Source organism: Danio rerio, chromosome 5 (genome assembly GCF_052040795.2).
Source record: "Danio rerio strain M-AB ecotype USA chromosome 5, GRCz13ab, whole genome shotgun sequence".
Taxonomy (NCBI): domain Eukaryota; kingdom Metazoa; phylum Chordata; class Actinopteri; order Cypriniformes; family Danionidae; genus Danio; species Danio rerio.
In genome coordinates, this window is record NC_141025.1 from 24625047 (window position 1) to 24769225 (window position 144179).

At 35.1% G+C, this 144179-nt stretch overlaps 9 protein-coding genes and 2 long non-coding RNA genes across 22 annotated transcripts in view; 4 read left to right on the plus strand and 7 right to left on the minus strand.

Annotated features, from left to right (window-relative positions):
• Window positions 1-922: 922 nt before the first annotated feature.
• On the minus strand, window positions 923-12095 carry fam76b (family with sequence similarity 76 member B). Of its 2 annotated transcripts, none has more exons than XM_087251365.1 (10): window positions 11660-12095; window positions 11253-11317; window positions 8108-8162; window positions 7878-8033; window positions 6072-6253; window positions 5888-5938; window positions 5736-5798; window positions 5505-5637; window positions 4917-5018; window positions 923-1723 (listed from the first exon to the last, which is right to left on the minus strand). In XM_087251365.1, the coding sequence occupies exons 1-10, from the start codon at window positions 11744-11746 to the stop codon at window positions 1634-1636; spliced, it is 984 nt and encodes a 327-aa protein (XP_087107491.1). In that variant the 5' UTR covers window positions 11747-12095; the 3' UTR covers window positions 923-1633.
• An 822-nt stretch (window positions 12096-12917) lies between these two features.
• kat5a (K(lysine) acetyltransferase 5a) lies at window positions 12918-21726 on the plus strand. Of its 4 annotated transcripts, NM_001002365.1 has the most exons (15): window positions 12936-12955; window positions 13067-13133; window positions 13318-13386; window positions 14216-14352; window positions 14498-14566; window positions 15061-15234; window positions 16384-16464; window positions 16742-16804; window positions 17400-17648; window positions 17851-17940; window positions 19393-19533; window positions 19636-19729; window positions 20827-20986; window positions 21058-21139; window positions 21429-21723. In NM_001002365.1, the coding sequence occupies exons 1-15, from the start codon at window positions 12941-12943 to the stop codon at window positions 21561-21563; spliced, it is 1626 nt and encodes a 541-aa protein (NP_001002365.1). In that variant the 5' UTR covers window positions 12936-12940; the 3' UTR covers window positions 21564-21723. The 4 variants fall into 4 exon arrangements, with proteins under 4 accessions (XP_087107773.1, XP_087107774.1, XP_087107775.1 ...); XM_087251647.1 differs by lacking the exon at window positions 16742-16804 and having other exon boundaries at window positions 12918-12955; window positions 21429-21726; XM_087251648.1 differs by lacking the exon at window positions 14498-14566 and having other exon boundaries at window positions 12918-12955; window positions 21429-21726.
• A 1675-nt stretch (window positions 21727-23401) lies between these two features.
• On the minus strand, window positions 23402-35694 carry mtmr2 (myotubularin related protein 2). Its single transcript, NM_131371.1, is given in 16 exon segments — window positions 23402-24113; window positions 27125-27301; window positions 28879-28992; window positions 29078-29170; window positions 29948-30154; window positions 31366-31551; window positions 31630-31818; window positions 31906-32055; window positions 33386-33469; window positions 33593-33697; window positions 34015-34119; window positions 34213-34307; window positions 34403-34466; window positions 34618-34641; window positions 34734-34794; window positions 35524-35694. Coding segments are annotated over 16 exon segments (1863 nt in total). The 5' UTR covers window positions 35568-35694; the 3' UTR covers window positions 23402-23948.
• A 402-nt stretch (window positions 35695-36096) lies between these two features.
• gjb1a (gap junction protein beta 1a) lies at window positions 36097-43851 on the plus strand. Of its 3 annotated transcripts, XM_087251149.1 has the most exons (3): window positions 36097-36245; window positions 37893-38128; window positions 42687-43851. In XM_087251149.1, the coding sequence occupies exons 2-3, from the start codon at window positions 37930-37932 to the stop codon at window positions 43421-43423; spliced, it is 936 nt and encodes a 311-aa protein (XP_087107275.1). In that variant the 5' UTR covers window positions 36097-36245; window positions 37893-37929; the 3' UTR covers window positions 43424-43851. The 3 variants fall into 3 exon arrangements, with proteins under 3 accessions (XP_087107275.1, NP_001349358.1, NP_571886.2); NM_001362429.1 differs by lacking the exon at window positions 36097-36245 and having other exon boundaries at window positions 37957-38128; NM_131811.3 differs by lacking the exons at window positions 36097-36245; window positions 37893-38128 and adding an exon at window positions 40415-40547.
• Window positions 43852-44237: 386 nt separating this feature from the next.
• Window positions 44238-55148, minus strand: LOC141385805 (uncharacterized). The gene is made up of 4 exons (XR_015491166.1): window positions 54861-55148; window positions 53741-53799; window positions 47738-47901; window positions 44238-47307 (listed from the first exon to the last, which is right to left on the minus strand). It is a non-coding gene; the product is annotated as an uncharacterized LOC141385805 (long non-coding RNA).
• On the plus strand, window positions 46162-53203 carry gja2 (gap junction protein, alpha 2). Of its 2 annotated transcripts, XM_087251602.1 has the most exons (2): window positions 46162-46323; window positions 50447-53203. In XM_087251602.1, the coding sequence occupies exon 2, from the start codon at window positions 50464-50466 to the stop codon at window positions 51523-51525; it is 1062 nt and encodes a 353-aa protein (XP_087107728.1). In that variant the 5' UTR covers window positions 46162-46323; window positions 50447-50463; the 3' UTR covers window positions 51526-53203.
• A 2464-nt stretch (window positions 55149-57612) lies between the features above and the next one.
• Window positions 57613-91128, minus strand: tbc1d8b (TBC1 domain family member 8B). 5 transcript variants are annotated; one of them, XM_087252543.1, is made up of 21 exons: window positions 90926-91128; window positions 85893-86003; window positions 85683-85801; window positions 83507-83729; window positions 81184-81424; window positions 80897-81104; window positions 77974-78141; window positions 77748-77849; window positions 76303-76453; window positions 75533-75747; window positions 75048-75165; window positions 72776-73061; window positions 70380-70506; window positions 69889-69987; window positions 68550-68618; window positions 67235-67475; window positions 67058-67123; window positions 65079-65159; window positions 64700-64741; window positions 64410-64507; window positions 57613-60040 (listed from the first exon to the last, which is right to left on the minus strand). In XM_087252543.1, exons 1-21 carry the CDS (start codon window positions 91050-91052, stop codon window positions 59474-59476), a joined length of 3459 nt encoding a protein of 1152 aa, XP_087108669.1. In that variant the 5' UTR covers window positions 91053-91128; the 3' UTR covers window positions 57613-59473.
• A 701-nt stretch (window positions 91129-91829) lies between these two features.
• LOC147843957 (uncharacterized) lies at window positions 91830-93984 on the plus strand. Its single transcript, XR_015491167.1, has 2 exons — window positions 91830-92756; window positions 92938-93984. It is a non-coding gene; the product is annotated as an uncharacterized LOC147843957 (long non-coding RNA).
• rnf128a (ring finger protein 128a) lies at window positions 93265-112893 on the minus strand. The gene is made up of 7 exons (NM_212615.1): window positions 112363-112893; window positions 110906-111150; window positions 105852-105923; window positions 104645-104727; window positions 104440-104536; window positions 98995-99166; window positions 93265-93983 (listed from the first exon to the last, which is right to left on the minus strand). Exons 1-7 carry the CDS (start codon window positions 112784-112786, stop codon window positions 93907-93909), a joined length of 1170 nt encoding a protein of 389 aa, NP_997780.1. The 5' UTR covers window positions 112787-112893; the 3' UTR covers window positions 93265-93906.
• A 5420-nt stretch (window positions 112894-118313) lies between these two features.
• On the minus strand, window positions 118314-131830 carry gbgt1l1 (globoside alpha-1,3-N-acetylgalactosaminyltransferase 1, like 1). Its single transcript, NM_200329.1, is given in 6 exon segments — window positions 118314-119624; window positions 121706-121840; window positions 123263-123286; window positions 128934-128969; window positions 130825-130939; window positions 131750-131830. Coding segments are annotated over 5 exon segments (951 nt in total). The 5' UTR covers window positions 130890-130939; window positions 131750-131830; the 3' UTR covers window positions 118314-118933.
• A 4735-nt stretch (window positions 131831-136565) lies between these two features.
• The window catches only part of gbgt1l9 (globoside alpha-1,3-N-acetylgalactosaminyltransferase 1, like 9), a 12061-nt gene continuing 4447 nt past the window's right edge, over window positions 136566-144179 (minus strand). Inside the window, exons 5-7 of the mRNA XM_087253467.1 lie at window positions 143484-143516; window positions 141365-141499; window positions 136566-138224 (exon numbers count right to left, since the gene is read on the minus strand). Of these exons, the coding sequence (XP_087109593.1) occupies window positions 137534-138224; window positions 141365-141499; window positions 143484-143516 (859 nt within the window). The 3' untranslated portion in view covers window positions 136566-137533. The remainder of the gene's footprint in view (window positions 138225-141364; window positions 141500-143483; window positions 143517-144179) is intronic.

A 144179-nucleotide genomic window follows, 5' to 3' on the forward strand; every position in this document is an offset into this window, starting at 1 on the left:
ACACACACACACACTCATTTTCTTGTCGGCTTAGTCCCTTTATTAATCCGGGGTCGCCACAGCAGAATGATCCGCCATCTTAACCAGCAAGTTTTTTTTACGCAGCGGATGCCCTTCCGGCCACAACCCATCTATGGGAAACATCCACACACACATTTATACACAATTTAGCGTACCCAATTCACCTGTACCACGTCTTTAGACTGTGGGGGAAACAGGAGAACATGCAAACTCCACACAGAAACGCCAACTGAGCCAAGCTTCGAACCACCTTCTTGCTGTGAGGTGACAGAACTACCTACTACGCCACTGCCTCGCCTATATATATATATATATATATATATATATATATATATATATATATATATATATATATATATATATATATATATATATATATATATATATATACGAACCCTATTCAAGTATACTCAAAAAAAAAAAATTATATATATATATATATATATATATATATATATATATATATATATATATATATATATATATATATATATATATATATATATATATATATTTGCTTGTTCGAAGTACTTGTTTAAAATAAGCTGAAACAACACAATTCTTCAGATTTCATTGAGGCAACCTAATTTTTTTATATTCAATCCACATAAATTAGTTAAGTGTTAACTTAATCAATTTAGGTATGGACAACATGAATGGTGTGTATCCCTGCATTTTTACAGTGTATGCTATAAACAAGTAAGATAAAATCTAACCTGAAAGTATTCCAAGTCAGAATACATGAATTAAAAATGAGTACTTTTATGAGTTACTTACATTACATACTTTATAATAACAATAAATATAATAATTCATAATTATAAATAATTCATAATGAAGTTAGAAAAATACAAAATGATAAGAGCAATGCACCTTCTGAAAGCATCCATAACGAAGATAGTTTTTAAAGGTTTTTACAAGCTTTAATATTCCTGAAACGTCTGTGTTGCAGAAGAAAAAAAAAGTACAAAAGTGTCCGACAGTAAAAAGATGAGAATGCATGGGGGACATAAAAGAGCCTCACTCACTAAAACAGCAGTGTCTCATACAGGCCTGCAGAATTCATCTCTGAAATATCACTAATACAAAGCCAAACAAAACAGAGCAATCAGTTAATATACAAAACCACATGGTTGACCAGGCAGTAAGACATGCAGTAATACAGTCTTTCCATGATTCAGATTGAGAGAAAGAGAGAGAGAGAAATAGAGTTAAGACATAGAAAGAGAGATGAACTGAGCATATATAAAACTGTTCAGCATATCCAACACGTTCAATTCATAATATTTCCATACATTTGTTGACAGCACCTCTGCTTCTTTTTGTCAGTTTTCAGAAACTCTAAAACATTTTGCATATGAGATCTGAGGCTGGAATCAGCCAGGGCTCCTGAAATGGCTCTATACAGTCATGTCTGTTCTGTAAATATGAAAGGTTACTAAAACAGCCAAAGGAAAAAAAAAACAATAATAACTTGAGAGATTTGCATATGTGACATCATCGGAATAATAAAACACAACACACAGATTATGTGTGAGCGAGGGAGGGTGAAGCTTCCTCACAGTAATGACACATTAGGGTAAGGGGCCATTGCTATGGCGTGAGGTCATTGCTATGGTAACAGCAGAGAGCTGCCGCTGCGGTCAAACTTCTTGCCTTTTGAGAGAGCAGCAACCTGTTTCAACAGTTCTCGGTTCTTTGCCTGAGAAACGAACAAACACACAGTTAGTGAATAATATATACACCACCGAGGAAATGCATAGGCTCAATTTTAAATGCAAATGTGTACTTTGGTTCAGCATGATGCATCCAATTGGTGAAAATTATAGAGGCACCAATTGACTGGCCAGAAAAACAGAGTCATTAATCTATATTTAAGCAGTACTTGCTAAAGCAAATATATGCAGTCTCTTTTGGCAGATTGTGTTTACAGTGGAGTAGATGTCTATCATTTTAAAAACTCTGCAGATATTCCAATTAAAATCAAGATCAGTGCCTTGCTAATTACAAATAAATTGACCTATACATTGATAATTGATTCTTTTTAAGAGTTGTATTGGTGTATTTTAGCTATTTTTATGACTGCACAGTATGGTTGTATGGTTCATCATGTCTCAACCAAGAGGCAACCTCCCGCTCTCCCTCGGGAAGCCAATACAGAAGTAGCTGAAACTGCAATTCATCGAAATTCAGCTAGTCCTGGCTCCATATGAAGCAAATTTTAATTGAGCCCACTTTTAGAATGGTCAACTTTACAGCAGAAAAAAGGTGTTTACAGCCTGCTACAAAGAACGATTTTGGTTCATATAGCTAATATTACCCTTCATGACAACTGTGTAATTTTTTTATAAATCATTTGTTTCCTTTATATTAGGTTATATTAAGTTTGCATAATTAAGGACGTGGCCACTTGAGTGACAGCTAGGTCTCGCTGGTCACTTCACCACAGCTGACTTCGGCAGATTAGCCACTGAACTTGGTATATTCGTCATATTTTTGTGTTGTTTTATGTGGCTTTACACAGTCAGACGCCTTTTAGCCTTATTTCTTACAATTATCAGATGACATCGGATGCTGTGTGCACTTAATTGTGCTCACAAACCATTCACGTGGCCTCCATTGCCCATGTGAGTAAAGTTATACACTTATAAACCATCTCTACAAATGTTTTTGTTTCATTTAAGACTATTTATAATTTATAATGTTCTTTAGAGCTGTAAAGCACTCCAGAATCTGAAAGATTGATTAGCTGTAGGCTATAGAAGAGTCATCTGAAGCGTTGTCATACAGTTTTTATGCCTGGATTTCCTCAATAGCCTTGCATTTACTAACACAGACTAAATTTAAAGTGTTTGGAAGTAATTCGCTCTTTCCTCCCGTAGAAAAACGTCATAAGAACAATGCTTAGTGGCTCAATGTGTAACAACAGTGTTTTTAGAAGTCTAAACACTTCATTGATATTGTATACAACCAAGCACATGTGATCAGAACACAAACGAGTTGCAGGTAATAAAGTGTTAAGCGTTCTCCCGAAGTAATGACTGTCTAAGCCAGGTCCAAGCAAAATGCCAGCAGGTGTCTAGCTCCACTCACTCCCCGCCTCCTTTGTGTGGTATCCCACCGTGGGTATGATGACGCGCGAATAAAATGGCGACGGTTGGCCAGGCCTACTTGTAGCTTGTTTTGCAGTGTTCAGAAACCTATGGGTGACGTCACGGATACTACGTCCATATATTTTACAGTCTATGGTCTCAACGCTTCAGTTTTGCTCGGCTCACTATGCATTTCCATTGCAGTTTAGTACCACTTAATATGGCTATAGTTGTAATTGCTGTTCTTAAGCAGCGTCTGCTGCTGCAGACCATTTCAATATAGAGGGTTTGATGCCTCGCGTCACAAATCCAATAGACTTTGGTAGTGACAATTCACTCCGACCAATTGGTGATTAACACAGAACCCCTAGGTTTTTCGCGATTTTCTGCAAAAAATTATTAATATTGTGGTGGTAATTCCCAAAAATTTGCGGTCAATTTTGCGATTTAAAAAATGTGTGTGTGTATGTATATATATATATATATATATATATATATATATATATATATATATATATATATATATATATATATATATATATATATATATAATAAAAAGGTAAGATGTGCATGCGATTTCTTATTTACCGTTTTAGGTAGCCTACTATGTTAGGCATGCAATCTGACATACATCATAAAAATAAAGCTTCTTTATTTTGGTCTTTTGTCAACACAAGATCTAATAGGGTACGATTTTACTTTCTCTTTCTCAGATTTCATTCCCTGGAGCATTTGACATAATGTACCTCACACAGTACACGCGTAAGGACTTCCCTTACTGTAATACACCTAAAACACGGATTGTCGTAAAACATGTCAAGAAGCGTTTTCTCTCGTCAGAGGCAGGGCAAGAGTTAAGCGAAATTATTTATTGATTTGGCACATAATAGCCTCTTAGTCATACAGGTAAAGCACAAATAATGTCCTTTAATTCAGTCATGTCCAGCAGCAGTCATCCTTGAACCAACATCCAACATTTTAAGCTGCTTGCTATTCTGTCTGTTCCATTGTTCTTTGTTAGATGTTTGCTCACACTTTCTTTTGCAGTCTGAAGCGCATCAAACATAAAACGCTGTATTACTCACTCGATTTGCACCACAGGATGTCTAATTGCATCCTTAAATTGACTACACATATAAACGACTCACTATTCATCCGCATCTGCCTACTGCACAGGCTGCAAAACAATTTACCCACTTTCATGTAATGATTCTGAAAAATGAAAGTGAAAACTAAATGAAAGACGTTTTTTCTCATTTTTCACAAGACATTAAAATAAATCATGTGCGCTGCATAGGCAAAACGTGCGTATGTAAAACAAATAATTGCAAACTGAAATAAATCTAATTTGATTATATATGGTTTGGAATTGCATGTTTTATGAGAATTTACATTTTTTGTGATTATTTAAATTAAAAATTTAGCAGGATCGCAAAACACTTGCAACTTTTGTGTCGTTGTAGCGTTGGATTCAGCGATCGCTAAAAACTAGGGGATTTGTTAACAGTGTGAATACAGTAGTCAGCATTTGAAGTGGATCATCCCTTTTCCTCAAAGTTGTCCTAAAACTATTGAACAACACGCATTCTTGTCCTAGGACAATTCTAAAAAAACATTTTTGATTTACTTTGAATGTTGACTACTGTACGTCACGTTTTGGTAATGGCACAGCTCGCTTGGTACCTCACTTGAGGTAGAACTAAAAAAAATACCAAGCATCAGGTATGGAAGACAATAGCAAGCATCTAAAACCTAAAAACCTAAAAGCAAGCATGTGTTGGATAGATTATAGTGTAAAGTGACCTGTTGCTGCTCCATGGCCTCTTTGTGCGCTTTCTCCATGTTGTTCATCTTCACCCGCATGTTTGACTCCTGATACTGAAAGTCTGCCTTCAGCTCCGTCAGCTGAAACCGTAAACACAATTATGAAATGTTCTCTGCAAAACTACTTAAGGACAGAAGTCATTTATTTATCTGCTGCTTTAGTGTGGTGCTGATATCATTTATGTCAACACCCCTTATTACCAAACATACCCTCATAGAACATTTCAAAGCAACTCAAGTCCCTACAAACTAAAGCCTCTGAAGAATCTTCAATGTGTTAAATTACTTTAAGCTTTAATGCAGCAAGCTCCTTCAAAGAAAGTCACAACAATCACTACAACAACAATTATGGACTTCTAGTAACGGCTCAAGTGTGATTATCTTCTCAGGCAGCAAATGGACTGTGAAGTGGGCAGCAGATCACAAACAGCAGGAAAAGCTTAAAGAAATAATTCTAACAATGTGCAAATTCACGTTTCTAAACCCATCCATTTCTGTGTACTATTTCGGAGAAAGTGAGTCATCCTGGACTAGCTTGCAGTGTCAGGAGATGACATCACAAATTACCTTCCTGTCTTTCTCAAGGATGGTCTGGTCTCTCTGCTGGAGCATGCGCTTCAGTGACATCACTTCCTCTTTCAGCTGGCTAATCAAGATGAAGTTATCCGTGCCTCCAGAATCCATCGATTGAGTGATTGAACTACTGGAGGGAAAGAAAGAGAAATGGCTTTAATATTAAAAGTAATGTGTCAACAGATGCTCCCTGAGAGACTGACAAATACAATGAACAGTAATTACCTGTCTCCATTGGATGGCTTTGTTTCTAGTTTGGGTTTTTTCTTTGGCGTTTCCTTTTGAATGCTATATAAGAGAACCCAATTACAGTCAATTGATCCACAAAACACACAAACACAGAACAAAGTAAAAAAAGTAAAAGATATGAATTCCACCTCTGTTTCCACAATCCCTGATCCTGCTCTGGACTTAAGTTTCCACTTATTCTGTAAAACACACATACAGAATAGCAACATTTTTATTAAGATTTCCAACAAAAAAGTGAGTAATTGTGTAAGAGACCATGCATTTAAAATGTCATTAACTTATGTTCTGTGGTATTTTATTATCTGTACTCACTTGTGGTGTGAACTTCCGTGTCTGTGGTGCTGATGATGGTGATGGTGTCTCTGATGCTCCTTCTCGCTGAGGGAAGAAGAGTTGGAGTGGGAAGAGCCGAGGCCTTTCCGTTGCTCTTTCGTTTTTTGGAGAACGCGACGATACGACAACGTGCATAGCCAACACAAGAGTTTCCCATCCACCTGCAGGACGAGAAAACAGACATCTATAGCTAGAGTGTGTAAAATTATTTTCATGTTCTTTAAATTCTACGGGGGCTGTTGAAGGCGCACTTCTGATTATCCGAGGAACAATATTGAGGGGAAAGCACAACACTGGTCTTGAGTGCAGTTACATATCACTACGCTGAATGAACAGTCAAAATTTGAATATAAACTGAACAAATGGCTGTGGATGAGATGATTAAGGGAAATAGTCACACAAATATAGGTTATTCGGTCAGAAAAACAGTATACTGCTGTTCCACTAGGGGTGGGAGAAAAAAAATTGATGGTTCGTGATTCTCTCTCAAAGGATTCTGAATCAGTTCTCAAAAGTTCTCAAATTAGTTTGATGATATGGGACTGCGCAGGCATGAGCTAGAAACAGCCGTCAGGCACATGTGTACACTGCCGAATTCGGTTCACTTGGAATAAAGAAGGGCCAACTTAAAACGCATCGCATCATATTCCTGCCAGATCAAATTGGATTGTGATTACCAGAATCAGAATGGACCTTTTCCACAAGATGGTCACCATAATCTTAAATCCTTGGAGAAAAAAAAAAAAAAAAGCCTGTATATTTGTGTATTTACATATGTATTATGTAATCTTTGCATCAAAGTACGCAAAACAAATGACCACGTGTGGGAGGCGTTTCTATTGGAGCATCTATGGACAGGAGAGTAAATTTGATGTTGCATTATAAGTTGCGCACAGTTCTTTTCCTTCTACTCAAAGTCTTAATAACACTATCATTGAGTTTTTCTTTTATTATTTGAGCAAAAAATGTAAAAAAATAAAAATAAATAAATAATAATAAAAAAATGTGTGTGTATATATATATATATATATATATATATATATATATATATATATATATATATATATATATATATATATATATATATATATATATATATCACTTCTTGTCCCAATTATTGTGCTATAAGTTTACCCAACTATGAGGACTTCTGCTACTGAGAAACCTGGAAATGTGAGAACGATTCTGTATTGCTCACACTTAATTCACCTCTAAATGAAAAAAAATAAAATGTTGAGAACATTTCAAAGATTTTAAAATGGCAAAAACAAAATAGTGATAAGTTATAAAGTTAGTCTAAATGCAGTTGTAGGTTTCAATTCAAGGTTAATGGGCAGAATAATGATAACATGGTTGGAATATTTTCAAGGTGAAGTGAATTTCTGTACCACCACCACCAGCTACATCAAATAGATTTGTAAAAATAATATTTTCAAACAGGTCAACCTTCAAAAAAGAAAGACAAAAATCCTTAAAAGACATAACACCAAATGTTTCCGTATCACGAAGGAAGCAATAATGGCTGAAAAAGCTGTTAACATTGGTGGGAGCAGTGGGCTTTAATGATTCATCTGTTTTTGTGCATAAACAACAGCATTTGTCTAGTATTTAATGACAGCTCTAATAAACTCCTGCTTTCAGTTGTGCTGAAATCTGGAGACAGTGACTCTTCAATCTGTCAGAGAGTGGTGAATCACATCACACACATACAGAGTGAGAGAACACAGCCAGAGAGTGTGGAGGAGTGATACGACTGAATAAGAATGTGCATGCGTGATTGGTCACCTTTCTCCTTCCCTCGTCCTTCCTGTCGAAGGCACACTGCTGCTTGCACTGCTCGCAGGTTTGTGGAGGGCCGTACTTCTTCTCAGAGTTGGTGCAGCGCTGACATTTGGTCCCAATGAACGCAGCAATGATGTTACAGTACTGACATGGCTTCGGCTGGTAAAAGAGAAGACGATGTTAGCACACAGATCTGTGGGGTTTACAATTTTTTAAACATGATGTCAACTTACTGTTCCAAACTGTTTGACATTCTGTGCGCATTTCTTACAGATAGTGTTGGTTTTGCTGAACGAAAGGAAAGATTTTGCATTAGTGCAGGCAACATTACAAAGAATAAATTAGCAACAATTTAAAATTAAATCAGACATAATAAACTTTGATTAGAATATAAAACTCTCAAACTTTAAACAAACAAAAAAAAAAAACTTATGAATTACTTTTTATCAGGGGCGAATATGCAGGTGTGACTTTAAGACACCTCCAACTCTTTTCTTTTTTTTTTTTAATGTGAATCACAATTGCAAAGTCTGCTTATAACATGCCAATTTGGACTTTTGTTGTTGTTAATTTGCAATTTTTTTCAAATGCATGGATGCTTGATTAGAAGATATGACAAGCAACTTTGTTTGACAAGCATGTGTAGTTTCCTTCAATGCACTGATTGACAATGTCTGCTCATAGCTAATAGACAATTAGTGTAATAATGACATTATTATTAGATAATGTGCATTTGTATTCATCACCATAGTGAAGTATTAAAGATTACATGCTTTACTTTTTTTTTATAAATATCTATGTAAATGACAGCTCCTACTCAGTGGTTAACTTTTTCTACTTTACAAACTCTCCACTCTTCAGTCCTATTCTACTCTAAGGCAATACAGAAATGGAAAGTGTGAGCTTGATGTTTTCTTTTTGCAAGTAAAAATGTCTTTTTCTAAACTAAAATATTTTCAATTTAATACGTTAGAGGTTTATTTACAATACAATTTATTCATTACAATTTATAATACACAAATGCTCACCGATAATACTGAGGTTAATAATGTAATGATACTAGGCATGGGACGATAATCGGTTTCAAGTTTTACCGCGGTTTTGAAAAGTCAAGGTTTTAATACCACTAAAATGTTCTGTTATACCGTTCCTAAGATATATGTAATTTTTATTATGTTTTTTATCTGTTGTAAAGAAACCCGTGTTTTTGAAAATAATGAAGAGCAGAAGTAAATGCTTTATTTAACCTGACATGTTTAATGTTCCAAAATATTATTAATGCTTCTTAAAATAACTTTTGTTTTGTCTTACCCAGACATTTAAAAAGAAGGTATTTTAGAGCATTAATCACAACCCTGTGATACTGTAAATCCTGGGTATTTTATCCAAGGTTATTATACAATCAGCAACTTATACTGGCCCATTTCTAAATGATACTGAGCTTGTTTTGAAGCGCATTTGTTTTCTAAGAGTTAACAACAAATTTTCAATTCATCAAGATCAGATGTCAAAGTGTAAACATGAAGTGCTCTGTAAAAGAATCTGACGTGCAATTCTAATCAAAAACAGCATTTGTTAGTCGGGTGACATTTATGCCTACTGTATAAAACAATTTATTATTAAAATTGTGACATTAGATCGTTTATTAAACTTACATTAAGCATTTAGCACACGCTTTTATCCAAAGCAACTCACAGTGGTCAGCATACACTTGGACCCGTGGGCTGCCAGGGAGCAGTTGGTGGTTCGGTGTCTAGCTCAATTTAATCAAGTCAGCCTTTTGAGGATGGTGAGCGTTGGCTATTCACTCCCAACACTCAATTCAATTGAAGTTTATTTGTAGGGCACTTTTCACAATAATTATTGTTTCAAAGTAACCTTACAAAAGGTGCACATTATTGCACTACAATCAAACTTGGAAAAGTTAAGGTTATTAGTTATCACAACTTTATTAGTTACTAATAACTTTAAATAGTATCTAATAGATTTTAAAAGTTATTGTATATAAACAGCATGCCTGCAGTTATATAGTATATAGGTGATGTCTAGTTGTTCAATAAAGTGTATTAGGTCTATGCGCTAAAACACCAACAATTCCTGCCAGTGTTGAGACTCAAACCTGAGATCTTTGGATTAAAAGTCCAACTCCCTAACCATTAGGCCAGAATCATCAACCTTCATTTTAGCTATGCATTAAAAAAGTAAACAGCTCAAATAAACAATCTAAATACTGCTCTTAGACATGTGGCTAGTGCATGGATGTATTAGAGGTCTTCTCAGCTCCTAAAATTCAACCCCAACCCAAATCACTTCTTACCTGAACCCTAAATGATATACTATATTTTTAAAAGAAAAACTCAACCAGTGACAGACCAGATTTTGTCAATGTCATTGATGTATGCTCAATGTCTGCAATACCGATATCAGTCAAGGAAAGTGCTGTTGATTAATTTGCCCACATGTCCATTTTTTGATTATTTGATTTTTGTATTACTTTATAATACTGACAGCCTGATGGATACAAGTTATCTCTATGTTTTAAATTTTGACAATAATATTAAACAAATAAATGTTATAGTTTAACAAAAAATAAGCAATATCTTCAATGATAGATTTTCTAACGTTTTCTAATGTCTTCAGTGCTGTTTAGCTCATCTTCAATGAAGAGATTGCAAACGCAGTAAAGACATTTCCTACATGAATACAAACTGCAGTGAAGAACACTGAAAAATGCTGGGTCCTTCATGTTGTCCCAACACAAATCGATTAAGTAAACAAAATCGTTATAACAACTTTAGGTGGATTGAAAATGAAACAATTAAGTTGTCCCCAAAAAACTTAAAATGAGTTAAATCAATTAAATCAGTAGTATGAACAAGCAGCAACAGTAACTTTTTTGAGTGAGTGGATTTCCAGATGAATATGTTGAACTTCTGTGTATAATTTCAATTGTATTTTTCAACTCTACATGCATTTCTCAGAATCCTTTAAAGACCAAAGCTCAAGTAGATGCTGAATTTCGTAAATGAACTCCTCACTCAAAGCGCAATGCATTCTCTGCCAACAAGGTGGATATTTATTGCAAAGAGACACTCAAGTAATAGGATGAAATGTTTATTTTAAATCACTCGAGACCCGAACCTGCTAGGGTCTCAGGTAAGAGCTTGGGTTTTCAAATCCAAGTTGACCCGTGAGAAACTCTAATCACTGCACCTATACTAAGGTACTTTAAATTCTTCAAATACTTTTCTAAGGTGTTTCAGACTGTGTAGGTCTGAATGAAGATCTTTGCAGCGTGTACATTGATTGGGGCGTTTACCAGTCACTTCGGTTAACGTACAAGGAAAAATTATTTATTCATTTGTTTATGTTTCTTACCTTTCCTGCTGAAACTCTGACCTGCAGTAGGTACATTTTACTATGGGATGCGCAATCCGACATTCCTGAGGGGGAAATAAATCAAGTAAAGATATGCTATAAACTTAAAATGTGCTTTAAGATGTCTCAAGATAAGCATTCAGACCTGTGTCCTGTTTTAAAATGTGTATACAAAGCAGTGCAGCTTAACTTAGTCCAGAAATCATGTTACACGTATGACTAGTGGAGTGTATCTCGGTGGCTTTATGACAGCAGTGGTGTTTAACTTAAGCTCTAAATGCTTCTGCCGTTCACCGTGAACGCTTAGATAACTCGCTGAGCTGAAACAGGACACTGTCTTCCAGTAGAGACTGTTTAAGCTGATGTAAACAACAGTATGTGTGTGCATGTGCGCGCTCTCCGCTCACCTTGCAAAGCTGCTGGCCCTGCGACAGCTCCTCGAACGGGAACCGCTGGTTACACTTGGTGCAGGCGTACAGGGCCGATGTGGCCATCGCCAACCCCGCAAACACACAAACACGACTACTGCTAAAATATAACGACACTCAATGCGCGGACGACCTTTAACACATGCGACGAATATAGACCTGAGCTGATTCAATCCCAATTAAAACTGCACTTAATCCCGATAACTAGAACGAGTCCAACCATCTAAAACTGCTCTACCGATACTGTTATAAAAACATTAGAGACTACAACACATGACTAATACTACATATATGGTTATACGTAAAAAGAATAACTAAAACCCTGACTTCATATCTCGGTATTTCGGCTCCTGATGAGATTTTTTGCTTTCTCCTTTTTGTATCTCAGTCGACGCACGAACCGGATGCGACCTGTGACTACAAAGGAAAGACGTAACTACCTATCAGGAGCCAGCGCCGGTGGGCGGGAAGAAAGGTTTTGAAATATCAAGACCAATCAAAGAGTTCGTCCTTCCCTTTTTAAAACTACGTACGGCTTTTTCGTGACGCATTAAGTGATGTAAGGAGCTCACCCTTTCTTATAATTTCGAGTTGAAACTGTAGAGTCCGACTGTAAGAGGCTCCATTATGGCTCAGACAGGAAATCAGAAATTTCTCTCCATGGAAAAAGATAAACCCTAAAAAAAAGCGCTGTAAAGAAAAACTGTAGGTCGGTCGAAGTTTAGATAGAAGCGAGTTGAATGTATTAAAAACATTTTTGTTATTTGTGGTTTTTATTTAAATTACAAAGGTGATATTTAACATAAAAAATTAATTCACTGAAGAATATTTATTTCAGAGATGACGAAAGCCACAGAGTAGATGACAAACAACAGAAAAATATAGGAATCATTGCGCGCACACATTTTCCTTACTCAAAAATAAGCATATATCACTTTTAAGCAACTAAACGTTCACGATGAGCGAAAATGAAAATGAAGTTTTTTATTGTATATTTTTGGATGGTAAAATATAACTTCATAAAGCGAACTGTTTTTAAAAAAATGATAATTCATCAAATCAGTTTTTTAGTTAGTGTCCGTCCAAAAACAAAGACAATACTTTGACTCAAATTACAATTTATTTTTTCCCCTCAAACGTTTCTGCATGTTTTTCTACACTCTTCTACTAAAGTGAAAACCAATAAAACTTTTATTGAGGAACAAACGAGCTTTATCCAGTGCGTCACTCACTGCACACTTCTCTGCGTCACATAAAAAGATGGCGGACCACTCTGTGAGTAATAGACAAACAGTTGGGTTTAATGTCGTTTTAGCAGCGATTTAAATGTAATTTCTTCTGCATTTGTTGGTCGATTCCATTTAAAATTGTGTTATGTTCCCATAGGTTGAAATAACTGAGGGCTGTCGACTTCCAGTATTGCGGAGAAATCAAGAAAACGAAGACGAATGGCGTAAGTATATCAGCCTGTCAGCAGCAGCCCATACTGTAGATGTAAACAAAACACTGCAGCTTATCTGTTTCATCTATTGACCCTCACGTTATAACACAAGAGTAGTTACACGCTAATAACAGTTGAATACAACACACGTAGATATATTAATGTTTGGTTAATTTGTGGTTTCTTTTTTCCATAGCTTTGGCTGAAATCTTAAGTGTCAAAGACATCTCTGGGAGGAAGCTCTACTATGTCCACTATGTTGACTGTGAGTATTAATTGACAGCCTGACTCAATTCTTTTGTCTTTTTTTTAATATCTTGCTTCCAGAGTTTTATTAACCCTTGTGCACCTATTAAATAAGGTTAGATACAAGTTTATAGAGGGCAAACATGTCATAAACAAGCTAAAATGCTGAAGCCTTGCCAACTGATTAGAAGTTTGTAAACAAAGAATCCATGACTTTGTGTAAAATTAGCATCCGGATGTAATTTTCAATTTTGTACCGGTAGATTTTTGTAAAATAGATTGATGAAAGGAATTGAAAGTAAAGTGTAAAAAAAATTTTTTTTGTCATATTATATGCATTAACAGCCAAATTGGTTATTCATTCATTTTCTTTTCGGCTTAGTCCCTTTATTAATCAGGGGCCACTACAGCCGAATGAACCACCAACATATCCAGCTTATGTTTCACGCAGCGGATGCCCTTCCAGCTACATCCCAGCACTGGGAAACACCCATACACTCTTGCATTCACACCCACACATACACTACGGGCAATTTAGCTAATTCAATTCACTTATAGCGCATTTCTTTGGACTTTGGGGGACACCGGAGCACCCGGAGGAAACCCAAGCCAACACGGAGAGAACAGGCAAACGCCACACAGAAATGCCAACTGATCCAGCTGGGGCTCAAACCAGAGACTTTCTTGCTGTGAGGTGACTGCGCCGCCGTGTCACCCTCTAAAATGATCACCAAAAGTAAAGTGAAAAGACAAAAATGCTCATAAAGATGCACAAGGGTTAAATAACTCATCTGTTAAGGCTTTAAGTGTAAAGAAAAAGGTCAGCATAATTTGTTGTTTGTTGGAAGTCAATAAGCGGCTGGACGAATGGGTCACTCCAGACCGGCTGGACATTAAGAAGCTCCAATTTCCCAAAAAGGAGGCAAAGACCCCCATGAAGAATGGCCTGTCTGGGTCTCGTCCGAGCTCACCAGAAAGAGACGTGGTAAGTCAATGTAATCTATACCTCTGTGTAGAAACGCAATTCCCCCACTTCAGTGGCAGAGAAATACAGTATATCACAGTTGTTTTCAAACTTGCATGCTATGTAGTCTGTTTACCATCTTCTCTCACTTTCTGTTCAAATTTAGAAGAAGAGTCTAGATCTTCATGTTCAGTCTGCTTCGGCTCCTTCAAGAGGCAAAACCGTCCCCACACCGGTACAGACGAACCCTGTCCATACTGACCAATCTGTCCACTGAAATTTTATGACCAATGGGCTGAATTAAAGACCAATTTAAATTGGCCCGACTGTTCGAAAAAGTGTGAGGGATGCAGTCTTTGCCTCGACACAATTTAACCTGGCTAAACTTTTTCAGATAAATGTACAGTAAATAAAAGATATAAAACACACAGCAATCGAAGAGATTACAAACGATTGAAGCACTGGAGTGCACATCTCAAATACTAGACACAATCTTTGCATCTGTTACACATAGAATTAAAAAATGTAGCAAATCTGTTAATTCTCAACACAGTCAGGACATTTTCATTATTACTCATTGCTCTTTATTTATTTTCACGTGGTAAGTGTCTGAAGTTCACTCATAGTTATGCTTGTTGATGGATTTTAGTACTTTTAAAGAATTATTGCACTCGTTATTCATGCAGAGGGGAAAAAAAGTAGCTGTCTTATTTCTGTTTGATCTTGCAGAAAAGGAAAGCGGAGTCAGTCTCTTTAGCCACACAGGTGACTGCAGCGACTCCAGTGCCTTCACTTCCAGCTTCTACAGAGGCCAGTCAGGCGGCACTCTATACAGCAATCAGAGATGCATCCTTCAACATTAAATCCAGAGAAGAACATGAACCGCTCACCTCTCTAACAACAGTAAGCAAAGTCTGTATTTAGCCGTTTACTCAGGGATGATGCTAAATAGAGATCCTAAATTAAATACAATTTTTAGAGTCTGTCCATTTTTAAACCGCATCCGGGTTTTTTTTTTTTCGACATGATCTGAAGATGAGGATCTTGGTGAATTTGGTAAAAATCAGACCAACGGTCTACGAGGAGTTTAAAAAAGTAGCTTTTTAAATTTAAGCTAAAATGGTGGACAGGAAGTTTAGCAAATTTTGGAAAATTTAGTAACAATGTGTGCAGGACTATCCAAGGAATCTATCATGACCAGTTACATGACAATGAGGTTAATATAGCAAAACTTATTAGCATTTTCCAAACTATCTTTATAAAAACACAATTTAATTCAGTTGCTTTCATAATGTAAATTCTCATGTGACCAAAAAAAATAAAGGGTTAGTTCACTCAAATATTGTAAATGATGTTATTAATTTCACTTTCCTGTCATTCCGATCCTCTGAGACCTTTGTTCATTTTCAGAGCACATATAGAGATATTTTAGATGAAATCAGAGATCTCTCTCCCGTCCTCCAACAGACCCAAGGTGTTTAAAATCAAGAAAATGAACCACACACTGTCAAAATATTTCAGGTCCTACTTTATTTTAAGTGACCCTAATTACTGTATACTTGCATTTAAATGAATCATTTGGTACAATGTACTTATTTTGTACATGCATGTTTTTACATTGTATTTATATATATTTAAAATGATCTGCATATAATTGTCTCTGTAATTAATTACAATTACTCTGTTAACCCATTCCTTAAACCTTAACTCACCCTTAAACCTACCAGTCTACATGTATCCCACTTCAAGAGCATCATCAGTGCAATACAATATGAACACAGTAAGAACATTGTGCTTATGTTATGGTGTAAGTACTTAGTTGTTGAGGCCATTTAATATAAAGTGGGACCAAATTCCATGTGACTTCAGTGATTCTGTAATCATATAAAGCTCCAAAAACACTTTTGTGTGCCAAAAACGATGTAAAAAAGGATGCCTGTTGTGCTGCTGAATATTGGGAAAGAATGACTGTATTAAACACGCACCCTGACCTGACATAGAAGAGAAGGTCCTCATGACATATTTTCTCTGCTTGTTTTTTTTTTCTTTAAGAATGGCACAACATCCATCCAGCGCCATCTTATTCCTCCTCAACCTGGGAGAAAAAGAAAGAATTGTGGAGGCACAGATGAGGTCAGTCATGCAAACATACTCGATATATTTTTAAAAGATAGAATGTAATATTTTAGGGCAATTAGTTCCTTTAAATCTCATTTAAGTGCTTTGTGAGATATCATGTTATACAAATTCTGTTATTTGAAGCATTTTAGAAACCGTCACTGACAACGAGTGCACCAGAGTTCAGATCAAAACCAAATCCTTGAACTGTTTTCCAATATTTTTTTTTCTTTTACTGCTGTCACCAATCTTAAAGTGTCCCAAAGCTTTGCAACCCCTTGTGTTTTTATAGATGGTAAAGGTGTTCCAGAATAACAGTCCCCGCTGCTCCACCGTCTATTTGCTGCCAGGAGAGGTCCGGCTCATTTACTTACCATTGCTATTGTGTCTTGTCATAATGGAGGCTTATGGCTGTTGTACAGTCAGATTGTAGATATGATGGATTCCGGAAATGCAACGATGAGTCCATTGCACTATATACATAAATGTATAATATATTGCAATTTAAAGAAGTTTAGCGTACAATAGACAAATTGGCACTGATGATCTTTGTTCACACACATCTGTGGAAATGACTCAAAACGTATTATCTATGCCAGGCCAGTAGATGGCAACTTCCCCTTAAAACATTCTTCACATCTGCACACATACAGTCCACCATGCCTATAGACTGACCATGTAATATGGAAACTCACAGTTTTGTATCGAAAACATGCACCACTTTGTAAAACATGACAGCTGTTTTCAAAAATCTGCATTATCAAGCTCTCAAAACACTTTTGCCATTTACCAAATGGCCAAAAGACATCAAAGATTTCTGTTTGTGGTTTTAAACAGCGTGGAGTAAATGCCGCCTGATATTAAAAACAGTTGATATCAAACCCTCAAACATTTTGTTTCATGTTTTAATGCTTCATACCATTCTCCCTAACGCTACCCTCTCATCTCAGGACTCGCAGGACAGTTCAGATGGAATCCCTTCTGCCCCACGCATGACTGGGAGCTTGGTGTCCGACCGCAGCCATGATGACATCGTGACTCGGATGAAGAACATAGGCTGTATAGAGCTGGGCCGACACAGACTGAAGCCTTGGTACTTCTCTCCATACCCACAGGAGCTCACCTCTCTGCCCATTATCTACCTTTGTGAATTCTGTCTCAAATACCTCAAGAGCCTCAAATGTCTTCAGAGGCACCTGGTAAGAGTAAAGGCCTCATCTGTGGTCACATTTTACTTCTGTTGTCTAGGTGGTATTCTAACACATGACTTTCAAATCAAGCAGCTGAACACAAGTAAAATCATGCAAAACTCTTTAATACACATTTTTATTGAAATGACTCGATTGTATTATATTTATTTCGTAGTAAATGCTGTATTTAGTTCTGCTGTAACCTTTACAGACAAAATGCAACCTTCGGCATCCTCCAGGAAATGAGATCTACCGCAAAGGAACCATCTCCTTTTTCGAAATAGATGGCAGAAAAAACAAGGTGTGAAATCAGATTACAAAGTAGATTTGGTTTAAGGATTTTACACACAGTCGAGGATTAAATTATTAGCCCATTAATAAAAAAAATTTAATGGAGAGATTTTAAACATGGTAGTTTTAATTACTAATCTCTAATAACTAATTTATTTTGTCTTTGCCATGATGACAATACACTACCTGACAAAAGCCTTGTCGTTGATCCCAGTTGTAAGAGCAACAAATAAAAACTTGACCTCTAGTTGATCATTTGAAAAAGTGGCAGAAGGTACATTTTTCTGATGAATCATCTGTTGAACTGCATCATAATTACTGCAGAAGACCTATTCAAACCTGCATGGACCCAAGATTCTCATAGAAATCCGTCAAGTTTGCTGAAGGAAAAATCATGGTTTGGGGTTACATTCAGTATGGGGGCGTGTGAGAGATCTGCAGAGTGGATGGCAACATCAACAGCCTGAGGTATCAAGACATTTGTGCTGCTCATTACATTATAAACCACAAGAGAGGGCAAATTCTTCAGCAGGATAGTGCTTCTTCTTATACTTCAGCCTCCACATCAAAGCTTCTGAAAGCGAAGAAGGTCAAGGTGCTCCAGGATATGAACATTATTGAGCATGTCTGGGGTAAGATGGAGGAGGAGGCATTGAAGATGAATCCAAAGAGTCTTTATAAACTCTGGGAGTCCTGAAGGAACGCTTTCTTTGCCATTCCAGATGACTTTATTAATAAGTTATTATTGTCATTGCAGAGATGTATGGATGCAGTCCTCCAAGCTAATTAGTAATACACAATATCAATTCTTTTTCCACTGCACCATGATTTTCTATTCTATACTGTACATTATTTCTGTTAAGTGACTTTTGTCTGAGCAAATTCAGACCTTACTGTCCTAATTAAATAATTAAATATCAAGGCATGATCATATTTTATTTTGGTCAAATAAGCGTAATCTAGAGGCCTTTGCCTTCCATATAAGCCCCTTCTGATACCAAATGATCAACTAGAGTTCAAGTTATTGTTGTCCCTAAAACTTGGTTAGGAGAAAAGACCTTTGTCAGGTATTGTAAGTAATATTTTACTCGATATATTTTGATACTTCATTTTGTATTTGAAGGAGACAATAATATCGACCTAGCAGTTACAAAATCTATTCCAGCCAAACTAAAAGAAGACTTTCTCCAGTAGAAAGATATAATAGGAAATACTTTTAAAAATTCCTTTCTTTGTTTAAGATCACTTGGGAAATTTTTTAAAAGGAATTGAAATTTCACAAGAGGGCTAATAATTTTGTCTTTGACTGTAAATATCCCTGAATGAACAAGAGTGATGTTGTTTAAGTGGCTAAATGAAACTAAATGTTGGTCTTTCCTTAAAATAATATAATACTTATTGTAGCATGTACAGTACATCTTTGTAGTATCTTGATGGTCTGATATTTGTTGCTCTTTCCCAGGCATATTCCCAAAATTTGTGTTTACTGGCTAAATGCTTCCTGGACCACAAGACCCTGTACTACGACACAGACCCTTTCCTCTTCTATGTTATGACAGAGTACGACCCAAAGGGTTTCCATATTGTTGGCTACTTCTCAAAGGTGATCTATTGTTGTATCATTTAGAATTCATCAAACATTTGTGTGTAATTTGAATAGCCTTTAATCCTCTTAAACATGTTTTTTTCCCCTCATCTAATAAAGGAGAAAGAATCAACAGAGGACTATAATGTGGCCTGTATCCTGACGTTACCACCTTACCAGAGAAGAGGCTATGGCAAACTGCTCATTGAGTTCAGTGAGTAATTTTAAAGTTCTTCAGGACTACTCAAATTTAGTTACTGTATGTTAATTTATAGAATGAAATTATTGTTATTTTGCAAACTTGTATCATGCAGTTACATTTAAAAGGAGAGTTCAGTCAAAAAAAATAATAATCTGTCATAATTTACTTTCCCTTTTATTTGTTTCAAACCTTTATAAGTTTCTTCTGTTGAACACAAAATAAGATATTCTGAAGTCAAAAGCTTAAAACCTGTAACCATTGACTTCTAAAATATTTGTTTTTCCTACTTTGAAAGTAAATAAATGGATACAGGTTTTCATCTTTCTTCAAAATATCTTAGTGTTCAACAAAATAAAGAAGCTCATTACGGGTTGGAACTACTTAGGGTGCGTAAACAGTATTTTGGTCTCATCTAAATGATCCTGTAAGCAGGAAAAGCATATTTTTTTTATATTAAAAAAACATATATTACTATTATGGTTAAATACACATCTCCAAGTAGTAATACACTTTTTGATTAAACTTTAGAAAAAGTACATTCTTAATAAATTTGTTAAGAAGTTTCATTATTTCAATTAAATAGACATAAATATAAGATTAGAAAAAAAAATTACCAATGCAATTTTGACCAAGTGCGACTAATGTTCAGTAAAATACCAAAGATTTTTTAGGCAAAATTTTTGCTTATAATTTTCAGTCAAGTGATTCAGTTAGTGATTTCAAATCCTGGCTTGCAAACTTTTTCTGATCGTGTCCCCTCCACCTTCACTATACTATCACAATAAAGGAAAAAAAATAAACAATTCATGCCTTAGTTTGAGAAAAGTGTATAGACCATTTAAATTTGGTCATTTCATTGGCTCGTGAACATTTCCTGCTTGTTATCAAACTATTTTATAACTAACGAGAGACAATTAAATCAGAACTTCATGTTAAAGCAGCCATCATAACATTATTTATCAATATGTGGTTATTTTTGGATTCTCTGAAGCTATAGAAATTAAAAATGTAAAACAGAAAATATGTTGGGACCATTGTATTTGTTTACTTGACGCAAAATGGTCTATAGTAATGCCTAATGTTGCCCGTTTCACATCTTTGTCTTAAAGGTTATGAGCTCTCAAAGGTGGAAGGAAAGACGGGCACCCCAGAGAAACCCTTGTCTGATTTGGGACTGCTCTCCTACCGCTCGTACTGGTCCCAGACCATTCTGGAGATACTCATGGACCTCAAATCAGAGAATGGAGAACGACCACAGATCACCATCAAGTATGTGCCCACTGTTTGATCTCTAAAACTTAAAAGACACACATATCTAATGGTGTTCTTCTTATTTTCAGTGAAATCAGTGAGATTACAAGCATCAAGAAAGAAGATGTGATATCCACCCTTCAGTACCTCAACCTCATCAATTATTATAAGGCAAGACATTACTTTAAAGGGACAGTTCACCCAAAAATTGTGAAGTGGTTCCAAACCTTTATGAGCTGTTTTATTCTGTTGAACACTAAAGTAGATGCTTTAAAGAAAGCTTAAAACCTGTAACCATTTACTTCTGTTGTAGAAAAAACAAATACTATGGAATGCAGTGGTTACAGCATTTTTTAAAGTATCTTCTTTTGTGTTGAACAGAGGAAAGAAAGTCATGAAAGTGACATAATGTGACTCTTGCAGATACTGAATTGTGTGTTTTACCTCTCTTCCATTGAAGGGTCAATACATCCTCACCTTGTCCGAGGACATAGTGGAAGGTCACGAGTGTGCAATGCAGAAACGCCATCTCCGCATTGATCCCAAATGCTTGCATTTCACTCCTAAAGACTGGAGCAAGAGGGGCAAGTGGTGAAGTCCAGAGGAGGGCCACTGCTTCACAGATACAAAAACAATTTCAAACCAACGTAAACACTGTAAATATTCCTGTATTTATATACCTTTTTTATTAAAATCACTTCAAATCATTTCTAAATTCAGTTCGCTGTGATGCATCAATAAACAGTCTGTTCTAACTACTGTGGAGCTGATGTTTTTAAAATGCAAGCTTGGAGCCAGAACACTAATTTATGACAGGATGTTAGAGCGATTCAAAACTCATTGGTCTTCTTGCTTCAGATTAAAAGCATATGCTACATTCATTCATTCATTTTCTTTTCGGCTTAGTCCCTTTATTAATTAGCGGAATGAATCACCAACTTATCCAGCATATGCCCTTATAGCTGTATATGCTACATGATAAACGTTATTGCAGTTTACAACTGGAATAAACATTTGGAAGAGACTCAGCAGATCGTTTATAGCAAAGTTGTCATCTAGGCGCACCATATTCAGGGTGTTATTCACTTAAATTCAACAAAATAGTGTGTTGTGTGTCTTAAATCATTTTAAACAGGTCTTAATTTTCCTATCCAAGTAAAGCTATCCAATCAGGCCAACATCCATATAATCACCAACCATCCATCTTGATAAAATCAGGGAAAGAAAACAATTACACAGTTCCTCATGATAATAACAGAGCAATACATCCCATTACATTATCTTTCATTCAAATAAGGGGGAGTAGACATAAGTTTCACACCTATTTATAAATATTAAGGCTTTACAACAGAAACGCATTAGATTGAATAAAAGTTATGCTCAATCAATTTGGAGCAAAAGCCAACAAATATATATGTTTGATTATTTATGTAATTAACTCCATAATAAATATACTTTTAACAATGTTAAACTTTAAAATAAAATTTAAAATAAATATTATGGTGAAAAAAAAGTGTGTACAACTACAGTTTTCTCATTTTGACACATTAAAGTAGGTCACTAACAAATAATAACATTTAATCTTTTTTTGTGGCAAAGTATTGAGCCCCGTATAAGTTTAAATTCCATTCATAATGGTCTTAAAAGGGTCTCATAAAGTCTAAAATTTGACTTGATGAAACCTGCAGAAACCCTGATATTTGTGTTATGAAACATCTAATTATTTGCAAAGTGTGTTGTTAGCCCAATGCTCAAACCCCAACCTGGAGGATCAGGATCACATATACACTGCAAACAATTTACCTTACCCAACTCACCAACAGTGCATGTCTTTGGACTGTGGGGAAAAACCAGAGCACCCGGAAAAACCCATGCAAACACGGACAGAACATATTCCTCATTCATCTGTGTTATTCTAGTTGTATCTATATAATGATGCATTTAAGAATAATACATTTAAATAATATAGCATTTTTTTATTTATAAATATTTTTATTTATTTTAATTTCTAGTTTTAGTAATTAGTGTATTTTAGGTAGTTACGAAAACAAAATTTCTAATAAATTATATTGTAATGTTTGTTTTGATGGAATATTTTTATGATATTTTAATATTAAGCATTTTTAATTAATAATAGCAACACTGACTCGTTCATATTCACAAGTACTGTTTTTCAAAAAGTTATTCTGACTGAAACTGTATTACAACTAGTTCAGCATGTATACTTGACTCAAATTACGCCTTACTTTGGTGTTTTATATGAGGCACACAGATGCTATTCAATTCCACACTATGAAATATACTAGGACAGAATGCAGAATAACTACACAAAGATTTATAAAAACTATACAAAAGCATATCTTTGCTCACTAATAACTGCATGTAAATATAGTAATTATGCATCTTTACATGAACAAAACACACCAAGCATTATTTAGACCCACATTCTGCAAGTGTTTTATTGCTGTGGATTAGCACTGCCATTAAATTAGTGTCAAAACACTTTGTTAATGTCTAAGCAAAAGTTAGATTATAGAGCATATTCTATAACATGATTAGATAGTGTCCTTTTAAACAAGCCCTAGAAAGTTTGCAATTTCAAGTAGACACGTAAAACCCTGAAGAAGGAAAGACTCACCTCCACTTCCCTCCGCACCGCGATGACGCAGGCAGAATCTCAGTGACATCACAATACTTTGGTCATGTGATGCTCAGTCGCAGAGTTCAACTACATACAGCTTATAGAGTAATGTTTCTAACATGTATTAATGCTTCCCTAGTCTCAATAAATGTATTAATATAATACCAGTATCAAACAGTTTTAGTGATTAAAAGCATCATCCATCCAGCCAGCTGGTAGCAGCGAGGTGAATGTTAGTGTGTGGATGTACATCAGTTGCGCATCACTGCATGTAACAGGAGAACCGCGTGTAGCTCACGTGGTGTGTGAAGGATCTACATTCATCAGTCTGTGGAGTGCTTAAACGAAGGTTTGCACCGGGGTGATGGAGCGTGTAGGAGAGCCTGCCCTCTCGGAGGATGAGGAGGCCGTTCGGCTGGACACCTCACGCTGCAGCTCCTCAACTCTCTTCTGAAGCTCTGCACGCTTCGCTAGCAGCTCTTTGTAGCGCTGATGGACAGGCTCCTAAAACGCAGTTGTAAATCACACTTTCAATACCAGGGACAGACAACACAAGCCATTTACAACTAATTATTAAAGTTCATGAAGGCATAGTTCCAACAGTTCATCAAAGATGTAGGACAGGGGTGCCCAAACTCGGTCCTGGAGGGCAGGAGTCCAGCTAAGTTTAGTTCCAACCCCAATCAGACACACCTGGGCTAGCTAATCAAGCTCTTACTAGGCTTTCTAGAAACATCCTTGCAGGTGTGTTGAGGCAAGTTGGAGCTAAAATCTGCAGGACACCAGACCTCCAGCACCGAGTTTGGACACCTCTAATGTAGGTGAATCTTTAGCAGAAACTGGTGCTTAGTGATTCATATATCATTGTGAATTAATGGTTAAAACAACATATGCAGGCAACAGAAAAATAATGGAACACTCTACTTTAGTTTTGGAAATAGCCTCATTTTACAACTTTTTTAATAACCTTAGAGTAAAAAAGTTGAGTTTGACCAGTTTTTATTCCATTCAGCCTGTGTCTGACAGGAGGACTTTTAGCTTAGCATAAATCATTAAATTGGATTGGAACAAAAATACTAGTGAACATCTCACAAAAAATAATAATTAAGTTTTGATCATAATCCTATTAAAATCTAGACTCTTCTGCAGTTACAAAGACAGGTGGAAAGCGAAAAGTCGCTATTTTCTAGTTTAATATGTCCTGAAACTATTGACCTTATTCTAAAATGCGGAAGTGCGCCTGTTTTCGCGATTGTCTTAGAACTTCCGATTCAGTCGCCTATGGGAGAAACGACTAGGAATAATAAACAGCAGAAAACGGTCAAACTACTTGCTCTACAAACAAATGTTTGCATGACTATACAGACCAAGTAGAATAATATAATATGAAAATATCAAACTGCAACATCAAGCAGCGTAACGAGCAGTTTTTAACGTCAAAAAATAAATGGAAGTGAATGAGACCGGTAGTCTCAAGCCAAAAAGATTCAATTGGCAGTGCCCGCTCGTTGGCGGAAAATAAGGTGAATACTCTCATTCTGGCGTAATAATCAAGAAACTTTACTGCTGTACCATGGCTGTAGCAGGCGGAATGATATTAGGCCAGAATGAGAGATCTGTTATCTTTTTTTTAACACTTATGCCGAGTTCAGACTGAGTCATTTTAGCCCCGATTTTGACTCGCCGACAGTTTTTGAGAAATCGCCGACAAATGCCTGTAATCACATGCAAATCAGTGCTCGTTCACGCAAGTAACAATCACACAGTGAACTATCAAAGTCAATAAGACTGAGTTGAACTATCAACTATCAAAATGAGAGAATCGCTGATGAGTTGCCGTTGCCTGTGAGATATTTGACATGCTAAATATCTGAAGCTGTCAGCGATTCAAGTCATGCCGTGTGAAATGAGTTTTGACTGAAAGAAACACCGGCGATCACCTACAGCCAATGAGAGAGAGCAGCATTCACTAGTGTGTGTACCTGCAGGCCAGTGGGAGGTTGTTAATTAATTTTAAAATCATCTCATTTTAAAATTATTTGGACCCAAAAAATGGAGGAAAAACTAGTGGGAATTTGGCAGGAGCACCCATACAAATCAAAACAAGCAATATCAAAACCAAGCAATAAAACGCTAGCCCAAATAATCATGCTATCACGAGACACGATTACGTTAAAAAATCATGCAGTCTGAACTCGGCATTAGACTGTGTTCCAAATGCCACACTATGCACTTATGCACTATGTACTTTTGCACTTACACTCTCAACAGCATAGTATATTCCCATATAAAGTTTTTTACTAAGCGGAAATCAAACCGTTTCCCTAATGACGTTTGACAAATTAGCTAAATAAACGAACAAATAATACCTGCCATGAGTATAACCGCATTCACCTTTGGGAGGCGGTAAAATCACTCTCGAAAGACAACTCTGCTTTCACAATCCTAAATAAATTATCCAACATCAGAGCCCGAAAGCTGCAACCGTTGAGTATGTGAAGTGTCCAGTTCAACTCAATTTTTCCTTTTTTTTTTTTGCTTTAATTATTTTTTCCCATTTTTTAAATTTGTATTTAATATTTTTCTCTAACATATACATTCGGCTGTACTAGTTTCTGGACAGTTATTGTCAGATATTTTGTTAGATAAGCTCCAGATTTGGCTTTAGTACTGACTAACTCAATCTACATGCACAAATATAATATTGTATAGCTTCCTATTAAAAATATGAATTTTAAAAAGTGGTCTGTGAGGGGTGTACTCATATGCCGAGCACTGTATAAGAACTACCAGACTTTTAATGTCTGTAATAGACCTTTTAATATTCCAGAAATTTCATGACCCATGGAAAACCTGACATTTTTACCATTAAACCACAACTTCTGCATACTACCTGCATCCTTGTAATGTAATAATAATAATAATAATAATAAAATAGTGCTGCCAAAAGATTAATTTTGGTTAATCACATCCAATATAAAAGTTATGTGCTATACACACAGTATGTGTGTGTGCTGTCCATATTTACTATGTATATAGATAAATTCACACATGCATGTCTATGAGTATATATCTAAAATATTTGATCTAATACAAGTATAAAATGTAAATATTTCTGTTTTGTATATATATATACATATGTATATACAGTATATATATATATACAGTAAGTATGTATGTATATATATATATATATATATATATATATATATATATATATATATATATATATATATATATATATATATACACACACACACAGTATTATATTTGTATTATGTAGTTTCAGCGCATTTACATACACACACACATATGCACATATACATACCTATACACACACACATAAATAAATATACATTACATACACTAAAATATAATTTTATTGTGAATGCAATTTATTAAAATTACTCATTTAAAAGCCCTAAAAGTGTATGCTACTATTTATGGACACAAGCTAAAGAAATGCTGGGTTTAATGATCTGTTCCTGTTAAAACATCTGTTCACATGTGTGTACCTGTGGCCGCATACGAGGATTCCAGCGTATGTAGTAGGAGACCCATAGCTGCAGGTGTCGAATACCCACAGTGGGGAACAGCACATGAGAAGAGTAGTGCACGTACAGCGGATTCACAAACTCCTCCAACTGACTGTTCACAAATGACCAGAGAGAGACAGTGCGCTTCGGGATTTCCTAAAGACAAAGACAGACATTCCCTTAGACCAATACACATTCATTTCCTGCTTTTACATTTAGCGTTTAGTACACTTTGTTAAATATCTTAATTCAGTGACCATGCTTAAATATGACAGACATTTTAATAGAAATATATTTAAAATTTAAATATATTAACCAAAAAATGCTCAAAACACAATTAAAAAGATTAAGAAAAATAAGGTTAAGTTTATAAAGCATTTACCAAATGATCAGTCAGATAAACATATAATCTATAAATAAACAACAAATAATAAAAAATAAACATTAACTGAAATAAAAAATAATGTTAAACACACACACATATACATATATATTAGTGATGTAACGCATCACAAATCTCATGGTTCGGATCACATAAGAATTTTAGTCATGGATCGAACCATTTTTCGGATCAGCCAAAAAGGGGAGAAGACAAATGTCATTTGCTTTCCATTTATTACAAAAACAGTATTGCAAGATACTTTTAGTTTTAACAAACAGAACTAAGAACTGTAATTTTATTAAAAATTAAACAAAGAAATAATCAGCAGAATAAAAATAAATAGTAGCAGAGAATTTTTCACACTACTGAATATTTCACTACTACTGTTGATGATAACGCTAAATGTAGAAATCTAACAATATAATTTGTACAACAATTTTTATTGTTAGTCTAATTTTCAATAAATGATTCAGTTATTCACTCACAAACTTCATGTTTCATTGCTAGATGTGTCATTTTTTTAGGAATTATTTAATGGCATATTTTGGATGGCCAGTACTTCTGTATTATTTGACTTTGTAACTTCATAACTGACTCATAAGACTAAAGATGGAATTTGTTAGGATTAATAAACATGTGCAAATCACCATCATTTATAATTGCGTGGGTGTTGAGATCCCAAACTTTTAATGGGTAATAGTGCAGCTTACACTGAATGCATTAATGCAGGCTAAACAAGTAGAAACACTTTAATAAAACCCACCACATCCAGAATAACCCACCACAACTTTTTCCATCATCATTATATTTTACAGGAAAGCCTAAATGCATGTGACTTGAATGACGCAAGAGGCAATCTTTTTGTAATCGTTACAAATTTACAATTAATCTACTAGTAAAGAATCTGCGGGTTCTGAACCATGGGTTGAGATCTGTACGAAGCACGGATCAACCGTGATCCATTACATCTGAAATGTGTGTGTGTGTGTGTATATATATATATATATATATATAGACACACACACACACACACACACACACACATATATACATACATACATACATACATACATACATACATACATACATACATACATACATACATACATACATACATACATACATACATACATACATACGCACGCACGCACGCACGCACGCACATTCATGTACACATTAAAATTACCAAAGCAATTGTCAAAACACAAAATACTAAAATGCTAACATTATAAGAGTAAAACGGGGAACTATTAACTATTAAATAATCTAGAATATTACATCAATGCTAGATACTAAAATAATGCTTTGATGTTCCTATTGCAGATATGTCCAATAGTACGTTTGCACTTACTTCTTTGAGTCTTTGCTGTTCACTGTTACACAGAAACGTGCCAAATAGGCAGCTGTAGAGGTGATCCAGTATTGTAATGAGGAAATACTCATTGAACTCAAAAGCTGCTGGAAACTAAACACAGAGATAAACACTTGTTACTTTTGCAGATCAGACCATATCAATACATTGAAAAGAGGTGTTGCTCTGTTAAACTCACCTGTCTTGTCATCTGCCACACACAGTCAATGAACTGCAGGAAGATTGGAGAGCGATCTACATCTGTGTGATTTTTATCACCGTGACCCACTCGCTATACACACAAATGAGGCCAAACAAGCAATAAAACAATTATTGACAATGAACAAACAGAGGGGTCATGAACTACTGTTCATGTACTGTTCTCTGAGATTTACTAAAAGGGTAAAATTATCAAGAATGTTGCATCTAAATGTAAAAGTAATTTGACTATTTTGTTGTGCTGGTTTTAACCCTAATCAGAATCTTCAGTTTGAATGGCTATGGCAGACTGTAGACTCAGAAGCAAACTCCCACGGTCCTAAACGGTTGACAGTTTTGCCTATTAACATGGCTGTACATGGGTGAACTAATGGCCCGTTTCCACTGAGTGGAACACAGTGAATATATATCATGTCAAATATCAGACTTGGTCTTTTTCGCTTAGTTTTTACTAAACAATTTGTATTTATTGTATATTAACATGCCTCTTGTTGTGTTTTTATAATTCATATGCACTCAGGGTCTGAGAGTGATGTCATTTTAATTATCTGTAGGTCTACATGTGTCAGAATTGGCAATAAAGCTGACTTTGACTGTGAAATAATAATAATGCAAAATATAGTTACAGTTTACTTTAACTGTTCTGAATTTAAATATTCCCTCTATTTCTCAAGACTTAAAACAGCTGTAAAGTTAAATAGTGGGCAACAAATGTATAAAAATGAAACCTTCTTTCACAATTTGAGCTTGATAAAGCGTTGCATATTCTTTTAATATAAACATACAATCATAGACTTTTAGGGATTTGCATAATTAGATCCATGTCATCTAAGCTAGTCAGTTGACTAACCTGTTGGAAGCGATGTCCGAAACTGAGCCACTCTTTCTCCACCAGTATCTGAAAGCCTCGAATGGTTCTGTAGTGCGAGTCCAGCATGATGAGGGCCAGTGAGGTGAGCTGAGCGGTTCTGTCCCAGCCATCACTGCAATGAACCACCACTGACGTCTTCCCAGACTCCACTTTGTCAGCTATTCTTAAAGCGCCTGCTAGAATCAACTATCGCACACACAAACAAACAAACAAACAAACAAACAAACACAATCAGTTCATCAGTTCACCAAAAAATTCTGCTATCGATTATGCCAAGTTCACACTACATGATTTTCAAATTTGTCAGATAGGAGGTTAAACACAGCATAAAATGACTATAGGAAGAAACACTGACAGCTCTGCCTGGGTCGCACATGATTGCTTTATCCATTAGTCCACTTGAAAGAGTCAATGAAATGAGTGAGTGAGTTAGAGCACTCGAATTGATAAATCCCTCAGAAGAATTTGATTTTCAACTTCCTGTTCAGACCCTGTTATAGATTTTTTTTAGAGAGTTGTCTAATAGGAATGAAACAAAGACTTTGATTTGTGTTATATATACATATACAGTATAAATACAATGTTGCATTAATAAAATAATACTTTAATTTAAAACTTACACCAATAAGATTTTGCTTTTGATACCATCCTGTGGTCATATATGTAATTTCCTTTGGCGCGAGAACCTTCACTGTGCATTGTTTTTTTTTTTCTTGATGTTTCATGTACATGGGTAGTAGACTCACTTTTGCTGTGCATTGTGGGATTGATTCAATGCAATTTAAAATGTCTGCTATGATTTCATACACCACAAGAAATGCCTGCTCCCTCAAAAATATTTGAGGGTATAGGGGTGATTTCAGATAGAGCCCTTGTTTTAAAGCCAAACACGCATGAGGACACAAGATCAGACATGAAATCAGAGTTCTTGAGAGGGATGGAAACTGTACCTCACTTTGGTAGACTACAGCTTATAAGAAACATTAAAAAGACAAGAGTACTCCTGCCAAAGTTTTTCCAAACTTTCCCCCATTTTTAGATCCAAATGGACTGAGAAAAAGGCTTTCTCTGAACCAAATCCATGTTTCAAATTTGGGCTAAAATTGTGCATTGCAAAGGAGTTACTCATCCTACACTTGGTCTAAAGCTGTATACGTTTCTCTTTTCTGCATGACACAAAAGAAAATGTTACTGTATGAATAATGTTCTAATCCCTTGTTAGTCTCCATTGACTTCCATACTATTTTTTATTTTTATTTTATGGAAGTCAATGGGAGCCATCAACTTTGTGTTTCCCAACATTCTTCAAAATAACTTATTTTGTGTTTATTTGGAATGGTGAGTAAGTTTTCCTTTAGTATAAGAGAAACGTAATGAAGAGATCCCTTTAGTCACACCTTTATATGCTCCAGCCAGTGTGTGGACTCGAGGTTGGACAGCCAATGGGATTCCTCGATGTTTGGATAGACGACCTCCTTAAGTTTTCGCAGTGACTCGCGCATAACATGAATGTTATGGATATCCAGAAACACCAGCTCAGCATTCTGATAAGCATCTTCACTCTCAAACCCACCTCCTTTCATCTGAAACACATGCAGAAGCTGTCACTCAAAGTTTCACTTTCATCCAAAACACATTTTGGAAAGAAACTGACTGTTTACCTTGTTTGCTGCAGCATTCACACTGGGCCTGGCGTCGAATATGAACAGTTTGTGCGACTGCGCGTTTGCATCCATGATGGCCTGAAGGAGCTTCTCATCCTCTTTGCAGCGTCGTCCGTTCTGGCCCACCATTGGCTGACTGGAGCGAACCACCGCAGCCTGACTCTCAGGATGGATCCATGAAAGCACCTAGAGTATAATGAGCCAGCAGTGAGGATGAAGAATATCATACACAGACTGAAACGAGAACAATCAGAAATGCTTAATGACACTGACTGGAATGCGTCCTTTGGCCCTGAAGCTGGAGACACGGCGCAGTTCATCGTCAGTGATGGTTACTGGCACAACTAGAGTCGCTGGGTACGAATCACACAGCTCATAGTGATCATTTAATTTGGAGATCCTCCAGCTCTCATTCGGGAGACCCTACACACACACAGTTGTATTTAAGACAGATGAATAATTTTTTTGTAAAGTGATGCTGATGATTTAGCTGTGTTGGATGTATATAACACCATCTTCTTATTTTACAAATATTGAATGAGCTAAAGATAAGCATTAATAATCTTATTATTTAATGTTGTTGATATTTTTATTATTTAATATTGGTACAGTGAGGTGCTTTAAAAAATATTTGATTCCAATTTTGACGTAAACTCAATTGAAACATGAAGAGAAGGCAGGATGTAAAGTAGCCCCTCCCCCTTTTCAAAAACAGCCAATAGCATTCTGTTTTCTCACAGCCAGAGAGAGTGGTTGAGCTCAAGCACATCATTCATTAATTATTAAATTATTATTTAAAATCCTTTTATTAATCAGGGGTTGCCAGCATAAGTTTATGACCTCACAGCTGCAACCCAGCACTGGGAAACACCCATACACTCTTACATTCACACACATACACGAGGACCAATTTAGCTTATTCAATTCATCTATAGCGCTGCGCATGTCATTGGACTGTAGTGGAAACCGGGGCACCCGGAGAAAACCGACGCGGAAACATGCATACTCCACACAGAAATGCCAACTGACCCAGCCGGGGCAGAAACAAGTGACCTTCTTGCTGTGAGGCGACAGTGCTAACCACTGAACCACTGTGTTGCCTCAAGCACATCAAATGAAAGCCATTTGATTGGTCAAAATTTGATGAGAAACTGAAGTAAGATCATTGATGCAGTTGACAAACTGTTAGCTTTGGATGTAAACATCAGGTTTATATCTTCTAAATGTGAATTGTGTCATTGTTTTTGGGCACACTAGCTTATAAATACCCTTAAAACTAACCTACTGATACTAACATCTAAAAAACTTAATTTTAATTTTACTGAACCTTTTAAAGAAATATATCATTTATATTAGTGATATTAGTGGTAGCATTTAAATAGTCAAAAAACTTTTTTGTAAAATTAATAAATTAAATGGTATGTTAAAAATACATTTATATTGTTTTAATTCCATTTTGATGATCTACCCATCCATCCATCCAAAAAGTATCTATGCACACTCAGCCATCATAAGTAGAAATATTTAAATTAGCATTTATGCAATATTCATAATCAACAGTGCCACATTCGTTGGACAGATTAAAAGCAATTCGATAATAAGAATAACCTAGAGAAAAAAGCAGAGATATTAAATTTACATTACAGCGCTGATCACTTTAAAAGGGTTTATTTTGCAATAAAGACTGGATAACTGTACATCATCACATTCCATACAACCCCAAAACCATGAAAGAAATAAAAACACACTGTACCTGTCTCTTGCATTCAGCCAGAGGATCATACACCTTCCATCCGTTCTCAGGAAACACCTGCTTATACTCGAATGCAAAAAGAGACTAGAGAAAAAAAAAAGAGAAAGGAAAGAGACGGCCAGTGAAATAATGAATTCTAATGCTGAATCAGCAGGGTTTATTGTTTATATAGTGTAGTAACTTATATAATTTGTCTATTTTTCTCACCATGTTGTTTGACACTGGAAAAGCAAACTTCATCAGGACCTCAAACACTGATTTCTTTAGCGAGTCGTCAGGCTCTTTGTGTACAAAACGCAGGTTTCTCATATCCTACAAGACACATATATATACACACTTAGCTATCATGCAATGATGTATCAGGCCACAACAGTTTATTTGCTCACTTTTATTTATTTTTTTATTATTATTACACATTAATAAAGTCATAAATCATATTATACATTTATTTTATACTTTCAGGTGTCCGTTTAACTGTAGTTTTTTAAAATTGAGTTCATTTTTTATAGATTTTTTTATTTAGTTTTAATAAATAAATACATTTTATTTCAGTTAGGAGCAATTTTTACACTTGTTTTGATAAAAAAAAATACATTTTAACACATATTACATGTGAAAATCACAAAGACCTTGCATGCCAAGCCATACGAGACGTCTCCTCTGCCTGTTGCTGCTCCGATCTTCTCTACTCGGCTCAATACTCCCAGGGGAAGATCTAACCCAAACACTGGCTCCTATACACATATATAGAGATTAAAAATTAAGCCAATTTAAAAAAAATACTCTTCAGATGTCATAAATAAACAGCATGCGTGCTTGTCTCTTACCCTGTCAGTGCATCTGAAGAACAGTCTGTAGTTAGTGACGGTCAGACTCCCTCTAATAGGCCCAATGAATGGACAAATGTATGTCACGTCTTTAGCTGTAAACACACACACACACACAATTTAAACACACACAGCACTCAAATCATCAGAACTGCTGATAAAAAGTAGTCAGTATAATGTAGCAAAATACCGGACTCCTGAACCAGTTCCACAGGCAGAAGAGGAAGTTCGCCTTTACTTGGGTCTTTGTACATCTGCGCGCGCACACACACACACACACACACACACACACACACACACACACACACACACACACACACACACACACACACACAAACACAAACAAATCAGCGCACAGAAATTAAAATGTTATTAAACAGTCTGGCTCACATTTCTATTTAATACCTTTTCAATTGGCCTTCCTTTACTCTATAAGCAAGAAAAATAAGAGATGAGTGTTAGTATCAGTAATGATTCAGCACATATATCAGTCTAAAAGGACAGAATAAGAAGAGACTGACCCGCAGCTCTGTGTCTGAAACTTTGGGGCCACTTGAGCGATCAGAGCGGGTCGTAGTGGAGCTGAAGGTACATGAAGATGAAGATTAAAGCACACAATTTTGATTTATTTCTAGCATAAAACAAATAATGTTTGAGGTAAAGTTGGTTTTTATATTCACACATTGAGACTTTCTCATTAAAAATATCATTTCAGAAAAGTTTTCATTGCAAATTCTAAATAGTGAAATCATATTAGCAGCCAATGAATATTAAAGTACAACACTGTCCACAGTCAGTTGAATAGTGCTAATGTTGTTTTAAAGTCATATTTACATGTAGTTTTAGTCAACTATCCAAAAAACCAAGGTAAACAATATAGGGAGCAAGTCACAAGGTGTCAATGAACTAATGTGCGAAAATTAAACCAACTTGACCTCAATCAAATGCTAAATGATAAAGACTGACAGCTTCAGTCTTCACCACCGTTACCATTACATCCTTAATTCTATACAAAAAAAATGAGTTTTGTCATTCTGCTACCATCTGTTTTCTGTACAACAGAATAAAGAAATTCATACATGTTTAATAAATATAGGAGTGAGCAAATAATGACAGAGTTCAATGTGTAAATGAGCAAACCTATCTGACAGATGAATGATCAAAGTTAGATTCTGTGCTTGTCAAGAACCTTCAAGACTTTAATAAGGATTTCCGGGAAGCGTTTTCATCAGAAATGTTAGTGAAATTAACATTTAAACCAGTCAAACCGTTTTGTGTATATTTTAAAGAGTATTTGAATGTTTTAGGTACCTGCACAGCGACTCCACACTGTCCACACTTGCGCTCTCCTCCATTCCGAAATAACCCTAACCGCGGCGCTGATAAACTTATTAAGCTAACTTTACTTCAGCAATTTAGTGACTGATTAGTGCGGAAACTCAGTGAACACAAACAGCGGAAGCTGCCATGTCTTCCCACAATTCCTCTAGGTGGGGCTGGGCGTGCGCGTTCTCGCGTTTTTGCCCGTCTGCATGTGCGCGTGACTGTGGATCACCTTGTGGGGACCTTTGGGAAGTGAATAAATGCACGTAAAAACAGCCCAATTTACTTTCTTTTCCAATGAAAAACTGAAAACTAAAGAAAGGAAACTAAGGAATGCCATTTCTATTAGTTAAAGATAATGCTTAATCTACAGTCATTGTATATATTAATTTATTGTCTAAAACGAATTCACATCAAAAACAAGCTTACCACAAACTGAAATACTTTCTTTTAAATTGAAGGTGCCCTGATTCAAACATTAAAAAACAACAACACAAATCATCACAGTTAAACAAAACACTCATTATCACAGGAATGTCATTATGCACTGCAAGACCCAACGGTCAACTTTATTAAATGAAATGAGTGCAGTTAACTCAAAATTGACTAAAAGTTAATTCTACTCATTTGAAAAGAGTTTTGAACTTAGTTTTGAAGGTAATGAGTTAATTAAATACCTCATTACTTCAACTTAAATGGAGTTAAATGGAGTAAGTTCACAGTAGTCGTATAGATTAGTTTTTTTAAATGTTTTGTCTAGCAATCGAGTTTCTCAAATGGTTTGAGTTGTCTTAACTTATTGGTTTTGCAGTACTCAGTTGGTTTAAGTTCTCTTCATTCATTGGGTTTTACTGTGCTCAAGTTGCTTATTTTACTCAAATAGATTAAGTTCACAGTACTCATTAGGATTAGTTTTTAAACTTAAATGGTTTTTTGCAATCGGTTTTCTCAAATAGTTTGAGTTACCTTCACTTTTTGGGTTTTACAGTGTGCTAAATTATAGACCATTTTTGTGAAACAATTTTCCATAGACCATTTTTTCCATAGACCATTTTTCGTGAACATTTCATGCTTGTTATCAAACTATTTCATAACTGTAACAAGAGGCAATTCAATCATAAACTATTGTTAAAACAGCTATCTTAACATCATTTATCAATATGTGGCTCTTTTTGGATTCTCAGAAGCTAACTAAAATGTAAAAAAGGAAAAATAAAAGATTTTTTTCTGAACATTTCCAGTTATTTAAGGTTTTCCCTTTACTCATTGAATAAAAGTGTCATTAAGCAATTAATAAACTTTTTTTTAAATATCTAAATTTTATTAACTAAATAACTTTTTAAATTTAAACTACTATACTATTTTAGAGTTTTTGCTTTAATGCATAATTCTATGCTCCTACTGTGCAGTTAAAGTCAGAATTATTAGCCCCCCTTTGAATTATTAAACATATTTCCTAAATGATGTTTAACAGAGCAAAGAAATTTTTACAGTATGTATAACAATATTTTTTCTTCTAGAGAAAGTCTTGTTTGTTTTATTTCGGCAAGAATACAAGCAGTAATTAATTTCTTAAAAAAAAAATTTTAAGGTCAAAATGATTAGACCCTTTAAGCTATTTTTTTCGATAGACTACAGAACAAACCATCATTATACAATAACTTGCCCAATTCTAACCTGCCTAGTTAACCTAATTACCCTAAATTTATTAAATTTAGCTTTAAATGTCACTTTTTATTTGTTTATTTATTTATTTTTTTACTTGTATGGAAGTGTCTTGAAAAATATCTAGTAAAATATTAGTTACTGTCATCATGGCAACGATAAAAATAAAACAGGTATTAGAGATAAGTTATTCAAACTGTTATGTTTAAAAATGTGTTGAAAAAAATCTGTTTACCGTTAAACAGAAATTGAGGAAAAAATAAACAGCGGGCTAATAATTCATGGGGGCTACTAACTCTGACTTCAACTGTAGCTAAACATTAGCTGTAAATTTGGTTACAAAAATAAAGAATAGCAAAGCTCAATGTCAGCAAATCTCAGATAAAGGTAGATAGACTGGTAAGCCTACTTTCTGGCAAGTATTCAGAATTAAGCTCAATTCAAGTTTGTTATAAATCCAGATAATTCTATAAACATCAATCATAAAAACAGAAACTAATGCTTAATGTTTGTGTGCTGTTAATTGTCTAGTTTTGTTGAACAAGTATACTTTTTTGTATGCAAACTATCCCACATGTCCAAACTGACATGTTTGCAGCAATGATTGTGTTGAAAGAGAAGCTATGAAGAAACTTGTGTGTGAGTTGGTGTATGTTCATGTGTGCATTATTTGTACATAATTTGCGTCACAGTGTCTGCTGGTGGGTGTGCGCCTTGGATCTGATCTGAATGGTTAAGGACCGCCAGCACAAGCATCTTTTGTGTGGAGATGTTTGTAGTGGGGTGAGTAACAGCGTGACACGGGTGATTAGCAATGCAAAGCTCCGGTGCTGCGCCATAATCTGCACTGGGGAAACATCAACCCTTTCCTGTGCGACTTCTCTTTCGCCACATCTTCTCTTCTCCTCAGGGACCTCACCAACCGCAGGTAAACATCAGCAAAAATACCCACCCTATCAAATACAGTACTAAACCTACCAATTAAACCCTGTCATAATCAACTACCAACCATGTTCAAACCAGCAACCCAATAATCAACCATCTACCGAACCAGTGAAGCCAGCAATCAAACACCTATCTAATTCCTCATTTAGAAAGTTTACAAACCACTCACTGTTAATGAAATGTTCTGATAGATCAAATATATTATTTCATAACACCACTCATGGAAAAGTAAAAGTGTGTATTTAAAGAGATGATGTTGTACAGTATTTCAGTACTTTTATTAATCTCTGTAATGACAGTCATTATTGTATTTCACTAAAACAATAAAACACAAGCATCACCTTACTAACAGATGTAAAACAAATCTATATTATAAAGAAACATGCTTTGAAAGATATATATTGAAGACATCTCATATTTACAGTTACTGAAGACTTTTTAAAATATATATGTATTGTTTTTAGGACAACACTTTTTATTAATCTATTTGCATAATAAGAACTAATGAATATGAATAAATATTGCTGGCCTAAATATTTAAGTTCTTAAATTAACTTCAAAATAAGTCATTTCATCTTACATAAAATGAAACTGACTTAAATCTAACACTGTAAAAAACTCTGCTTTAATATTTCAGTCAAATGAACTTTTCTAGTCATCTCAACCTGCATCAATCAAACAAACTAAAAATATTAAGCTAACCTTTGTAAAATTAAAATAAAAAACAATAGTTGAAGCCTGATTTTTTTTTTAATAAGTTGAAGCAACATACATATATTTGTTCTCTTGACAGTTTGTCATTAAGCATTTTACTGCGCACACTGTAAAAAAAAATCCTGGTTGCCTTAAATTTTTAAGCTGAATCAAATTAACCTTATGAGTCAATTGAACTTGTATTATGTTAAACTGACTTAAAATTAGCTTGTGCAACTTATAAATAATATATATAAATATATATGTTCTAACATGTAAAATATAAGTTAGAACATGATTAACTTCATTTAATAAGTTATAATGACCTAAAAACACTGTAAAAAACAAAAAACTTAACTTAAAATTTGAAGACACAATCTTCAGGACATTTTTGAGTTGACTCAACTTTCAACCCAATTAATGCACTTGACTTGATTCAATTTGAGTAAATTCAAAAATGTCCTGAGGTTGCATTAAAAGTTTAAATTGTGTCAACTTTTTTTTACAGTGCATATGCATATTTTTTACAGGGCTAATTGATTATATAATATTTTACAATGTATGAATGGTATTAAAAATGGTTAACTTAAATCAATTTTTTTTTTTTTTACAATTTATGAGTATGTAATGTTAAACATTAATATAATATCATATATTAAACTACATTAATGAACAAAGTAAACATAAAATGCATTTTAAGCATCATCACTTTGATGTACAGTTGAAGTCAGAATTATTATCCCCCTGAATTATTAGTCCCCTGTTTATTTTCCCCCAATTTCTGTTTAAGGAAGAGAAGATTTTTACAACACATTTCTAAACATAATACATTTAATAACTCATCTCTAATAACTGATTTTTTTATCTTTGCCATGATGACATTAAATTATATTTGACTAGATATTTTTCAAGACACTTCTATAAAGCTTAAAGTGACATTTAAAGGTTTAACTAGGTTAATTAGGTTAACTAGGCAGGTTAGGGTAATTAGGCAAGTTGTTGTATAATGATGGTTTGTTCTATAGACTATCGACAAAAAAAATAGCTTAAAAGGGGCTAATAGTTTTGACCTTAAAATGGGTTTTAAAAAATTTAAAACTGCTTTTATTCTAGCCGAAATAAAACAAATAAGACTTACTCCAGAGGTCAAACTATTATCAGACATACTGTGAAAATGTCCTTGCTCTGGTAATATCACTTGGGAAATATTTAAAAAAGGAAAAAAAAATGTAAAGGCGGTTTAATAATACGAAATTCAACTCTATTTCATATGGCTGTGTATTATTGTAAGTCATTGTCAGCATATTTCTTACCGTTGCCCTTCTAAACTCACTAAAACTCGAGTATTAAAATAATGGACTGTTTGTTAGGTCAATGTCAAATCTGAGTCAAAAGTGAAAGATGGAAGGTACTTGGTGACCTATATCACACAAACACACTCATCCAAGCACACACACACTTGTTCTGTGACTGAACCTACGCTTTCATTGTGCGATGGGAGGAATGGCATTGGCTGCGAGTTCACCGGTCACATGGGTGGCTCTGCCTTCATAAATGGTCACTGAAAGCTGGAGACACTCCATCTGACAGAAGTACACACACACACACACACAAACACACACACACTGGCACACACCGGAGACACGGCGGGTCTCAGAACCCCTCAACACGGGCTCTGCCCATGCCACTAACACCACCTGCGGAGCCTGGTAATGCTTTCTGCTGCTCTGATGCGGTTTTCTGCTGTAGATGTAGCTGCTTTTTATATGTGTGCTTGCTTTTCTTGTGGAATCTAAATGGTTTTGAGTGCTGTTAGGGAGTAATTAGAGTTTTGAAACATTTGTGCAGGACTTTAAAGGACATCTAAGTTATAGCTTGAATGATATATTTTCTTGTGTTGTGCATTGTTTGTGAAGACCTGAATTTGTAGTTGAATTAGACATGGTTATGATGGTGACTTGATGTGATGATGCACAGTAGTTATGCAATTGCTTCGATGCATGCTATTTAGATATCTTTACATGTTTGCATAGGCCATTTTTCAAATGCTTTTGTTTCGTAAAATGTTTCAATGCTTTTGAAAGAAACATGCTCATGTAGACTGCATTTTGTAAAATAAAAAATAAATACAGTAATATTGTAAAATAGTATCTCATTTTAAAATTATTTAATAATCATTAAAATGTTTAAAGGCTTTGTTTATTATTTTAAGCTCAATTTAAAATGTATTCCCGTGATGATGAATTTTCAGCAGCCATTTATTTCATTCTTCATCAGCCCATGATTGTTCAAAAATAATTTTAGTATTATGCATTAGTCATGAAGGGTCTTATAATTATAAATGTAGAAAACAGATGTGTTGCCTGTTTTTGGTACAAGGATTGATGCATTTTTTAAATATATGTAATACTTTATAATATAGTTTTTCAATAATATATAATAAACATTTGTTTACATTAATGTAACGTGTTAATATTAGCATGCAATGCATTATTACAAATCCATTGGTGATGCAGTGTAAATTTGTATTAATATGAAAAGTAGCCAACATTAACAGAGGACATGCTGGTAAAATATAAGCCAATTGTTCACTAGTAGTTCACATTGACTAATGTTACACCTATAAAGTCTTAAAGGTCTAGGCATGGGCCAGTGTAAGATTCTGATGATATGAAAAACTTGGATACAATTTTCAGGATTTGACGGTATTGTAAATGTCTGGCTAAAAAACTAAAACTTTTTTCCCTTTTGGACACAATATTTTTAATTTTGAGAAACATTTATAGTATTCTGGAACAGTAAAAATATCAGGCTGAATAATAAAAATGAATCATTGACTTCTGCTGTCTTCATTTGTTTTAAAAACACAGATTGCTTTAAAATTAAAAATGGCATCTTTGGATATCTTTTCTGCTGGAGATACTGTTGTCCTAAAAAACTTTATGTTACCATACTTTACATATACCATAGGAACGGTATAGCAGACTATTTTGTTGGTTGTAAAACCTTGACTTTTTCCATCCGTGTTATACCTTCAAAACTATTATCATCCCATGCCAAGATAGTTCACCCCAAAATTAACATTTTACTCATGCTCAAGTGGTTGCAAACCTGAATACGGGTTTCTTTAATAGGTTGAACACAAACAAAGATGTTTTAAAGTAAGTTGGAAACTGTTGACCTCCATAATAAGCAAAAACATATACAATGGAAGTCAATGGTTACTGGTTTCCAGCTTTCATCAAATTTCTTCCCAGCAAACAATTTTGTGTTTAATAGACATCTAGTAGACATCTAAACATAGCCGTCCTGGCTAAAACAAGGCTAAACTTGGGCTTTCAGTGAAAATCTAATAGGCGTTGAACAGCCCTAAACTGGACTAGTGGTCAAATAGACAGATTCGACAGACTTTATATGTATAGTTATTCATTTTTGTTTATTTGATGACTAGTCTAGTGTTGGCCTATTCCTAGTTGTCTATTAGATTTTCACTGACAGGCCAAATTTAGCTTTGTCTTAGCCAAGACGACTATGTTTAGACCTCTATTAGAAACAAAAAATGCTAGCTGGGTCCTTTTGTGTGAAGAGTGAGTAAATGACGACAGAATGTGGAGTTTTGAGTGAACTTAGTAACAGTTCAAAAGTTCACCATTGTTTGAAACACAAATCTTTTATAACGTCGTATCCACACTGTCACTTGTGATCAATGTAACGTGTTCTAGCCCAATAAAACAAAGTATTTCTTGAAAAGAGTTCTGAATGAATAATGGCCACTGTTTTGACCGTGCCTGTGAGTGAGTGTATGTGTGTGTGTTTGACTAACAGTGGACTTTTTCTCTGTCTCTCAGATCTGGAACCAAAAATGAACTGGGCGTCATTTTATGCCGTGATCAGCGGCGTGAACCGACATTCCACCGGCATTGGGCGGATTTGGCTGTCTGTCCTCTTCATTTTCCGGATCCTGGTTCTGGTGGTGGCGGCGGAGAGCGTGTGGGGCGACGAGAAAGCGCATTTCATCTGCAACACCCAACAGCCGGGATGCAACAGCGTGTGCTACGACCACTTCTTCCCGATCTCCCACATCCGACTGTGGGCCCTGCAGCTCATCATGGTCTCCACCCCCGCCCTGCTGGTCGCCATGCACATTGCACACCGTCGGCACATCGACAAAAAGTTGTATCGCCAGGCTGGCCGCACCAGCCCGAAAGACTTGGAGGCGATAAAGAACCAGAAGATGAAGATTACCGGCGCCCTCTGGTGGACATATATGATCAGCCTGCTGTTCCGTGTGTTGTTCGAGTCCGCCTTTATGTATCTGTTTTACATGATTTACCCGGGCTATAAGATGTTCCGGCTGGTGAAGTGTGACTCGTATCCGTGCCCAAACATTGTCGACTGTTTCGTGTCCAGGCCGACAGAGAAAACAGTCTTCACTATATTTATGCTGGCGGTGTCCGGCGTCTGTATCCTGCTCAACATCGCCGAAATCGTCTTTCTTGTGGCGAGAGCAACCAGTCGACATCTCAATAACTCCAAAGATTCCGCTGTGGGAGCCTGGATCTCCCAAAAACTCTGCTCCTTCTAGAAGTGCTCGGCCTCAAGCCTTAAATATGTCACTTAAACGCTTATATTTAACGAGGGTTAACAATGATCCGTGTTGGGTAAAGTTCCTAATATATTACAATCTTAAACGCTGTGTTAATTTTAAAAATAAAAATCAACAACCCACACACATAGAGCGCTTAGGCTGCTTTCATATTGCATACGTCCTTTAAAAAGTAGCTAACAACGTAACACTGTTACTTTTTAAGGTGACTTAAGACTGTAATACTTTTAAAAGTAACTTTACCCAACACTGAATATGTCAGTGATGATGTTTTTATGTGTAACTCAGAATACTTTTTAAATTATGTACATAAGCATTACTTATGACATGTATTTACTGCTGCATGAATATACTTATTTGGTAGCTTAAAAAATTCTACAATGAAATAAAATTGAAACATTAATTTATCTGTGCTCACACATTGAGTTGTATTGCAAATGACTAAGAAAAAACAAATTGTATTGCATTTCTTAACTTCTAATGTTACCAGTTGACACACGCAATGCATTTTTTTCAACACATCTCATAATTTCTAAAATATCAAGCTCTACCAAATGGTTGATATGTCGGTTTATGATAAAAGTACTGGAATTAATACATATATGAAAAATCAGAAAATCTGAAGTGCAAGAGCAATTTATTTATTTAAAAAAATTATAATTATCAAAATGAAAATTTTCTGATATTTTCAGATTTTTATTTCTGAAAATCATCTTTATTTTTTAAGGATGCCATAAAATATTTCAGATTCTCATTTAACATGTGTTATTGATTTTTTTTTATTTTTTTTTTACAATAAAACCAAAATCAAGTGTAGTAGTGCAACAGGAATATGTTTGTTTGATTTCTTTGTAAACCAACAATGCTGTGTGTGTAAACAACTATTTAAAACAGTCATTCTTTAAAACAGTCAAAATATGCAACCTTTTGGTAGAGCAGGCAAGTAAAGGGTTAAGAGAAAAAGCTCATATTGTCCTTATACATTTAGATAATCAGTTCTTGACTTCATTTTTTTAGATCAGGTTTTCAGCCGGCTATATAGGTTAAATATGTATTATGTTCAGCAATTTAGGGTCCACCTACATTTATGTCTACTAATATAAGTTGTACCAATATAATCTTATATAACTAATGCAATGTAATGTTATTTGGGATGGGACGATAACCGTTTTCAAGGTAGGCCTATACCACGGTTTAGAAAAGTCAAGGTTTTAAAATTTCCAAAATTTTCTGCTACCATTCCTAAGGTATGTGTAAGATTTATTTATTTGTTTTTGTTTTTTAGAACAACAGTACCTTCACCAGAAAACATATCCAAGATGCCGTTTTAAATAGTAATAAATCTGTGTTTTTAAAACTGATGAAGACAGCAGAAGTCAATGAATTGTTTACTACTCCAAAATATTGAAAATGTTTCTCAAATGTAATATATTGTGTTTAAAGGGGAAACAAGTTTTTGTTTTTTACCCAGACATTTAAAAATAATATATTTAGAGCAGTAATATCAATACCATCAAACAGTGATAATGTTACGCAAGGATATCATTGCATCAGAATCACACTGGCCCATGCCTAAAAGTTGTTTAAAAAACATTTCAGCCAATATTAAATGCTTTTAATCTATTTTGAAACACTTTTTATAATACAAAATCTATTTATGCACATTAATAGGCTATATTTTTGCAAAAGTATTTTAATTAGTCTATATTAAGTAAAACTAAGGATAGACAATTGGCTACATTCAAATAATAATAGAAATACCAGTTTATGATAAAGCACTGATGTTTTTTAGGCTAAAATGAACTTAAGTAAATAAAGTCGAAAGTCTTGACACTCGCCCACTATAACAGGAATAAGGGTGTTATTGGACTGTTAATTTCATTTGTGTGTCTGTACAGTGCATCGCCTCTAGGCGACGCTACATATCCAAAAAGAGCAGCTCTCCATTCAAATCACAGTGACTTAAGTTTTAAGCAAATTTGCAAGGTCAGTCTCTCTGAGATGGCATTTTGTCTTTTTTATCTGTTCATCAACAAAATAATGACAAAATATATATATATAAGTTTTTGATTATTTTTAGTAGGTAATCTGTTATTACAAGCTATTATTTATTAGTAGAATTTGGACTGACACTGACCTATGTACAAAGGTCACCAGGTTCAGTGTCATAATTGCTTAAAGTGTCTTAAAACAAAAAAACAAAGACGGATCTAAATAGATCCCATGTAAATCCGAATGTGTTAATTCATTTAGCATGATTTGAGTATACATTTTAATCAAATCAGAAAAATAATACAATAAATAAAGTAAAATAAAATGATATGCGTTTTAAACTCTGGTTCTTCAATTACCATCCAGTCCACATTTTACCTGCATGTCTTTAGAGAATGTGAAGCATTTTTTGTCTTTTGAAAGCCATTACAGCCTAGTCAATACAAGCACATCCACACATCCCAGTTCTCCTGTCTACCTTGAGCTCTTCAACTCCCATTTGGTCTCTATTAGCTGTTAAACACACTTAAGCGAAAATAAAAAAAGACAAAATGTGTTTCGGCACTGATTTCTTTCAAAGGCCTGTGAGCTCCGCTATTGGTCCTGACAGCTGTCACTCACCGGAGAGACTCTGAGAAACACGGCAGGTGGTACACTCTTCAAAATTCTCCCTATAGGGATTGTGTTCCCTGCCAAAATTAACCCCAACACAGACACACACACACACACACAGATACAGTGTATTTGTATGGGTCGGTTCTCTTTCTGTCTGAGTCGGTGCTGGAGTACAGAAGAAAGTGTGTGTGAGACAGAAGATGTTTGTTTAGATTTGTAGACGTTTGTCTATTTGTGTCTGTGGAATCTTTCTAATTCTGGACCCTAGCAAGGTGAGTTTCATGCTATAGAATTAAATGACACACACACACACACACACACTCACACAGAGACTGAATGAAGCATCTGCCGGAATGAAAAACTCATTTAACACTCTTTCAGATTTATCTAGGTCTTGTTTTCACTTTTAAAAGTTTTGGTTCCTTTCATTTATTAGCATGAATTGCTCTTTGCCTCATTAACGGTTTAAATAACAGTAAAAGAGGTAAGTTTTACACCCATCACATGTTTTTTTTAAAGTAAAAGGAATCCTATATTTAGTATTATGACTAATGTGATTACTTCATGTATGAGTGTGTGTTTATTTATCTGTGAGTGACTAATCACAGTATGTCCCATAAAGGATGTAAACTGGTTTTGAGACACTTTAGTTTTGATCTTTGGTTTTATGTTTCACAGAATGTGTGTGTATTTCTGTGAAAGCACCAAGCTAAAAAAAGAAAACATTAGCTTTCCATTAACTCACACAAAAATCGGAAAATACTTTAGAATATTTATGATTTACTATACTTTTACTTCTTTTATTTCAGCTCTCTAAAGACAGCTCACAAAATCATGAGAATGAGCACTAATTATTTTATATATTAACTTGTATTAGCATAATTTAAGACACAAATTATTTTAGATATTAGATCTCCATTCAATATTTCTGATACATTATTGTAATATCTTTCTTTTTTTTGTATGCATGGAAAATAAAGCTAACATTTTTTCATATTTGGGTCCTTAGTAAGGCTGTTTTGAGTCCATAGCATTTAAAAGCCCACAATTAAGACACTTTAAAATGAAATTGAAAGAAATCTGTAAACATATAATACAGGAGGGATGGTGTGTTTTAGGGTATCTGTACATAAGTGTGTGTAGGGTCAAGTATGTCCACCTGTTTCAGGTCATGCTCAGGCATGAAGGCATGTCAGTCAAACCTCCGGCCCCACGTGACCAAATATAACAATCCATCCCTCAAACATGACAAAGAACTTTCAACACATACATGCATATATACAGTATGAGTAACTGTAATTCTTTTAAACTTAAAACTTTTACTTTTTTAGGACAAATTCATATAAAATCTTACCCAAAACCACCTTTGGGGATGACCTTGTGTAAAAAATGGCATAAAAATAAGACACAAATTAGTTTACTGGAAACATTAAGCAAGTTTTCTTTCTTTTACAATGGATTGTCTGATTTTAGAGGCTATCTAATTTATTTATACACTGGTGTGTTAGTATTACAATTATTTACAACACCTTATCCATACTGTAATGCTTATTTAAATCTTAAATGACACATTTTTATGGGGGATGGGGGGAGGGGGGGCATTGCATAATCAGATATTAAATGATAATTAGCTTGAACTGATTATGCAATTATATAAGCAGAACTAGTGAAGGTACACAGAAATACAACCTTTCAGGGTTATAGGGCAGGAGTCTATCCCAGATTCCTTAGACAGAGGGAGGCGGGGGAAACACTCTGGAGAGATGACAAGTCCATCACAGAGCTTTCACACATCTATAGACAATTCTGAGACTCCAAATTATTTCAACTGTAAGGGGAATCCAGACGACCTGCACTGACACAAGGGAAAACATGCAATCTGGCCTTGGTTTAGGGCTTGACCTTACTACCTTCTTAGCGTGAGGTAACTAATCACTGGCCCACTATAGAAGCTTTTGTACCATGTAGTTCTACAAATTTAGTTATAGGATCTAATCAGTAGACTGGTCCTCCTTTATGTTTTGCAACAACTAGAATGTTGCGGTGGTGTTTTAATTGGTTTATGCCAATATTCTATAGTTCATGATAATGAACCTTCATATTGAATTTTGATATCATGAGCACTCCATAATATAGTGAATATTTATTTATTCTTTAGACTTTCAGAGTGCTTGTTAGGAATATTGACATTGCATTTGCTGGTGTCTATAATAGTGCCAAATTCTTGAAGATAAAATTGGTTAGTTTAAAAGTTTAAAACATGAACGTTTTTACAGAGCTACGTCATGCTAAAATATTGACTGAATGGTCTGAGCAAAAAAGCTTCAATAATTTAACTAAATTCATGATATAAACTATAAAGGCTTTTATTAATCTTAGGTGATGTTCATACCTAATTACGTGTTAAAATCCTATTTGTGACAGCGCCAACAGAATAGTGGTTAAGTGCCTTGACATTTAGCACTAAAGTTCTCACGGTGACCGGAGTTCGATTTGCCAATCTTTCTTCTCTGTGTGCGCTGCATGATTTCCTCTCAGTACTATCCAACATTCTAGACCAGAGGTCACCAACCTTTTTGAAACTGAGAGCTACTTCTTGGGTACTGATTAATGTGAAGGGCTACCGGTTTGATAAACACTTCTTTAATTACAAATGTTCTCAATTCACTTTTAATGATATGTTATTATTAATAATTTATGGCATCAATCTATGTGAAGACACCGATCATGTTAATGATTTCTCACAAAAGTTCTCAGCTATGATTTAACAAGGTAGGAAAATATCAATATGCAACACTTCATTTGTCTGAAATAAGTTTTAAAGTTTTTTTTATATATAACTTAATGTCATTTTCAATTTTTCACCAATGCAAGTGTGAATTAAAAAGAATAGCTCAAAAACTGGTCCGAGGTGCTATGGTGAGCTATTTTTAGAACAGGCCCACGGGTAACTCGTGATCCTTGTGGGCTACTTGGTGCCACGGGCATCATGTTGGTGACCCTTGTTCTAAACATTAACGGTTAAAAACCCCTAAAAAATAAATCTTACAAAATCCTAGATGTAGTCTAATCACAAGTTGTAATTGTTTTGTTAAATAGAGTTAATAACTAATAAAATTCCGTTGTATTTTAACTAAAATTAAAAAAAGTAACTGCAACAAATATGACTTTTCTTACAGTTGATTTTAAAGGATTAACTAATGTTTACCAACAAGATTTTGTTGTAAAGTGTTACCTTTTGTACTTAAAAACCTGTTGAAATTAAATTTGATTGAAACCTTAACTTATGTACAGTTGAAGACAGAATTATTAGCCCCCTTTGATTTTTTTTTTCTTTTTAAAATATTTCCCAAATGATGTTTAACAGAGCAAGGGCATTTTCACAGTATGTCTGACAATATGTTTTCTTCTGGAGAAAGTCTTATTTGTTTTATTTTATTAGCTGTAAAGTAGTGTCTTGAAAAATATCTAGTCAAATATTATTTACTGTCATCATGGCAAAGATGAAATAAATCCACTGTTAGAGACGAGTTTTGAAAACTATTATGTTTAAAAATCTGTTGAAAAAAATCTTCTCTTTGTTAAACAGAAATTGGGGAAAAAATAAACAAGCAGCCTAATAAATCAGGGGGGCTAATAATTCTGACTTTAACTGTATATACAATAAAGTGATACACTATCTATTGCACGGGTGCCTGAACTTTTTCATATGAAGGGCCAAAAACCAAATATCATTGATAGCCATGGGCCGAAGATAAATATACCTATTTTACCTACCTAACTATTTCAAATTGAAGTTGTTATTCATATTGTTTTTTCATCATTTTAAAAAATAAATAGAAAACATTAATTTGAATTGCATTGACTAAAGCAGTTTATCTTTTTAAATTATAGCTTATTCCAATAAAAACATGAACAATCACATCTATAACACAGTGGAGTTCAATGCTGAATACACTAGTCAAGCAGAATCTGCCTGCCTAATTTACACCATTTAAATAGAAATTTCAGATTGGGCATCTTTGGTCTATGGTAATAGTCGCAGCAAGAAAATTTGATAGTCATAAGCCCAATTTTATGTATGGACGTATATCACTGGTAGTTCCTATTGTGCTGGGTTTAAGCTTGATCCGAAGTAGGTACTATTTCTGTTTCTGCAAAATATGTACTTGTGAACATGCCAAAATGCATACCCTTCAACCAATAGTTCTATGAATACATTGGTGTGAAAGGCACTTATATCACGTTTCAATTAACTTGCGCAGCTTCCTCTGCCTTTTCCCCTTCTTTATAGTTCTCTAGAAATTGTAACTGAAAGCAGATGATTCATTAAAAATGCTTAAATTCAGTTGAGCCAGAAATGTACGCAATACTGATTTCTGCATGTATCTGCAGGTGGATGCACTGCAGCGATGGGAGACTTTAGCTCTCTTGGGAAGCTTTTAGAAAGCGCCCAGGAACATTCTACAGTGGTGGGCAAAGTCTGGCTCACCGTCCTATTCATCTTCCGTATCTTGGTGCTCAGTGCTGCCGCAGAGAAGGTTTGGGGTGACGAGCAGTCTGGCTTCACCTGTGACACCAAACAACCTGGTTGTCAGAATGTGTGTTACGATGTAACCTTCCCCATCTCTCACATCCGATTCTGGGTGCTCCAGATCATCTTCGTCTCAACCCCAACACTGATCTATCTGGGCCATATCCTCCACCTGGTGCGCATGGAGCAAAAACTAAAAAGCAATGAAACAAGCGGAGCAGACAAACAAGCACTTCTGGGCCACAAACCAAAAGGTCCCATACGTGATGAACAGGGGAAGATCTGTCTGAAGGGAGTCTTGCTGCGCACGTATGTCTTCAACATCATCTTCAAAACACTGTTTGAGGTGGGCTTCATTGTGGCACAGTATTTCCTCTATGGATTTGAGCTCAAGCCTCTGTACACCTGCAGCAGGTGGCCTTGCCCAAACACTGTCAACTGCTACATCTCGAGACCGACAGAAAAAACCATCTTCATTATTTTCATGCTGGCCGTAGCCTGTGTCTCTCTGCTGCTCAACCTGGTGGAGATGTATCACCTGGGCTTTACCAAGTGCAGACAGGGTCTCCGTTACCGGCGTGCTCACTCAGTCTGCGACACTGAGTCTAAAGTGCCTAGTGAGGACGTTGTTGTTCCTTTTGTGCAAAATTACCCTTATTTTCCTGCTCACGCACCTCCTCCGGCTTCCTTTCCCACAGAGCCGCACTTCAACCTCTCAGAACCTGATGGGACCTTTCCGGTTCATAACAGCCGCTCTGTTTACAAGCAAAACCGAGAGAACATGGCTGTAGAGCGCAACGGCAAACCTGACACTGCTGATGTTAAGATCAGCAAAACAGTGAGCTCTGTACCCGGATCACCATCAAGCCAGCAGCGCAGGCCCAGCCATTCGAGTCGCTATAGCAGCAACAAGACCAGGATGGATGACCTCAAAATCTGAGCAGAAGGAAACGAGAGAGTCTTGACTCCATTACTGAATGTGGGATCTCCCGTTCTGAACAACTAAAGAGAGTCCCTCTCCCGCTCACAGGCAACATGCGAACGATGAGGTTCATTTATCGAGGTGTCATTTAGAGTGACATCAGAATCAGGGAGTTTGAATGTGAACTGATGTGAAGCTTTACTTGAATTCATTTTGTGGGAATATTGCAATCACATGATCAAGTATTGAACAGATCGATGACTGAGTCATAGACTGAATCATGTGGGAGCCCTTTTTCTCCAAATTACATATTGGAAATATATTTATGGTATTGAGTTATCATATACTAGGCCATAATTAAGACATAAAGAGTAAAATTCTGATAACGGCCATCCAAGACAAAGAAAGAAAGTCAAAATCTTGTAAATAAATAAATTAAGAAGTATATCCTGTGCTCAGCATAATTGAGTACACCCCATTTTGAAAATGAATATTTGTATCCATTTTTCAGTGAAAATAGGCAATGTATTGTGGTGCATTTAAACAAAACAAATTTATTAAACAGATATATTTATTCAAATAATATTTTAGTCAAAACATATTTACAAATTGAAAGATAATACAATTAAATTTAAGCAAAATATTGCAAAAATAAATTACAACCTACAAAATATTTTTGCTTCTCTTGATTTTTCCCGTTTTTTTTTATTTGTATTTAATATTTTTTTATAACATATATTTGGGTGTACTAGTTTTTGGACTATTACCATAAGTTATTTTGTAAGATAAGCTCCAGATTTAGCTTCAGTACTGACAAATCTAATGTATATGCACAAATATAATTGTATAGCTTCCTATTAAAAATATGAATAAAAAAAAGAGATTAATGAGGGGTGTACTTATTTATGCTGAGCATTGTAAGAATTTATACAAGTTTTTTTTAAATTAGATTTTTCACTTACAATTTTGACTTTTCCATCGTAAATTGCACTTTTTGAGTCATAACTTAAAATTCATGACATAATTATAAATGTATTTAATAGTTTAATAGAATAAGTATGCAATAGCAAATACGAAGAAACAGAAAGGTGGAGGAAATAAAAATTCTGTATGTCTTATCTATGCTTAATATGTCGAAAACGACAGTTCTTGCCTTGTCACTTTTATGTTAGGAACTGCATAATTAAATGAAACCATATTTTCAGTTCAAAAGTAGCTTGCAGTGGTGGATAAAGAAAAACTGAAGAATTTTTAACATTTAGAGGGATAATTCTTATTCTGATTATTCTGGAGGACTTGCTTTTCAATTACCAACAATAAAACACTTAAGAGATTTACGGGTATAATGTTTAAATTTAGTATTTTTTTGTTTGTATTGCGTTTTTGAAAGAGGGGGCTGACTGTAGAGGAAAACTGATGTATTTATATTCTATCAGTGGCAAAGCTGATCATATTTTACAAGTCAACAACATACAACCATTACATCATCTTGTCTACAGTCCTGATGACCTCTGCCAGGTGTTCACAGTGTGTGTGTCTATAACCTGCAGAAATCTTTTCAGCCAGAGAACCAGCACTGTATGAATGTAACGTCCACACATTCTCAGCATGTAAACATGATTGATATCAAGCAAAGTTGCTATGTGTGTGTTCACGTCTTAAATAAACACTGAAGACTATTCTTAGAGAGATGAAATGAGTGCCCAGAGACACCCTGTATGTGTGTGTGTGTCCGGTTTGAAACCTGACACAGGTCTGGCAGACAGACGGGAAGGAGCTCTGATTGGCTAAATATGCTCTATTAGGCAAGAGTACAGCCTGGCTTAAGAAGTTGCCAAGAGCATCTCAGCAGATCCAAAAATTTACAGTGACACTAAACAGTTAGGGATTGTAAACATCCGTATAGCTGTGCTTCTTTTGAACAGCCTTCCTGTCTACAGTCCATCAAGCACAGCATCAGCCTGACCAAAACGAGCCCCAGAAGTTACTAATAGGCGGAAAATGCAACACTCATGCATGCACTGCATAGTTATGTTAGCATTTTGCTAGGCTGAGAACTGGATACACACAGTAAGGACAATATATATATGCACATATTCACACATGATGTTAGGTAAAATTAAATTAATGTTTTTTTTTTAAATAAATGGAATATATATCAAGGATAAGACAATTTTAGTACAAAACATTGTAGTTAACTAAAAGAGAACCTACTTTTAGCTGGGAAGCTTACCTTGTGTTGGAAAATCTGTCATTTTGGTAAGCTCCATCTCCATGACCGGAGACCTTCCTCTAGAGAGAGACATAACATCTGCGTCAAGTCCACATGAATGAAAGTTCAGCCAATTTATGTTTTCTAAATCAAGTTCTCTTTTCGCTGTCAGCGCATATATAATTTCTTTGTTAATTGTAGCAATATTATATAAACGTGGTCACAGAAATAACCTGGAATCCTAATAGAAACGTATACAGTGGACTGTGTAATGTGGACTTAAATCCACCCACTACTTAGCGTACACTAACTTTGGGAGCTACTAATCAACAGTACTCTGAAATATTTACTGGAGCAGTGCAATTAATGTAAACCTACAATTCGTCATTAATATTTTAACCCTTTATTTTTCGTTTCTAAAAGAAGTCAATATATAATCAACAGTTTATATGAGCAATATTGCACTGCTACGAGTGTGATATTGCATTTATACAAAAGTGTATAAAAAAGAAAATCAAACACAAAGAGTTTAAAAAACCTTTTGTTTGAGGAACTACTTTCTTCCACCACTCATTCACATCTGTAGCTGACGGCAGAACAGCAGAAACCGTTGCCAGTTTACACACATCACTTTAAGCTATCATTTAAATGATTCTCTAGCGTAATGACTAAAGTGATGACAAAACAGGTGATTTTGCTGACATTTTAAAATTGTAAGGCTGAACGGCATAAAATGCCATCAGTCTACAGAGATTTCCCAGTATTCCTACTGTTGCAATCGGGATTTCACAATAATTAACCCAGAAAAAGTCAGAGCAAAGCAAACACTTCCAGTTATAGCCTACATGCAAAGTCATGATAATTATTTACCCAAATATGAATAAAAGAGACGATTATTGATTATCATTTGAATTAATTCACACGAAATAAAGTGAAACAAGATTATAAAACTCCAGCGCATTAAACACACGCGTCTTTAATTTACCGCGAAACACCGAGTAGACGCGCACCTCAATTTAAAGCACAGATAGCGTGACCGTCTCTTTCTGAACCGCAGATGGCGTGACCGCAGTCAGTTTCTGTGGTGTAAATACAGCACTACACAATACAAAAAGTGAGCTCGACTCAGAATGTCACTTACCTGATTTATAATGAATTGTTCAGCTGTAGTTACTCAGAGAAATTGCTGTTTTTCTTCCATAAGGACTTATTATGCGGTCTCTCGCCATCTTGTGGCGGAACGTCGACTGTCACTTTCTTTGGTCTGCTCAAACAGATGCACTGAAAAAATAGGCACTATTCTTACAAACAAACTGCATAGTTGCAACCTAAACAACTTTATTCTCGAATAAAAAGCCTCAAAATTACATTATGTTGTACAACAGAACTGTGTCCTCTGCTTTTGCTTGTCTCTGCATGTGGGCAGAGTAATGCACAAGGGTAAAGAGGCAGTACGACTGTTATTTGCAAAATATCGCACGACTATTCGCCAATCAGATTCATGAGCCAGACAGAACTGTTGTATAAATTTTTATATAAATTGTATAAATATTGTATTGTATAAATGTTTATAGTTTGCTTTACATGTGCAATTCCTTTTTAATGGGCTTTTTTTTGGTATACATGATAGGCTACCATTGTTAGTAAGTTTTAAATAGATTAAGTTGTAGCTTGCATAAAGTGTTTAGAAATAAAACAAAGATAATAAAAAAATTATCATTATTGATATATTCAGCAATCTTCAATAAGTTATTAATAAAGCTGGAACACTTTAACAAAACATGAATATTTTCATATATTGCAAGCTTATAGAATAAAAAACCAAATGCTATACTGTGATTAAACGTGGACAAATATGTTTAAAAACTATACGTTTCATATATTTCACTTGTGATTTTAACATTTTTGCCAGTTTTCTTTCGTGGTCTCTTAATTTTCAAGAACAGATACTGTCAATCCTTTACCTGAACAAGCTAATTAAAAAGCTTGACACTTCACAACACAAGATCCAAATTGCATAGGTGTCAAAGTCAACTCATAGAGGGCCGCAGCTCTGCACAGTTTTGCTCCAACCCTAATCAAACACAGCTGATCCAACTAATCAAGGTGTTCAGACTATTTTGAACTCTTTAATTATATGAATCAGCTGTTTGTTTAGGATTGGAGTAAAGCAGTGCAGAGCTGCGGCCCTCCAGGAGTTGACTTTGAAAATCCGTACCCTCATAAAACAATAAACAGTCAGAAGACTCCCTTTTTTTTTAAAAAAAAATCTGCATGTCTCATAAAAGGTACTGCTGCAGTGGCAAGGGCCAGAGGACATAAATGACAAGCTGTGCCACAACATGACCTTCATGAAGCATGTAACCTTCTAATGTCTTTCATAAAACGCAGACAAGCAGATCTCAGCAGGGACCCGTCTGTACTCCTGCATACTTATAGAAGAGCGTCTGCACCTGCAGCTCAGATCAATCCCTCTATCGACAGCACAGAGGATATCCCGTGTCTCACTCCACCTGTTCTAAAGGATCAACTTTCTCTACCAACACTGATGTTTCTCCTAGAACAGGATGAGACATTACAGAGAATGATTCTTTGTATTTTGTAGTACATTTTATTTTATCATTAAACTTCCATAAATATGACAATTTATGAAGCACAAACAGATTATAAAACAGATATCTCTTTTAGACAAAAACAGAAATAAAAAATTAAGTAATTTTTTTTTAAATGAGATTTTCACTCACAATTTTGACTTTTCCATCGTAATTTGCACTTTTTATGTCATAACTTAAACTTCATGACATAACTGTAAATGTATTTAACATTTTATGTAATAAGTATGCCATAACAAGGCCATAACCACTGCTTGGCGTGAACAATTAGTTTTTAAGGTATGAAGAAATAGAAAGGTGGAGGAAATGTTAATTCTGTATGTCTTATCTAAACTTAATATGTCGAAAACGTCAGTTCTTGCCTTTTTTGTTAGGAATTGCATAATTAATGCAACCATATTTTCATTTCAAAAGTAGTTTGCAGTGGTGGATAAAAAAAATTGAGGAATTTTATAATATTTACAGGGACAATTCTGGCATTTCTGATTATTCTGAAGGACTTGCTTTTCAATTACCAACATTAAAACACAGACAGTCCCGTGTCTCACTCAACCTGTCCTGGAGGATCAACTTTCTCTACCAACACTGATGTTTCTCCTAGAACAAGATATAAGAGACATTACAGAGAACGAGTATTTGTATCTTACAGAACATTTTATTTTATCATTAAACTTCTATAATGGGACAATTTATGAAGCACAAACAGATTATAACAAAGATAAATCTTTTAGACAAAAACAAAAATAAGCCAAAAGTTTTTTTTAAATGAGATTTTTCACTCACAATTTTGACTTTTCCATCGTAATTTGCACTTTTTATATCATAACTTAAACTTCATGACATAACTGTGAATTTATTTAACATTTTATGTAATAATTATGCCATAGCTAGACCACAGCCACTATTTCGGGCGAACAATTAGGTTTTTTTAAGGCATAAAGAAACAGAAAGGTGGAGGAAATGATAATTATGCATGTCTTATATGTCAAAAACGACAATTCTTGCCTTGTCACTTTTTTTGTTGGGGATTGCATAATTAATGCAACCATATTTTCATTTCAAATGTAGTTTGCAGTGGTGGATGCAGAAAAATTGAGGAATTTCTAACATTTAGAGGGACAATTCTGGCATTTCTGATTATTCTGAAGGACTTGCTTTTCAATTACCAACAATAAAACACAGACAGACCCGTGTCTCACTCAACCTGTCCTGGAGGATCAACTTTCTCTACCCATACTGATGTTTCTCCTAGAACAAGATAAGAAACATTACAGAGAATGATTGTTTGTATCTTTCCGTATACATTTTATTTTATCATTAAACTTCCATAAATGTGACAATTTATGAGGCACAAACAGATTATAACAAAGATAAATCCTTTAGACAAAAACAGAAATAAAAAAATTAAGTAAAAAAATGACCACATTATTACCCTCCAGCACATGTAATACAACAAATACAGCAAGAGAGCGACTCCGAGAAGATGGAACACATAATAATAATAATAATAATTAAATTTTCAATGCAATTCCTTCAGCAAAGTGTTTTTGTTTTCTCTCCCCCTCTCTCTATTTCTTGTGCAAGAATGCAAAACCATAACAGAATCTTTCTGCTCAGTCAAATTAACGGAAAAATACTCACTACTCTGAGGTGCCTTTAGCTTTAAAGGAACACAATTACTGCATTACGCAAATAACAAAAACAGTTTCGCTGGTGTAGAGCTGACGCAGCGGCACACAGAATAACCACAAAACAAAAACATACATTCCTGCATTCATCGAGCTCTCAACACTTAACAAGAGTCAAACAGAAGAACGATTCTGCATATTCATTGGTCTGTTTAAAGCATAGGTCTTGATTCCTGGAGGGCCGCAGCTCTGCACAGTTTTGCTCCAACCCTAATCAAACACAGCTGATTTAACTAATCAAGGTGTTCAAGACTAATAGAGACTATTAAGCAGGTGTGAGTTGGAGGTGATGGGAGCTAATATATGCAGAGCTGCGGCCCTCGAGGAATTGAGTTTGAGACCATCGGTTTAAAACATTATACAATGTCTCTTACGATTGGTGATTCGTCACTTAATGTTTCCTACTGATTACATGAACTGACTTTGCATATAATTTACAGCACAATAGTTAACATTATTTTCTTGCTAAAGCATTTCAGCATGTTCCGTATGATATTTCTTTGTAAAATTATGCCAGAAAACATCTTGTTCTGCGACAAAACTCAAACAAATTGATAAACTCATTTCCAAAGTAACTGAAATAAATGCTTAGTGTTATCAATAAGAGGAAAAATGTTAAATGGAAGCACTTGTGATATTCGTACTGAAGACCTGAATCAAAAACTAATAAGGCATAAAGCACAGATTCCGGTTTGTAGACACAAACACATTCAGTAAATCAGAATTGAACAGATATCATCTGGAATCCTAACACAGACCTTCAATACGGTGGAATGTGAAATGATTTGGACTAAACTCCGCCTCCTGATTAGCATAATGCCAGTCTGGGCGTTTCTAATCAAGCTTCTACAGAAACGACAGCAAGTTTCATTTCCAAGATCACTGGAGCAGCATAAATAATGTAAGGCGACGGATGTGTAATTAGTCGTGATGAATTCTAAAACGCTAGAGTTTTTAGCAGATCAACAGCATAGCTTTTTGATTTCCCTTGGATTCATCCTTTCTTTTGTGGTCCTACATGTGCTTGTGTGTATTAGGGCAGGCGGGGAATGAGCGATTACTGAATAGCTAAAGTAGGCCTTCCTCCCAAATCACACGTGTTAGCATTCATAATAATACACTATGTTCAGTGTGTGTGTGTGTGTGTGTGTGTGTGTGTGTGTGTGTGTGTGTGTAATTCCCTCATAACAATAGAAGCACAATATCTCACACCAATCATCTATATTACACAAATAACATCTAACACGAATCATTTATGTTACATAAAAATACTCTCGCTCATTTTTGACCTCACTTCTTACCTTTTCAGTGCCAGCGTCTGTAAAGAAATAGAATGATTGGTAGCGACACAAGTGTTTCACACACACTGACCTTTAGTAGTTGCACAAACAAAGAAAGAGAGTGTTTATGGCTTTTAGGGCAGTGTTTTGCTGTGATTGCTCTGAAAGTGTGCATTAGTGTGCGTCTTTGAGCTGGTTTTTGCGTGCGCGAGTGATCAAAGTGTCCGTGTTAACGACCCGTTCAAAGAAGCGAACGACAGATGGTTCATTCAGGAGAGAAGCCAAAATCTGCTCGAAGGAGAAACTCCAGTCTCCGTCTCTGACCGTGCAGGGCGAGCTGGGGGTGTCTGTTGGCGTGTCCAGCACTGGGCTGCTGGTTTCAGTGGGACTGCTGGTGGGTGTGGAAGGGTGCGAGGTTGAGTTCGGGGTGATGTCAGAGTGAGATGGAGCAGTTTCGTGTTGACTGACAGGAGACTCGGGTTGGTCGTGGGTGCTTCGACTCTCAGCGGGGGTCTCGGATTCAGGGCTGGTGGGTTTTGTTGGGGAGGATTCTGGCTGAGATGTGCTGGTGGGTGTAGTTTGGGGTGTTTTCTGCGGGCTGCTGTCTTGTAGTTTCCGTCCCACTTCCTCCATGCGCAACAGAAGACTGGTCACTCGTGCCACAGCGCGGTACAGGCTCTCCTCCTCCTCATCGCCGTGGAAAACGCTGTACAGAGTCTTGGTCAAACTAATGAACTGCACCTGCAACACACAGTCCATTTCAGTCATCTGATCTGGCTGACTGATAACTATGACAAATCAGTGCAGATATGACCATAATGAAGTGTTTTAGGGTGCTTTCACACCTGTAGATTTATTGTTTGTTTCGAAACTGGGATTCTAATTGTTATAATGTTTATTTTAGTTCATGGTTTAATTTATGACGATAAGCAATAAGACATTATAAATGAAAAGATGATCTTTAACTTTGACACTTACAGACATTGGCACACAATATAAATCAGAGAGGTCACAACTTTCTCATACTTTCATCAGACTTTCTTCCGACTTTTAGTTGTCAAGCTTTGTAAAAATCTATTGAATCAATCAATCTATTAAAAAAAAAAACATTTGCTAGAATCAATGTTGATCTTTCTTTCAAGGTGTCAGTGTAGAAATGAACAAAACAATAGGCCTATTACAAAATATTATAAGACTAAAATATGGATTATAAGATGGTAATTTTGGTGAATTTTTTTAATGAATAAATAAACAGCACTCACTTTCACTTTCGCACATTTACCGCTAGGAATGACATCTTGCCCTTCTCATAATTCTCTCTTCACATAGCCATGTATTTGGCTATTATATAACCATGATACAGTGTGATATAGCCTGGTCCATTAGTTCATTGGATCGTATTGCTGTCTCACTACAATCTATCCACTCCAGAGTTCACTTCCATCAAGTCGATTGAATTGATCATTCAGCCGATCTTGGACCGATTGATTTGGTGCAGATCCGAGCACGATTGCTGGATTCACATCTGCTAAATGAAACGCGCTAACTAGGCAAACGAGACCGGTTCCGAAACAGATGTCTAGGTGTGAAAGCACTCTTAAGGTGCATTCACACGTGAAATCCATGCGTTTTGGTATAATGTAACAAAGTATAAATATATTTGGTTCACTTTATCATAACACACATTCTTGACTAAATCTGAAATTGGTTCCAGTTCGATTGTTCCTTTTTGAAGTTACTTTTATAGTTATGGATTTACTCGTTTTCCTACCTGATTTTTCAGTGGGTTGCCATCGCAAAATGAACCTGGTATATGCCGAATGGCATATGCCGTTTAACATATACCATTTTTCCTAGCACTGGGATATTTATTTTATCATATTATTAAATGTTTTTATTTATTTTATTTTAATTATTATTTTTTAGGGTTTTTTCACCTTTATTTGGAAATGACAGTAGAGGTTGCAGCCAGGAAAGTATTGGGAGCAGAGAGAAGAGAAGGGTCATCAAAGGACCTCAAGCCAGGAATCGAACTCGGGTCGTCGTGAGCACCATGGTGCTATATGTCGACGCACTTAACCACTAGGCTACTGGTGCTGACGGGATATTTATTTTATGAACTATATTATTTAAATAGAGTATTGTCCTGTGTGTATAAACAAATCATTAAGAGGAAGCCCCCAGTCTATGTACAGACACATAAACAATAGTTCTAAAGAAAAACTTTGGAAAAACCTGGCAAAACTTTGGATTTTTTTTGAAGTAGAGTCGGCTAACCTCTGGTGACATAACAAAACATAATAATAAATTAGATGTAAATGTTTTGCAACATGTCACAATTTGCTATTTATTTGCAGAATCTGTTTTTACAAATGTTGTTAGACAAATGACAGCATTTTCTATTCCAGTTGTTTTAGTACAGAGACCTGGAAGGGATGTGATGGTGAGTAAAAAAATGAGTGGAAGAAAAAAAACGGAGTGATAGGAAAATATATATTTTTGGAAGTTTTTAAGTTTCCTCACGAAGATATTTTGCCTTCCCTAGCAAAACTGTTGCTCAAAAACACTTCCTGTTCACTTAATACACGTCAACCCTCCCGTTTTTGCTGGGATTCTCCCGTATTTTATCATTCTATCCTTCTGTCATCATATCATTAAGTATTTTCCCATATTTTTAATCTTGAAAGCACATTAAAATAATAGAAAAATGTCTGCATTCAAATCAGCTTCTGTACAGATTCAGCTTCCGTACATGCCATTTGAAGTAACACCTCGGTTCCCAAACAAGTGAAGAGCAGCAAATAAATCTCTCGTTTTGTTTTGGTTGAAAACAGTGGTGTCACTGTAAGAATGCACAGATCTATAATGAAAGCATTTGATTACTTCAGTAACTCATTCATTCATTCATTTTCTTGTCGGCTTAGTCCCTTTATTAATCCGGGGTCGCCACAGCGGAATGAACCGCTAACTTTTCCAGCCAGTTTTTACGCAGCGGATGCCCTTCCAGCCGCAACCCATCTCTGGGAAACACACACACACACACATTCACACACACACACACATACACTATGGACCATTTAGCCTACTCAATTCACCTAAATCACATGTCTTTGGACTGTGGGGGAAACCGGAGCACCTGGAGGCAGGGAGAACATGCAAACTCCACACAGAAACGCCAACTGAGCCAAGGTTTGAACCAACGACCTTCTTGCTGTGAGGCGACAGCACTACCTACTGCGCCACTGCCTCGCCTCTACTTCAGTAACTGTTTGTGCTAATTTAAAAGAAATTAGTTGTGTTTACAATCAAGCAGGAAGGACAGACATGTTTACATATTATTAAGTGCATTTGTCTTTTTAAACACAACCCCGAAACCCAAAGTTTTCTGCACTTTCGCTCCTTTTTAAATGTCATGTACATAAGCTGATCTTGAATCAGTTTATCAGAGAGAGTGCGTCCGTCAGTCAGCACTTTAACATGCATTTGCTGATTTAGATGTTACATACGAAGGGCACTGATTGACGCACAGCCTTAATGGAAATGGAGTGAATGCAGACATTTTTATAGTATTTTAATGTGCTTTCAAGATTGAAAAAATGGGAGAAATACGGAACCAAAAACTTAATGATAGGATGACAGCGAGAAAGCATGGTAAAATACGGGAGAATCCCGACAAAAACAGCAGGGTTGACATGCATGAAGTGAACAGGAAATGTTTGTCAAACAACAGATTTGCGGTTTTGCAGTTTTTCTTCCACCGATTTATTTCCCCACCATCACGCACCTTTCGGTTCTCTATAGTTTTAGCCATATTTGTCACAATAACATGAAATTTTATGAAATATTCAAACCTGACGTGGTGAAAATGTGACCGCGATCCACGATTGACCGTGACACATTGAGGTCGGGAGTGGGACATTTCATTGGTGAATTTCCCACCTCCGACTGTGTCTGGAATGCTGCTCATGCAGAGGAATTAATAACGCAACACGCAGAGCTCAGAACTTTTTACAAGAAAAAAGCACCTGTTACTTGTTTTTGTCAAACGAAAATTGTCATGCCATATTTACTACTGTAAACAGAAGCTCTTCTGATTGGCCCACTGCTTTACTGACATTGATGTTAAAAGTTGCAAGCAAAACGGTCATTCACATCAGTCAAGTGCATTTACATGAAAAAAAGTAGTGCAGTGGAATGAGAAAATGCATTCTGTTTAAATGGTAATGTGTGTGAATTGTCAAAGGCTTCCATGTTGTTCATGTCAAAAATCACAGGATCACTTAGATACTGTTCAGGTTTTCATTTTTCAATAGCTGAGCACTGCTGTTCAATAAACCCTTTTCACATTTCCGGGTTTCTCAGCAGTGATGATGGTGTTATCAAGACTTTTAGTGTGGTGCAGTAGGTAGTGCTGTTGCCTCACAGCAAGAAGGTCGCTGGGTCGAACCTCGGCACAGTTGGCGTTTCTGTGTGGAGTTTGCATGTTCTCCCTGCCTTCGCGTGGGTTTCCTCCGGTTGCTCCGGTTTCCCCCACAGTCCAAAGACATGCGGTACAAGTGAATTGTCCGTGGTGTATAAGTGTATGAGTGTGTGTGTGTGTGTGTGTGTGTGTGTGTGTGTGTGTGTGTGTGTGTGTGTGTGTGTGTGTGTGTGTGTGAATGTGTAAGTGTATGTTTCCCAGAGATGGGCATCCTCTGGGTAAAAACTTGTTGGATAAGTTGGCGATAGATAGTTGGCCCCAGATTAATAAAGGGACTAAGCCGACAAGAAAATCAATGAATGAATCATGACGGCAGCCAGAGGAGAGAATAACATCAAATTACCGTCCTGCTCCATAGACACTCTATTAGAAACATCTCACATAAGCAGTGATCAGTTTTTTGCAATTTGACTCAAAGATGATATTAAACTATATAAATGCAAATAAATGTTCATAAGTTTTTTTTTTATCAAAATATTAAAAACTTTTACTTTTTTGATGACTGGTAAACGCGTCATAACAGTCTTGTGAAAAGAGTCAATACCATTAAACACCAGCTTATTTGAGCAACTGCACAAACGCATTTCAGATTGATGAAAGTGTAATTTCCACCACATCTTTAGTGAGTACCTGATTAATTCTGGGCAGATCTTTAATATTCTCCTCTCTCCGCTGTAAGTCCTCCTGCCACTGTTTCAGATACTCCTGCAGATCTACTTTGGCACGGCCTAAGGGGAAAGACACAATACTTGATTCTGATTGGTGAAGCACGCCAAATAATCAAGTACTGCAATCGATTTCTTCCATCTCATAATTTCACATCAGATCAATGTGTTTAACCAATAATAAAACAAATCATGATCGTTTGTGCTTGATATGATGTAGATAACACGATTAGAGCACACAGATGAATACTTCACCTCTCTCTGGACATTTTCTGATCACTCCGTCCTCTGCAGAGTCTACATTAAAAAAAAGGAGAAAATGTACAGCCACAAACACAGACACTCATGCATGAACAGAGATACATGCACATATGGTAGTATAGGGTTTGAGCATCTGCTTTTTGTTAAAACACCAAAATGTGGTATGCGTCTATTCCCTAAAGTTATGACTTTAAATGTCAGGTGACACAAAGTCTCTCTAAAGTGCAGATAAATAAATGTTGTGCACAACACAAAAGCAAATAACCACACATACAGTACGAGCACACAAAATTGATCACTGATGTTATAACACACCCAGAAGAAAAAGAGAAAGAGTGAAAGGAAAAGAGCAATGAAAGTAGTGAAAGCTGACCAGAAAGACGAGTGGAGAAAGAGTGATCTTCACCCGGAGGAAAAAATCTAGACGACGGTAAAATCTTACACTCCTGGTTCCCTGAAGAAACACATAAAATATGCATATATACAGTTGAAGTCAAAATTATTAGCCCCCCTTTGAATTTTACTGTTATTATTTTTTATATTTCCCAAATGATGTTTAACTGAGCAAGGAAATTTCCACAGTATGTCTGATAATATTTTTTCTTCTGGAGAAAGTTTTATTTGTTATATTTCAGCTAGAACAAAAGCAGTTAAAAAAAAAAAAACTTTTAAGGTCAAAATTATTAGCCTCTTTAAGCAATATTTTTTGTAATAGTCTACAGAACAAATCATCATTATACAATAACTTGCCTAATTACCCTAACCTGCCTAGTTAACCTAATTAACCTAGTTAAGGCTAATAATTCTGACTTCAACTGTATATGCAAAAACATACATTTGTCTACTTTCATTCATTTTTATGATATGTCATAGGTTAGGGACAAATCAGCACTTAAAAATGCCAATCGTTTTGGAAGGCAAGCTGCTACATGTCCCATGAACGTTTCACCATGAAAGGGATTTAAATATAGCGCTTGTATCTTAGTAGTAACAGAGCCTGTAGAGTTATCCAAAAGATACTGGCCCATATTATGCTATCCCATTGCTAACATGACAGCCAAACGTTAAATCCCACAGTTACTGTAACTGTACTAAATCTACTTTAAGTTCTCCTGAAAATACTCATTCAAGCTAAATATGCAACATAAGGTTAAAAAGAAAATGATTAGCCCTCCTGTGAAATTTTTATTATTTTTCAAAAATTTCTTTGACTTTTTTTTTTTTTTTTTTTACAGTTATTTTTTTATAATATTCTTCTTCTGGAGAAATACTTATTTCTTTAGTTTGGCTGGAATAAAAAAAGCAAATGCTGCTAAGTTCAATATTATTAGCCCCCCTTATGAAATTTTCAATTTGCTACAGAACAAACCACTTTTGTCCGATGATTTGGCTAATTTACAAATCTTGCCTAGTTAACCTAATTAAGCCTTTAAATCACACTTTAAGCTGAATACTAGTATCTTATTTAAAATACCTAGTAAAATAGGGCTGTTATCACTGCAAAAACAAAATAATTTAGATATTAAAACTCTCATACTCAAAATGTGTTGAAAAAAATCGTATCTCCATTAACAGTGCTAATAATTCTAATTGCAATAATAATTAGTCATTTTTTATGTAAATTAAGTTGCACCAGGTCAAAGATGATGTATTAGTAATAATAAATCACATTATTAATCACATTACAATATAATTATGAAATAAAAGAAGCAAAGCTAGCTCTAAACAAATCAAAATGTAAAAAAAAAACCTCCTTTCACTAAGGTCTCAATGTAAGGCCTAGGTTTTGTTTTATTTTATTCAAGTTACTAAATGATTACAAATAAAGACTGGATGTAGAATTTATGTATGCAGATTTGACAAGGTTACAGAGAGGTTAGTAAGGTTTAGATTATACCTTGTATTGATTATCTATTCCTGTTAAGGGATTAAATGTAATAATAATAATAATAGTAAACATTACTTAATAAAGCAGCTTTTCAAAGAATTCAACATTATGCAAACATAACAATAAAATAATATATAATCATTAAAAGATAAAGTGTTAGATAGAGAGAATAAAGGGTTACACATTGGTCATATACATTGATAATTCAGGGTCACTGAGACATAAGATACATAAGGTAGTCCATAAATTTGCAAAGAAGACAGATATGCAGAAATGAATAAAGTTATGCATCTACATGCATAAACATAACCTAGGGCCAAAGATGAACCCTTTATAGGGCCCTCATTAAAATACTAATTGGTCATTTGAAAATTAGGTTCTATTGTAAAGCTTTTAAAACTTTGCCTGCTAAAGAGTTAAACGTCCATTACAGAACAGAGACAGATACCAGAAAACTTATTTACCTGGTTGAAGGTGCAGTTTGAAGAGAAGTTTCAGTTTTTCTGTGAATGATCTGTTGTATAATATGTCTGCAATAAACACACATACATTTTCTCTTGAAGGAATCTGTCAGGTTGCAAAGGAAGCTGTACAAAGGTGAAAAGTCAAAGGTTGTTCAGAGTTAGTTAGGCTCCTCTTACCCAGGCCGCAAATGAATTCCTTAAAGTTCACAAGTCCATCTCCATTCTCATCCAGAAGATGGAAGGCTGACCGTGCCAGAGAGCGCGAGTGTGTGTGTGTGGTCCACGGCTGCAAGAGGTTAAACAGGCTGCTAAACTGGGACTGGTCCAGCTGATACTGGTCCAGATATGGCAGGCTGGGGTCATGGTTCTGCAGGGCAGGACTACACACTGACCAGTAACAGCACACAAAATGCTGCCTCTGTAACACACAAGCACACAAACTGTAATTAAGGAACAAAAAACCTCAAAACATCACAAATGCACAGTTACAACCCTGAAAGAATGACATAGCGGTATATCGGTGTAAAAAAATAACTAAAATATCTGCCAATTTGAACTTGGTGGCACGATGGCACAGTGGGAAGCACAATCGCATCACAGAAAGAAGGTCGCTGGTTCGAGCCCCAGTTGGGTCAGTTGGCATTTCTGTGAGGAGTTTGTATTTTCTCCCCGTGTTGGAGTGGATTTTCTCCGGGTGCTCCAAGTTTCCCTCACAGTCCAATGACATGCGCTACAGGTAAATTGAATAAACTAAAATGGCCGTAGTGTATGTGTGTGAATATGAAAGTGTATGGGTGTTTTCAGTGTATGATGTCTTGGGTTGTGGCTGGAAGGGCATCCGCTGTGTAAAACATATGATGAATAAGTAGGCGGTTCATTTCACTGTGGCGACCCCTGATGAATAAAGGGACTAATGAATGAATTAAAACAACCAGTGAAACTAACAAAACTAACATAGTTTGTTGTGATTACAAAATGAGTGGGTGTGGCTTTGTGGCTCCGCCTTCTTTGATTGGAAACCTTTTCCAGGTACTTTCTTTTGTTGAGTCCATCAAGGTCAGATATCCATGAGGAAAATAAAAACTGAAAACCTAGTGGAAAGTGAAGTGTATGTCATATTGCAAGCAAAACTGACACTGTTTTTCATGCTCAATACTGTTAGGCTAAAAATAAACCATGTTATGCATGTATAAAGTTCTTTAACAGTTTAGTGTTCCCGGATTCCTGTAACTAGTGGCTCAGCGTATCATGGCCGGAATGTTGGAACGCTAAGGGGTTAAAAATAAATATGATGTGAATTTTATTTGATACCATACTCAGCAGTATGGGCAGTAGTGGGATGTTTAAAAATGGTAAAACACTGCTCAGGTATTTCAAACCTTTTTACACCTGAATGAAGAGCATTTTGTTGTGAGTATATCAAGGCCTTTAAAAGTGTTTAGTGTTTTGAGGCCTTTAGGTACTAAAAAGCATAAATGTGTACACAACTCACCTTAAAAAGCAAGTAAAGCTCGTCCAGCTGAGAAGCACTGAACTTTACATCCTGAGCAACCACACGCAACTGCAGCAAAAATGACACACAATTACAACAAGCATAACTGCAACTCTGTGCCAAAAATGTGCAAAGGATGATTTTTGCATATCATACTATGACATATGAGGCTTAATGAGATTACTTTGATAAAATTTGAATATTTAGCAGTAATTACTCCAGTCTTTAATGCCACATGACCCTTCTGAAACTATAAAGACAACAGAACAGCATTGAATGTAAAATACAAAGTTGAACTTGAAATAGAAAAAACCTTTTGTAACATTATAAATGTCTTTACTGTTACAAAAATCTATTGCATTCCTGGTTACAAATCTAGTGATGGACAAAGATTAATCGCATTCAAAATAAAAGTTTGTTTAGTTTTTTGTTTGTTTGACATAATATTTGTGGACGTATTATATATACTTATTATGTATATGTGATATAAACAAAATTATTAAAAATTATAAAAATTATACAATTTAGTAACATTGATAAAATGTTTCAATTTATAAATTATTTGTATCATATGCACATATACTTTATATCTGAATATTAATAAACATTTTCTCAAATATATGCATATGTGTGTTTATATATAATAATAATAATAGTAATAATAATAATAAGAAAATAATAATACTTTTGTTAATTGGTGAGGTTTGTTCCTTGCCACTGTCGCCACTGGCTTGCTTGATTTGAAACTTGTGAAGCATCAATGAATTGGATCTTCAGTGGATCTTCAGATCTTCAAATCATGGATTTGATCTTCAGTGTTTGGACTTGCAGCAGCGAAAATTATACACACTGAACTAAACTGAACTTCAATTCTAAAAACTGGACTGACACAGTTTCAATTTACTAGAACTTTTATGTTCAGCTGCTTTGACGCAATCTACTTTGTAAAAGCGCCATAGAAATAATGATGAATTGAATTGAATTAATAAATATACTCAGTACACACACATATATAATGTCAAAACTAACTTCTATTTAGGATGTGATTCATCAAGCTTCATTCTTGCCCAGTACTAATAATAACCAAATCTTAAAAATAAAGTGAATGATGACATTGTAATGGTTTATACATAGCACAAAATTACATTTGAGAACACTTCACTCTATCACTTTGATTTTAAATCATATGCATTTTAAATGCTGCTCTTTTTTCCTCATTGCAAACGTCTCAGAGTGTATTTTTCTAATAAAACATTTGAGTTGACTTGAATTCTTCAAAATTATAAAGCAATTATATAAGTTACTATGTAGGAATGGAATAATGCCTCACTGTACTCACTACATTTTGTTTTGTTGTATCTTCAAGTGTTTGAATGACATAAAGCTTGTTCCTCTTTCGCATGTTTTCCACTTCCTCTGTTCGAATGTCTCCATATTTCTGAAACAAAGATGCTTCATTAGTCTGAGCAACTGTTGGGCTTTAGGTTGCCTGATCTCTGACCTCCTGTGGGGTTTCCATCATTACATGTAACGGACCAGTCTGAAAGTGTGAAATTCTCAGGCGCTCATAAAACTGACACCTTTTTTTTTATTGCACAACACCTAGCTTTAAAATCTGTCACCAACAGCATAATTGACTAAGCATTAGCAAAGTCATTCTAACATCAAACAGAAAGATAAACGCTTCAAAAATAAAACTCTATGCCTTAATAATCATAAAAATGTGGCTCTTGATGGCATGTTCTTGAACAAAAGCAAACAAGGCTAATGACTTCCATCTGATCTGAGATTTGAATGTTCACTGTCGTGTATTGAAGTGTGCAGCTTTACCTCATATGCTTCTTTGATGAGGTCGCTGATGTCAACCTTTTGTATTGATTTGTCATTGGCTGTTGCAGATGCCTGCTGAACAGTTGCTGGCAAGGGACTGTCTTTATTTGTGACACTGTCAAAAAACCTGAAGGACAAAATCAAATATAAACAAACGTCATGTTGATAAATAAAAAAAAAATCCACTTTACAATAAAACAACAGCATGTATTTCAAAGACACTGCAAGTTTGGTCATCTCAATCTTTTCCGAATTAATAAATTAAAGAGCATGGACAAAAGATCCACATATTAATAACAGCAAACATATAGGTGACTTTTTAAAATATATCATTTTAAAAGACTTCTTACACTGAACAAAACTCACTAGCTTGACTTGAACACTTGGCCTTTTTAACTCTTGCCTGCCAGTTAAAAATATATAGGTCTCTACAGGACCAAAACAATAATGATTAAAGTATAATATTTTAATGGGGTGGTCCACTACAATATCATATATGAAACTTTAGTTGATGTGTAATGTAGCTGTGTGAACATAAATCACCATCTCTGAATGTAATGCGCTCAGAGTTCAATTCAAAGGAAGATATTGGCTTTCACAGAGTTAACTTAGCAAAGCCTACAGCAAACGAAGTTTGTGGACTACAAAAAAAATACATCCAGGCTAGTGAGATCACAAAAGCTTCAGGTTACTTGCATTTATCACGCGCACACAACCCGCGCAGCGAAGGGCCATGGATTTATGGAATAAAATCACTGTCATCCATATTTTGTGCGTAAATAAAATTCATGTATCTGTAATTATAAAAACATAAAAAGGAAAATGGAACGTACTCATAATTTTATCTTCAATAATACCAGTTGTAATTTTGACAGTGGAGTGTCACTTTTTGATACGTACCCATAATCAGGTCTTCGTGTCCGTGGTAAAACTCTATTTCGTGTTTGTAAAGCACACCCACCATAAATTTATAAGTCGTATACAAACAGACAAAGAGGATACCTTTTCAATGTCCATATCAATGTCGTATCTGTGTCTGTTCTAATTGCAGATTTTGGAATTGTACCCTCGTAAAATTATGAGTACGTTCAGCTTTCCTTTACGGTTTTATAATTACAGATGAGTGAATTTTATTTACGCACAAAATATTTATAACAGTGATTTTATTCCATATGAATTCAGCAAAAAACTCTTTAAAGGAGGAGCAGCTCCAACCATAATAGACGAAGCTGTGGATTGTGAGCCACAACCTGTAAGTATGTTTATTTGTTAAAATGTATCTATTATATGCACAGTTTCTAGCATTACTGGTATGTTATAGCGAGGATGTAAACAACGATGTAAACAACGGGAAATGCTGTTTGGCATAGTTAACAGTTTAGCTACAGCTTTATATTTATCCATCAAACAGCTGTAAACACCCACAATCTTCAGCAGAGCTGCAGTGTCTCTGTATGCATTCGCTTTCCCTGCGTTCTACATCTTGAACAATAAACTCGCACAACATATGTGAACGTTATAACCTTAATATATGTGACAGACACTTGTCAGATTTTATTTTAGAGAGCAGGCGTGAGGTTCAGCTGTGTCCTTTTCATTTTCTGACTGAATCAGGCTCAAACTGAAAAAAACATTATGTTAGCTGACCAATCAGGGCCTTTCCGAAAAAACTAGGAAATATTACAGTTGTTTTCCTGTTAGCTGAGTAGCTGAATGTAATCAAAGTACAATTTTCTACAAATGAAGCATGAGCACACATTGCGTCTTATAAACACAACCAAGGTTTAAAAATACACTCTGGACCACCCATGTAACATTTTATACTCTCACTTACATATTTGTTCCCAGCTACCATCCTGATGATAACTACCAAATATGTAATCATTTTAAGTATTTAATTTACATGCAACTGCTTTTAAAACCAATAAAACATTTATCAAAGTCTATTTAAAATTTTATTTGAATTATTTTTATGAATTTAAAGCTTTAGCACAATATTAAGGCTATTAGCAGGACCACAACAATACACTAATAACAATTATACAGTAGTAACTTAATTTTAATCAATTTGGCCTGCAGTGCTCCATGCAGAAAACAGGACCAAAGTGATTATCTGCACCACAGGTCAGGCAAATTGGCAAAATGCTTAAGCCTGTTAACAAAGAATGTCTTTTTACTTACAAATGGGTTTTTGCTGAACTTGTGCCGCTTTAACGGGTTTCAGTGTAGATATTTTTGTCCTGAAGATCTTGAGAGTAACTATTTTGTGCATATAATTTAACACTGACATATTGAAATTTCAATAAAAATACAACTGTCAGAAAGTTATGCCGATACAGATACAGATATTGATGTCCATAAGGATGCACACGTTTTAAAATTACACTATTCTTTACCTGTTAAGGACAGTGACGGCTTCTGCGTCATCATTGCAGCAGAGCAGATTGTCCATGTTGTAGTCGAGGACAGCGAGGCCCAGCTGCAGGATGGCTTTGATTCCATCGTAGAAGAAACAGTCGACCACGTTCACAGCGCTCTCTATTGGCAGTACACTGATGAAGAGCGTCAGAAACCACGATAAAGACACTGACGAGAAGAAGGACAGGTCTGTCATGTGTTCAGTCAGCTGGGTGAGATGTTCACGGATCAGCTCCTCGAACACAGCCTGGTCCACCAGAGCACCTGCAAAACATACACCGAGATTTGACTGAAGCTGACAGATTCTGCAAACTGCCCCAGCAAAAATCAGATCATGCAAGAGATGGTCAGATCATAAGAGATTGTACTCCTGCATTTCTGCACGTTTTTAATTACATTTATGAACTAAAAAATAAAACTTAGTACTGTATGCTACTAGAAAAAATTATTCTCTAAATATTCTGGGACTTTACTGAAAATAATTAGCCTATGTTCTTCTGTGTTTTTATTATCATTGCATCTACTGTTGCATGAAAAAGATATGTAGTCATTAAAAATACATATATAATAATAAGCCATGACAAAATTATTCATACCTCAGAGGGTAATTTCAGGCTTGACATATATATTATTTGTTCACTACTTCTAATTTAAGGTTTTGCAAAAAGATATTTCCAATATCTCATCCAATAGGAAACAATATTCAATTATATTCAATCTATATGCAATAAATACCTTGTTCTTTCTTTCAATTTTCAGTCATTGTGAGGCTGTTGTGTTGCAAAACAATAACCACATACAGGAAATGTGTTTTTTATTGTTTTATCATAAAAAAGAAATAAAAAAGGGACAAATTTTTTTTTTTTTTGCAAGAATCCATGCAATTTTGCCCATTAACCACAAGAGTAACAATCTGTGGATTTAAATATGAAGCTTCCTCCAAGAACAATAATGATATCCAAGTATAACAGCAGCTATATTTGTGTTCATAGCAGCTCATAACAGTCTGTTTATTCTAAACCAGGAAAGTCCAAACTAGGGCACAGGGGCCAAAGTTGGCCCATAATAACCTTTGATTTGGCCCACCATCCCATTTGAGGGAGAGTGAAAGGGATGGTTAGCTGATTGTAAATTCAAATTTAATGTAACACTATGTTTGTTGTTTCCCAACTGAAATTAAATTGTGTAAATTAATCAGATATTGTTTAATTGTACATAATGCCACCCAACAATGCAGAGATTTTGGTGAGTAATCAAGTAAAAGGCAGATTCCGCCTCTGACCCGTGCATTTAGCATTGAACTCCAATGAGTTATAAATGCGATCGTCTGTTTTTATTGCAATAAGTAATGACTTAAAAAGTTATACTGAATTAGTTAATAAAATTTAAAGCAACATTTTTTTACTTATTTTGAAATATTATTAAATAAATTAGGAAAATAAATTTGCCTATTAACTTTAATGTAACATAATTTGATATAAACACCTTCAGCCCATGGCTCTAAATGAAATTTGGTTTTCAGCCCTTCATACAAAAAAGTTTGGGCACCCCTGTTCTAAACCGACATCACTGTCTATTTATTTTTAGTTCTTGTTGCATTTACAGTACATGGCTGTAACCAGCAGATGTCCTCAGCATGCTGTGCTTCTAGCACATCTAATCAGTGAATCTGTAATCCATCTGATATTACAGTGAATTTAACGACGTTTAGAAGTTTAGTGGAATAAAAACATATTTTTTATCTGCCATTTTAAATGTACAAGTACTTCAAATTTAAATGGACTATTGGTTAACAGCTATAACCAAAAATATTTTACTTGACAAGGTTAAAAATACCGAATTATATAACCTAATAAACCCTAAAAAAAACACACACATAATATAACATAACATATTAAATATATCATGCTTGCACACAGCTAAATAAGTAATCTTGGACAATGCAAATAACAAAGCCAAACACAAACAACAAGCTCACAATCTCAGTATACATTTTTAAAAATAACCTTAATGTTGAATAGTCAGAATTGAATGCCCCATATTAACCCTAAAAGAGTGTTTAACATGAAAATATTTTGATAATTACAGTGTGTGGCTTAACAGAGCTCCCTGATTATTATCCACTTCAGTTGTAAGGGCGTCTAATTACACCACTGTTGGAAGTGTGTTATAATGACAGGTTGCGAGATTATTAGGATGATTTATTTTCCTCTCCCAGGTAGGAGCAATGCATAGGCAGCCGTCACATACCGATAATTCTGCGATTGAAGTAATCCGGAAGCATCCTTTCACACACGGCCACCAGCAGCCAGAAGGCTTCCTCTTCTTTAGCATACAGCAGCAACACTGACGTCAGTATATTCATCGCCTGCACACATACACATACAGAGAAACAGTGACATATTATATATCATATAAACCCATACAATATCTGTTATACGCAAAATCTGAAATCTGAGATTATAAGAATGAAGCAGGACAATCAGTGAAAAGCCGTGTCAGAAATTAATATTAAGTGAATGCATCTTAAGTATGATAAGTGAAATACTGGAAATACTTGAGCAATCATAGGTTTTAAATGTCGATTTTGATTACTTTACAATAATTGCCCAGCCCTAAGAGAATATTCTGAAATGTTATTCCATAAACACTAGATCAACCCAAACATGAATCTCTGATCATGATATCATATTTGAAAGTATCAGAAAGAGTTAATTGTGTGTGTGTGTTTGTACCTGGCAGTAGCCGATTTTGGGGTTGCGGTGAGCATAGGCAGTGAGGACCCGGCGCAGAGCTGATATTCCCGTGTCGCTCTGGAATGCTGGGTGTTCTGGGAGAGAGCGATGCAGATCTCTCTCAATCTCATCACATGCGAGTGAGCTGCTGCCCATACAATCTTCCAGCAGCCGCCCGTAATACCCAGGGTGAGAGATCATGTCATGTACTGCACCTATAACACAAGCCAACAGACATCTGTGAACCGAGGCTCACACCTACAGTTGAAGACTAAATAATCAGCACTTCTGTGAAAGCTGAATTCAAATATTTACCAAAGATTGCTAAACAGAGCAAGCATCTCACAGTATTTTCTTTTTTCCTGGAGAAATTACTCTCTTTTAGTTTAGCTCATATTTAGAAATAATTTTAAAGAATATAAAAACTGCTAAAATTTATATTTTGTTGCCCCTATAAATAGTTTTTAGTGGCTTGTTTGCCTAATTAACCTAACTTGCCTAGTTAAACTAACCTAGTTAAGCCTTTAAAACGCACTTTAAGCTGAATACTAGAGTCTTGGAAAATAACTAGAAAAATCTTATGTACTGTCATCATGACAAAGACAAAAGAAATTAGCTATCAAGAATTATTTATTTAAACTATTCTGTATAAAAAACAGAACTTGGGAAATATTTAAATAATTAGAATTTCAAATGAAAGCTATTAATTTTGTCCAACTGTACATATCACACACACACACACGTACACAACCAGAGCAATAAACACACACCTGAGAAGAGCATCCACAGTTCTCCTCTGAGAGTCTCTGGAACTCCTCGCACAATGAGGTCACGTGTTTTTTTGGTGCAAAACATTCCAGTTCCACGCCCATATTCAGCAAAGTGGATCTGCCACGACTGCTCCTTCATCCGCTCTTTCAGCTGCCAATCACAATGATACAATATCAGCAATGGCAAGATGCATTTCTTAATAAAAGTCGTTGATGAAACGTTCATGAATGGGTTCAAAAGAAGCATTTATAGACAATAGCAATGATTTGTAACATTCTAAATGTATTAACTGTAACTTCTAGTCATTTTAATGTGTCCTTGCTCAATTCAAGTAATATTTTCTTGTTTACACTTTATCTTATAACCAGTGGGTTATAACCTGCCTGTTAATAAGATATTGGCTGTTTGTTAGTAGTTAAAAAAACCTAATCACAGCTAATAAAAAAAACATCATAGTTGAAATATATATATATTTGTGTGTGTGTGTTTGTGTGTGTGTGTGTGTGTGTGTGTGTGTGTGTGTGTATACATACAGCTGAAGTCAGAATTATTAGCCCCACCAAATAATTAGACCACTTGTTTTTTTTCCCCTAATTTCTGTTTAACGGAGAGCAGATTTTTCTCAACAAATTTCTAAACATATTAGTTTTAATCACACATTTCTAATAACTGATTTATTTTATCTTTGCCATGATGACAGTAAATAATATTGTGTCTAGATATGTTTCAAGAAACTTCTATACAGCTTAAAGTGACATTTAAAGGCTTAACTAGGGTAATTGGGTTAACTAGGCAGGTTAGGGTAATTAGGCCAGTTATTGTATAAACATGCTTTGTTCTGTAGACAAGAAGAAACATAGCTTAAAGGGGCTAATAATTTTGTCCCTAAAATGGTGTTTAAAACATTAAAAACTGCTTTTATTCTAGCAGAAATAAAACAAATAAGACTTACTCCAGAAGAAAAAATATTATCATACATACTGTGAAAATTTCCTTGCTTTGTTAAACATCATTTGTAAAATATTTAAAAAAGAAGAAATAAATTGAAAGAGGGAAGAGGGCTAATATTTCTGACTATATATATATATATATATATATATATATATATATATATATATATATATATATATATATATATATATATATATATATATATATATATATATTAATATATATATATATATATAATTAATATATATATATAATTATTTTGTCATTATTTTTATATTTTTATTCACTTTACAAATGTAAACAGGTTGTCTTATCCGTTTGACAATGTTTTTGACAATTTAATAAAAATTTGCGCTATAAAAATAAAGAATTGTAACAATTTTTTTAAACCAATCATGTTGATCCTAATTCTTTCAGTAGTAGTGTACATTGCTTTAGTTACTTCAACATTTTTTTTATTATTATACCAATATCAAATTCAGGTTAATGGTACCATTTTGGGGTCAAGGTTTTCTGCATCATGTGGATGAAAGACGTTCATTAGAGCTTCAGTGCTGACAGCTTGACTTTGTCCCACCATCACACCTTCCTCATCCTCAGAGAGAAAGAAAAAAAGCCAATTATTACAAAATAATATTATTTACTAAATAATAATATAAAATTTTTATATTAAAACACATAGTGTTTTTTTTTTTAAAGCTGGGGTTTAAATGAATTACCGGATTAGTGATGCAGTGCTGAGGGCTCCCCAATGTCCCACACTTTCTGCGGATGGTGGCAGCAAGTCGCTCAAAATCCCGAACCTCAGAGAAACGCAAAGCTCTCTTGCCTCGAAGGCACACAGTCAGAGCTCGACTGCTGCGGTCTGGCAGCTCCACACTGAACACCTGCAGGTAAACAGTAATCCCATACATTAAACAAATAAACATTTTTGACCCTCTAGTCGGTCAATAAACAATTTTGTTTGTAATTGTATAATCACATTTAATTGTCATTGAAGTACAGTTGAAGTGTATAGTGTATAGTATGTATGTACTTGACAAGCTATTACAGTAGGGCTACACGATATTGGAAAACTCTGACATTGTGATGTTTTTTTTCTGTGATATATGTTGTGATATGAATAGAATGACTCAAATAGATCTGTTTGTTAACAATGTAGGAAGTTTAAAAATCAAAAGTAAAATACCACTGCATAGTCTTTATTGTATAAATAATTAAATAAAATGTTTTTAATTGAATTTTAAATTCCTTGTACCTGAATGCTTTAAACTGTCTTGATATGATCATACAGTCACAGGCATTAAAATCATATGCAAAAGATAAACCTTTGCTCCATTATGATAAAAATCTCCAATGACTCCATGTTCTGAACTGCAGTCCCTGGTCAAAAATATGCCAATTCAACATTGGAGATCATGTGATGTGACTATTGCGGTTGCACATTGCGGTATCGATGATAAAACGATATGCTGTGCAGCCCTAATTTACAGTAAACTACAATATACTTTTTTGTCTTACTTTATCTATTACAGGTTATAAGTCATGCATTGAAGTATATTTCTAATTATACATATCAAATAACACACTACAGTAAAAAAATAATAATAAAAATAATAATACCAATAATAATATTTTAGTATATTAGTCAATACATCACAAACTTTTGCAACACTTTATTTTAAGCTGTCCTTGTTACACATATTCTGTGTAATTACTATAGTTGTTACAATTACTTATGAATGATTACATGCAACTAACCCTACAGCTAACCCATAAACAACCCTAACTGTATATTAAGTACATGTACTTACTTATTATTATGTAGTAGTTAAATGAACAGTTACACTGTAACAAGGACACCTTAAAACAAGATGTAACCAAAACTTCTTGAAAACACACACACACACACACACACACACACACACACACACACACACACACACACACACAAAAAACTAAACAAATTAGAATTAGAAATGCACTTTAAGTAAAACTTGATTTGACATCATTACAAAGTGTACTTAAAGGGACAGTTCACACATTTTCTAACACACTATTGTTCCAAAACTTTAAAAAATGTCTTTCTTTTGATGAACTAAATAAAATTGATGAACGAAGCTAAATAATGTTAGAAAAAAGCAGCCACTGACATCCAGTAAGAAAACAATACTATACAAGTCAAGGACTGACAGTTTTACAACATTCTTCAAAATATCTTCTTTTGTGTCCGACATAGGACAGACACAAACACAGTGGAGTGGTAAGAATGGCCTATACGCATGCACAGCTAGTGTTTTTTCAGCCAATGATAAACACTTCCTGTGTGAGGTTTATGTGATTGTTTCCATTTTCATAAGGTTTCTTTTACAGCATCGATGTTAATGTCATTGTAATGTAATTCAAGTATAATCCGTTAAATAGACACAAGCATTGTTATGTTTGATGCGAGTTTTCTTTCTTTGTGTATTTTTTTTCACCCTCTTCTGCCCTTACTCAATCCTTAGGTCTCTTATTGGTTTACCATCTGTCCATCATCATTATGACAGTGCCAGTTTCACCAATCCCTGGACGAGCCACAAGGATTTAAAGCCCCGACAGACCAGTGTGTGTGCTCTGCCTCGGCGTACCATTTGTGCTCCTCGCAATTTGTTTGTGCTATGCTTCGGCTGTTTAGTGATTTATCTCAGTTTACTGTGGTAATTCGAGTTTGCTTGTTGAACTTAGTTGGCTTAAAGTAACATAATGTGATGGTTGTTGTGCGATTCTAAACCTTTGACCGTCTTATCCGGTTTGTTTTAGTTTAGATGGATGTTTTGTTAGATTAGTTTGAGTGTTTTGCCATCTGTGTATTTTTGGGTTTTGTAGTTAGTTTAGTTAGGGTGTCGTGTACACTGAAGTCCTTGGTTTTTATTGTATTATTTCTTTTTGTTGCCTAGTTCAAACTTTAGGTTTAAGGACTGTTTCGTTTTGATAATTTCTTTGATTTGGCTTCACTCATTGTTTTGGTTTAAAGATAATAACTGTAAATGATTTATTTCCTCTTTTCCATTTATTACTGTTAAGTATGGTTCAAACCATTGTTTATTGCCTCAACCTTGATCTGTCGCACACATTACACCTGTCTCACCTAAATGTTACAGCATCCCACTTGAATCCCTTAAACTCTTAACAGCATTCATTTGGTTGTTAAAGTGTAAAAAGAGATGAAAGACTGTTTAAACACAGGCACCGTCATTAGCAAAAGGCTTGTGCAGAAACCATTGAAAATACTGAGGTAAAAATAATTTCTGTATTTTAAAGGCATGGGGAGGAGAAATATAATTTAATGCAGTGCTTCTTGTTTGCTCTGATACCTGCCAGGCAGTAAAATGGCTGTTTTTTAAAGAAATCAGATGTTAAATGTGGCAATTTTGTATAGGATGACAATTCACCGGAAGCCCTGGGGCTGGCTGATTAAATTTGAAAGTCTGTGCATATACCCCATTGTCATTTTTGAGTAATCAATGAGTGTTTGAGTATCCTTTAAGTGTGTTAAAAAAAATTTAAACATAAAAAAACAGTGTATTTGAAGTATGTACATTAACCACATTTTCCTTAAGAGAAGTTTTCATCAAGACAGTTTAAAAGCAGAATACGCACCTCCCATAGAGGTATTATGAGATGGCACTGAGACCCATCTTGGCTTGCAAAGCACAGATAGTTTTCCGAGACACAGATTTTTCCAAGAGTGTTGACGTGACTAAACGGCACCCAGAGGAAACTCTCATACACTTCACAAAGGTTCTCCTCCTGCGGCAACCGGAAAAACGATCGGAAAGACTGATTCCGTGCATGTATTTCCAAAGCCCTGCAAAGATTACAGCAGAGTCAGACGTTGTTCAGCATAGAAGACAATGCTAACATTTTGTGGAAAAAAAGTAAAGCACCTCTGCGTGATGTGAAGGGGGTTGGCTAGTGGATGTTCAGCATGAAATGTTTCTTTATCGAAGAAGCGCACAATGGCGTAGTCGGCCAGCTGCTGCATGATCAGGTATGTCTGCTGAAGCCTCAGAAGCATCGAGAAGAAATGATCCTCTCCACGCACTCGCACACGGATACTCTCTGCCAATAAAACACTCGACGTGCGTTCCAGACGGCTCACTTCATCCCACGGATACACCAGTTTCACTAAGCAAAAACATATAATAAAGAGAAGTCAAAGTCTGGGTGATGGCAACTGTAACATGAAAAAGAGCAACTGTAGCACACAAGGAGAAATTGGTAACAATTAATTCTATCTGAATATGTTTGAATATGTTTGCAAGCAACTTTGCATTTAGTTATGTTAGGAAAAAAAACTAATTATATTCATTATATTTGGAAATTCAATCAATAAATGTATGTTTTTGAGTTATTTGATAGATCACTGTATAAACACAAGTCAAATAGCATCAGAGGGTGGGTGAACATGATTATCTCTGCATCTTTACTATTTTTCCAGTACCAAATAATTATAAATGAGTCGACCATCTCATGTTTCATGTAATTAATCAGTGTTTCAGCCACAAAAAACAAAAAACATTTAAAGAACAAAATAAATGTAGAAGGGTTGCTTAGTTCCCACAGCGTGTAAGAAGGCTTTTCTCTAAATATCTAAATATTCTTAATTATTTTATGTCTGTTTAAATAAATCTGACATGAAAACAAGTAACAAAAGCCACTGTGTACTTTATTTTATTTACTGTAAAATCAGGAGTAGATGTAGATGCTAATAAAAAACCTTTAGTACAATTTATATATTTGCATACCATTTTCTTTAGTTTAGTGTTATTAATGATTATATTTGAAAAGAAACTGGAATTGAATAGATTGGGTTCTGGTGTTAATTGAAAGATGTGGCAGCTTTTAAAAGCAATATAGTTTTAAAGTTTATCTGAGATTCTCAAAAAAACTGTAATTATTATTTATTTCATTTAAAAACACAGCCACAATTTGTTCAGTAAATCTGTGCTTAATAAAGAAAAAGATGAGAATCCATTGGAATTACGGTATGTACTAAACCATAACTTTTGTGTATTGCTACACCCATAATAGCTACTTGGTAAAAGCATTATAATCAGGGGCTTGACATTAACACCCGCCAACCCGCCAAATGCGGGTAGATTTCACCTGTGGCTGGTTAAATAGACACCCCCACTAGCTACTTTGGCTGATTGAAAATTATTTTTAAATTGCCAGAGCTGTCTTGTCAGATAAATATTTTTTACAGGCAATCCTCGCTGATGTGATGCACGCCAGTGCTTAAAAGCTCCCGTTTCTTGTGCAAAACCACCATAGTGCAATCGTTTCCCTATGAAATAGACTGTGAATAAAGCGTTGCTCTTGCACCCACAGTCATGCTGCTTTCAAAAGATCTTCAGAGTTTTTGTAAGCAGCAGATGTTGTTGCTTTCGCTTTTACCATTCTTTGAGCAGATAATTACTAGGTCTAACGTTAACCCTGTGCACGTGATCATCCTTTCACTTTCTCACACAGAATGTTTTTCATCTGCTTTCTTTTGTTTGCAGTTATTTTTGTAAATGTGTTTTGTTCATTTGTTTGTTTGTAAATTATCATCCTTTACATTAACATTGCTTTAATAGGAGATTAACTCTCCATTAATGTATAGTTAACTGGTGATCTGGGACCTTTAGCCTGGATAAATTACTGTGTAGTTTTAGATAAATAAGAATATATATCTTTTTAAATGTCAATTGTTTTTTAAGAACATTTTTGTTGAATAAAAAATTTATGTACAGTATATACAGGTATATTTAGCTAGTTTTGACGCATTATTTAAAATTTGTGGCAGGAAAAAAAATTTGTTTGGTGTGGCCAGAAAAAAAATAGGTAAAATCATAGTGAGCCCTAAAAAGTCACGTGAAAAAAAAAAGTTAAATTAGCGAGGAGGCATGTGGACATAACACAAAATGTAAAAAATTGTAATTTTTAGCACGCCAAAGTCAAAGTTATGCATATAAAATATATTTTTCCAACAACAAAATTGTGAAAATGGCGAGTGGCTAGTTACATTGGAAAGCTACTCGATACAATGGCTGATGATCAAAAAAGTTAATGTCAAGCCCTGATTATAATATATGTGAGCACAATATAATTCTATTTTTTGATACCAACAATGATTTTATTAACTGTTACTGTCATCCCAACCAGCTAAAAATCGCATTATTTAATTTGCAGCAACACATGTTAAAATGCAAGTACGTTTCCTACCTTCATTTCCAAGCATATAGGAGTAGAAACACAGGAAGTTGGTGCTGAGGTAGATCCAGCCCTGGTTCGGCACCCGTCCTCTCCAGTAGCTGCATGAGAAATATGTCACAAGCTTTTCTCTCTGCGGCAAACCAAACAGGCGTTCAAAGCGAAGCACTGCCTCCCGGAAGCGCTCAGGATCCTCCTCATCACCTGCAGATGTGCCTTCCTCTGCTATCAGACCCTACACAAAAAACAGAACATACCAACAAAACATAAAGTAAAACATGTTTAAAGGTGCCCTAAAATGGGCAGCTTTGCTCAGTGGTTTCACAAAATTTAAACTGAAACATGAATGCAGGGCGGGACATAGAACAGACCCTCCCCCTTTTTAAAAAACAGCCAACAGCATATTTATTTATTTCACAATGAAGCAATCAGAGTGAACAAACTAAAGCCATGACTGCCAAAGTCTATAAAAGCAATATTGAAAACATTTAAACGTTTCTCTACTTTAAAACACAGCATAGAATCTAAATGGATCTGAAACATTTTGTAATCTGCAATGACTCACACATATGATATACTATGAATAAAGACGACTTATTTCAGCAGCAGCTTGTAGAGGGCTGGATGCTTCAGATATTGGAGAGCATTTGATTGGTTAAAAGATCTGATGAGAAGCTGAAGTGCATGGTGATGTCATTAAAAAAAATTGGTTCCAATGATAATAATAGCGTAATAATATAAGATGTCGGTGCGGTCACAGTGGCTACTCCGGGTCCTAAAGACAGTGCTTGTATGTCATTTATTGTCATCTGTTTGTCCTTAAAGAGTGTCAATTATGTTAAATTACTTGTATCATCTGTCTTATGTTATGTGCATTGACCTTATTCTTCACATACAAGCCGGTGCAGAACATTTTTGTCTTGAGACTTCCAGCCTCATTAATTTCATTGATATTTAGACGTTAAAATCGCTTTGTTATGCTGAATGATGCTGTAAACTGTGAAATGAGAACACTTGATTGTTGAGCAAGTTCTTTGATCATTTCTGCTGTTTATATTATTCCTAGTTATTTCTCCCATAGGAAACTGAATCGGAAGTTTTAAAATATTGGCAAAAAAAACAGAATAAATTGCAGAATAAGGTCAACAGTACTTATAGTATATGTACATGTATAGTTAGTAGTTAGATTACTATTTTCATTTCACTGTATGCCCACACATGTAGTGGAACGACAGTAAAGCTCAACTTGACTTGATTTTTAATGAGCAGCTATCATAGATATATACACAAGATATCGCATACGGACCCTGAGCATGCGTAAGTAGCGCCATCACATTTGTACAGTGCTCCAAAGACAAATGCTATTCAAACGCACTAGTCAAGACCAAAGCCAATGTGAAGATGCTGGACTTTTGTGCAGTGTACGGGGGTAGTTATGAACAAAGAAAGAAAACAAATCATAAAGGCAGAACATTTCGTAGGAAATATTTAGTTTTTAATGTTTTTTTATGAACTTTTGTGCAAGTACAAGTATTGATGATAATACAGTCACTTAGTGCACTCATCATAAGGCAAAGTAGTACCAACTTGCACTAAATATAAGGCTTATGCTAGTTTTGTTGAATAAAATAAGCAAACAATGTACATGAAAAATGACAAAAAGATGCTGCGGTGCTAGAAACTTGTATTATTGTCAGCTAGGTGAACGAGTCGTTCATAACGGGAGATTCATTCACAAACGAATTGCTCCTTCCGTTAGAATTTTCGTAATTTAAAGAAATATTTGCATACTGACCACTGGGAAAACTCCAAATCATAGATATGTGTGTGTTTGTGTGTGTGTATATACATATACATTATGTACCTCTGGCTCTGAATGGCCAGTCCTCAACTACACCTTGGTCCCGCATTCATTTCAAAGGAGCGCTATGCCATACTAAAAATGCGGCTCTATTGACGCATTCCTTCCAAAAGACAATCACAGGGTAGGCGACATCTAATGTAAATTTCTATGAGCAGCTATAAGCTTTGAATGCTTCCATCTTCTAAACATGAATTTAGAAGTTATTGTTTTAAAGCACGCTCGATTAAGAAGATGACCATAAGATAAATGTATAAAAATACATAAAAATGTATTTTGATTTCAGGAGGACTTTAAAAGTATTTGGGAGCAAAATAACCATCTCACCCTTATCTTTCCCTGAACAAAACTGGTGATGTCTTCGCCAGAGTCGAACACAGAGAGAGTTCTGACAATGTTCTGCTGCAGCCAGTCCCAGTGCTGCGAGATCTCCTCTAAAGATGCTCCTACACAAACACACACATACAGTACATTATATCATGATGTGAAGTCTGAGCCCTCACATACACATGATCAGATGTGAAGCGGCTCTCTCACCACAGGCGATAGTCCAGTACACTTGAGAGTCGGGTGTCTGGTGTAAAATGCGAAACGGGGCCACTTTGGCTGTGGAGTCAAGAACTGTGTCCAAGGTTCCGACCAGCAAGCCTAAAAAAACATGGAAAACAACAAACATAACATTTTTAAAACATCTCGATGAGATTAACATTTTATGACACAGGTGCCAAACTCAGTTCCTGGAGGGCCGCAGCTCTGCACAGTTTAGTTCCAACCCTAATCAAACACACCTGATCAAACTTATTGAGTCCTTCAGGCTTGTTTGTAACCTACAGGTAAGTGTGTTAGAGCAGGGTTGGAACTAAACTGTGCAGGGCTTTGGCCCTCCAGGAATTGAGTTTGACACCCCTGCTTTATGACAATTCTTTAAAATTTTATAGTGTTCATTTTACAAGAAAAATTACTTTATCTTTCATTTATTCATTTTCTTTTTGGCTTAGTCCCTTTATTAATCTGTGGTTGCCACAGTGGAATGAACCACCAACTTATCCAGTATATGTTCTACGCAGCGGATGCCCTTCTAGCTCCAACCCATCACTGGAAAACAACCATACACACTCATTCACACCCATACACTATGGTCAATTTAGCTTAATCAATTCACCTATAGCGCATGTCTTTGGACTTGTGGGGGAAACCGGAACCCCCAGAGGAAACCTACGCCAACACGGGGAGAACATGCAAACTTCACACAGAAATGTCAACTCACCCAGCTGGGGCTCGAACCAGTGTCCTTCTAGCAAAGAGGCAATCATACTACTCACTGCGCCACCGTGGTGCCAGAAAATATACTTTTTTGACAGAAAAATAACTATTATTAAATTAATAATTGCAACAACATATTTAATTTTTAATTTTAATGGGATAACACAGTGAAGAGTAATGGGTACTCGGTTTACTGAGAGCACTGTAGTGATTTGTCTTGACCCACTAACCACATGGCTATTGTTGCTAATATAGTATAAAATCATTTTACATTTAATTTAGTATGGACAACTTAAATTGATCAAAAGTGGCAGATTGTTGCATGCAGCCCTGGACAAAATTAAGAGTCTTGTAATTATTAGTTCTCCGGATTTGCCATTAGTATGTAGATGTTTCGAGTCAAACATATTTCCTACAAAATGATGTACAAAAGGGCGACATGGTGGGTAGCGCTGTCGTCTCACAGCAAGAAGGTCACCGGTTCAAGCCCCGGCAGAGTCAGTTGGCATTTCTTTGTGGAGTTTGCATGTTCTCCCCATGTTCGTGTGACTTTCTTCCAGGTGCTCCGGTTTCCCCAAAGTCCAAAAACATGCAGTACATGTGAACTGGGTAAGCTAAATTGGTTGTAGTGTATGTGTGGGTGTGAATGCAAGAGTGTATAGGAGTTTCCCAGTGATGGATTGCAGTTGGTAGGGCGTCCGCTGCTTAAAACATATGCGGAATAAGTTGTGGAGACCCCTGATTCATAAAGGGACTAAGCTGAAAAGAAAATGAATAAATGAATTGCAATAATATATTTGTGCTTATACTTTACATTAGTCACTAGATCTAATATAACAATAAAATTAAGATTTATGTCTAAAAATTAGTACACTCAAATTAATATGTTGAGGGAAAATATTTAATAAAATCTTAATACATGGGAAAAATCATGAGAAATATAAAAAATACATTGAGTTGAAATTTTGTAGGCTGTAATTAAGTTTTAGCAATAACTTGTCTTAATTTAAATGTATTTTCTTTAAAGAATATAAATATATTAGGTAAATATTTTAATGAATAATAACATTATTTATATAATAAAACAGTTTTGCTTAAATTCACCAAAATATATTGGCTATATTCACTGAGAAATGGATACAAATATTTTCAAAAAAGGGGTGCACTCATTTATGCTGAGCACTGAGCATATGATTCCGTTTTATTTATTTTTTTTAATAACTACTCTTTTCATCCTTTTATAGAACTAAGTTCTTTAAATTAAAATAAACATGGTTCATTTAAACTATTGAACAAACATGGCACAAAAATAGCAGCTGTTAACAACATTGCTAACATAAAAATGACTTGCAGAAATATTTCTTAAAGCTCCTAATGAGAAAATATCAATGATTTCTAAAGAGATCATGTTACACACACACACACACACACACACACACACACACACACACACACACACACACACACACACACACACACACACACACACACACACACACACACACACACACACACACACACACACACACACACACACACACACACACACACACACACACGTGAATGACTTCTTTCAGGGTCTCTAAGGTATCGGCATGGAAAAATATTTCAGTGTTAGTCACTGAAATCTGTCCCTTTGCACTGCCTGCACAAACTGCTTCTGAAAGACGCTGGTGTGTTACGGCCCTCAGCCATGAAGCAAAGGTTGCCATGGTGATGAACTCCAAAGGAGGAAAATAGTCACTAATTAAAGTAAAACCCATAATCAGCTCAACAATAACTCTGGCCATACACTCCTCTGTGCTGCGACATCATGACATTACAACATGTATTACTAACGATCCATTTAATATTACAGAGTTAATTTTATTTAATAAGACAAGTCAAATCCCATCTGGATACACAGTGATTCATACAATACAATTTCCAGCACATTTTATGTTAAAGCAATTGAATTCAGTTTTAACTATATGCCTGTGACTGTGGGCAATTCCCACTGGGCCAGTATCAATAATTCTAATGCATTAAATTAGAGATGCCCAAACTAGGGCCCGCAGGCCAAAGTTGGCCCATGCTTACCTTTGGCCCATCCTCCCATCTGAGAAGAGAGGGGGAATGACGGGGGTGGTTTAGAGACTCATTTCTAATTTAATGTAACCTTTTGTTTGTTTGTTTTATTGCTAAACTAGAAAAATCTAATGCTAATTAAATGAATCTGATTTTTTTAACGTACATTCAGTCACCTGACAGATAGAGGACAATCCAGAGATATCAAAAAGCAAATCAAGGCAGATTCAGCATGACTAATGTATTCAACATTAAACTCCACTGTGCTATAATTGTGATTGTTTATGCTTTTATTATAATAAGTTTTAAAAATAAGTGTATAATGCATTAGTTTATATGATTTAAAGTAACACTTTCAATTTCTTTTTTTTAAATATTATAAAATAAGTTAGGAAATTACCTAAATTACCCCACAGCCATATCACTGTGCAGCCCAAGGCCGGTTACTCAGTGAAGCTAAGCAGGGCTGAGCCTGGTCAGCACCTGGATGGGAGATCACATAGGAAAACTAGGTTGCTGTGGTGTTGGAAGTGGTGTTACTTAGGCCAGCAGGGGGTTCTCAACCTGCAGTATGTGTAAATCCTAATGCTCCAGTGTAGTAAAGGGGACACTATATTGTCAGTGAGCACCGTCTTTCAGATGAGACGGTAAACCAAGGTTCTGACTCTCTGTGGTCATTAAAAAAATCCCATGGCACTTCTTGTAAAGAGCAGGGGTGTTTCCCTGGTGTCCTGGCCAAATTCCCTCCATCGGCCCTCATGGCCTCCCAATCAACCCCATCCACTGAATTGGCTCTATCACCGTCTCTCTACTCCACCAATAGCTGGTATGTGGTAAGCACACTGGTGTCGTTGTCATGTGGCTGCTGTCACATCATCCAAGTGGATGCTGCACACTGGCTGTCATGTGAAGATACAATGTCAGACACAGTGCACTCAATGTAGCTAGTGACGGGTTGGGTTAGGTGAGCACATTCAAAAGCATTGCATGCAGCTCAAATTGCATCTGCACTGAGTCTGCAGCCAGGCCCCTCTTCATGATTGTGAAGCGCTTTGGGTGTATGGCCAAACACGATAAATGTACTACATTACCTATGGAAACTTTAATATAGTAACGTAGTGTGTTATATTTACCATCGGCCATGGGTCTCAATATTTACTTTTTGGCCCTTCATACGAAAATGTTTGGGCACCCCTGCATTAAATGCTGCGGGTGAGTTGGTTCAACCCTCTTTATATGTAAAGCTAATATGCGGTTAGTCAGCCAGTGTACTTGATTTCAGGACTATTTCACTTTTTTTATGTGTGTGTGTGTGTGTGTGTGTGTGTGTGTGTGTGTGTGTGTGTGTAAAAAGAATGTACTTTAAATCGTTAGTTTGTACAATAATTCGTTTTAAGTAAACATTTTAAATAAAATGTAACATTCTATAGCACAGCACAACTCGCTAATCTTCCATAGATATATGCTAATCTTCAAGAAAAACCATTGCCATCCAAATAAACCATTATTTACAATTACGTGTCACATAATAACAGTGGTTTCAGTGCATTTCTTTAATGACAAAAGCAGTGATTCGCTTTGTAATTCTTTACGTTTTCAACGTTTAAAACATGGTGAAATAACACTGTAAACTGGCTTAAAATAGCATTAAAACTACAGGAATCGTGTTGCCCTTTACTCCCAAGATACTCTCAAGCCACATCGCCAATCAATACAGCCTTTTTTCAGACCGACTTTGGAAAGATAGGATCAGGACAGGATCTGCCAACGAACACGCCGAATCCGCCTGAAAACCTAAACAACCTGACGTCACGCCGTGACGCAACAACCCCTGTCAAAAGGAGATAAATCCCATCTACCCAAGCAGTCTCCCTTTAAAGCAGCTCAGGCTTTAGCTTAGCTTTGATAAATAATATCTGAAGGAATGTTGCATTTTTAAGTACATTAACGCGCACGTCAGTTTACCGCAGTGGTGACGTCAACAACCAAAACAGCACATCATCAATCCACTGACAGCGAAACTTGGAAAAGCATCATATCTGCAATAACCATTGACCTGTTGCCAAAGCACTTTGTGTTTGAAGTAATAGTCTCTAAATCAATAGTCTGCATGATCCATATAGGTGTATTTTAAAGCGTAACACAGAAAAGGCATTCGATTTGGCCTCATCTTTAGCATATTTATTACAGCATCTTTCATGCTTAATGCTTGCACACGGATATCCGCGCGCTCCCGGTACCTGTCAATCCCCCGCTGTCCTCTCCGTATCCGCGTCTGCGCTGCAGCACGAAGTAATCGTTGGATTTCTCCGTCACCCATAATTTCAGCGCGTTTTTGAGAAGCACCTCTTCGGGTTTGAGCCACATGCTGGAATTTGTCTTCAGAGATCCGCGTCCTCTCGCATGCCACTCGTATCATGTCAAGCGCATACACCCATAGATTGAGTGTTGTTTGCTCTTGCGCCGCTTTTCCCACGTCGACAGAAACTGAGCCAAAGACAGCGACAGCGACGCCACTGGGATTGTAGTTTTCCACATCTGCCCCGCTGAACGGAGGAGAGCGCTGCCCTGAAAACTACACACTACATTTCCCACAATCCTAGCGACGCCTCATGATTTTGTTTCAAATTATTTAAAGGGGTAGCAAATGTTTACCGCCGGGTTGTCAACGATAACGTTACAATGCAGTGTCGGTTTATCTCTTGCGTGCATGTGTAAAAATTGACGATTAAAAAAATATACATGTGCTACTATTGTAGAATAAAATTCCACTAGATTCACTACTTTTTTCAAGGCCAGACCTGATAAGCTCTGGCAACTGTCATAAATATTGAATGCTTCAGAGCATATAAAAATTATATTACATTTAATAATACGAAGAATGAAGCAGTCTTTTCCAAAACATGTTTACTCTGAGTTGCAAAAGTAAATTCTTCAATATATCTACAGTAATACATTATATTTTAAAACCATTACGTTTTATACTATTCTGACAAGGCAAAAACTTCATAGAACCTGAGAGCAGTGTTGTCTTGTTTAAATTTTTAATACCAAGTGTATCTGAACAAATACAAGGACAAAAAAATACAATTAAAACAAAATGTGCTCATTTAGAAAGTTATTTTCGGTCATTTTTTCCCTTTTGGACAACATTATGTACTTTTAAGACTTGTTTAGTTGAGAATATAGTTGTTTAGATTGCAACTATGCAGTTTATTTAAAAGGATAGTGCCTATTTAAAATATTTATAATTCCAGAAATACAGTGCGTCAGCATCCATTAGCCTGTCATTGAGCAGAGCAAAGACAGCTGACGTTGTCCATCCACAAGATGGCGACAGAGACTGCATAATAAGCCTTAAGAAGAGAAAAGGTCAGCATATTTTCAAACTGCTGATTAAAACATTATAAAATTGATGAGTGACATTCTGAGTCGATCTCTCTCTTTTGTATGTTGTAGAGCTGTATTTATACTATATAATTGTAGTATCTCAAGTGTGGGATGGGACTCGCATATCAGGAATGTGCGTATTTTGTGTTGGCCACTCTTTGTATTACCCTGAGTTACTTTTTGGTTGGCCATCTGTTTGTTTCTAATGAATCTCCTGTTTTCCGTACTGCAGACTAGTTCAGTAAACAGAAAGAAAGAAGAAATGCTCGCATGTGTTTAGCGTTTTTCCTTGTTGCAAACACAACAGTAATCTGGTAGTGTTTGCCTTGCTTTGACTTTTTCGGGGTTAATTATTGTGATCTCCTTATTGCAACAGAGAAATACTGGGAAATCTCTGTAGACTGATGGCATTTCATGCTGTTCAGCCGTATAATCTTAAAATGTCTGCAAAATCAGCTGTTTTGTCATCACTTTAGACATTACGCTAGAGAATCATTCAAACACTAGCTTTAAAATGACATCTGTGAACTAGCAAGGGTTTCTGCTGTTCTGATGTCAGCTGCAGAAGTGAATGAATGGCAGAAGTAGTTCCGCATACAAAAGGATTTTTTTACTTTCTGTTTTATTCAGATGCTTATGTTGTCGAACTGTTGTAAAAAACGCAATATCACACAAGTAGCAGTGCGATATGGCTGTATATTATATCGCACTGTATAGTGCCAATTGTTGCCGATATACAGCCATATCGCACTGCTACTCATGTGAAATTGCTCATGTATATATCAACTTCCTTTAATTACAATGACATAAGTCTCGTATAACCCAATAGTTCTTTTTGCAAAACATTGACAAAAAATTGCAGTGGAGCAAGTAACTTATTTCATAACAGCTCAGAAAAATGTGAAGTGTTTTTGAATCTCTAGAGTACTAAAGACCAACAATGAAACTATTTCTTTAGGATCAGTCTGTACTGGTTGGACCATTTATCATATTGCTTTTTCCCTTGCAAATACATTTAATTAATTTATCGTATTTACTTCAAATAAATCAGAGAATAGCAGTATATGAATGTTATGACAAATTTAAGGTTTATTTTCTCTCTCTCGCTTTTCTTTTCTTCCACAGTCAAGCCCACTCACCTTTCCACTTCATAATGAACCAAATAAATCACTAAATCCCGAACAAGCAATTTCATAAAATATTTTATTTACAGTGTTAATTATAAAGTCAGTACTATTCAATCTCAAAAAGTAAAGAAATTATTCAATCCCTTATTTAAATAATAAAATCAGGAGAACTTAAATCCAGACATTTTAAAACCTTAGGTCTATGCAAAGAATAAAATACATCTGCACACATACATGAGTGAGTGTAAGGCACAACATTCCTGGAATTCTACATTTCCATCAAAACTGGAACGACATACTTCAACAATAAGAAGAGACAGCAGCCACAAAAACAAAGGGGAAAGAATAGTATGGATTAACCCACAGACGTACAGCAGGTGGAGCACTCCATCTCTCTCGCTCTGTGTGTGCATCTCCACAGCCGCTCTCACATCTTCATAATGTTATTCTGTGCATCTCAAATGTGAATCACTATTAATTGGAATTAAAGCTGGACTTAAAAAAAATCATAATACCCTGAATTAACCGCAGATAATTACGACCCTAATTGACCCAAATATAATTCAAAGAGTCACAGGGAGAGCGCGTATAGGCACTTAGTTGGAAACTAATCAGGAAAGGGCTCAGCAGTGCTTTGACTAAAGTCCTCAAATCAACCCCCCTCATTCATCTGTATGAGTGCATTGCAGCAGTGTGTATGTTGCTCAGGTTCTGACTTCACTCTGGTTGTGGACGTCGCTCTCGAAGGCAAGGTTATCGTAGTGAGGCTCCTCCTGCACACCTGCAAAACAATCACAACATAGAGCTCAAACTTAAATGCCAAAAAAAAAAAAACAATCAGACCAAATGACCTATTGCCGCAAGCATCTATAAAAGGTTTAAAACAACAAACACACCTCTGATTTATACAAAACAAACTTCGTAATGGTACAATGCAAAGATTTTTATCAGTGAACATCAGAAACACCAATGAAGCATTAAACCTTCTAGAGTCCACAACTGGACCGGAAGTATAAATGGTTAGACATAATAGAGTGGATTAATTGCTGTTATTGGAAGTTATACTTCTGGAACTTGACCGTTGTATGACAGCTTGGATTTCGTATTGTTTCCACAACAAAATTTTATTCTGAGAACAGTGGAAAAGCAATATTTTCTAAACATGTTGATCAATACTTTGTAATGTACTGTCACTGAATTGCAGTGAATTTCTTGGTAAATTGAGCTCACTTTAAAGCAAAATGATAGGAATTTCAATGCTAGGTAACTAGTGTTATATGGTCAAATTTATTCCACATGTATTTCATGATTATTGGTTGCCTTTTACAGCACGAGAGAGAAATAGAGTTAGTCTAGACTTGTCTAGCAAAATACTCGAAGACCTGATATATGGTATTATTATAATTATTATACATACTGTAATATCCAGTTAACTAACATACATGTGTAAATGAACGTTTCTACGCCTGTTAAGCACATTTATGTGTTTGAAAGGCAAGTAGTATAAACACAATGGACATGTTTACATGACTTTAAAATGCACTTCAAATCCAATCTGCTCAAAAATGGATAACATTAAATAAAGGTATAAACTAAGGCTGAGCGATATTGGGAAAATTTGACATTGCAATATTTAGTTTTTTTTGCAACCCCTCACAAATCTCTAATTAAATGAACATTTTCTAGGATGCTTTACAATATTATATGTGTGCATGTATATTAGTTTAGTCTGTAGTAAAGCCAAATCTGGAGCTTATCTAAAAAAATTAATAAATAAATAATTACAATAATGGTTCAAAAATTAGTAACCCAAATTTATGAAAGGGAAAATATTAAATAACATTTTCAAAAATAGCAAAAATAAAGAGAAACAAAAAATGTATACAATTTTGTGGAATTTTTGTAGTTTGTAATTATTATCTTTGACTTCTAAAGATGTTCTGTGACTAAAATATAATCTATCTGTTTAACAATTCCGTACTAACGTACTAATATACATTAGCCATATTCACTGAGAAATGGATAAAAATATTCATTTTCAAAATGGGGTGTACTCAAGTATGCGGAGCACTGTATATTGTGATATAAATATAATTTCAGTAGACTGATTGAGTTGCTCTATTTGGAAAAAATTCATTTATTTAGATCAGAGATGCCCAAAGTAGGGCCCACAGGCCAAAGTTGGCCCATTGTAACCTTTGCTTTGGCCCACCATCCCATCTGAGAGGAGATAGAGTATGATAGAGAGATAGAGGTTGAAGCGAATGCCTTTGACGCAGAGAACGTCATTTCTAATTTAACATAACCTTTCTTGTTTGTTTTACTGCTGAGCGACAAAAAAGCAAACTGAAATTAAATGTTTCAATTAGATGTTGTAAATAAAAGTGATTTTTAAAAAGTAAATACTGTCACTCGACGGATAGAGGACTATGCAGTAGACATCGGCGAGCAAATAAAGGCAAAAACTAGTGTAAATCTGTTATAAATTAGATTATATTGTTTTTAATGTAACATGTTAATTAAATTACTGTATTAGTAAATAAAGCAATGTTTTTTAGTCATTGTTAAACATTATTAAATAAATGAGGAAATTACCCATGACAACTATATTTACCTTTGCCCAACTAGCCTCAATCAAAATTGGATTTAGATAGATTGAGATGATCAAGTCTTTTTCTATGCAATAGATCTGCATAAATTATAATAAATTACAACTTACAAGTATATATAAATACAGCAGAGCAGAGGAAAACGTTAAATAGTACTGGTTTTCGGTAGAGTCTAGCAGTATTCAGAAACAAAAATTGAACAATCAAACAAAATAACATGGTTATCATTGTATAAAAAAAATATGAATTTGTTAGGTTATTAATTAAAACAATAGTATTTAATAATATCTTTATCTTTTAAAAATTGAACAAATAATCTAATCCTGCGAAGTGACTACTGCGGATGTTGCATTGTGATATTGATACTCAAATGATATATTGTGCTGCCCTAGTGTGAACATGTCTAACTTTTACCACATCCAGATATAGTTGATACATTGATACGTTGTCGATGCAAGCAACAGAAACCCAATAGTCAAATTGAAAGCGAATGTAAATAAACAGAATTTATAAGCCTTTTAAAAGCACCCCACCCCAGGTGAAACCGGTATTACAGGTGTAACTGATCACCACATTCACAACCCTACTATTGACTTAATTCAGAAACATTACAGGATGCGTGTTGTAGAGGAGTGAAAGCCAGACAGGCTTTATTGAAAAAAAAAAAAAAAAAAAAGTGTAAAAAAAAACAACACAGTGTTCTCTTACCAGTACTGACTGTGACAACCACAACAGTGTTTGGTGTTGTTTTACAGCTATCAGAACAGGAACAAAAGCTTCTGTTCTCTGCATTGCTTTCTGGGCTAATTTATTTCACAATCTCATTATTAAGTGCTGGGCAACAAATGAAATTTTAAATTTTATGATTATTTGGTCATACAGTTGAAGTCAGAATTATTAGCCCTCCTGTTTATTTTTTCCCAGTTTCTGTTTAACGGAGAGACGATTTTTCCAACACATTTCCAATCATAATAGTTTTAATAACTTATTTCTAATAACTTTACATTTATTTTATCTTTGCCATGATGACAGTAAATACTATTTGACAAGATATTTATCAGGACACTTCTATACAGCTTAAAGTGACATTTAAAGGCTTAACTAAGTTAATTAGGTTAACTAGGCAGGTTAGGGCAATTAGGCAAGTTATTGTATATAATGATGGTTTGTTCTGTTGACTATCAAAAAACAATTGGCTTAAAGGGGCTAATAATACTAAAAAATATATATAATAATAAAAACCAAGCCAAAACAAAACAAATAAGACTTTCTGCAGAAGAAAAAAATGCTGTGAAAGAAATACTGTGAAAATTTCCTTGCTCTGTTAAACATAATTTGGGGGAAAAAAAAGTATTTTAAAAGTTGATGAGCAATATGATGAGATAAGAGCTTTATGCATGAACTGTGTTCAGAATTACATTGTTCACTACTCCCTATTAACCCAAGCAAGGGAAGTTTTCACTTCACTTTAGAACATTCATTCACAGTTTTGCACAATGCCACTGCCCGAAGAGTATGTATTATAATATGCTGTGCTTTCACAAATATCCAAAGTACTCACTTGAGTAGATTACATACACAGTCAATGCAAATATGCAAATAAAGGCCATGAACATGCAGAATCTGCCTCAGTCATGTCTTCTGCATAAGTCGCATGTGTTAATAATAAAAACTCAATGAACGCAGGACAAAATATTTGTTAGCATTAAATAATTAATGTGTTAATGGAATAATAAAGTATTAAATTGCACAGCTCTAATGAATAGATTACTAAAAGCATATGCATGCACCAAACTACAGACCCTACCATTCAATAAATCAGAAAAGTGGTCAAACAAAAGGCAGCACCAGGTAGGGCGGCACGATTTTGGCTAAAATGAGAATCACGATTTTCTTACGATTAGGTAGATGTAAGAAAAGGTTATTAAGAGTAGGATATTATTATTATTTTTTAAACATAAGGTAAAACAATAATAATAATACTAGGCCTACTGTATGTGTAGGTCTACTGTTGGTTAAAATGCTGCATTTTTCATAGACTTGGTATGACTTTAAATATGTCCTGATTGTTAATTCACAGTAAAGTGATGACATCAGAATATAATTTTGTTGAGATATTGTGTTTGAGTCATATGTTTGTCATTGACTACAATATTAGACCATTTTTTTCACTGGTTAAATTAGACATTTTTCATTATCAGATTCCGCCTTGCATTATATTTAACATTATATAGGCTAGAGTAGTTATACTGACACCATTTTAAACATTTATTTTCAAGCACAACACTGTTCGCTAGGAAAGAAAAACCATATTAAAAAGCTTGTTGTAATCATAACTTTAAATGCGATATGATAATTTAAATGATGTGCGCTGGATATTATTGCTTTCACTGCTGAGTGCACTCATGTCATGACTGCTGTCACTGAGTTCCGTTTGCAACAAACTGAATGTTATTTGCAACTTTTTTTAAAGATTTATTTTTGGCCTTTTTGCCTTTATAAGACAAGACAGTATTGAGACAAGAAGTTTAGTTAGAGAGAGGGGGGTACGGTAAGGAAATGTCCTCAAGCTGGGATTCGAGCTCGGGATGCCCTGACGTGCTGCTGCACCATATGTTGGCACTAACCCTCAGGCTATTGCGCCGACATGATATTTGCAACTTTATGAGCTGTTATTCACAGCCTAAACAGGTTCTGTTCACTAAAAGTAGACATCATTGGCGAGCACGCATGCGTCCTCTCAATAGTAAACAAACGTCAGCTCACGTGTGATTTTGCAGCCGCAAATACATCATTACATTAAGACAGAAATGACTTTTTTGGGGTAATTATAAATACAGTAGGTGACACTTTTACCCCCATTTGAGACTATGTTTTGCTGAAAAATGTATATTTAACAATGCGAACACTTGTGCAACCGCCTTTACGCTTCTCTCCTGACCGTGAAAATATAATTGTCTGAATCGTAGAAAAGCTGATTTAAGATCGTGTATAGGGTCGCATAGAGATATAGTTTTTTTTTCAATTAATCATGCAGCTCTAACACCAGATGTAAATAAGAATTTCTACATCTACTCTTGTGATCCCACACCTCAATAACATGAGCAGTACATAGAACATACCGATGGTAGGTTTTAGTGTCTCTAAATATTGAGATAAATGTGATTGTGCACTTTATAATACCGTTGTGTGTGCCTTCAGGAGGAGCGAGGTGTTCATTTCCATGCATAGATGCATATCCAGAGGAAGCGGTCTCACTGTGTGTGTGTGAGGCCGTCTCACTGTGCAGGTCCTCAGAGGTAGAAAAAGGCCTGAAATCAGGCACTGAAATTTGTGGCTGCTCCTCCACATCCAACTACAAAAAGGGAAGTTCAGAAAAAAAAACATATTTCAGCAAACGTCTAGGCAAATGTTTCCTCAGTGCATTGACTAAGAAGTAGATTTGAAGGCAACTGGCTCAGTTTAGGGACTTTGATTAAAGGGGAATGAAACAAGGCTGTTAAATACAGTACACACTGCCATTAGAGGGAGAACAAACTCCACCTCTGCATACCTGTGGGGCATGATGACTAAGCAGCAGTTTAGTTTCAGTGAGATCAATATAACAATGACAGAGGATCCACCCAACCCTCTAGTTACAGTAATCAAGGCTCATGACAGAACGGTCAAGAGGAAATCCATGGTGCAGTTATCCTTGTACTTCTTTCTTATTAAAGAAATATGTACTTTTCCCTATTATTTAATCAGCTCGAGGCCATCATCTGCCAAAGAGAAAGTAAGATTTTGGTTGAAATCACTTCACACAACATATTATATATACTTTGTGTGTGTGTGTATGTATATATATATATATATATATATATATATATATATATATATATATATATATATATATATATATATAAATATATATATATATATATATATATATATATATATAAATATAAATATATATATATATATATATATATATATATATATATATATATATATATATATATAAATATATATATATATATATATATATATATATATATATATATATATAAATATAAATATATATATATATATATATATATATATATATATATATATATATATATATATATATATATATATGGCCTTAAGCAGCTCTAGAGTAATGAGATGGTTAAATACTATTGGTTAAATTCCAAAAACTTCCTTAATTTTTTTTTTGGCCCAAATCTTAATTTCTCTTATTCTTTTATCAGCCATTCTATCAACAAGTTTCCCATTTTCAGTCATATTGGATATCCTTTGGAACAGTTAGAACAAAGCTGAGCTCTCGAGAAGCAAGAAACAAAGCATGAGATGCTACGATGCTCAGAACAGTCTGATATCCCTTGGGTTTTAACCAAACCTGCTCAGTATCTTTCAAGCCAACTTCTATTCTCGGGAGAACAAGTTGGCTGTCGATAGGGTTGAGAGCAAGTAGCACAGAAGCACATTAGAGATGGCAACAACTTCCGCCTGACTGACAGACAGACGACTGACGTAAAAGAGTAATTGCCTGCTTAATGCAAACACACAACAGATAAAAATAGTAGATAGTTTCAATTTATGGTTCACACCAATGACACCATATGGCAAACACATATGCAAGTAGTTTGACTTGAGCCGGGTTTTCAAAGGAAGTAAAAATGGGCTAAACAAATGAAAGCACTCCATCAGGTTCTGCCTAAAATTGGAGCATAATCAAAGAGACTTGTAGAGGAGGAACAACAGAATGTTACACTGCAGGTGTGCTGTCCAATCTGCCTGACATTTTCACCAAGGTGAGCAATGATGGACTGAGGCCAGAGGGGAAAAAGCATGATTCCAGTTATGCTTATTAACACAGAAAGACCAATTCTACCAGAGACCAAGGATGTAAAAAGTAGAAAATACTTTAGCAAAAATAAATCAATGCTTACTATTTAATGAGGTAATAATATTTGTAACTATAGTATCAAATGAAATATTTAAATGCATATTATTTTTACAGTTTACATTACAGCTCAAAAGCCTGGAAAGATTGTTGTTTTTTTGAAAGCTTAAAAATATATTATCAAAAACAACTAATATTGTGAAATATTAAAAACAACAGTATTTGAACATTCTAACACTAAATGTGTTCTTGTGACAGTTTCAGCAGTCATTACTCCAGTCCTTGGTGCCACGTGATGATTTGGTGCTCAAGAAAATGAAAATGTTGAAAACAGCTAAATATTTTTAGTGGTAAAGATGATTTACAGAAGTACATATTTATAGAAACACTGACCCATGATACTAAAGGGATAGTTCACACAAAATGAAAATTGTCATTATTTACTCATCCTCCAAGTGTTCCCAACCCGTTGGAGTTTCTTTCTTCTGTTGATCACAACAAAAGCTATACTGAAAAATGCTGGAAAGCAGCCATTACTGCTGGTTTACAACAGAGGTTCCCAAGCTTTTCAGCTCTCAACCCCTAAAATAACAATTTCAGTGACTCGTGACCTCTCACAATCCTCAGAGGTGGTTATGAAGAGACAAACATTGCACACGATGGTGCACACACACCAATGGGAACTATATAAATAAGCTTATTGACAACACAAAAAAAGTGTAACAGGCTAACAACTATATTATTTTTATTTGTTTTATTTAATATTAACCTAACTTAATGAGAATGGTGGGCACAATGTTTACAGCACAAGAACCACTTGAAGCCTCTGTGTTCAGTCGTGGCCTTTATTTTTAATGTTTGTGAGTGCCGTAAAGGTGTCAAAGTTAAACATTCTGCAACTAATACTATTGCTGTGTTATTAATCAAGCGTAAATACTCCAGAGGTCACAATCCAATAGAAAAAGAATTGAAAGGCAGATGACATTTATTTCCATGTTGTTTTTTAATCTACCTATTACATACTATTTATATCTTCTGCAGGTTATGGATAAAATATGGTTATTCTAAAAATGTTTAATAACATACATGCCATTTTTGAAAATCACCAGGTGACCCCCTCTTATTGTCTCACGACCCCCACATTTTGAACCACTGGTTTACAACAACTTTTAGTATATCTTATGTTGTATTCAACAGAATAAGGAAATTTATAAAAGTTTAGAAACATGAGAGCATGAGCAAATGATGGGGAAAAGTTTGATTCAAAGGTGAACTATCCCTTTAAAACACATTTTGTAAAGTCATTGTTTATTTTTTAAACAGTGTGGCAGTTTCCGTAATACACATTTTACAGCTTCAGTCTAACATGTGATAAATAAACTTTGAGCTGAGGTGTGCCCCTGCTGACGGTGTTTTAACCATCTTCACTTGCTGCCACAATAAACGATTTCGTTTATGAAGGTGACCAAAGAGCAAAGGACACAGTATCTTTTCCAGAAGCTTCCAGAGCTAGTCAACACAAACTCCAGTGATCTGCTGCACACCGTCACACTCCGCATGAGTCAGGAATCAAATGCTCAACACACATGACCTGACTCACGTTGAACAGACGTTTCACCACAGCTTTCGACAGTCTGTTCCTCTTTTCCTGCTACCACATGAAGTGAAGAGAGAAACTGAGCTTGTCTCTTAATCCTTTATGATGCTAAGCAATGTTTTGTTTTAATTCGCAATGTTGTCCACAGTTAGATGGCCATTACTTTCACACAAAAAATAAAATAACATATATTGACAAGTGTGTAGAATTTTAAGTTTAAACATATCAGTTATTACCTACATGTATTTTACTCTGTTAGCAATAAGATATTGCCTAACACCTAACAAAAAGACACCATATTATGCAGTATCTGAAAGGAAATAGGGATGTCCCGATCAGGTTTTTTGCCCTCGAGTTGAGTTGATTTTGAGTACCTATTGAAACCCGATCCGAGGATGTTCCTTATTTTTTATTTAATTCATGTTACCTTAGCATTCAACAATTCTGTTAACAAACTGAGCACATCTGTGAGGTAGCTTGAACAATCAAGTAATAAATAACATCAACTCCTCACTTTTGGACTTAAGTGCAACAGTAAATATTAAGAAAATCTAATATAAAAACAAATAGCACCTCAACTTAAAATATCCTGCAGGCAATCCCAAGTTTACATCTCACAGTTTGCCATGGCAATGTTGTCATCATCAACTTCCAGACCACAGACATACTCGCGCTCTCTACTTCAAGCTGCTTCCATTTTCTACTTTGCCGGCATTTAACCAATAGCATCTCTGCAACAAAGTGATGTCATGTCGTATGAGTTGCTGTTACTGTGTGAAGTCAAGAAAGAGGTTAAGAAAGAAGAAATGGTTAAATGCCGGCAAAGCAAAACAGAAGCAGCTTGAAGCAGAAAGCGCGTGTATGTCTGCAGTACGGAGGTATTATAAAGTTGATGATGATGACATTGCCATAGCAAACTGTGAGATATGTAAACTTGGGATTGCAAGAGGTGGAAAGGAAAAGGCTACGTTTAACACAACAAACAAACAAACAGAGTTGTTGAATGTTAAAATAAGGTGAAATAAATAAAAATAAGGAACATCCTGGATCTGTTTCTTTGCTGTTCTTTATTCCCCCTCCCTTCAACAAACTACCAAACATTACCTGTCATGAGTAAAACCACATTCACCATTGGGAAGAGGCAAAATGCTATTGATTGCACAATCTAAAATTAAATAAAACATTTTAGCACCTGACAGATTTTTCCATTCTGCTACATGATCTGCGACCATTGAGTCCATGAAGTGTTCAACATTACACGCTTATTTTTATTGATTAAATAAGCACATCATGCAGGCAAATTGACCCCATTCTTTTTAGATTTTCAGTGTGAATATACTACACCATTTATACATTAAAATGGACAAGCAGTGTATAAGTAAAGCAATTTCAAATATAAAAACAAATGTTGAAATGTTACAACTAGATACTTGGCAACCTTGATATTCAGGAGCTTGAGTAACTAAATCACTCTGTCATATTAACACTTTGACTGGGGTGACACCTGACTTATATGATCAGGTCAAAAGTACATTGATTTACATATGAACAAGATTTAGGAATGAGGATGCGCAATTAAATTATTTGCACAAGGGAGAGATGGATTTATCTCTAACATAAGGAACAAAACTATCAATGGCAGCCTGAAAATACCAAGGATTAATACTTAACCATGAAAAAATTACGAGCAGTGTGATATGTGAAGCAAGATAAGGATGTGCTGTAAAACGTATCTGTTAATTAACAATTGCTCACAGCATGTGACTCTAATGTTTATTTGAACTTTCAAACTGCGTTGTAGAATCATATTCTTTTCTCTTACAACAAAAATACTGTTTTGTTTAGAAACCATGTACTGTTTGGGTTGGTGAAGAAAATATTGAGGGTGCAGAACTTTTGTGGTTACTGTACAGACTTATTTCTAAAATGTATCATTTCTTATACAACATATTCAATACTACAAAAATCAACAAAAGCGACTTTGTTTAAAAGAAGAATTAAATTTTCAACATTAAAAGTTGTCAAAGCAGAGATCAAATGCACTTTATCAGTGTATATAAATGGAAAAAACATGGCGAGAATCATAAGCCATGGGCAGCTGTTAAATAATGTTTTTCCAAGTATTAACTAGCTCAACTCTCACCTCAACTCCAAGGGCTTTAAGAATGTCACACTTGCACATTGGGCAGGTTCTGTGCTCCAGCAGCCATGGCTCTATGCAGGATTTATGGAAGAAATGACTGCAAAACAAACACAAACACAACTGTGTTGGAAAGAGAGAAAAATGATGATCTATACTGAAATTATCAGTGATTCAGATGGACTTAGAGATCCTCAGAAAAACATACTTGCATGTGAGAATTGACAATACATCTCCTGCTTTATACGAATCAATACAAACTGCACAGGCATCAGCATCCGGGCCGATTTCCTATAAAACACATACATCAATAAAACATCCTCTTTAATGTTATTTTGTACAGTGCTATTAATAAGCAAATTTACTGCTAATCAGTACAGAGGCAGCGATTATAGGTTTTGGCTGTACGAATATAGTCTGAGGAATAATCACAGTTTCACGGTTATTATGCATTCATTCTTTTCAAAACACTACTAGTTTAGTAAATTAAATGGAAACTCCTTATATTATAAAAAGTGTTATTTATTGCTGATCAGTAACCAAACAATACAGCACAAAATAATATTACAAACAAACAATAGTCCATTTCTCTGTGGACTTAAAAATAAGTGAAAAGTTTTTGTCAATAATTTTACACTGAAAATAAATGACAGAACGATAAATAAATGAATGAATGATTGTATGAATAAAAATAAATTAAAAAAAGAATAAATTAAAAAAATTGTATTTGTCAAATGTAAATCTAAGCTACATATTAGCTAATTATTTCCCTTTTAAATGTAGTCAAAGGCTGCTGAACCTGTCTGAAAGGCACCTTTGATCAACTATATTACAAAATTGTTTGGTATTTTCCTTTCATATTTTTTTCTCTTTGGAGTAGAAATGTGTATATTCCATACAAAGTATGAAGCTGATCACTCGGTTCTTGTCACGAACTCACAGTCCGCTCATGCCATTCTTTCAACTAGGTAAACCTGGAAAGCATGAGGGCGCAGCGCCACACTTCAGAAGCGTGGTGTTGAGAAGACTTCATGATTAATTAACCGTCACAAATTAAAGCACTGTTAATAGTGAAATTGGTTAATCGTTGCATTTCTACTAATAAGACATTTAAAAAATCTCTTTTTAAGGATCATGCTCATTTCACCCATTCTCACATCTTTATTCCAAAATGTTTTTAACACACATAAGAGAAAGACACAGCTTTGAGATTCTCTCTGGGAAAAGACATATCTTAGAATGCATAAATTGCATGTGCCCTTCCCCCTTTAATAAGTTTTGTATTCTTTATGCTATGCTTTATTCTGTATTTCAGCCTTTCGTTCATTGGTTGGCCTATAACAATACTCATGATAAAAAAAAAAAAATAGGCTATTTGTTTGCATTTGCATATGTGCACAAGTGTTCAGATTTACCTGGTCGCCTTGTCTCAGTGTGCGGACCTGTAGCTGGCCAATTGCCTTCTTTGCTTCAGCTTTCAGCTTTTTCTAAATAGCGAGAACAGACAAAAAAAAAAAAAAAAAAAACAATGTGAGAGGCATGTATACTGGTATTTCTGGTCTTGTAACACTAGCTTTTCAGGAAGTGTATGCATATTTTAGTGATGATAAAGACAAAAATATCCAGCTTTGGTGTAAAATCTATGCTAAACATCTACCACAATGGATCATTGATGGACTATCATATGGACTATGAAGGATTAAGTATATATTAAGTGGAAAAAAACTCAACAAACTGCTCATTAATAACTCATAAACTTATCTGACTCGCACATAGTTGCCACAACACAAATGTAGACACTTTAAACACACTTAAACAATACTAAAGTGTCAACACGTTAGATAACAGAAAAAAAAAAAAAACTTAAACCACATTCACACATACACAATGAAGTAGTCATAGTCTGAAGAGGAAACAAAACTTGGTTTCATAATTAACTACTTAAACAATGCCTAAAAAACACGCTTGGCACTTTCTTTTTAGTGATTGAAATCTTAATAATAAGGCTCACAAACAGTGTTTATTCAGAGCAAATTTTAAAATAAATTAATTCTCCCACGTTCAAATAGTTCCAAATAAATCCTTTGTATTGGCATATTAAGTTAGTTTAAAAAAAAGCATTTCATAAAATTGAAATGTTTTGTAACTGGCAGACACAGAACCACCAAAAATAAAAATGGGAAAAAATGGAAAGGGTTTCTTCATCAGACAGAGACATGCCTGCAGGACTGGAGAATCGCATCCAAGAAAACCAAATTCTTCAGTGTCTTTGCACACGCCTGCATGTGTTCGCTAACTCAACATCAATGACCTTTCTCAACTCAGCTGTGTTCCATAGGGAGACAGCAAAGGTTGTATTGACGCAGATAATATTATAATATGAATCCTTTACCAAACTGAAGCTGAAAACACAATGTGGTGCGAATTTAACTCTGGTGGTGACCATTTACTTAAAATATCAGTCAAACTGGTTGTGAAATGATGACCAAGAAAAGAAGATATTAAGGAGACAGAAACAACTTAGCAAGAAATGTTTATCATCAATCAGAGTCTTGCAGTGAGCAATATCAGAACAATATTCACCCACTTCTTTGCATCAAATAAAAGGCTTGAATATTTAGAGTACTTAATAGCTGGTTGGTTTGTTTAGTTTTTTTGTTGAAACGTGTGTTAAATATAAATGCATTAAATTATTCTCCACAATACTGCACAGTTCTCCATATACTGGCTAAGCTTTATATATTGCAGCAATACAAGACATAAGAACCTAGGCTTCTGCTTATATCAAATTTTCCTGTTGCAATTAATTGCAGACGTTTTATCGTGGTATATGTTATTATCATGATATTGGCCTAAGCTCAAAAAAGATTAAGAGATTTAATAACCCAGAAACACAGTGTAATGCTATATTATATATACATATTCAGAGTTAATAAATGCTTTAAACTAATTAAACTGCAAAAGGTTAATGACAATGTACAATAGGTAACACTAAATCCCATTGGTAAACATTAATGCATTAATATCAACATTGAAAAATAGACATATTATAGTTGCAAGTTAATAAAAAAAAAATTTTTTTATTAGTTATTCACTCTATATAATACCATGATTATGGCTTTTGATCTTTATGTGTTATTAAGCATTAGAAATTAGGATCACCTAAGATATATATGGCCACATAGTAGCTGAAAGCAGATTCACCCCTTTTGAGTGAATTCTTAATTGATCTGTTAGGCTTGTAAGAAAATCTATTAAGTATTGAGGTCCTAGGCCATTTGGTGATTTATAAACAAGTTATAATACTTCTAAATCTATTCTGAATGTAACTGGGAGCCAGTGTAAGGACCTAAAGACAGGTGTGATGTGCTCTGATTTTCTTATTCTGGTCAGAATCCTGACCGCAGCGTTCTGGATGAGCTGCAACTGTCTGACTGTCTTTTTGGAAAGGCAAGTGACGAGTCCATTACAGTAATCCAACCCGCTGCTGATAAAAGCATGAAGTTTTCTCACTGGAAACAAAGCATATAATTCTTGCAATGTTTTTAAGATGATAGTATAGTATGCTGATTTATCTAGTGCTTTTACATGACTACTGAAACTTAGATCTGACTCTAGAATCACACCAAGATTTTTGACTTGAATATTTATGGTTTAACCCCTACAGCCAAGGTACAGAGAACTTCAGTTTCTGTTTCCTAATGAAACGACTTCAGGTTTGTCTTTGTTTATCTGAAGAAAGTCACATCTAACTCTTCATTTTATCAATGCATTGGCAGAGGGTGTCAATGGGGCTGTATTCATTGAGCAATAAGGCCAAGTAGATCGGAGTGTCACCAGCATAGCTGAGGTAGGACATCTGGTTCTCTCATTATTTGGGAGTTTGGAAAAGTTCCGGAAAAAAGTGAAACATTTACCATTTTAAGGAGATCTACTTTTGAACAGTTTAACAGTGTTTTGAAGAACGATGCGGGGAGTGTGTCAAGACTACAGGTTGACATTTTCATAATCAGTACAATCTCTTCCAAGATTTCCTGTGATTGAGCCTGTCTGACGTCAGCACAACTTAGCTGACTGGATGAGCGGATTGCTTTTCTGACATTATTGATCTTATCAGTAAAGAAATGAATAAAGTTTTATTTGCTGAACTGTCATCTAGCCAAGCTTTAAAAGCATAAAATCCAGGCAATTTGCATTGATAAAATGGGATGATTTATCAGATGTAAAAAAAAAATGCTAACTTAACTGTTTTACTTACTGTCCCTACTGTAGTCTCAGATCTACATTTAATAGTCACCACCTTAAAATGAGTCGCTAGATAACAAGCCCTAGATTTTCTATTACGTAATAAAACATATAGCCCTAGTGGAAGCTACAGGCATGCTTGGTTCCCGCTTGTTCTATAAACATTTGATAAAGATGCTGTTATTAAAGTCGGCACTCCACACATTTCACTGAAAGATGTTATGTTAACCATCTGAAGACGGCAGGTATGTGGGGCCCTGATGGTGTGACAGGGGCTGGAGGGCTCTCACAGGTGTGTGCAGAGGTGGTTGTCGGGCTTGCTTCTTTTTGGTTGTTAACTAAGTAGCTCACAGCATTGAAAATGAGCTAGTATAGTTTCAGCAAACAGCAGATCTCCAAGTTTCTGTGAGAAACTCAGGATCCTGAAGAGCTTAAAAGCGAGTTTGTTGACAAGGACTGCAACTCTGGTGTTATCAGCTGTTGAAACTTGTTGTCCTTGCTGTTTTTTTGGAGATCAACCTTGAGTGCTTGAAGCTGTTCTAATACATCACACTATCTGTGGAGAGCTCAGTGTGCAGGGCACAGATGGGCATGTGTCCATGAGGAGTGGTTGTTGTGGCTGTGTGGTGTTATTGCTGTCCTTGAGGGATGTGTCAGCCACATGCCCACTCAGGTATGATGTTCTGTGTGTGCAATTTAGGTTGAGTTCAGTGACACAAAGCAGACAGATGATGGAGGGAGAAATACATGTTGTAAGTTAGTTTGGATGGAAGCTGTCTGACGTAAAAAAGTTGTCTTTGAATAAGCAAAATTTTTTCAGAATTGCTAATTGCTAGTGCTCTTTTTGAGCTAGAAATGGCACCTATTTTTTTACGTAGACACAATAGTTTTATGTGTCACACGTATATGAAGCTGAGAAACCAATGCAGTAAGGGAACGTTATTGGCAGAGACTTGACTACATGATGCATAAATCGCACAAGGTGTGGCATAAATAATCATTTAATGATGTCCATGCTGTATTAACCATTGATAAAGTCGCATTAATAAAAATATATATATTGGCAATTAAATAAAAGTTGGCACCTCTAGTTTGAATAATTAAAATGTGGCCTGAGAGATGCCACTGTGTAATGATCAGGTTAAATATCTACTGAAAAATGTGGAAAAGGAAAGAAAATAGTAACTTAATCATATTAAAATGGTGATTATGTCAAAAGACCAATGAAGCAATACAGTAGCAGTAGTTTTAACAAGATGCTTCAAAGGATACTGAGAAACAAAGGGTTTTGTTTTTCTGATGTTCCAAAGCCCTTTTGATTTTGTCTCCCTTTATTTGTGCCTTCCCAGTCTGCTGCTAGCAATGGGGAACAACTGGAAAAGGTACTTTCTGGGCAGAGTAATACCTTGAAAAGGGGTATTCCCCTGTGGTGTGTGAGATAATAACCTCTTAAACTGGTTTGTGGTTTCAGTTAAACTTCAAAAAATTGTTTTTTTTTATTAACACAGTCTCTTGATACTAAGCTTAAACCTAATGCCATTTATCAAATGAAACCCATACATGCACAATTACTACATTTAGCTAGAAAAATGTATGACCTCAGAGCCCAATGCTGTGAAACCAGACCAACCAGTTGGAAGCTTGCTTCACCAGAGTGCTTACCAAAACAGCATTGAGTGCTACACTCAATGAAAGCACATGGCCATACAGCCCCATTCAGACAACCACTCACAGGGCAGATCAACTACTGTATCTGTAAATCAGAAGCCAAACACAATGGCCTAATGATTCTGTTTACAGCTGTAACACCTGTATTGATAATGACAAGGACTATGAAAGATGGTGACTTCAATAAACATAAAAGCCTTATCGACTGTCACAACATTATTTAACTGACAGGTCTGACTGCAGTTCAAGTGCATAGATCAAATTAGTTTTAGATTCTCAGTTATTCAGAATCGCATTAATTATGAGTGTAAACAATTCTAAAACAGATGCTTTGTCATATATGTTTAGTATTATCATTTATAGATGCTTGAATATAATCAGTTCGTACTATAAGGATGTACTTTCTGTAAGTTTTAATAGGCTAACTTCCTTACAGGCAGTGGGGTAGTTTTATTGTACCTTTTTAGCATAAACAAATGTTACTATATTCTATTAAGAGGACAGGGGTTTAAAGTTCATCATATCAGCAGCAATGCACACAAATGCTGAGTGGTACCTGACTGCGGTTCTGCTGTCTGAGACTGTTGAGTCTCCGCGCGGAGTAGAAGATGAAGTAGCCGACCGTCGCCGCGGTGACGATGAAGAAGGAGATGGAGACGAAAAACACGGAATAGTGACTCATCCAGGGGCCGTGCTGTTTCCCAACCTCTATCGCTATAGCAACGGGAACGCCTTGATCCAGCAGCTGGACCAGCTCCATCCCGCGGTAGTTGCCAATCATAATCGCAACGATAGTTGTGCCTAGAAACATACGAGAGACGATGAAAACACAAGCAGTGCGCGTGCACAAACTAAAACACATGATAGCGGTAGCAACATGATGGTTGACACGGAAAGAGCCGAACTATCAACAAACTTTTTTTATCCTTCAACAAACATGCTACATCAAACATTCAGCAACACCTAATCATTTGAAATATGTTTAAATGAAAAGAAACAGTGTTCAAAGATAAAAGTCAGTTTAATAATCAAGATGCAATGCTTGAAATTAGATTTTATTTTATTTTAAGGTTGAAAAACTCATTGAACACAGTAACGTTTTCATTACATTTTCCAAACAAATGGATAAGTTAATCTGCACATCGTGTTAATTAGATTCAACGGTTTACGTAATCAATTAGTATTGTTTTCCACACTCTGCAACAGTGATGTGCAAGCTAGTGAAATTATCTAAAGGGAAAAAAACATGCACTAAACTTTAGAAATGGAGTCTTTTTGCAATACAACAATTCAAATGTTTCTTGAGTTTCTTATGCTCACAGGGGCTGCAAATACTTTATCAAAATATAGGCATGAGACACACTGGCAGAAACTGACAGCTTGTGTGTGAAAATAGTCTGTAGGCGCAAGACGCATGGCAAAGTCTCTTAACAAGCTGCCAAGACAACTTTTTCATGAAGTTTACTTTTCATTAATTTACCTGTAAATTCTTTATTTGTTTTGCCTAGATGTTAATTATTAAGTAATAAAATGATAGTTCAAAACGCAATATTTTTAAAAGACTTTATTAAAACAAGATTTTTTTAGCTCAAATCATCTTTATCTCATCGACACCAACTCGCCCTCGACAGATCGAGTTTAATACAGGTCATCTGAAGACTCAGGAGATCGAGTCATAGGCAGCGAATCTCTCTCTCCCTCTCAATAAAAAAATGACTGTTAAAATCATGGATCACCGTTAAACAACTAAAATGCTGTTCTAGTCGGATTTCTTCAAGTATCCTGGTCACCCGAAAGCAGATTTCGAGCTCTTCCGCATTGAGGAGGTCCCACTGACAGGTTCTCTGTATCAGTCGTGAAGTTTACACAACTTACACAACACAACTCCCGGGTTAGAGTACAACTGGCACCCAACAGAGGCCAAAATTAAGCAGGATAAACAGACAAAAAGGAACACTCGCATTATGCAAATACATCAACTAAGCCTAATCCCCCCCGGGGTTACAGGCATACCTGGGTGGGACATCTGAATGACCCGATTTTCTGATCCAAAGTCGTTGAAGATGATAGCAGCAGCAGCCCCGTTCATAGCCGCAATGTTAATTTTTTCGGTAAAAGTGCAGCCGTTTCCGCGTTGGATTAAGGCGATCCAGCCCTTGGAGCCGTTCGGTCGGCCATAAAAGGTGTCATCATCACAGCCATAGGTCGGAGAAGCTAAATACACATTCCCCTTGACATAAGCTTTGGGTGAGTCTTGTCCATACAGCCCCATCTCCTCTTGAAACCAGGTGCTTCTATTATTTTCAGGGTTGGTGTATGAAATGTTCAGGTATGCAGTGCACAGGTAACTGGCCTCCGCCAAACGAACACTCGACACCTGGAGAACAGAAGCCAACAACAGCCACGAAAACACGTCCCGACTGGCAAGAGGCCCCATATTCGGCAAGTCTGCCACCGTCCTCTTTGGTAAAAATCAAAGCTCCGCGTAAAACAAATTGTGGTTAAAAGTATTCAAAAATGGTTCCGCAAACTCGGGTAATCGATATCACCACTCTGAACGTCTACAGGTGTTTTAGCAACGCAACCGAGTCGAAACTCTACCTCGCTGAGGTCACTGAGCTTTAACCACGCCCACCCTCCTCTTAAAGCCACACACGCTGTTTTTCTATTCACACTTGGCCAACGGGACTGAATTATAGGCTACTGTTCATGCAGAGTTGTAAAATTATTGAGGAATTGTAGGCTTACTTAGAGTAAAATTCTCATACTTTAAAATATGAAAGTGAAATGTAACATATTCCAAGCTATTATTATTTAAAAGTAAATAACTTTTTCTTGGCTTATAAATCACATTTTGAAAACCCAGTTTACCAGTTTAGTTTTAAATGTATGATTCTTGTAGGACAGGATGTGTACATCTAAGTCCAGATGGCTTTGCAGTGGTTTGACTGCAATGATATCTTTAGGTAATAATTAAAACTGATTGAACCATGTTTACACTCCACCCTATATAGGCCATATCCACATTCATGGGAATTATAAGGTAGCACCCAAAACTAACCCTTTAATAATTAATCACCTAAGGTTTTTTTTTTTTTTTTACTGCTATCACATTTACACATATCACAGTATCAGTGCCAAAACATTTTGGAGCGCTAATCCAGACCCAGAAATCTATTTTTGTGATTTAAAATATTTTGTTGACACAATGCGTTTTATGGGGCAGTAAAGCTGAAAGTATACATCTAGATTTCAGTAAAATAATTTGAGGGTCACATTAGTGTCATCTTTTCTTTTATTATTTGTTCTGGTGCTTTTTTGACTGTAAAATTCTCTAGAAAGAATGAAAAAAATTTAAGCAATATATTGTGTCAGGAATGCACATAATTTATTATGAATCAAACTAGGACTGGGAAAAAATTACATGAAAAGAAAACACATTTATATTTGACGGCACCTACTTCCAGATCCACCAATATACACTCTCAGAAACAAATGGCTCAATGTTGTACCAAAGAGGGAACAAACTTTTGTCACTGGGGCAGTACCTTTTTATGGAACACAATAGTACCTTAAGACAAGGAAACAAATTTGTACCATTGCCGTTTGTACCTTTAAGAACATGATTTGTATCTTGGGAAAGAAAAGTGTACCTTTGGTTTTTAAAACCTGCAGATACAATATTGTACCTTCAACAAAGATACAAATCTGATCCATGAAGGTACCGCCACAGTGACAAGACACTTTGTACCTTAACAGTGTCAAATGTGTTCGTTTAAGAACTGTATAAAAGCATTATTTGCTTTATCAAAAATGTGTAATTTTTTCAGTAAATTTAAAACATCAAATACATTTCTTAAACAATGTTTCAGTTTACAAAAAAGTTTCTTTTTGTGTAAATGCACATTTTCAATTTACAATTAAAAATAAAAATACTTTAACATGAATCAAACCATCTATTTTTTTAAAACATTTCACAACACTTCACAAAATGTTACAGAAACATTCTCTGACGTAAAATATAAAACTTTTTTTCTCCAATTTTCACACAATACCTTTGTAATCACTTGAAAGTTTATTTAATTTACTTAATTTTAAATAGAAATTATGCAAAAGTATTGTAACGAGATATACACAATGTTTGATTAATTTTACAATACTAAAATTTCTGCATGAACACTTTGCATATGCAGGACTTTTGCCAGCTTACGTACGTGTTTGTACGTGTGTAGTGGACAGCAAATGCCAATTTCAACGATAAAAATGTATTTATCAGAAAATGCTTACCAAATGTTTATTAAAAGGGCCTTAAATGTTTAGTTTACAATACCTATGGTTTTACCAGTTGTTGTGTATAATAAAACTTAATAATGAATGTTTATGAGTTTCTTTAAACATTCTTTAAATGATGATTCATGTTTTAATATTGGAATCATTTACAAATCACTTTGCCTTTACAGTAATATTTATTTCCATTGATATTGTAATAAAGGATTTGTCCAACACTTATGTACCTTTTTATGAGAACAATTTTTATAAGTACCTTTTTTTTTTTGAAGAGTGCAGGGATTAACAAAATAACTATATGGCTGACTATTAAATCGAAAGGCTTATAAAAATATTGACATGACATTACCTTTGAAAGAAAGTGATAATTTCTGTTAATTTTCCACAATCTGTGGATATTTTAACAATCACTCCAGTCTCACTATATGCTGTTTAATATAAAATAACATGAAAAATAGCAAGAGAAATGAGTAGAAATGTTTACACACTCCTTTGAACACTCCTCATCCCCAAGTTGAATCTCTTTGGACCAAGGAATACGACTGGCCCTGGCTGTTTTCCCAGAGGAAGCCCAGATGAGGCCCAATCAAGCCCTGAATGTGACAGTGGAAGCGTAACTGGTCCTGGCATGCCCTAAGATACTGGCTTTGTGTCCCAATTGGTGAAAACATAGCTATACTGTGGTTAAATGGAAATTTGAATTAATCATGCATATGGCAGTGAAGTGATTTTTCTAAAAAATAATTTAAATATACTAACATCATCTTAGAGACTGAATCAGAGTCTTGATGGCTGGGTACAACCACAAAAATCCTGGCAGGTCCTCATCAAGCACATGTAATGCATTGTTTTAATAATAATAAAATAATAATAAATTATTAATTTAAGAATAATATATTATAAACTTTTAATAATTAGTTCGTTTGCCACAACAAAAACATTTAAACTGTCTAAACAACTCATTCTTCCTTAACTCTAGCAAATGCTTTTATACAACCACACATTGTCATAACTAAAATGACCTAAAACGCCAACAAGTAACATTAAACAATACAAGTTTCTTTAGAAGACAAGAACATTTCTATGTTGTTGCAAAATAATTCCCAAGTTTCCATTTTTGTACAGGTAGTAAAATAATTGAAAGTCTAACATTTATGTACATGTTCAGCCACATCTAATTGATTTAATATTTTATTTTTAGATTTTTAAAAATATATTTAATGATTAGTGAATAAGTGAAGTTTTTGAGAAGAGTACGCGATATGATTGATTGCGGCTAGTCTCTCATCTATAATCATTAGTAAGCCAATCGGATTATCTTAAACTCACTAAATAGCCTGTCTAACATCAATCCCTTATCTTCATTTATTGAAGAATCCCCCATCTACCCCTCCTTTACCAGGGGGAGCTCTTGAGAACTACCTTATCTCGTACCCCCTTATGCTCATTGACCAGAAGGGAGCCCTTGGCTCAATTATCTTGGAGCTCAGGGTTCTCTCCCAGGACAGTATGCCAAACCTGCTATTATTTTCAAGCAATATCTTGAAATGTAGTAAATTGCAGTATAAATGTGTTAAATTGCTGTCTTATGATTAATTTTGTAACGTGTTAACACTTAAAAAGGATAGTTAAGACAAAAAATAGTATTAGTATATACAATATACTCATGTTCAAATCAGATTTTTGATTCAAGATGACTTATTTTGAAGTCACTTATTTTGATGTTTGTAACTAGAAATTTGATAATTAATAAAATAAGTGTCCCTATAGGCCCTTGCATAGTCAACTGCTTTGTTAAAACAACATCTTTTAACAGAAGAAAGTCATTTGGGGGTTGAACTATCTCTTTAAATGAACGGCAGTACAGTAGTTTAAAAAATTGTTGAAATGCGCCCTCTCCTGGGCGGTCAATGCTGATGGCCCTCGTCAGTGTTTCCACTTATTCATTATGCAGAAACTAGAAATCGCAGTTTGCATTTTACACTACAGTGTGTGACCTTCTTATAGGCTAAATAAAGAGTTTTACCTTTGAAAACAAATACATCTCTGAATTCAAAGATTCTTTCTATTTTTAAGATTAAGTCGTCAGACTCACTTTGACGACTTTGCATTAGTTGCAGTTTCACTTGATCACCGATTGGAGTACAATTACCACAGTAATGGACATACATTCTCATATCTTGTCTATCTGTCGAAGAAAAGCTCCAAGCCACGTTTACTGTTGCGCTGGATTGAGCCTGTCTGTAATTTCCATAAGATTGTGTACTGTATATGTTTGACACACACCCAGCCTTCAATTAGAATATACAACAATAGAACACAAATGTCTATGTAATGTTTTATATAAAGCTTGTGTAGCACATTTCATGATATAAACTATAGTAGATATCCTAGATGGAAATATATTTCATTGTAAAATCTATATTTAGTATATACTAGTGTATTATACGTATACATTACAGTATTTATACCTCTGTTAATGAATGCTATGGATACTGTAGTATGAACTAATAACTGTAATGAATATTGTGGTACACTTTGGATTTTACTACAGTAAACTGGTGTATTGTAGCATCATTTCATAGCCTAAAGTAGAAATGAAGAAGAATTGGTTTAAGTATTTGGTTTATATTACTACAGTTTGTATGTTAATACAGCAACCATAGAATCACTACAGCAGATTTAATTCAAGTACTCTATGATTTAAAAACATTATAGTATTACTATGGTATTTTTCATGTGGGTAACATGGTGTAATGTAATATTCTCCTAAAAATAAAAGTGCCTTAAAGCAGCAAAAAGGCTTTCCCTAAAGAATCATTTTCATATTCATGATACAGAACCCGGATGTTTAAGGCTCTCATGGAAAATAATGTGAATAAAAAACATTTATGTTCAAACTAGCAAGCCAAAAGCTCTGTTACTGCCCACTAAATATTTGCAGTAGTTTCTGAGCACTTTGTTTCCATTTTCACAACTCATTCATCAAAAGGAGAGCAAATGTTTGAATAACATTTGAGCAAACATAGATTTTAGTTTTTTGAGTATTCTGTAGCCTACAGACTTATCTTTGGTTAAATAAGACCTGCATAATCGGGCAACGTAAAACACTGGTGTGTAAATAATTGGTTGAACTACAGGTGTGGCAGTTTTGTAATACAATTTCACAACAACAGACACCAGATACTGCGATATATTAGGGTTATTTCAGTTATTAATTAGTACTTGGAAAAATGACTAATGATTTATTAATTAGAAGTTATAAATAGACTGTTTTCTTAGTTTATGATTTAGTGATTAGTTTTCTTGCTTTATAAAATGTCTATACTTCTATTACATTTGATGTTGGTTATTTTTAAGTACAATGTTTAAACAAAATTAGACAAATAGACGATTTACATATTTCCATACAATTTATTTCATTTTAAGAAAGTGGTTTACGTTTGGTACACATGGTACAAATATTTCAGTGCAAAATTTACAAACACAACATGTATAATGAGGTAAACCTCCAGCTTACAGTGTACTGAGTGAATGTAAATGTTGTTAAATGCATGCTCAAACCAAGACATTGTATTTTTTCTATTTCAAGTATAACATTTTCCTAAATGTACCGTATCTAAACTGACAAAAATACAATGGTTTAAGAAATGCAATCTGTAACAGTTGTACATTCAACCACAGTCTGCATTTACCATTAAAGTGGTTTCATTTATTAATTTTTTTGATGGAGGTAAATGAATTTTAATTACATCTTAAAATTACAACCCAAAACCTAGTTGAAAGCATAAAACCATAGTTCATGCTTACAAAAAGACAATATAAATATTTATTGTTATTTGTTTCTTGCGTTAGTGTTGTTTTTTTAATATGCACATTTTTTTTAGTAAAGCAAATAATAATTGTCAAATAAATATTATACGCATATCTGTATTTTGACATAACATATCACTTAATTTAAGATTGGCAGTGATTGCTTTAAATATCATTAAATACTACTCATTCACAGCTCACATTATTTACACAACATTATATTTTAACATATTATCCACATGGCTCATCTGACTTAGTCATAAATTTGAAATTCGTCATGACACTATTAATCAGCATTTAGTAAGTTTTAGATGAATTCAGATATCAGACATATTCAGTAATGTATGCAAGATTTAAATGTAAACAGACAATTAAAAAACACAATCATGATTGATTTGACCAGTTTGTGTCTCAAAATGATTAAGGTGATGCTTTTGTGAGAAACATGAACCTCCTGACGTGGATGTAAACAGCCTGAAATATGCTACAAGTTTGGACGAACCTCTGCATTGTTTTTAGCCACATGAGAGAAGCGAACAATTCTTATTTGTCCTGCACTTATGTTGATGTCCCGCCACAGATACTCAGGTGACAGCAGCTTAGTGGGTTTGTTGTAAAGGAAATACTTGTTCAAGTGAGACTCCTCATGCCATATTGCCTCAATGGAGTTTTCATGATCAGCGTTCAGCTGCTCACGGCAGGTTTTGGTGAGACGATGTATTTCCTCTAATGTGCCACCAAATGCGGCAGCAGTGTAATAATAATCACCTTCCCCAATCGCAATGAATGCTTTAGACTCTGGTCTTCGCTCGTATGTAAATGATTCCCTTGGATAATCAAAAAACCAAGGGTGAATGACACCTACCAGATTACCCAAAGTCTCTGATCCCCAGCTGCCATAGAACTTTGTATCCACGTCAAGGCAGAATATATAGTTGGCTTCATGCATCAGTTCATCCGCTATTAGTTTTTCCAGTATCTCCATCCTGCCCATACTGATGTCCTGCCATCGGTCCAAACTTGGGACCTTTCTGACTGTCAAACGATGGTTTTCACCCATCTTTACTTCAGGAACTGCTTCAGGCTGATCCGTGAACAGGTAATAATGGACTCGAAATCCATCAAAGTAATGCTCCTCCGCTGACTCCAGAAAATCTTTGAGAAAACGCGTGTATCTGACAAAAAAAATGAGAAGAATAGATATTAAAAACTCATTTTGTGCATGATTGTATACATGTATACTACTGACCCATTTGCACTCTCTTATTAGGTACACCTGTTCAACTGTCCAAAGTGAGCATCAGAATGATAATTTAGGTGCCTTAGAATAATCAAAAATACACTGTACGAGTCAAAATGATTGATTTTTATTTTATGTCAAAAAAACTTAAAAATAAGAATATTAAAGTAAATGTCATGTTACATGAAGACATTTAGTAAAAATATGACTTGTTGTTGGTGCCAATAACCAAGGGGTAAAGTGCGCTGGCATATAGTACTGAGATGCTCACGGCAACCCAAGTTCAATTCCTGGCTCGAGGTCCTTTGCCGTTCCTTCCCCTCTCTCACTGCTCCCTATGCATTCCTGTCTCAACTCCACTGTCCTATCAAATAAAGGTGGAAACCCCTAATATATATATATATATATATATATATATATATATATATATATATATATATATATATAAATAAAGAAATATGCTTCGTTAAGAATGTAATTTGGACAACTTTATAAGGCGATCAGAGATTCTCAATATTTCGATTTTTTTAACTTTCAGATTTTAGACATTCAAATAGTTGCATCTCAGTCAGATGTTTGCATATCCCAACAAACCATACATCTACAGAAAGCTGAGAACCAACAGGAGTGAGTGTTCTAAATAAAAGCAATGGCACGTGATAGAATGAATATTTTCCATATTAAAAAAAGTTTTATTCAACAACACCTTGAGTTAGAATTGTATTATGTTAATGATCACCTTAGGTACACCTCATGTGCTTCAGTCAGTGTTACATGCTAACAATGCGAGTTTGAATGCCATTTTACATTACATTTACTGCCATAATACTGAAAGCAGCAGCAGATAGTTAACCTCAGATCTTGAAAATAAACCGTTTGAAACTGAACTTTAGAACTGCAACACATATCAGTGATTCAGCATCTACATTTAATAATGCTAAATAGGTTTAATATATTTTAACTAGATTATAAAACATACAATTTCTCAAGTCAGTGGATATTCTGTGCTTCTGAATGGCTGTGTTTAAATTTCTGTCGTTCTGCCTGCTCAACTAATGTTTACGTTCGTAATATTTGATAATTAATAACCTTATGTAGCACTCCAAGTATGGGTCTCATTTCGGAGTCTGCTACTGTCCACCGGAAGTCGCATTTTGGTTATGTACGCATGCTTTGAAAGCCTTTGAGTGAATGAATGAAATATGTGGCTTTCTAACAAGACAACCTGGCCCGCTGAAATATAATTGGCTAAAGTGCCAGTGGGTGGGTTAAAAGAACCAAAACAAAGACAGCGTTCCAGCACAAAACTGATATTTTCAGCAAGAATTACTGACTTCAGCATTGTTTTTGAGATAAACAAGAATGTTCACTTAGCATGTGTATATATCTGCATACATATTATGGTATTTTTATGCTTTAGAAGAGTCAAAAACAAATACAGCACCTTTAATTATTCAGATTATGTATAAATCTCAACATCTGAAAATTGACACCTATGACTGGTTTTGTGATCCTTGGTCACAAATATACAGCAGTTCTTAAAGTAGAGTAAAAATTGGCTCATTAAGACCAACAGTCAGAGGAGAATGACCAGACTGGTTTAAGCTAATAGAAAAAAGCAACAGTAACTTAAAAATAACCACTTGTTACAACTGAGGTCAGGGGAATATTTATGAACACACAACATGTCAAACCTTGAAGCAGATTAGCTTCATCAGTAAAAGAGCACTTCTGTTGGCTAAGAACTGGACACTAAGGCTAAAATTCACATAGAATCACCAAATTGGACCACATAACATCTTGATTAGAAGTAAGGGGAAAATAAATCAAAACTTATATTAAAATAAAATAAGTTATATTAAAAGAAATACTATAAAACAATGTTTCTTGAGCACCAACAGGAACATGTGGCATTGAAAAGTGTAGTAATGATGACTGAAAATTCATCTTCACTAAATGAATACTAAATAAAATTATATCAGAGATTTTGAAATGTACAGTTTGTAAATGCATTACTTTCCCAGGGCGAAGACTGTGGTCGCTACAGTGATGTTTTGATGTTTGTAGATAGAGTCAATCAGTTTGGAGTCAAAGGTTCCCGTCCAAACAACTGGGGCCAGCCATGGTGTCAAAGTAACAACATCCGTCCGACTGTATTAGAGACACAAAATCATTCATTCTATTACAATCAAACAGTGGTACTGAGCAACAAAGTAAAGAAATGTAGTAGTAAAATAGACTATTTTCAACAGTTTATATTCTGTTGTTATTGACCTTATTTTCACATACCAGTTGGTGCTTCAATTGGAATATTTTGTAATATCTCGACTTCCGTCTTTTTCACTTCCAACGATTTGGGCATTAAAAACAACTTGTTATGCTGCTTGATGTTGCAAACAGATATTTTCTTAATATATTATTCTACCTTTTATGTATAGTCATGAACACACATTTTCTGCCATTTATAGTCAATTCTCCCATAGGCAACTGAATTGGAAGTTCTAAAACAAAATAGCAAAAATGAGCACACTTCTGCATTGCAGAATAAAATCAATATAGGGTATTACACACTATATTTTGCCAGATCTTGAACGGATCAAACATTGTATTTTGAATGGTTGTGCCACATTCAAAGCCATCGTAAAGGCATTTAGAAATGTTCACCTACAGCAGAGGGCGGGAACCTTTTTTGAACAAAGAACCATTTCTGATTTTTTTAGCAAACACATTTTTTTTTTTTAAAGAGCCATTTGGATGTATATTTATCTCAAAATGCCTCTTCAAAATGCATTTGCAACGGTATTACTACTATAAATAATACAGGTTTAAACAACACCTTAATTTATGTCTATGCACAACTTAAAAATAAACAAATATTAAGCATCACATGTTGAGCAAGTGCATGAATGAAGAACGTCTTTTTATTGTTAACAGAGTTCTTATTTTGCTCTAAAAACACAATTACAAAAAGAGGGAATTGTATTTGTATTTTCGATAGGAAACATATTTCTAGTGATGGTTCGATTTTTTTTTAAATGGTAAAATATTATTGAAGGAAGACAGCTGGAGGGCCACGTATTTTTGATCAAAGAGCCACATGGTTACCTATACCACTGACCTACAGTTTGAGCATTACATCTGTATTACTGTGCCAATGTGTCTCTCTGTCTCAACCATTCTGCTAATCACAATAGTATTGCTTGGTTGACAAATTATATAATTAGATCAACATCAATATATATTTTTGTTGGTCCTGATGTATTTTCTCAATAAAATAATTGTTATAAATATCCATTTAAAAAAACAACAATAAACCCTCTAAATCAGAGTTTCTCAACCACGTTCCTGGAGGACCACCAACACAGCATGTTTTAGATGTTTTATTTGTCTGTCACAAACATTACAGGTCTTTCTGTATCTACTAATACTGAGGATAGGCTGGTGATCTAAATCAGGTGTATTTGGTTAAGGAGATATTGAAAATGTACAGAGCTGGTGGCCCTTCAGGAACGTGGCTGAGAAACACTGCTTCAAACAATGGCTTCTTTGGGCATGGATTAAATGAGTACTCACCCAAAGTTGTCCATTTGTTGACTTCTGCAAACCAAAAAAACACTTTTATGCAAAAATTAAATATATAAATCTACACAAACGTTTACATTCTTAGCTGTAAAATTGAAAATCACCATTGAAATCTCAGCCTAGGTAGAGGAACTGTACACAGATAACCAGAGCTTTATGATTTGTAAAGCAACTATTAGAGCTTTCAGTGACGCGTGTCAGTGCCTGCTTTAATAACAATAACTTAACCAAATGTTTACAGAACAGGCAGAACCCAGTTTGCCTGTGGCTTTCTTTGAGCCTACATCTCTGTTTTAATATGTGATAGAAAATCTGAGGCTTTTTCAAGCCATGTAGCAAAGCAATCTAAAACTGATGCCTATTAAATGTAAATCAGAGACTACAGCAGGGACAATAACTGAAACTGTTAAGTTAGCACCTTTAAACATCCATTCACATAAAAATAAGTCACTTCTAGTCAATGATATTATCAATACAAGTTGCTTGGATTTTATGCTTGTATATGAAACTTGGATAGATGACAGTAGTGCAGCAGTCTTCAATGAATCAGCCCCTCCAAACTTTAACTTTATTTTATGATGTCTGCAGAGCCGGAAAGAGAGGTGGAGGCATTGCTGCTCTATCTGCATAAGAATGCATTACTTGATGACCATTTGTCCTTTGAATGTTTGAGTTAGACGATGCGGTGGTGCAGTAGTTTGCCCTTAGAGCAAGTAGGTCACTGGTTCGAGCCTCGACTGGGTCAGTTGGCATTTCTGTGGAGTTTGCATGTTCTCCCCGTGTTGGTGTGGGTTTCCTCCGGGTGCTCCAGTTTATCCCACAAGTCCAAAGACATGAAGTACAGGTGAATTGGGTAAGCTAAAATTGTCAGTAGTGTATGTGTGTGAATGAGTGTAAATGAGTGTGTATGAGTGTTTCACAGTGATGGGTTGCAGCTGGATGGGCATCCGCTGCATAAAACACATGGGCGGGTTAAGTTGGCAGTTCATTCCGCTGTGGCGACTCCAGATTAATTAAGAGACTAAGCCAAACACAAAATGAAAGATCGAATGTTTGAGTATATTACTAAAGGGTGCTCCACGATTATTGCTGATCATTATCTACAGGACTCAGAAACATTTACTAGCTTCTATCAATAATAACCTCTGAATTTGACAGTTTCACTATTGCTGTGGATTTTAATATTCACACTGATAATGCAGAAATCAATGCTTTAAAATAATTACGACAGATTTTGATGTGACTTTACCTGTATAGGGACCACCCACAACCACACACTCTAGATTTACTTATAAAAAATTTATTCAATGTTTGACTTAACCTTAACTAAACCAGAAAGACAGGGCTGGACAGAGTAGCTTCTCCTCCTTAAAAAAAAAAAAAACAGACAATTCTGTTTAGTCTGTTTATTTTCCATTCAGAGTTATTTAACTCGAGTGCATCAGATTCATGTGAAGGATTTGGCATCCATATGATACTCCAAGATGGATTAGGATATATTATTTCTGTGATATGATTAATAGTAGTGCTTAATCTGTTTAAGTGACTAGATTATATGATGACCCTTATGTCATCCCTCTTTAGAGTAAAACTGGAAAAATATGAGTGTCATTGCTCTTTCTGTATGCGAAGTTCTTTGATTTCTCAGGGTTACCAGGCCAGCACAAGAGGTCATTAGGACCTCAAATGTGGAATGCTGAGGGACCGTGAGAACTGCAACACCAATATAAAATTGAAACTAAGTTTGTTGTGTTTTAAGTTGTATTAAAACTGAATATATAGTGTGAACTATACTAATAGCATACTTAATTAAACTAGACATCCTTGAAGTAGCATTCGTGTGTATGTGTATTTATCGAGGAAGACTAGAAGACCGAAGCTGAATCTCACCTCAAAAATATTATGCCTGACCTAAGTGTACATGTTATGTACATGTTGAGATTGTCCAAGTTTATCTGTTTCGACCAACCACAATCTTTATATGCATCTTTAAACGTTTGATGTGGTCAGTGACTTTCTAATAGTTGTTGTACACAGAGTGGCTTACAAACTGTGTGAGGGTTGAAGCTGGCTTCAGCAAAAAACAAAAACAAAAAAAACTACAAACTATTTTCTTCAATAAAGTTCTTTATTTAATTGTATCTCTGACTCCTGGTCTGTGTCCAACATTCTGGGTCCTTGTTTTTAACTGTTATTCCCTAACATATGACAACCACAGTCTATAATGCTACTAATGCGGAGTCAGACTTAACGTTTGTCTGCTTTAAAATACAGCTTTATGTGAACATAATTGGTTAAAAACAGGAGTTTTGATGAGAACCTGAATTATGAGGTGATGTCAAAAAACGTTGGCTAAATGTGATGTCACAAACATTTAGGTAGAATTATCAAAGCTTTGGATGTTTATATCTTCTAAATGCAAATTGTCACAGTTTTAGAGCACACTAGCTTATAGATATTCTACTAAAAACTTCTATCTTAAAAAAACAAAAAAACTTTATTTTGATTTCACAGGAATTTTAGTGTGAATGAAATGTTATTCACCCCAAAGGAAATAATATTTACACTGTCTTTATCTTTATAGAGTACTCAGAAAAAGATGCCTAAATAAGAACACTGTAAGGTCATATCAATGACACAAAGCATATCTGCAGAGTCTGCTGATTACTCCTGTTAAAGTCATAAAGAAGACTGGGAGACAAAAAAAAAAAAAACACCTTGGAGAATCTCAACAGCAGAGCATAAATACTGAAAGTGGAGCACATGTGAAGAAAGACGAAAGTTGTAGTCTATTAATACATTTATAAAGACAGTATCCATGCTTTCAGGGTGGAACTAAACATTGCTAGGCAACTTTCTTTTTAAACCGTATAACTCGTGCAACACTTAAACAAGTTAATTTCTCTCTGAAAGCAATCCTATTGAGTTTGCTCATTTCTGCACTGATAAGATCAACATTATCAGGAAGGCAATCAGCTTATCCAATCAGCAAAGATGAGCTGACATAACACAGGCTCAATTAAAATGTAAGAAATCAGACATTATATCTGATTTCAATGAAATTGACAGTTAAATATTGGAAGAGATTGTATGAACTTTTGAAAACATCAACTTGCTGTCTTGACACACTCTCCACATCATTCCTTCTAAACAAAATGGTGTTTAGAAATAGACCTTCTAAAAGGCATAAATGTTTCACCTTTTCTGTAAAATTTTCATACTACAAAAAAGTAAATAAGTAAATAAAATTTATTGAAATCGCCCTAAGTATTAAATTGTAATAGCCTATATTTTATTTTTCCCTTACACGCCAGTGTGAATACTGATAATTTTGTTATTGAATTTCAAATTGGGCCCTACCAATATCTACTAATTACTGAAATGTCCTCATCAATAATTTAATTGCCTCCAAAATAAAATAATAATGCTCAGTCAACTCTCATTAATTTAAATGTACAAATGCCAAAACTGCAAGGATATTTTTACTGTGCAAGACTCAATGGGCTATATGCACAGCTAGTGTTTTTCAGGCAATGATGAACCTCCGGTGACAGCTTTATGTGAACTATTTTAAATTTCATAAGGTTTCTTTTACAGTGTGGACCTTGTAGTGTAATTCAAATATAATCCGTTAAATAGGCATCCATTTGGTTGTTAAAGAGTAAAAAGAGACAAAAACTCTTAGTGTAATCACTAGCTTCGTCATTAGCAGCAGAAGAGCACAGAAATTCCATTGAAAATACTGGGGTAAAATTCATTTCCATATTTTAAACACATGGTGCAGTAAAATATAATTTAATGCAGTGCTTCTTGTTTATCTTAAATGCTGCGATTTTGTGTGGGATGACAATTAAGAAGGAGCTCTGGGGCTGGCTGACTGAAATTAAAAGTCTGTGTGGATTTACCCTATTGAGATGAGGACATAATGAGCTACATTTCAAAGAAAAGTGTAAGTCATTTGAAGTCAAGTTGGCCACTATAATAGTAACCATGGCTGTGTAAATAATCAACAATCTTTTTCGATTTTGGCCTCCACGTTGATTATAAAAAAATAAGATTGAGATTTAAATTAGGTCCCACCAATATCAAAAGTAAATATATGCCCGTGGAGGAAGGGTTAGTTAGCATCCGTATTATGTGAGTGAGAATGTTTGTATGTGGGACCCAAATTCATGCAAAACAAGGGAAGTAGCTAAGATGTGAAAATAAATCTGGTGAGTGTTTTTGCAAAAAAAAAAAAAATGTTTCTTGCATTGCAGAACAGCAAGGGTGTGGGAATTTTATGAAACAAATATTATCCACTAACAAGTGACATTAAATTAGAGGTGGACTGGTGTATCTTTTATAAAAAAAATGTATGTACATGTACAGTTGAAGTCAGAATTATTAGCCCCCTTTGAATTTTTTTTCTTCTTTTTTAAACATTTTCCAAATTATGTTTAACAGAGCAAGGCAATTTTCACAGTATGTCTGATAATGTTTTTTTCTTCTGGACAAAGTCTTATTTGTTTTATTTCTGCAAGAATAAAAGCATGATTTAATTTTTTAAACACCATTTTAGGGACAAAATTATTAGGCCCTTTGAACTATATTTTTTCTCAATAGTCTACAGAACAATCTATCCTTATACAATAACTTGCCTAATTACCCTAACCTGCCTAGTTAACCTAATTAACCTAGTTAAGCATTTAAATGTCACTTTAGGCTGTATAGAAGTGTCTTGAAAAACATCTAGTCAAATAATATTTACTGTCTTCATGGTAATGATAAAATAAATCAGTTATCAGAAATGAGTTATTAAAACTATTATGTTTAGAAATGTGTTGAAAAAATCTGCTCACCGTCAAACAGAAGTTGGGAAAAAAAATAAACAAGCGGTCTAACAATTCAGGGGGGCTAATAATTCTGACTTCAACTGTATATTTGTAGTAGGAAACATGAATTTTGATGAACAGTATCTGATAACTCAATTTGGTTAACATGTGATTAGGTTGCCAAGATATTACATAATACATATATATTTTTTAAGCAAACATTTGTACAAATCAACTGATCCTTGTACAAATATCATTGAAGCAATGTACAGTATACAACATATTGGCTGGATCCTTGTTTATGCACAGCTGATGCTGATGATTGTCAAGAGAAATTTGAAATATTACATTATCTGGCTATTACAGGCCAACAGATACCTGTTTTATGTTAAAAGTTGAAAGATTATAGAGTTCAAGACCATCATGCCAATCATTAATTAGGCAATCATACAGCAAATGACCTTTGGCAACATTAATTATCAACAAAGTTGGCTATTATGCATGATGATGACTGTAAGAATCCTAAACAACATTAATTATCAACAAAGTTGGCCATTATGTGTGATGATGTTGAATTTAAGAATCTTAAACAGTAATTATGTTTTGTATATGATGAAATAAAGTGTCGTTTAAAAACTGTGACTATTGTGGATGCACACATTGCGATATTGATGCTAAAATTCCCTCACCCCTTGCTAACAATATATTGTGAAGCCCTATTGGTGCTGAGAATATTGTTGGGATAATTTTAATTGTGTTGGAATAAAGCCTTTACAAAACTTACATTTCAGTAAAACCCTGAACATATCCACATAAACAAGAATTATGTATATAGATGGTCTTCTTACCTGAACCATATAGTGGTGTAGCCAAAAAAAATCAGCCTGAAAAACAAAACATAATAATCCCATAAGCTCAGATCATTTTGGAAATGCATATGGATGCTCAAACGCTTTTAAAAAGGAGGAGGAGTTATGTTTTAAAAGTATGTTCATGTTGTATCTTTTTATTCATATTTGTACACCACCCTGAGATGCACAAACTATATTTTAAGAACAACCTATATATTCCTACATGGGGCAAGTATTAAATCCATGTCTCAATAAAATACCACTAAATCCAACAACAAAAACAATCATAAATGATGCTTCAGGCTGGTCCAGCAAATCAAACAGCCAACCGGATCTTTCCACAAATCTTTCATTCAATCTTAGTATTGTGTGTTTAGCTATAATATATATATATATATATATATATATATATATATATATATATTTTTTTTTTTTTTTAATGAAAAGGCTAAACTTAATCCATAGCATTTCTATATCACAGAGTATGTTTACATGGACACCAACAATCCGATTTTAATACAATTAAGACAGTACTCTGATTAAGAGTTGACCATGTAAATAACGACAAATTACAAATAATTTAATCAGATTAAGGTCATAATTGAATTAAACAGAAATTAAATGAAGACGTGAGTATGCCAATTTTAGTCGCATTATTGAAGTAGAGTACAGACATGTAAACACCCTAAACTAATATCATCATGCAGATTTTTCACCGTATTGTTTTGGACAGGATAGTTTATACACACACTGCCTGTGTGACACTATTCTTTGCACCCAGTGAAGGACCACAGTCACCTGCACCATGAAATGCAGAGTTTTTTTTTCTCCCCCATACGATGCGCGGAATAAAATTCCATTAAACAACACTCTTCCAGCAGTTTATACTCACATCCAATACCTCATTTGTCATGGGGGGCATGCATGAAATGTTCCTGAATGAAAGCGAAAGTGCCAAACTGCAGTTAAAGTCGACAAACTAAAAATGAAACACCCGGAATTGCATAAAACGTCAGATAAAATGTGGATAGTAGGGTGATGCAATAATGTTAATCGAACTATGTGCTTTAACATGTTAAATGGGACGATGAAAGGAACATAAAAAAACAGCTCTTGTAAACACCTTAATCATATTATTGTCTTATTCAGATTAGGGCAATTATTGATGTCCATATAAACTAGTCAGCTCAGATAAATCAGGACACAGTTATGCAATACAGAAGAGCAGACAAAGAAAAAGACTTACTGACTAAAGCACAAAAAGCTAATCCAGCAGTAGATATATATAAAAAAAATACACAATGAATTTAGTGTGTGTGGGTGAATGTGTACAAAATTGTTAAATTGGGTTTTAATATTTTTTTAATACTATATAATGCCTGGTTTCACAGAATATAGTTGTAACTCATTTTACAAAAGGTTTAGTCATTGAATGTAAATAGGAGTTCCTGACAAACACACACGCATAAAAGTCTTTTGAAATGGGTCTTAGGGATTGAAGCAAACAAACATCAGATTCATTGGTTCTCTGTGCAATACTTCATTTTAGCTTCAACAATATACCTCTCATTTGAAAGGGATTTAACCCACAGAACTGGTTTTATGGACCGTTGAAGGTTACAGCGCTTTGTACATAAAAATGCATTACTTTGAGTAAAAATTTAACCACCAAGTATCTGTTCATAACTAACAATCTTCCACCTCATGCAAACAGCTAAACGATTCAGCTATTACACCTATGAGTTCCCAACCAGATGACAAACATCTGTTAATATTTTAATAAAACGTCAAAAAAAATGTCTACTGCTTCTGCCTTGAATATAACATTCACTTAACATTCAATTATCAAAGTTTAAGTCTTTTAAGATTTGTAAAAAGCCGTACATACCCAGTCAGTGTCAAGCCAGCAGTCACCCCAAGAAGAAAGAAATTTGAGCTCTGACGGATTCGCATTATTGCCGTATCAGCTGGGCTGTGTGTCCGAATTCACTTGATAAATTGATCTGAAAAATGAGAGTGAAAATATCGGACATGGAAGAGCATGCTGTCATGCTGCAGATTTCAAAGTCAAATACAGTCAGGCGAGGGTGGGGCGTACATGAAGACAACCATGACAACTGGATGAAACGTACACACACTGCTGACAGCCAAAGACTAATATGTGTGCTTCGACACACCATACAACCTGTTAAACAAACTGTACAACAAATGACCGGAATATTGCACAATGCATAAACTGGTTCTGCCTTGAATTTGTTTGACCACAAATATGCCCCATTATCCTTAAAATATTAACATTTCCTAAAATATCATTTTAAATGTCTGCATTTGTTCATTTTACGATTAATAATCTGATTAGTTTGCAATTCAGTTATTTTATTGCTCTAGGGAATAAAAAAAGATATTCCGCGCATTTTTTTCGTTGTAAAAAATATTCATTAAAGGCTAAAAAAGTTGTTTGGACGGCGGGGTTGTAGGTTTTTCACGTGGGTGCCTGCATGAGTGGATTTTGTGCAGTGATTTGTTTTAGGATCTAATCCGTTTATTATAGTTTTCTGTGTGTAGCCTAATTATCATATTTTAAATAACAGGTGCATTGTAGTTTTCCGAATGGCCGCTTTTTTTCTTAATACGAAAACAGAAACAGTTTTAAAACTAAGTTTTAATACATTATCTTCGCTCTATGTACGCCACTGCATTAAATCTACCGTGAGTCGTTTGAATTATTATTTTACCACACATTCAAAAGGCTGGGATCATTCGAAGGGCTGTGCTGAGAGTAAACTTTTTTCAACAACGGTTTACGAACTTACAATGTTTTTGTGCTGCACGCTTCTGCCAGGAATCAGCAACATTCAGGATTTGAACAGTCGATTGTTCTCTCTGCTTGAGATGATGAGGAGGAGCGTCTCGCTGCAGTCTGCAGTGGACCAAACCACCCACACCTAAGTGTGACGTCAGAACACACACCTGTGCTAATTAGAATCGTCAACAGATTTTTGGTTTAGTTCACAGAATATATCCGGCCAAACGTTATTTAACTTAATTTTTTTTAAAGCTATAGATGTAAGTTAAGGTGTAGCTTTGCCAGAGAGCGCTGTTCATTTATTTTGGCATTGCCCTTATGTGTCATTTATGGCGAAATGTAAATTGAGAAATGTAATTGACTCTATTGCTGTCAATATTGACGAAAACATTGGTTTACATTGGGAAGATATTATTTTAAGAATTTTGAAAAACAGACAAAAAGACCCATACAGTGTTTATTTAGGCTACTTCTTATTTTAATGACCAGATTTTTCATAAATGTAAATTTTCAGGTAGAAATACAAGTTTTATTGCATTTAAAATGAGGTAAAGCATTATACTGAGTCCATATTACCTTCAAAAAAATCTAAAAGCTATGCGAATTATACAAACCCGTATGTACTCCTGTGATATTGTTTATATCTCCTCCTAATTTTTTTTTACATTTGTTACTTGGCATTGCTTTTCTTGACGCCTATTTCAAGGGAAGAAGACATTATTCCTGCCCACGAATTTACAGCTTAAGCCTGCATGCCCTGGGTTGATTAGAAATGGATATTATTTATTTATTTATTTATTTATTTATTTATTTATTTATTTATTTATTTATATTTGAATGTGAAAATCGGAAAATAAGAAATAACAAAAATTAGAATAGCCTATATAAATTGTTTGTATTTGTTACACTGTTCGGCTTCATTAAAAAAATTATAATGTAACGTTTTATATCTAAACTCCATGTTGTAATGTAGTCAAGACTTCAACACGAACATTAAACCTCTTAAATATTACCATCCTCACAAGTGAAACGTTTTTCGGTATTTATTTATTTACTTGCTTGCTTTAATTGCTTGCTTGCTTGCTTACTTATTCATTTATTATATTTAATTTCTTTTTTTGCCTAAACCTGAACTGACAAACTGCACAGGAGCCTATATCATAAACCATTTTCAAGTGTGAGCTCAAGTGTGGTGAGAGTTAAAGGGTTAAAGATATAAATCATAAAGTCAAAACTGGTCTGTCTTGACATTTATCTATGGAATTTACAGTTTGCCAAACGGTCAACGGCTCTCTTACAGCGTACAATGTCTATTGTATGTGCACGTTTTCACTGTAAGTCGTATTTTTAGCACTTTGTGTAAAGCATGAGATTTCCTGTGAGATGTTATAATGTCAGATGTAGAAAACTATGATACAAACTCTTTTTCGAGCATATTAGCCAACGTTCTTGGATATTAATATTGTTTAATTATGACAAACTTAATGTGGCAACATATATAATATCCGTAATAATCTCAAATGAATACAATATTTTTAGCTTCTGTGGTTGCTGCGGTTCGTCACCAGAGGTCACTATCGCTGGAATACAGAGAGAGAGAGAGAGAGAGAGAGAGAGAGAGAGAGAGAGAGAGAGAGAGAGAGAGAGAGAGAGAGAGAGAGAGAGAGAGAGAGAGTCTTGTTTTGCCTACCGACTTTACTGATTTCCCTGATTACTTCTTTGGATTACTGTATTCGACAGGTATTGTGTAATTGTTTGTGCGGCCTGCCACTGATGCTCTGTGGTGTGAAGCAAATTTCTCTCTATTTACTTTGGTGCCTTTGGTAAATGATGTTTTTCTTTTTTTCTTTTCTTTTTTTTATCATGAATGCATAAAGAACAAAGTACAGAACAATACAAATGCAAAAAGAAAGAAAGAAAAAAAGGGTCAGGGGTGTACAAAAACAAAATATATATAAGACAAACAAATGCGTAAGTAAACTTACTGGGTAAGGGTCTTGTGGGATTATAGGATCTTAAGGTTTCAAGTAAAAAAGGTTTTGTTTTGTGCGTTTTCATTAGTGCTTTGCTTTATGTTGTTGGTTTAATGTTGTAATTCTTTTAGTATAGCAGGATAAAATGGTTTTTGGTTATTAAATTTGTATATATGATACTTTGGAAAGATTATCTAAAAATTAATAACATAAGCCTGCTTGCCTATTTTTTGTTACAGTTCAAAAATCTGTATTCTGCAATAATTTGTGGTTTATGAATTTGGAGATCTCAAGTGAATTGACAATTCAAAAAAAAAAAAAGTGCCACAGTTTCTGGCTTTGACAAAAAAAAAAAAAAAAAAAAAACTGTTTTGATCTACATCCTGTATAAACCTGGCAAAAAATGATTCACAGGGTAAAATTTATGCAGAATTTTAAATGAAACCTCTTAAAATTGGTTTGTAATAAAAAAAATGTTAAACAACGACCAAACCTTTTTCCAATTTAAACCTCTGATAAGTGTTCTTTGTAGGGCCTTTACTGTAATATTTTGTTGGGTAACATTTACAGTGCTAAGCATATATACCCCAGAGTACACCCCTCAGAAATTTCTCTTTTAAATTTATATTTTCTATAGGTAACTATAGAATATTATATTTGTGCATATAGATTAGATAAGTCAGTGCTGAAGCCAAATCTGGAGCTTATCTAACAAAATAACTTACAATAACAGTCCAAGAACTACTACACCCAAATTTATGATCTACAAAAATATTAATTACAAATTAAAAACAGAGGAAAAATCAAGAGACGCAAAAAAAAAAAAAAGGAAATATTAGTTGAAATTTTATTGGTTTTTTTTGCAATATTTTGCTTGATTTGAATTGTATTTTCTTTCTATTTCTAAATATATTTGGTGACTAAAATATAATTTTATAAATATATGTTTAATAAATCAGTTTTCTTTCAATGCACCAAAATACATTGCCTATAGTAAATAGAAATGGATCAAAATATTCATTTTCAAAATGGGGTCTACTCAATTATGCTGAGCACTGTACGTTCATTAATTTAGTTTGCAAAAAAATATATATTCAAAAATTCTATTTTTTTTTAGTTGAGCCTAACTAAAGGTAAGGATAACACATGAAATATATAATTAGATATTACGAAACAAAATTATCCCTTAATAAATTTACAATATCATGAGAAGGAAAAAAGTATTCTATTGTGCACATTATGCTATTTTAATATTAATTTTTCATTCTTACAACATGTGTAGGTGACATGAGCACAATTTAAAGTAGACTATAGTATGTAGGATGAATATGCAGTAATTATTAATTCTTTCTTCTCTTTTATGATTTTTGATTCAAAATAAAATATTTATTATCATCCATTTCTGATAGTTGCTATAGTCACAAATGCTTAAGCTTCATTCACACTACCAGCAACACAAAGTAACAAAGTGACCATTCATTTTAATTGAGAGCTGTATTTTAGATCCCAAAGACTGTCTTCATGGCCTACATTTGCAGATGGAGATGGGACAGGGAGTTGAGTAAGGTGTTCTTCCGACGTCACACATATATGCTCTTTTTAAACCAGGAAGTTAAAAAAAGGCAAATAGTCATTAAATAAGTGCACACACTCACCACCACTTAATTAGGTACACCTTACAGACTTGAGAACTGCCTTCATCCTTCGTGGCATAGATTCAACAAGGTACTGGAAATATTTATCTGGTCCATATTTTGGTCCATATTGACATGATAGCATCACGCAGCTGCTGCAGATTTGTTGGCTACATATCCATGATGCATATCTCCTGTTCCACCACATCCCAAAGGTGCTCTATTTGATTGAGATCTGGTGATTGTGGAGGCCATTTGAGTTCACTCATTGTCATATTCAAGAAACCAGTCTGAGATGATTCATGCTTTATGACATGGCGCGTTATCCTGCTGGAAGTATCATAAGGATGAACATGGGCAGCAACAATACTCAGGTAGGCTTTGCCGTTGACACGATGCACAGTTGGTACTAATGGGCCCAAAGTGTGCCAAGAAAATATTCCCCACACCATTAAACCACCACTAGGCTGGACCATTGATACAAGGCAGGATGGATCCATGCTTTCATGTTGTTGACGCCAAATTCTGACCCTGCCATCCAAATGTTGCAGTAGAAATAGAGACTAATTAGACTGGGCAACATTTTTCCAATGTTCTATTTCTTATATTGTGTGAATTGTTGCTTCAGTTTCCTGTTCTATTGACTAAATACTTTTGACATAGACAAACTATTTTACACTCACTAGTCACTTTATTAGGTACACCTGTCCAACTGCTCATTAACGAGCAAATTTCTAGTCAGCCAATCACATGGCAGCAACTCAATGCATTTAGGCATGCAGACATGGTCAAGATGATCTGCTGCAGTTCAAACCCAGCATCAGAATGGCAAAGAAAGGTGATTTAAGTGACTTTGAATGTGGCATGGTTGTTGTTGCCATAAGGGCTGGAAAGTATTTCAGAAACCGCTGATCTATTGGAATGTTTATGCACAACCATCTCTAGAGTTTACAGAGAATGGATAAAAAAGAGAAAATATCCAGTGAGCAGCAGTTCTGGGCGCAAATGCTTTGTTGATGCCAGAGGCCAGAGAAGAATGGCCAGACTGATTGCAACCACAACCACTCATTGCAACCAAGGTCTGCAGAAGAGCATCTTTGAATGCAAAACGTGTTCAACCTTGAGGCAGATAGGCTACAGCAGCAGAAGACCACACCGGGTGCCACTCCTGCCAGCTAAGAACATAAATAAAGAAATAAAAGATGAAATAGTTTTTCTTTAAAGATTTAATTTGCCTGAATACTAAGTGGTAGAAAAATACTTCTCATTTAAAAAGTATCTATATATTACAATTTGACAGTATCGTTGAAAAATCCATCAACCTCAAGAAATATAATGTGTCCTCTTTAGCAATGTTAATAATTATACACATACATTTTTGAACAACAAATATATAGAGTTTTAACATACACATCATCATAAATTGAACACATTTAGAAACATCTTGGGTGTGCATAAAATTAAACAAAAAAAGTAAATGATTTGAGATAATTGTATTTAACCAGTGACATCAACTGAATATGTTTAATGTCGTTGCTCTTTACACAACACAGTTATCCACACATTATGATTTATCATTGTAAAAAAGTTGCAATGGCAAAAATTCGGGGGACATTATTGGCTCAATAATAATGTTAAATTACATATAATATTTATGCTATAAACACGGTTATATAAAACATAGAAATATATTTGTAAATATTCTGACTTTTCTACAAGTGTATAAACTTTTTTGCTGTCAATGCGTCCATAATGCTTGTTTTACAGTATACACTATAACATACAGAAAGATAAGTGCAATCTTACATACAGTAATTATAAATAAGATAATGCTATAAAAATACAATTATATTTATGCAGTAGAGTACCCAGAAAAGACAATTTTAGTTGATTTCAGATTCAGATCAGACCTACCTGTAGCTGGTTTGCTTTCTAAACCACCTACCTCATCTCGCTAAAAAAATAAAACAAAGGGTTGTCAGTGACTTTAGTAATTCTAGACTATTTGACTGGACAATATAACAATGGAGAGTATTGTACAATGTTACCAATTTTATGTGGTCATTCAAAAAGCTTCTGTTGCTACATACAAACATTACATTCATGTTTGTACGTCTGTGATTTATGTTGTAGATGCAAAGTCCCTGTTGTTAGATTTGCTTGTTGACAGATTCACAACATATGTCATGCATTTGGACGAACCTCTGCATTGTTTTTAGCCACATGAGAGAAGCGAATAATTTTTATTTGTCCTGCACTTATGTTGATGTCCCGCCACAGATACTCAGGTGACAGCAGCTTAGTGGGTTTGTTGTAAAGGAAATACTTGTTTAAGTGAGACTCCTCATGCCATATTGCCTCAATGGAGTTTTCATGATCAGCGTTCAGCTGCTCGCGGCAGGTTTTGGTGAGACGATGTATTTCCTCTAATGTGCCACCAAATGCAGCAGCAGTGTAATAATAATCCCCTTCCCCAACCGGAATAAATGCTTTAGACTCTGGTCTTCGCTCGTATGTAAATGATTCCCTTGGATAATCAAAAAGCCAAGGGTGAATCACACCTACCAGATTACCCAAAGTCTCTGATCCCCAGCGGCCATAGAACTTCGTATCCACGTCAAGGCAGAATATATAGTTGGCTTCATGCATCAGTTCATCCGCTATTAGTTTTTCCAGTATCTCCATCCTGCCCATACTTATGTCCTGCCATCGGTCCAAACTTGGGACCTTTCTGACTGTCAAACGATGGTTTTTACCCATCTTTACTTCAGGAACTGCTTCAGGCTGATCCGTGAACAGGTAATAATGGACTCCAAATCCAACAAAGTAATGCTCCTCCGCTGACTCCAGAAAATCTTTGAGAAAACGCGTGTATCTAATAAACACAATGACAGATAACATGGTTAGTCAGTTGATTTATCTTTACCTTTTACTATACAATAGAGGAGGTTAACTGAAATCAGTGACGAGGCCAGAAATTGTGGACCATTGGTGAAATAAAGTAGATAGCACAGCAGCGCCTACTTTCAAACTTATTCTGTTTAATTGCATCACAATTGTGTCACTATGTCTTTTCCTTATTTAAAAACTGTTTTTGACTTCTGGCAATTTATGAATTAAAAAATAGATTGCTTTGATTAAAATGTAGCGATGTCATATGACCAGATGAGTTTATATACTTTCTGCTTGCCCATCTATGTAAGCACACAGATGTAAGTGGAACATTTTTAATGGTAATTTGGCTATTTTTCTAAACACATTATTCAACTGTTCTCTCCAAAATTTAAATGATGTTATTAATTACTCACCCTCACATTTTTCAAACTCCCTGAACCCTTTGTTCATCTTCAAAACACAAATTAGGATATTTTAGATGGAATCTTTTTAAGTGAGTTCTTCTCCTTTGTGTCTGTTTAAGGCACACATTCACTAGACCAGGGGTTCCCAAACTTTTCAGCACGCGACCCCTAAAATAACAATGCCAGTGACTCGCGACCCCCAATATCCTCTGAGGTGGTTATAAATACAGAAAACTTGCATGCAATGGCGCACACACACACACACCAATAGACCAAAGTCTATTCTTCATTTAATTTTTTTTATGTATGCCAGTGCTGTAAATGGGCTAGAAAGTTTAACCTGGTGTTATAAAATCAATCTGCTATATCTGACGCTATTGCTGTCTTTAATATAATGTATTTACCCCAGGGGTCGCAATCCATTAGAACAAGTAAATAAGCTACTATAGTAACTATAAACGACTGTTTTTTTCTCTTCAGTTGGTTATGGATAAAATATGGTAATTCTTATGGCTTAATAATAAGTAGATTTTTGGAAATCACCAGGCGACCCCCCTTCATTGTTCCGCGACCCCTCAAGGGGTCCCGACCCCCACTTTGAGAACCACTGCACTAGACTATTATGAGTGTGTCATGATCGGTTGTTTGCTGATGTATTACCTCAAATTTACCAGTTATTTATTTCGAACTGAATAAGCCTCGGTGACACGGTGGCTCAGTGGTTAGCACTGTCGTTTCACAGCGAGGTCACTGGTTCGAACCCCAGTTGGGTCAGTTGGCATTTCTGTGTGGAGTTTGCATGTTCTCCTCATGTTTGTGTGGGACTCCTCCAGGGGCTCCGGTTTCCCCCACAATCCAAAGACATAAAACATATGCATAATCCGCTGCATAAAACATATGCTGGGTAAGTTGGCGGTTTATTCTGCTGTGGCGACACCTGATGAATAAAGGGACTAAGCTGAAAAGAAAATGAATGACTGAATGAGAATAAGCCATGAGTGAGCATCTGGAGGGTCTACATTACTGCACAGTGCTCCTGAACTAGCACAATATACTGATACTGAGAAGAAGAAACTAGTAATTAATAACATCATTTTTGGTTTTGCGAGAACTAAACCTTTAAAAACTATTGCAATTCAATTCTGACTATGCTGTTTCCCTGAACAACCTTATTTAACCAACATAATTTAGCTCTAAAGTAAAACGCTTATTCTCAAATTGCAGGAGGAAATTGGATTAAGCAGGTCAACTATCATTTCACTGGACATAAGATAAAAGTACACATGCAAATTTAGATGCGTTAGATTTTGTTGCTATATCTTTAAGGTTTATCAGACTTATAGTTTTCCAATAAATAATTTTTAAGCATTATTTTTCTCAAAATATGGCAAGCCATTATTAAAATTCTAAGTTCCCTTTTAAAATATACTGTTTGAACTGTGAGGAGAAGAGTGTGAACTCATTGTACCAAGTTTTTTAAAATGCAGATACTTTTTAATGAAGAATCATTTCAGCCAGAGACCAATAAATACTAAAACATACACATGTAGCTATTGTGTTTAGCTTCCCCAAGAATTAGTTAACCATAGTGGGCCACATTTCCGGAGATGTTCTTGATTAAAACAAGTCCAAATTTCACATAAAATGGTATGCAGATTTTGAAATAATCATCCTAGAGTGGCATTATTGCTGCTTTGTTAAAGCTATTCTCCTATTCCTAAACCACTTGATGGTTTACATAATTACGAAGCATCTTCTGTTAAAAAGTATCTGCATTTTAAAAAAACTTGGTACAATGAGTTCACACTCTTCTCCTCACAGTTCAAACAGTATATTAAAAGGGAACTTAGAATTTCAATAATGGCTTGCCATATTTTGAGAAAAATAATGCTTAAAAATTATTTAATGGAAAACTATGAGTCTGATAAACCTTAAAGATATAGCAACAAAATCTAACGCATCTCAGCTTTTGGCCAAATTTGGGGCTTGTATAATTTTTTTAAATGCCCGAATTATAAAAATTTAATATTTAACATTTTTTATTAAAAAAAACAATAAGTCTTATAGGCATGAGGAGATATAGCAACAATCTTGAATGTAGAAGGCACATTTTGACCACATTTGGGCCTTGTGGCATGAACGGCCTAGGAGGAGATACGTTTGTTTTCAAGGACAGAGTAGTATAACAGTATGTTGGCTTTCTCAAGCCAACATAATAACTCAAGCCCAAAAATGTATGATGTATGTAGACTATTCAGTGTCATTTTACATTTTATTATTCAATTTCTGTATCTTAAGACCGTTAGAATACCAGAAAAAATAACATTAAGCACTGCTTAATTTAATTTGTATTCAATTTTACATATCTGTACTTTGATTGTCTGATTTTGCTATCTGTAATTTGTTGAATATATTTATACAGATGCACTTTACTAAAAATGATTAGTACTATTATTCTTTAATAAAAAAATATTTTTCAACAGAACTATTCAATTCATTTGGTGAAATTGTTTTTATATTGCAAAATATATTGCAGATAAGCAAATATCTTTTCCCTTCTTTAGCGTGGAGCTCTACACTTTTCAACCCTATATTAAAACAATATTGTGTCTTATCTGATTGGGTGGGTCAATGATCAGTGTGGGTGAGCAAGTGCCACCTTGGTTCTTACACAGCCTTGCCACTAAGCCACACAGAAGTATAACGAGGAGCTTACTTTCCCAAAGCGAAGACAGTGGTGGCAATGGTGATGTTATGTTGCTTGTAGATAGAATCAATCAGCGTGGGGTTAAAGGTTCCCTCCCAAATGATAGGGGCTAGCCATGGTGATAAAGAAACAACATCTGCCCGACTGTATCAAACACAAACATATAAATAATTACATAGTGCTGTACTCTTTTTACAAAAAAAAAAAGCAGTTAACTAAAGTAAAACTGCAAAACAACAGCAGCATATAGAAGTATAACTGCAGTCAAATTAAGAACAATTGCAAAATTGCAATACAATGAAGTATAAACACAGTTCAAATACAGTACAATAAAGTTCAATAGCAGTATACGTTGCACTAAACTGGAGTAAAAACAAGTAATCTCCGTATTTACTGCACATGTGCTGCTGTAGTCTAATACAGGGGTTTTGCTGTATGCACTGTTACCGTGCCCCACCAGGGGGGCACCAGCACCTATCAAATGGGGCGCAAGGCATTGAGGCGTGCACTTGAGTAAATTATGAAGATTTTTATGCGTTCTCTAGAAGGAATAATATGGTTAATGTTAGCTCCACAGCTTACTATCATCATTAAATGCATTCCAGTAAAATATATACAAATAAAATGGAGCAGTTGCTTTTTAAAATGAATGACGCTTTAAAATGAAAGTGAATGAATGAAAGTCAAACCGGTGAGGGGTCTGACAAAAAAGTGCCCCTCTGAATCAAATCAGCAAGATGCCCTTCTGGATCTTTCACTTACTATGAAGACTACTGACTACGCTTACATGGACATCTGTAACAGTTATTTGCCTTAATCTGAATAAGACAATATTAATTACCTAAAGTGTTTTTTTTAAATGTTGCGTCACCAGGCTATTCACGTTTCCTGCAGTCTTATGTATTTTTTTGTGTTTCATCTTCAATTTCATGACTTTAACTGCAGTTCGACAGTTTAACTTTCACTCATTAACATTTCATTCATACCCCTGTGACAAACTGGGGTATTTGACGTGAATATGAAGGGATGGTGGAAGAGTTGTTTTTATTGATACCGCATGTCGAGTGGAAAAAAAAAAACGTATGCATTCTTATGCGTTTACTTCAATAATGCCTCTAACATGCATACTCCACATGTCTTAATTCCATTTCTGTTTAGTTCCGTTATGATTTTGGTCGGATTGAGGTAATCAAAAATCACTGTTTAAATGGTAGACTCTTAATCAGAGTATTGTCTTATTTATATTAAAATCATAATAAAGTATTGTTGCCCATGTAAACATACTCAACCACACTGTCAGGGCTTTGCGAACTTGGCTTTGCGAAGCAGTATTTTCTGTATGTACGTACATTAAAAGCAAGTATGCTATGGCTCACGCTTATTGGCAGTAGATGATTTACGGTTAGTCGTGTCAGGAATCTGACCACAGATTAGCATGTTGTCCTCGCAGAAACAGGCTCAGCCATCACTCTGAATCAGGTAAGGTATTTATGTTTCAATGTAATTAATGCTACGCACTTTAAACGCAGCAAGTAATATGTGAATTTTGTTTGCGCATGCATTATCATTTTGACTCAAGGGATGGAGTGCCTCGGGAGGCACGAGGGAAATTGGACAAACTTGGGGGGCCGTGTCTCCTAAAAGTTTGAAAACCCCTGGTCTAATATGCCAAAGGTATGGTAATAACTGCACTGCACTTGTGTTCCAAGGGGTTTGTTCTTCAACATCTTCCAAGAACATTTTGTACTTTTTTAGGGATTTTTTTTTGGATTTAAGTAATTTTCTAATTAGAATTTTAGGAGTTTATTTGCAAAAACGAATAACAAAAAATAACTGCAGTTAAATGAACACTACAACAGCAACTTTAATGCAATAAAGATCAACAGCAGTAAAATCTGCAGTACAACTAAAGCAACATTAAATAAACTGAGCAGGCCTTACAAACAATTACTGCAGTTTTTAAGGGAATAATTAAATTTTAGTTAACTTCTGAAAAGTGCATTTTTTGGACACTTTGCACTTTTCAGATGTTTTCCTTTAAAAAAAACTGCAGTAATTTTTTTATAAGGGTCATTCTGTTTGTAGGTGGAAATGGGCAAAAGGTTAATGCTGAAAACATAATACTCACCCTGCTAGCAAACTGGGCTGTTTGTACTGAAACCTGTAACACATTTGAATTAGCAGAAAGAAAAACAGGCATTCATAGGTTGTGAACTGAGGTGTGTGAACTGAAAAGATTGGTAAATCTTTATTCCCCTCTCATTGGTAACCTGAGAACCATGAAAACTATCAAGAACCAAGAATGTTTTTATTGTTTGTGGCTTAATGATACAAACGTTTAAGGGGTGGTATAGTGTTTCATGTTTGTGGCTGCTTTACAAAACACACACTTGATTGCTGCTTTAGTGACTAATTAAAACATACCTTGTTTGAACCCATATATCAAAATTTCTCTGGCCCAGCTCTGGCCCACACAATCAGCTTTTGCTTGGCCCAAATGCCGCAGTGAATTACGGGACATGACTGGACCAAGTCTGGCTTCCAGACAAGAGCCAAACATGAACTACAGTTGAAGTCAGAATTATTAGCCCCCTGTATTATTAGCGCCCCTGTTTATTTTTTTCCCCAATTTCTGTTTAATGGAGGGAAGATTGTTTCAGCACATTTCTAAGCATAATAGTTTTAAAAACTTATTTCTAATAACAGATGTATTTTGTCTTTGTCATGATGACAGTAAATAATATTTTACTTGAAATTTTTCAAGACACTTCTATACAGCTTAAAGTGACATTTAAAAGCTTAACTAGGGTAATAAGGTGCACTA

Coding starts and splice junctions, on each gene's coding strand:
- fam76b (XM_087251365.1), bottom strand. CDS start 11,746: ATGGCCACATCGGCCCTGTACGCCTGCACCAAGTGTAACCAGCGGTTC. Junction 6,254..7,877: donor AGGACGAGGGAAGGAGAAAG/GTGACCAATCAC, acceptor CTCGTCCTGCAG/GTGGATGGGAAACTCTTGTG. Junction 5,939..6,071: donor CACGGAAGTTCACACCACAA/GTGAGTACAGAT, acceptor TGTGTTTTACAG/AATAAGTGGAAACTTAAGTC.
- gjb1a (XM_087251149.1), top strand. CDS start 37,930: ATGGTTAAGGACCGCCAGCACAAGCATCTTTTGTGTGGAGATGTTTGT. Junction 38,129..42,686: donor AGGGACCTCACCAACCGCAG/GTAAACATCAGC, acceptor TCTGTCTCTCAG/ATCTGGAACCAAAAATGAAC.
- kat5a (NM_001002365.1), top strand. Junction 15,235..16,383: donor CGCTCACCTCTCTAACAACA/GTAAGCAAAGTC, acceptor TTTTTCTTTAAG/AATGGCACAACATCCATCCA. Junction 19,534..19,635: donor TTGTTGGCTACTTCTCAAAG/GTGATCTATTGT, acceptor CATCTAATAAAG/GAGAAAGAATCAACAGAGGA.
- gja2 (XM_087251602.1), top strand. CDS start 50,464: ATGGGAGACTTTAGCTCTCTTGGGAAGCTTTTAGAAAGCGCCCAGGAA.
- rnf128a (NM_212615.1), bottom strand. CDS start 112,786: ATGGGGCCTCTTGCCAGTCGGGACGTGTTTTCGTGGCTGTTGTTGGCT. Junction 105,924..110,905: donor GACAGCAGAACCGCAGTCAG/GTACCACTCAGC, acceptor CTCGCTATTTAG/AAAAAGCTGAAAGCTGAAGC. Junction 104,537..104,644: donor TTGTCAATTCTCACATGCAA/GTATGTTTTTCT, acceptor TTTGTTTTGCAG/TCATTTCTTCCATAAATCCT.
- tbc1d8b (XM_087252543.1), bottom strand. CDS start 91,052: ATGTGGCTCAAACCCGAAGAGGTGCTTCTCAAAAACGCGCTGAAATTA. Junction 75,166..75,532: donor CCAAAATCGGCTACTGCCAG/GTACAAACACAC, acceptor GTATGTGTGCAG/GCGATGAATATACTGACGTC. Junction 65,160..67,057: donor CAAACTGCACCTTCAACCAG/GTAAATAAGTTT, acceptor GTGTTTCTTCAG/GGAACCAGGAGTGTAAGATT.